The sequence below is a fragment of the Panthera uncia genome, chromosome B4 (genome assembly GCF_023721935.1).
Source record: "Panthera uncia isolate 11264 chromosome B4, Puncia_PCG_1.0, whole genome shotgun sequence".
Classification (NCBI taxonomy): domain Eukaryota; kingdom Metazoa; phylum Chordata; class Mammalia; order Carnivora; family Felidae; genus Panthera; species Panthera uncia.
In genome coordinates, this window is record NC_064809.1 from 74,326,220 (window position 1) to 74,467,386 (window position 141,167).

General features: G+C 46.9%; 5 protein-coding genes across 16 annotated transcripts in view; 3 read left to right on the top strand and 2 right to left on the bottom strand.

Annotated features, from left to right (window-relative positions):
- Positions 1-9,910: 9,910 nt before the first annotated feature.
- On the bottom strand, positions 9,911-28,671 carry FAM186B (family with sequence similarity 186 member B). Of its 4 annotated transcripts, none has more exons than XM_049625408.1 (8): positions 28,165-28,671; positions 24,927-25,152; positions 20,715-20,897; positions 16,385-18,059; positions 15,677-15,869; positions 13,851-14,029; positions 12,963-13,148; positions 9,911-10,248 (listed from the first exon to the last, which is right to left on the bottom strand). In XM_049625408.1, the coding sequence occupies exons 2-8, from the start codon at positions 25,042-25,044 to the stop codon at positions 10,080-10,082; spliced, it is 2,703 nt and encodes a 900-aa protein (XP_049481365.1). In that variant the 5' UTR covers positions 25,045-25,152; positions 28,165-28,671; the 3' UTR covers positions 9,911-10,079. The 4 variants fall into 4 exon arrangements, with proteins under 4 accessions (XP_049481365.1, XP_049481363.1, XP_049481366.1 ...); XM_049625406.1 differs by lacking the exon at positions 28,165-28,671 and adding an exon at positions 25,985-26,276; XM_049625409.1 differs by lacking the exon at positions 28,165-28,671 and adding an exon at positions 26,133-26,275.
- A 12,167-nt stretch (positions 28,672-40,838) lies between these two features.
- PRPF40B (pre-mRNA processing factor 40 homolog B) lies at positions 40,839-55,402 on the top strand. The gene is made up of 25 exons (XM_049625417.1): positions 40,839-41,068; positions 41,857-42,000; positions 42,312-42,377; positions 43,057-43,084; positions 43,313-43,331; positions 43,468-43,585; positions 43,873-43,993; positions 44,076-44,100; positions 44,321-44,503; positions 44,739-44,868; positions 44,951-45,015; positions 45,531-45,695; positions 45,797-45,905; positions 46,284-46,434; positions 47,070-47,203; positions 47,882-47,996; positions 48,145-48,236; positions 52,649-52,765; positions 52,994-53,131; positions 53,340-53,435; positions 53,691-53,777; positions 53,995-54,172; positions 54,435-54,496; positions 54,610-54,753; positions 54,854-55,402. The coding sequence occupies exons 1-25, from the start codon at positions 41,051-41,053 to the stop codon at positions 54,944-54,946; spliced, it is 2,598 nt and encodes an 865-aa protein (XP_049481374.1). The 5' UTR covers positions 40,839-41,050; the 3' UTR covers positions 54,947-55,402.
- Positions 55,403-55,492: 90 nt separating this feature from the next.
- Positions 55,493-109,289, bottom strand: FMNL3 (formin like 3). 6 transcript variants are annotated; one of them, XM_049625412.1, is made up of 27 exons: positions 108,860-109,289; positions 77,853-77,936; positions 75,779-75,859; positions 75,422-75,498; positions 72,164-72,247; positions 69,260-69,412; positions 67,933-68,041; positions 67,634-67,710; positions 67,189-67,282; positions 65,867-65,941; positions 65,051-65,161; positions 64,586-64,732; positions 64,082-64,183; positions 62,514-62,793; positions 61,973-62,041; positions 61,757-61,881; positions 61,355-61,557; positions 60,373-60,607; positions 60,134-60,202; positions 59,949-60,029; positions 59,730-59,859; positions 58,904-59,064; positions 58,451-58,552; positions 58,038-58,130; positions 57,628-57,751; positions 57,380-57,496; positions 56,592-56,674 (listed from the first exon to the last, which is right to left on the bottom strand). In XM_049625412.1, exons 1-26 carry the CDS (start codon positions 108,983-108,985, stop codon positions 57,405-57,407), a joined length of 3,084 nt encoding a protein of 1,027 aa, XP_049481369.1. In that variant the 5' UTR covers positions 108,986-109,289; the 3' UTR covers positions 56,592-56,674; positions 57,380-57,404. The 6 variants fall into 6 exon arrangements, with proteins under 6 accessions (XP_049481368.1, XP_049481372.1, XP_049481369.1 ...); XM_049625410.1 differs by having other exon boundaries at positions 64,586-64,735; XM_049625411.1 differs by lacking the exon at positions 57,380-57,496 and having other exon boundaries at positions 55,493-56,674; positions 64,586-64,735.
- Positions 109,290-111,578: 2,289 nt separating this feature from the next.
- LOC125920410 (methionyl-tRNA formyltransferase, mitochondrial-like) lies at positions 111,579-112,625 on the top strand. The gene has a single exon (XM_049627609.1). It carries the CDS (start codon positions 111,599-111,601, stop codon positions 112,514-112,516), a length of 918 nt encoding a protein of 305 aa, XP_049483566.1. The 5' UTR covers positions 111,579-111,598; the 3' UTR covers positions 112,517-112,625.
- A 13,480-nt stretch (positions 112,626-126,105) lies between these two features.
- Positions 126,106-141,167, top strand: part of TMBIM6 (transmembrane BAX inhibitor motif containing 6) — an 18,138-nt gene continuing 3,076 nt past the window's right edge. For 2 of the 4 annotated variants that reach the window (XM_049625427.1, XM_049625425.1), the window contains exons 1-5: positions 126,106-126,196; positions 135,533-135,620; positions 136,468-136,576; positions 139,535-139,655; positions 141,043-141,091. In XM_049625427.1, coding sequence (XP_049481384.1) covers positions 135,565-135,620; positions 136,468-136,576; positions 139,535-139,655; positions 141,043-141,091 — 335 coding nt within the window. In that variant the 5' untranslated portion in view covers positions 126,106-126,196; positions 135,533-135,564. Of the gene's footprint in view, positions 126,197-126,850; positions 126,950-135,532; positions 135,621-136,467; positions 136,577-139,534; positions 139,656-141,042; positions 141,092-141,167 lie in introns of those variants that run through there. The other 2 variants (XM_049625426.1, XM_049625428.1) reach the window with 2 other exon arrangements.

Consider the following 141,167-nt stretch of genomic DNA (forward strand, 5'->3'; position numbering starts at 1 on the left):
CTAGGTCCAGGCGCTCAATACTAAAATGCTATCAAATAACACAAAAGGAGGCTTGAAAAAATGAAAAGTCATATTCTATTTTTGGGTAGAAAGACTCACTATCATAAAGATGTCAGCTCTCCATAAATTAATCTATAAATTTCACACAACCTAATAAAAATACCAACAGACGACATAATCTGAATATAAAGTCCACATGGAAATTTCTGCATCAAGAATAGCCATGAACATTCTGAAAAAGAAGGTTAGTGAGAGAAATAGTTCTACCAGATATAAAACCATTAAATGCTACAATAATTAAAGTAATGAAACCCAGGGGACACTAGCACATACACGGGCAACTTGATCAAGAGAACCAAATAGCGAATCCAGAAATAGACTCCACATTTAAAATGTTAGTGTGCGATGAAGGTAGCATCATCTATCAGTAGAGAAAAATGGATTATACAATAAGTGGTATTAAGACAATTGTGTAACTGCCTGAAAAAAATAATATGGTATCTCTGGCTTGGTCTTTACCCTAAAATAAATCCATGTGAATCAATTGTGTTTAAATAAATGTAAAAGGATACAACCATAAATGTATAATGTCACAGTGGAGAAAGCATTTGTCAGAAGAGCACAAAATTTCCCAAAGCATAAAAAAAGGACAAGTTCAGTCAACAAGAAAATCTATAATTTCTGCAGAGCAAAAAAAACACCATGAACAAACACAAATGGTACACGGAGGGAAATATTTGCAACTCATCTCACAGACAAAGGGACTAATGTGCTTAATATATACAAAATCCCCTCAAATCAATATAAAAAAATACAAAAATCCAATAAGAAAATGGGACGAGCAACATAAAAGGAAAGATAAATGGCTCTTGGACATATGAAAAAATACTCAAGCTTACTCACAAGAAAGTTGAAACTACACTTAGATGTTATTTTTGGCAAACAATCCAAACATTTGACTGTATAACCTTGGCACGGTTATATGTTACTGGAGGAACTGTAAATTGTTGATATTTGTTGAAATTAAAAATGCATATGATTTCAGATCCAACATACTTGCACACATGCAAGATAAAGTATACGCAAAATTATTAACTATAGCATTGTTTATAGTAGCACAAATTTGCAAACAACTCAAACATCTGTCACTAGAAGACTAGTTAAAGAAGTTGTGGTCCATCCATACAATGGACTACCATACAGCTAGGCTGAAGAGCTGTCACAAAAATCTTTACAGGCCATGATTAAACCCATGAAGAGCCATTAAAGAGTTTTTATGCAGGGGGTATGGTATGAGATCTGGATTTGAGAAAGATCTCTCTGGCCTAGTATGGAACATAAATTGAAACAGTAAAACTACAGACAGGGAGGCCAGTCAGTGGCTAAATTAGGGTGGTCATCTTTTTTTTTTTTTTTTTTTTTTAATTTTTGAGACAGAGAGAGACAGAGCATGAACGGGGGAGGGGCAGAGAGAGAGGGAGACACAGAATCGGAAACAGGCTCCAGGCTCCGAGCCATCAGCCCAGAGCCCGACGCGGGGCTCGAACTCGCGGACCGCGAGATCGTGACCTGAGCTGAAGTCGGACGCTTAACCGACTGAGCCACCCAGGCGCCCCAAGGGTGGTCATCTAAGACACCCAAAATGTAGACTGGATATGGCTTGGGGATAAATTGGGTGTAGAGGTGCAAGAGATGAGGCATGGATCCCTGGTCTCCAGCTTTGGCAGTAGAAGGAGAATGATGATTATACTTTGAGACAGGGAGTGCAAGTGGAGAAGTTGGTTTGAGTGAGAAGGAAAGATGAGTTTTATTTGGATGAATTGAGCTAGAGGTGCCAGTGGGCAACCGGTTGACACATTCAGATGGGTGTCTGGATATACAGCTCTATGACTCAGGAGAGAAGGGGATTAGGGATAAATTTGGGAGTCATTATCATATAGCTGGTGTTCAAAGCCATAGGGGAGGATGAAGTCATTTGGGGACATCATACGGCACGAAGAGAGGAGAGAGTCCAGGCACTGGTGCAACCCACAGAATACACTGGCTGAAGATAATGAACTTCTTGAGGAGCCAAAAGAGTATCGGGAACATAGGAGGGAAACCAAATATCACATGACAGAAGTCAAGGAAAGAATGTGATAGCAATTTTTTTTTTAATTCCTGGGTTTTTTAAATTATTATTTTAAGAGAGTGTGTGTGCAAGTGGGGGAAGGGGGGAAGAGAGAGTGGGAGAGAGAAAATCCCAAGTAGGCTCTGTGCTATTAGTGCAGAGCCCAATATGGGGCTCAATCCCATGAACTGTGAGATGATGACCTGAGCCAAGATCAAGAGTTGGACACTTAACGGACGGAGCCACCCAGGTACCCCACTGCGGTAGACTTTTAGTGGTCTGTGTCTCTCACTTGATTATAATATCTTTGAGGAAATAAAACTGGGTTTTATTTTTCTTTCTTTCCTCCCTGTCTGCTCCATCCCTATCTTCAATCAATACAAGGTTTTGTACATAATTGTTTGTGAACAAACAAGGGCATGAATACATAAATTCAATCAAAGCTGGTTCCTTTTTTTTTTTTTAATGTTTATTTTGAGAGAGAGAGAGATCGAGCAAGGGAGAAGGGGCAGAGCAAGAGGGAGAGAGAGAATCCCAAGCAGGCTCTGTACCTGACAGGGCTTGAACTCACAACGGTGAGATCATGACCTGAGCCAAAATCAAGAGTGCCATGTTTAACTGACTGAGCCACCCAGGTGCCTCAATGCTGGTTCTTTATACTACTTTGGTTCAAGCCTTCATTATTGCTCCTCGAATTGATTTCATTCTCTAATGTCTCTGCATTGCCACAACTGCCTCTCTAAAGCAAGATCTAGAACTACCACTCCTTTTCTTGAAAATCATCAGCTTGGCCTTCAAGCCCATCCAAACCCAATTCCAGTCCAGCTCAGCTCCTACAACACCTGGCTCTACCCAATGAACCACAACCACAGGGACCACTTTCTGGCCCATAAACAGGGTCTAAGCTGTGTTCTAATAGTGTTCTATTCCTTTAGATTCCTCTGATTCCACTCCTTCCACCTGTGGTAGTTCTACCCATCCTTCAACATTCTATTGAAAACCCACTTAGCCCAGAAGGCCTTTCCAGACCCTCATTGCAAAGAACATCTCCTTCCCCTGTTCTCCATTTTACTTTGTACCTATACGACATCACTTACCCTGAACTGTGTTTGTTGCATATGCCAGCTCCCCACTATTTGCTGTCTCCACACCAGAGTGTGAGGAGGGATTGTGTCTCAATGCCATCATCACACATCCAGTGTAACGTACATTGCACTCAGTGCACTCAGTAAGTTAACTGCTAAGTGAGTGATAGACGGATGAGTGGATGGGGAGTCCTTGGTGCAGTACAAGGATGTAGTTGTATTTATTTTAGCACCGTGCTTTGCATATGGCCTTTACTCTGTGTTTGCAGTAAGATCCTTGGAAGCTTGTTTTATTCACTTTTATACCCTCACTGCCTAGTGCGGAACACAGCCCCACAGTAGGTGTTCAATAAATGTTTAAGGACTCAATAAGTACTCATTTAATTTGCTCTCAAAAGCCTCCAGAGAAGCCAATGGCTTTGGCAAACAATATTTCATATGTGCTTTCTGCCAGCTTTGAGAGCCTGCCTTTGCAGGGCAGTGACAAGGGTGGCGTGTAAACATGGCATGACTGAGGGACTGTGAAGGTGGCCGACAGACAGAATTAGGGCTGTTATAGTGGTAAAGTGTTTCATACAGAGAGATGTGGCTCTCCAGGCAGAAATACAGCCCAGAAGAAGCTTCTGAGGCAAGAGCAGGCAGCTCAACTAATGAGGGATGGGATAACTCATTCCTTAGGGAAAGTCTGACTTGGTTTCTGTGTGTACAGCACTCTGTGCCGGGAGAAGCTACAGCTGTCAAAGCAACTGGACATCTGCTCCTAAAGAGTCTGAGGTCTAGGGGGGCTGAGGACAGGCCCAGCACTAATCCTAGAACAAAGGCAAGGTTGGCCAAGGCTGGGCAATGCATGAACAGAGGGTGGAGAGAGGTCCCAAGAGAAGGGGGGGATCTTAGGGAAGATTGGGGGGGACTTCACTGGGGGAGGGCATTTGAGCTCCCTTACTAACCTTTCCTGAATGGGATGGAAATTGTTAATAGCTTCCAACTGGTCTCCCTGCCTCCCCCTCCCAGCCTTCAGTCTGTTCTCATCACTGCAGCCAGAGCGATGCTCTTTTCTTTTTTCCAGTTTTTTTTTAAAGTTTATTTATTTTTGAGAGAGACAGAGTGCAAACAGGGTGGGGCAGAGAAAGAGGGGAACAGGGGATCCCAAGCCGGCTCCATGCTGACAGCAAAAAGCCCAATGCAGGGCTCAAACTCACAAACCTCAAGATCATGACCTGAGCTGAAGTCAGACGCTTAACCAACAGAGCCACCCGAGTGCCCTTCCAGTTTGTTTTAATTGAGGTACAGTTGACACATAATATTACGTTAGTTTCAGGTGTCCCAGAGCAATGTTCTTGAGGTGTCGCTCAGATTATGTCCTTCATCTTGTCAAAATTCTGCAATGGTTTCCATTTTCATTCAAAGTAAACATGGCTCCTATTCAACTGGAGTAAAAGGGAAGTCCTTACTGTGGCCTGCAAGGCGCTGATCTGTCCCCCGGTCGCCTCTCCCTCATCATTCCTTCTCTTCTCCCACTCACTCACCTGGTGCCAGACACACTGGAGACTTGCTGCTTCTGGAGTTTGCCAGGCATGCTCCTACCTCAGCTGTTCCCTTGCCCGGTATGCTCTTACCCCATGGCTCACTTCTCACTTCCTCAAACGTCACCTCAGGGAGGCCTGATATGACATATTTTATTTTTTTAAGTTTATTTTTTGAGAGAGACAGAGATAGCATGAGTAGGGGAGGGGTAGAGAGAGAGAAGGAGAGAGAGATGGAGACAGAATCCCAAGCAAGCTCCGCACTGTCAGTGCGGAGCCCAACACAGGGCTCGAACTCACGAAACTCTGAGATCATGACCTGAGCCGAAATCAAGAGTTGGACACTCAACTGACTGAGCCACTCAGGCGCCCCGACGTGACCTATTTTAAATTGTAACCCCTGTATTCTGGTACCTTACCCTCTTCTGAAATTTGTGTCTCTCCATGGCATCTTTTACCATCTAACATTCGGTGTATTTTAGTTCTAATTTCTTATCTGGTTTCCTCCAAAAGAATGTAAGCTCCATGAAAGCACTTTAAAAAATCTATTTTCTTCAGTACTGTATCCCTAATGCCTAGAATCATGCCCAGTATTAGGTGCCCAATAGATATTTGTTGAATGGATGAATGAATGAATGAGAACATAAGGCATGTTTGAGGAAGTCTCAAGTAGGGCCTCCTGGCAGAGTTCCTAAAAACCAGTTGCCTGAAGAATCATTTGCAAAGACAGCACTCTGAACTGCAGAGCTGAGGCCCCTGCTGGGGTGGTCAAGGGAGGATGAAGTGGCCCTGACTGAGGGAGAGAGGACCCTGGCAACCAGGAATTGTCTGCAGGATCCAGATGTCCAAGGAGGAGTCAGGAATCTCTTGTCTCTTTCCCCTACCTTTGCCATACTTGCTTTCCACACTCAGCCGAGTACTGTCTCAGGGAAAGCCCACCAGTTTCAGCTGTGTCCATCTTTCAGCAGTGCCCAGATTTTAAATTCGACCCCTCTGATTCTCCAGGCCAGCTGAGGCCCTGAAACAAGCTCTTTGCTGCCTCCTTGTGGCTCCTGCAGCAAAGGAACTCTTCTGGAAAGTGAAGCCACACAGAAGCCAACACAGGGACTCTCTGAACATGGGTCGTGGGGGAGGAAACCTGAATCTTCTTGACCACATGGCAACTCTGAATTATGGCAACTGGCTGCCTCTCACAGACTTTGCCACCAATGGCAATGACCATCCACTCAGCAAAGTCCTGACAGGTGTCCCAACTGGACTCAGGCTTTGGTTGTTCCAGGCTGGTCACGCGTGGGGAAAGGCTTTGGAGCAACATTCGGATCCCAGGGCCTACCTCGATGGGCGTCGAGGCCAGTCTGCTAGTATGTCTAGCCTCTCCCTACTCTGCCTCCTTCCAACTCACAGCCAATAAATAGTATTTGAGGGGTGATATGGCCACAGCCAGTTCAGGGTGGGGTGTGTGTAGAGAAAGGGGCTGGGTGTGGCATGGGGTGGTGGTGGTGGGGCTGCAGGTGGTGAACTGGAGAGCCAGTGCCCTGCAGGCTGCTGCTTAGCTGAGCCACTGCTCGGCTGCACCCCATTGTTGTTTTTGCAGGTAACAGAAATCTGCCCAAGCTCATATCAGCCCCCCAGATGGGAGAATATTCTGGAATGTTACTGGGTTTATCTTGTGGACCTATATGGCAGGGATAGAGCTGGGCCTCAGGAACCATCTGGTTGAGTTTATTTTTTCTTTCTTTTCTTTGTTAATTAATTTATTTTGAGAGAGAAAGAGAGTGTGGGAGGGGCAGAGAGAAAGAGAGAGAATCCCAAGCAGGCTCCGCACTGTCAGTGCAAAGCCCAACTCGGGGCTTGAACCCATGAACTGCGAGACCATGACCTGAGCTAAAACCAAGAGTCAGACACCTGACTGAGCTACCCAGGCACCCTACTGAGTTTCTAGGAAGACTGCTTCTTGCTTCTTTATGTACTTTTTTCTTCTTTCTGGCTACTTTCAGGATGTTCTTTTATCTTTGGTTTCAACAGTTGGGACTATGATATGCTTAGGTGTGTTTTTCTTCCCGTTTATCTTGTTTGGGGTCCTCTGAGCTTCTTGGATCTGTGGTTTTTGTCTTTCGTGAATTTGGGAGATTCTGAGTGATTAGCTCTTCAAATATTTCTTCTGCCCCATTCTGTCTCCCCTCTTCTTCTGAGACTTCCATTACATACGTGTTAGATCATTTGTCATTGTGCCATATGTCTTGGTGCTTAGTTTTGGGTTTGCTTAATTGTCTGTTTGCTTTTACTTTTGTGATATAGTTTGGTTCATTTTTACTGAGCTAGCTCCAAGTTCACAGGGTTTTTTTTTTCTTTCCTCTGCTTTTGTCCAGTTTATTGATAAACCTGTTGAAGGAATTCCTCATCTCTGATATTAAGGTTTTCACTTCTAGCATTTCCATTTTTCCATTAATTTTTACAATTTCCTACTCTTTACTCAAATTCCCCAACTGTTACACATATTGTCCACCTTTTCCACTAGACTAGTTTCTTTATGGTAAATATAGCTATTTCAAAGTCCTCATTGATAGTTACATGTTAGCCATGCTCTACTGTATTTATTTTTAATTTTTTTTTTAAGATGACTCCTCCAATCATGGAGTCAGTCATGCTCATCCTTTTTCTGGCTTTCCAAGTTGGCCTCCCCTGTACATGGAAGACAAGACCCTGCATGGCTTTTCCCTCCCTAGCTCTTTGGCTGGGTTGTCTTCAAAAGGTTTTTGTCCTTTCCACTTTACCCACACCTCCTTGAAGGTCACACTTAGGGCTTAAAGTAAACCCTTTCCTCATGTTCCCTTCTCCACATTAGTGTTGGTTCATCATCTTTGAGGTCCCCAAGGCCATGGCCATGCAAGCAGAGCTATGGCCAACCCCTAAATCTGACTCGAAGAAATATGCCAAGAAGTATTCCTTCCCATGCCTTGGCTTCCTGGAGATTTTTTTGGGGTGGAGGCAATACCTTATTTGACTAAGTACATCAACTTTGCTCTGAAAAAAAAAATGAGACTCATGTAATATCAAAAACCTCATCTCTGGAAAGCCACCATATATAGTGCTTTAAATAATTTGAAAGGATTTATATAACTCTGCCTTGAAAATAACTGGCCATGAGTTTTTTTTAACGTGTCTTTGACTATGACTTCTCAACAATCATCATGCATAGGGCGTGCCTGGGTGGCTCAGTCAGTTAAGTGTCCAACTCTTGATTTCAGCTCAGGCCATGATTTCATGGTTTGTGATATCATATATCATAATAAAGAGACATAGATAGAAATATATCTCCTTGGTGTCCAAATCTCTTGGCTTCACTGATTGGGACAATCCAGGCCCTCTTTGTCCTCAAGGGGATGACACCATTGACAAAGCAGAAGAATCAGTCAGACACTTTGCTTTCTTGCCAGAGAGCTTGCTAGAGGATGTCCGGGAAGTCAAAGTCCTTCATCACTAGAGCAGGTATAGCCACTAGGCCCCTTAAGCACAATGCCAAGAGCCTATGAAAATGTACAAAACCTTTAAGATATCATTGCCATCAAAATACAAAAATGTAAAAAAATTAATATGTAGTTGTTTACAAAACATAACATTGTCAGTTTCATTACACTGTCAAATTTAATATTAAAATATTTTCATTACATTTACAAAATTTGTTAGATTTCATCTCTATGCATGATGATGTTTTATAAATGTTTATTTATTTACTTGGAGAGAAGAGAGAATCCCAAGCAGGCCCTGCTCTGTCAGCATTCAGCCCAACACAGGGCTCGATTTCACAAACCATGAGATCATGACCTGAGCTGAAATCAAGAGTCGGACACTTAACTGACTGAGCCACCCAGGCGCCTCATATGCACAATGATCGTTGAGAAGTCATAGTCAAAGACGTGTTTTAAAAAAAACTCAAAAGATTAAAAAAAAATTTAAGAAAAAGGGGCGCCTGGGTGGCTCAGTTGGTTAAGTGTCCAACTTCGGCTCAGGTCATGATCTCATGGTTCATGGGTTCATGGGTTCGAGCCCCTCATCAGGCTCTGTGCTGACAGCTTGGAGCCTGAAGCCTGCTTCGGATTCTGCGTCTCCCTCTGTCTCTGTTCCTCCCCTGCTCTCATTCTGTCTCTCTCTCTCTCAAAAATAATAAAATAAAAGATTAAATAAAACCTCATGGCCAGTTATTTCCAAGGAAGAGTTACATAAATCCTTTCAAATTATTTAAAGTGTTGTATTTAGTGTTAGGGCATTTTATTATGTAGGATACAACTTGGGTGAGGCCTCCAAAGAAAGAATAAGCTCGAGACCTGAAAGGCCAGGAGCGGCTCTTGGGTGTCACAGTTGTCCTGTGTTAAGACCTGCAGCAGGAATGCCTCTCCCCTTCCTCCCCAACCAGGCATCCTTGCCCTATGTTAAGCCATGGCTCAGCAGTCATTTCTACTCTCACATCATCTAAAGGCCAGCTTTTCACATCCCACATCTTCCTCTTCTTTTCCGAGTCTTCACCTTGGATGGAAGCACGCATGGGCACCAATCCTGATAAACAGAATCACTGGGTTGCGGGTTCTCTGAGGACAGGGTCACTTCCTAGACAATGTCCCCAGGCCAGGTGTGTCTGGGCCAGTGGAGGAAAGTGGGAGGCTGAAGGCCAAGTGGCAGATGAGGCAGATGGCTGTGTGCTAGAGGGGAGTAGGGTGGACAGCGGTGCTCATGAGCTGAATCAATTCACGAAAGCAGTGTTGTAACTGCTTGAATTGAAGAGTTGCCAGAGATGGCCTCCTTAGACCACACCATCTAGAGGTGGAACCTCTGTGTCTTCATTTCTTCTACCTTTGTCCTCACTCCTCAGAGACATATCTGCCTTTGCCTCCTACCCAGTGACACCTGGCTCTGACTGGTACTTGATACTTCCTTTTGGTCTTATCTTCTGAGCCTTCCTGCTAATCATCAGCACATCAGTTACTTATTTGTCCATGTCTCTGATGAATTGAAAAATGACTGGTGCCTACTGCGTGCCGGGCACTAATCATGGCCGCCCTGGCTTGCTGGCTCCCAAAGGGCAGAGGTGACACTTGGGGAATCCTCCCTGATTGGCGTCCAGGTCAGGGGCCAGATGGTCATAGATCCGGTTCCAAAACTGAGTTCAGTGTGGGTTTCAGCAACAACACAAAAAGTTTTAAAAAGAAACACACCTCTATTTTATTAAAAATGTACAGTTTGGGGACTGAAGGAGGGAAGTGGTGTTTCTCAAAGTTCTAGGACTACTTAGCAATGCCCAGGATGTTTGTTTAAAAACACCAGCTGGGAACCTGCATTTGAAACAAGTTCCCATATGATTTTCAGTCACCCTGAAGTTTGAGAATCACCGACTACTGGATGGAGTGGGGACTGAGACTGTCTTGATCCTTCTGGCTTTACGGTTCCAGGGAAAGACTCATTTGACTTTTTACAAACAAGCTCAGCTGACTCATCTGGGGCTTCCTGGGATTCGTTTCTTTTGGTCGCCAAGACACTGAAAGAGTTAATTCAATTATGGGTTGGAGAGCAGCTGAGACAAGGCCCCAGGATGTGTGTGCCCACCTGGCCCACCCAAGAGCTTCCCTAGTCAGCTCTGGGAGACAGTCCAGAGCTGCGTCCGGACTTGACCTGGATGCGGAACTGCTTAACATAACCTCCCTGCCACATCCCAGGGGCTCTGCTTCTCTTCTTGTGACCTGCCTCTTGTCTCATATCACAGAAAATTTCCTCTTCCCTCCCTTCATTCTTCCCTGCTCCTTCCTATCCATGTTCCTTCCTCTCCACTCCCGTCTAATCTCCTTCCCAGAAACCAAGTTTTAATAAGCCCTCTCCTCTGTCTGCAGCATGTTGGAGATCTGTGCGAGTCTGTGCTCACTGCATCTTGGCCATGCATGTGAACCACCGTGTATGTTAGCTGTGCAGGAATAGGCCGTGAGCAACAGAGGGCAGGGCAGTTAGAGTCAGGATTAAGATCCTTCTCCAACTGCAGACAGTGTTTGGTATATGCAGGCACACAGCTGTCTTACCTGTCAGACAGAGCCCAGAGGAGATGCTTGTAAGACAAAGCAGAGAAAGCTCTTGCAGAAGGGGGTCTGCTGGCTTTTGAGGGACATGGCCTTTCTAGTGTCCCAAACCATAGAGAGAAGATGAATAGCCCTTCCCCATATTCTGAGAGGCCACCCAGTGGCCTGTAGATGAGACAGGCTGTCCATTCCAGGCAGGCAGCATGTAGTTGGTCCTAGTTAGGAAACCAGATGGTGGTGTGACCTGGGCCAGGGGAGCTGGTGAGGCTGGCAGGATCACAAAGAAGTGAGTGACCTGAGACCACACAGCAGGTGGATGTGAGCATCTGTGATGAGGCAGGGGCAGGTGGTCAAAGAGAAGGTACACTCTGGGAATGGAAACAGAGTGTGTCTCCAGAGGCCACATGCACGAAGCACTCACAAAGAGAGCAGGATGGCCACCATCCCTGAGGCAGCAGGAGCCTGGACAGCGGCAGAGAACTTTCATCAGAGAGTGGCAGATTCCCATGTTATGATAACGGGGTCCCAAGACAACATGGCGAGCTCCCACACTGAACCATCCAGGACCAGCCTGACACGCAGGTAGGCAGTGCCAACCTGGGATGCGGATCAAGAAGACAGATGAAGCAGGGCTTTGTCTCTACACCTGATAGTATGATAAACTGAATGAACTTGTATGGAGTTAAAAAAAAAAAAGCGGGGGGCGGGGCGGGGGGGAAGAAAATTGTATTCACCTAAATTCCCCTAGAAAGGGGAAGCTGTCTTTGTTGGGAACAATATTTTGATAAGTGCTTAAGCCTGAAGCTGAGATCCCAGTGGAGGCCTGGGTGTGGGTGGAACAGCTCTGCATGAGACAGGAAGGAGTTTTTGAGTTTTGCATGTTACGCCAGAGAGAGGGGAAAGAAAGAGGCTGTTGTTTGGCGCTTTTCATTCTGAATCCCTTTCCCCAACATCCTCTTAAATTTTCAAAAAGATACTAATATCATGAAAGGCTTGGGGTTAAGTGGAATGCGTATTCTCGATATTTATGTACCCATATTATGTGTGGGGAAGAACAAAAGGGTTGGGGCCTCAGATTCAAACTGACGCCAAGCAAAGCCCAGGCACTAGCTGGGATGCAGAGAGAGGAGGAGCTCGGGGATGAGAGATCTACTATAGGGGACCTTGGGCAAGTTTAGCCAAATCTTAGTGGGGCGGGGCCCCAGTTGACCTCTGGTTACTGAGTTCTGTCACAGTGTTGTTTTGGTTGTTCTCAATCAATTTTGTTTGCTTTATCCAGCTCAACACCACACACATATACACACACAGATGCACACACACCTCTAAACAATTCTCCAGGAACTGAAAACCAGGTATCTATGTACCAGCTGGGACTCTCAGACCCACTTCAGAGCAGAAGCAGAGCCAAGGACCAGCCTTCTTTGATGCTACCATGCCACCCTGTCTCACCTAAGTCCCTGTCTGGAGGACGGGGCAGCACCAGCATCTTACAGCCTTAATTCTGGTTAGATCTAGACTGGCAGCCATCAGTACCCTCTCCCTGTCAGAGATCTTTAATTGGGGCAGGGCCAGGGCCATAAGAGGCAGCAGGGATTGCTGTAAAAATCTAAAAATGCTCCTTGAAAGAGCCTTAAGTCTTCAACAGAACCTTCCTAACTGGAATAGCCTCTTGTTGGCCTACTGAGTCCTGCCTCTTCCTCTCAGCTGCTGTTCCTGCGAACTATTCTCCAAGGCAGTAAAGAAATGAGAATGCCAAAGACAGGCCCAGGCCTGAGTCTCAGGTTCATCACGTGATTCTTGGTCTCCTTCATCTCTCCATTCCTCTACCTGGCTCTCCTTGAGAACAACCTTCAGGCCTAGGACAAGATTCACATCCTGAGCAACTCACATGCAGCTCAAAAAACAACAAACTCACATGCAGCTCAAAAAACTTGTGTAGCGATCTTCTGAGACACTACATAAAGTCCTCTGAGAAAACTAGAATGGTGGCATGGGGACCCAAGCTGATGGCCAATGAGGCAGGTAAGCATCTCTCTGTCTGATGTGGTACAATAAATGAGGTTGTTATGAATGTCTGGAAAGAGATCTCTTGGGTGTTTGGACAGAGTCAGTGTGTACTCTGGCCCCTGACCTTGGTGGGAAGGTTTCTCCAAATCCAGATTAACTATCCAACCTTGTACCTTACCGGGCCTTGAGGGACCTCAAGCTTTTGTGGTAGGAGGAATGCACATCCAAGGTCAATAGCCGGGGAATGTCTGGGCACCCCCCTAGCTGGTCCCAGGGCAGGCCGGGGGGAGTCTTCTTTTCTATTGGGTGACTGGAGGAGGCCACATCAGTCTTCCAGATGGCTTCTATCTGGTTATCCTGTTGTCTGGGGTGTGGAGGTTGAAAGTGTAGAAAGAGATAAAGGGTTAGACACACAGAGGGAGACTGAGAAACAACAAGCTGTCCAAAGCCATAAGGCCCAAAACGTCAGGACTTGTTTTCTTTCCCTCTCAAATAGTTGTTATCACCATCCTGTCACCTCTCTTCCCCTTAACTCTAAGCCTCACCTCCCTGGGGCTCCTTTGGCTGAGGAGCTGCTGAAGGGGTGCTGGGATAGCCTCTGTTCTTCTAGGCACATGCCTCGGGGCTGCTCTGCACTGGGCCATACTAGGTGAGGATGTGGGTCTTCTTGACTGCCCAGAGGCTCATGGTATCTCTTTCTGAGCCTGGGTGGTGGGGTCACACGGTGGGAAGGATCAGGCTTGTTTATATGGACAGGCTAATGGCAGGTGCTGGACCAACAATGTTCAGGGCAGAAATGGTTGTAGGCTCTCAGATGTGGGTCCTCAGAGTCTTTCAGTTGCAATGTGAAACCTATCTGGATAGGGCTGGCTCCTGAGCCCACCCATCTGGGCCAATGGCTAGAACTGAGCAAGGCAGCTGAGAAGGCAGGCATCGTACAACTCATGAGGTGAACTCTGCCTGCCTGTGCCTTCACCAAGCTCCCAGTCTCCCCAGTCTGGCCACCCCAGCTTGCTCCATCTCCCCACCCATCCAGCTGGCTGCCTACCCGCTTCCCTGCACCTACCGAGCCATGCACAGGGGCTCACATTCCCAGTGCTTGCATGGAAAGTGCCCAGGAGGCTGCCTGCAGGAGGGGCCACATGAGTGCGTGTGCCGGAGAGAGGATGTGGGTGGCTTGTTTTTCCTCGGCTTTGTGGAGGTGACCACAGGGATGTGCAGACGAACGTTCCACTCCAGCTGGAGCTAGAGACACCAGCAGAGAGGCATCAAGGAGACAGGAATTTATCCCCTCTCTAGAGCAGAAGGAGGCATAGCCTGACTCAGGGCTGAGAAGAGAAGGTAAGGCCCAGGGAATGCCTCCAATCAGAGAGCCCTAGAACCCCCAAGTATCAAATTCCCTAAAAATTCCTTGAATTATTATTTGCTAGGTTAGTTCCTGTTTTCTCCTTTGTTGTGGAGAATCTGGACAATGAGCAAAACAGCAAGAAAAAAACTAAAGGAAGCCAGAGCAGCTGGAACTCGAGAGAGCACTCAGGATTCACAACATGAGGCCAAGTTGTGCCTAGAATGCTCTGGGTATTTTTGTATCCAGCCTCTGCCCTGGCACTGGGTAAGGAGCTGGGGAAACCCTTCTAGCCACCCAAAGAATTGTCATATAGTCCGTTGTTAACAAGTCAAAACACCTACAACTTAACAAGTGAAGATACCTACAGGAGATGATTGGGACTAGTACAAAGTGATAGGAAACTGAGTTGGGAGATGGCCCCATGACCAAGGCTTCTCCAACTGCCTGACACAGGCACTTACACTAAGTCCCTCAGCACACGGCTTCCCCCAGACTTGGGGGGATTCCCCATGGGTTCTGAGCCAATGCTATGATTTTCTAATTCCCTGGGAGGTCAGCTAGTCCTCTGCGGACCATGTCAGCACTTGCTACTTCTCTGACCCTGCTAGCAGGGGAAACTGAATCTAGCCCTCAGAGAGTAAAAACAGTGCAGACCCACAGATCAGGCCTCAGAGTGACTTTGTACTGTCAACAGCAACACCAAAACCCAGAAGGCAATGAGAAGTGCTGTCAAAAATGAGAGGGAAAATGCATTCTAACCTAGACTTCCATATCCAGGCCAACTGTCAATTAAGAAGGTACTAGGGGCACCTAGGTGGCTCAGTTGGTTAAGCATCTGACTTCAGCTCAGGTCATGATCTCGTGGTTCATGGGTTCGAGCCTCTGTGCTGACAGCCCGGAGCCTGGAGCCTGCTTCAGATTCTGTGTCTCCCTTTCTCTCTGACCCCTCTCCCACTCATGTGCACGTGTTCTCTCTCCCTCTCTCTCTCTCAAAAATAAAAAAATAAACACAAAAGAAAAAAAGAGTGAAGGTACTACGTAAAGACATTTTCAGACAACCAGGGTTTCACTGATTTTACCTGGCAGGAACCTTGGTCAGGAAGTGATCAGAGGAGACCTGGCATCTAGAAACCAAAGGAACCATCCACAGAGAGAGGCAAAGTGAGATCCCAGCATGTGGGTAAAAAGGACAGCTGTGACTAAGTCAGTAGAGGAACCAGAACACACAGGAACAGGGCAGAAGGTCCCGTGGGGGAGGGAGAACTTGAGCATAAAGTTGGGACTACAGGATCCAGCTGCCTTCTCTCTCCAGAAGAGTCTTTCTTCTACAGTTCTGTTTGAGGGCCCCTCTCTCTCCCACTCTCCCCATATAAAAAAATCAGAAAGCTGCCCTTCCTTATGCTTGAGCCTCCAGCCTTTGCCTCTTCCTGGCTCAGAGTCTCTAACCTGCCCTCTTATTTCCTGTCTGCTACCCTGCCCCCAGTTACACCCCACCAGCTCACATCCCTTCCAGCTGTGCTGACCCCCCAATGAGGGAGGCCCACCTTGGGGAACATGGTCACCATGCTGCTCAGGCACTCTCGGCGCTTCTCCTCCAGGTCCTTCTGCTTGTCTGTCCAGGCCTGCAGCCAGAGGTTCTGCAGGCGGTCAATGTTTTCCAGGTAGGTGTAGAGGTTCTGGGTCTTGTAGGTAGTCTCAGTTTCTTGCATAACTTGTATGTGGTTGGTCACTTCTTGTCTGGGAAATGAGGTAAGGGAGTTAGTGGGTGAAAGGGCCTGCTCCCCAAGTCTCGTAACCAGCGTTGACTCTGCGTTTGTAATTCCTGACAGCAAGGAGGGAAACAGAGGTTGCTGAGAGTCAGGAAAGCAGGGAGCAGAGAGGTGGGAGGTGGTGGCAGGTGAGGAGCCTTGGGGCCAGGCTGGAAACAGAAAGAGAGAATAAGGCCAGCAGGGGAACATATCAGGTGCATTAGGGACAGTGCGATAGGAAGAGAGGAAGAAATAAGGAAGTGGCCTCAGAGGAAAAACCCACTAGGGAAAGAGCAATGTGTATGTGTAAATGCCCGACCTCCCACACCTCCAGGGTCACCCCAGGCCCAAGGTCAGACATCCTTTGCCAGCCCCCTCCCTCAGGGGACCTTGTCCAGGTCTGGGGTGACTCTCCATTCCCATTTGCTGCGTGCTCCTCCTCTCCCTTTGGGTTTTGTCTCTGCCCACACACTGCAGTTGGCGTGGGTGTCAGGGAGTACCTACCGGAGGCTCTGGAAGTGTCTGTAGCGGATGTACTTATGGCACAGACACTGCAGCCGAAGCACGTTCAGCTCCATGGTGGTGGTGGTGAGATCCAGCGCCTTGGTGCGTAGGTAGTGGGGCAGCCCCAGGTCAGCCTCCTCGCTCAGGAGCTGCAGATTCTTCCTCTGTGCCTCCACATCCATGTGGTATACTTTCCCCTTGAGAGTTACTGAGGAGATACGCAAAGGAGGCCGGGACACCTTTTGGATGGATGTCACCGTGACAGGAAAGGAGGCCGATTTCTTGGGCTTCGTGGGAACCTGGCAGGTCCACGGTTTCTGGGTAGACTTGGCTGAACTCGTGTTCCTCTGGTTTCTGGGGGCAGGCTGCTGGGTATTAGGGGACCTGGGAAAGTGCTTCCTGCCTTGGTGAGCAGACTGGGCCCGGCTTGAGGGAGGTGTCAGCGATGCCTTCTCCAAGTTCCTCCACTGCCTGGTGGTCATGAAGAGCACCCTGTCTGTGCCCTCCCCTGGAGGCTCTGGCTCCCTCCACGGGCCCCCTTGCTCCTTTTCTTGCTGGCCCGACCTCTGCCACTGCTCCCTCGCCGCCTCCTCCACCTTCCACTGTTGCAGCTTCTCCCGGTGTTCCTGCTCCAGCAGGGCCCACTTCTTCTGACGCTGCAGCCACATCTCCTCCTCCTCCAGCCACTGCTGCCTCTGCCTCTCCCAGCGGAGCTCTTCTTCCCAGTGCTCCGCCTTGCTCTCCAAGGCCACCTTCCTGGAGCTCTCTGGGGACAGCTGCATCCTCAAGTGGGGCTTAATTTGGAGTCCTTCCTTCTCCTGGGATGCTTCCTGGACATCCTTTTGGTCTTTCACTTGGTGAAAGAAGTGGCCTGGGCTTTCTGCCACCAGTCTTTCCCATATCTTAGGAGACCTGTGATCCACCGAGGACAGCATCATGGGCTGAAGATGTTCGGTGTCCTTGGTGCTGTACACGTCCGCAATCCTCGAATACATGGTCATGGTGGAAAGTGGCTGAGATGTTGAAGGCCTGGCACCACTGTCCCAGGCTGTGGCCATGGGACCTGGGGAGAGTAGTGAAAACCACTGCTCCTTCTTGGGTTCCTGCTGAGTTTCCTTCATGACTGTTTCTTTCTCTGGGAGGGTCTCTTTCTCAGGGGGTCCCAGGGAGTCAATCAAGATCTTGGTCGGTTCTTCTGCTTGATCTCTAGCAGACTGAGCCTTCTTTAGCTGGAACTCTAAGGCATGCTTTATCAGGAGAAGGTCATGGTATTTCCCCCCTAGAATTTCCACTTGCTTTAGCAGGGCATCCCTCTTGCTCTGGAGAACTTGGAGGGAATTCTGGAAGTGTAGCCTCTGGGTGCTAAGTTCTTTGGTCATCTCTATTTTCAGGTTCCTGTATTTGGTCTCCAGGCTTCTGTTCTCTTTGTGCTGGAGGGTCAAGGCCTTGTTGAGGTTCTCTACCATGGCAGACATGTACCTGATGGCTCTGACCTCCCCCTGGTTGAACATGGTGGAGTCCAGGAGCTCCTGCAGCATGGACTTCACCTCAGAGACCTTAGTGCAGGTAGCATGACTGTCCTGGAGCATCTGTTCTGGGCTCAGTGGCTGAGGGTAGGATGCAGATTTTGGGGGTCTCTGTTCCCACCAGCCCTGCCAGAAGGTGTGTTTGGATACTAGGAGAGACAGAACAAAGGCAACAAGCTCCCGTGAGCCCCAACAATTATACTGATTCTGCACACCCTGCCTGGCCAAATTCCCATCCAACTCTCTTACGCCTTTGGCAAGAATAAGGAGCTGAGGCAACAGGTGAGGCCAGGGGAGATGTTGTCAGGAGAGATCTCTGCCAGGCTCAGAGCTTGCTCAGAGCTTACCTGTCAGGGTGAGCCAGCTCCATAGCACCTGCAGGGCCCATGGGCCTGAAACTATTCAATTCAGTTCAGTTCAATTCAGTGTACCTCTTTTTTTTTAATATTAAAAAAAAATTATTGTTTATTTATTTTTGAGAGAGAGAGAGAGAAACAGAGTGCAAGCAAGGGAGGGACAGAGGGAGAGGGAGACACAGAATCTGAAGCAAACTCCAGGCTCCGAGCTGTCAGCACAGAGCCCGACATAGGGCTCGAACTCACGAACTGCGAGATCATGACCTGAGCCGAAGTCGGACACTTGACCGACTGAGCCACCCAGGTGCCCCTAATTCAGTGTACTTCTGATCTCATGTATTTCCCTGGAGTAAAGTCACTTTTCTAATCATGCTACTTCCCAGACTCAATATCCATGTTTGGCTATCTATTGCCAACTATCCAAACTCTGGAAACCTACCTGGCACTTAGACTCCAGGCCACCTGAGAAGTTTTGTTTCCCTTTCCTGTTACCATTAGACTGTGTAGAGAATTTATCACATGGTTCTGCAACTGTTCATATGTTGGGTTTTTAAATGACTAATGTCATTTCCCATTTTGGGGGTCATGAACTCCTTTGGTAGTTCGATGAAAGCAGGGGACCTTCTCCCCAGAAAAATGCACATAAACACAGACTGTGCACTATGTTCAAACCCGTTCATAGACCTCAGCTCCTCAGGGCTGGATCACGATTATAGTTGTATCCCCTTGATCTACCATATGTAGAGCTGCTGGAATGATTATCTTGGATCATCCATTCATTTGCCCATTCAGTGAACATCACTAACAGAAAAAACACTGGCTACCTTTGGGTGAGGAGCTAAAGGGATATGGAAATTAAACGGCATTGAAGTCAAACTAGCATTTAGCTAATATTGTCAGAGAGGTCATGTGGTTCAGAGCTTGAATTCTGGAATCAGATAACTTAGACTTGAACCCCATCCTTACCACTTGCTTTAGGCAAGTTTCCTAACTTCTTAGTGCCTCTGTTTCTAAAAAATGGGGATAACCAACCAAAGCATCTACTTGTAAGATTTCACTAGATTATGCATGTTTAGCGGCAAGCACAGTCCCAGGTATCTAGTAAGTGCTTAATAACTAATCCCTAAAAAGAAACTAATAAGACACAGTCTTTGCCATCCAGGAGTTTATAATCTAGCTATGAAATATATACAAATTACTATACTTCAAGATATAACATGGTAAGGATTGTAGGAGAGATTATCTCCTTATCCATCTTTCCCTGCTTCATCCCTCCACCAACTATCAATCTTGCTTGATTGATAAGGAGTCTGGCCATGAGAGTCAATGGTGAAACACATTGTTTCTTAAGCTCTGAGCATGTTTTAAGCATGGTGCCAGATGACTTACACCCAGTGGAACCCTGCAAGTGGGCGGGTGCTCCTCATTTTGTATATGAAGAAAGTGAGGTTCAGAAAGATCAAGTAACTTGTCCAAAGTTACACAGTCAGAAATTGGCACATGGGATTCAAACCTCAGGTCCATCTGACTGTGAAGCCCATATTCTTGAGTAAGATTAAAAAGCCAGAAAACCTGGGGCGCCTGGGTGGCTCAGTCGGTTGGGTGACCGACTTCGGCTCAGGTCATGATCTCACAGTCCGTGAGTTCGAGCCCCGCATCGGGCTCTGTGCTGACAGCTCAGAGCCTGAAGCCTGTTTCAGATTCTGTGTCTCCCTCTCTCTCTGACCCTCCCCCGTTCATGCTCTGTCTCTCTCTCAAAAATAAATAAACATAAAAAAAATTAAAAAAAATATTAAAAAAAAAAAAAAGCCAGAAAACCTAAGCGTGGGGTCTGGTTTTGCCACAGATTTTTGCTTTGTTTTGTTTTGTTTTGTTTTGTTTTGTTTTGTTTTGTAGTCCTTTCTCTTCTCTGAGATTTAATGTTCTCATCTACAAAGCATAGGAGTTAGATAATCTCAGGTTCCTTCTAGTGTTGACAGGAGTAAAATTTCAAGGTTGAACTATGTTGTTGACTGACCATTCCTGGAGCAGCCACAATTAAGAAGATCCTGGAAGGGCATCTGGCTGAGTCTCGCCAGACTTCTAGGCTCTACAGCTGGATTTGGAGTAAGGAAAAGATGTTCTTTGGGCTGTAGCTACAAATTCCAGCCTTTTTGGCCTACTAGCCTTGATTCTCGGGACCTGCATGAGGCTACAGCTCCAGAGAGTACCAACAGGGACCTGTCTCCCCATTACCCCTCCCTCTAGCCCCAAGGGATTGCTTAGAACTGCTCAGTGCTCAGCTTGGGTTAAACACCCCAACCCCTCGCTATTGCCTCTCCATCTCAGATAAGGCTTTTGTTATGGAGGAGAGTCAGAAAGACCCCACAGGTGCTGGCATGTGACCTCTTTTCCTGAGATGGCATCCACCCCATTCAACCCCCCTTCCCAGGTCTTCCTGGAACCTACTTTGTGTCCTTTGCTTTTGTCCTTCAATGAGAGTGGAACAAAGGGAAGTGAGAGATTCGATGCCTCCTTTGGTGGCAATGAGAGAGAGAGGTAATACCTTCTCCATCACCTCAATCCATTCATCCAGGGCTTCCTCTTCCTCCTTACACTTCCTGTTCCTGAGCTCATAGGTCAGACTGTCACCTAGAGAGGGAGTGGGAGATGCAGACTGAGTGCAATCTGTCCTCTAGGGAGCCCCAAGTAGTCCTATAGCACAGGGGTTCCAGCAGGAGGCTTTGAGGTTGGATTAGTTTCACCTCTTAATAACTGTGTGATGTTGGGTAAATCACTTACTTCTCTGAGCCTCAGCATCCATGCCTGTAAAAGGGTTGGGTGGGGATTAAATGAGATAATGCATGTGAAATGATTAACGTGAAGCCTGCTGTGTCGAAAACGTACAATAGACATTAAACAGTATTGTTGTTTAACTATAAGGCTAGGGATGTGTCTGCCTTGTTATTGCTCTATCCCCATTGCCTAGTTCAGTATCTGGACAATTAAATGAATTAACTGGAGTGAAAAGCCTACTTAGTTCTTGGGGGCAGCTGAAGGATCATAGAACTATGAGCTCCTTGGAGGCAGGGCAGGGTGAAGGGGGTAGGGCACATCCCTATACCATCTCACTCCAACACTGCAGCGTCCACCCAACCCCATAGCAGCCTAAGGTCTCACGATGGCGCAACAGTGATGCTAACAGGGGCAGCACCTGGTCCAGGACTGGGTATAGTTGGTCCACACTCAAATGGCTATACCAGTTGTTTACAGCTGGCATCAGGGCTGTTTGGCCCATGCAGTAAGGGTCATTAAGTACTATGAATATCACCCATGGATTCTTCTATAAAACACCCGGTGTGGTCCATCAAAAAACTGTTAGAGCTAATAAACAAATTCAGTAAAGTTGCAGGATACAAAATCAACATACAAAAATCAGTTGCATTTCTATAAACTAATGATAAACTATCTGAAAAAGAAAGAAAACAGTCCCATTTACAACAGCATCAAAAACAATAATATACTTAGCAATAAATTTAACCAGGGAAGGATCTCTACACTGGAAGCTATAAGACATTGATGGAAGAAACTGAAGACACATATAAATGGAAAGATATTCCACCTTCATGGATTGGAAGAATCAATATTGTTTAAAATGTCCATACTACCATTTAGAGCCATGTACAGATTCAATGAAATCTCTATCAAAATCCCAATGGCATTTTTCACAGGAAAAAAAAAAAAAAACAGAAAAAAAAAATCCTAAAATTCATATAGAACCACAAAAGGCCCCAAATAGCCAGAGCAATCTTGAGACAAAGAACAAAGCTAGAGGCATCATACTACCCAATTTCAAACTATATTACATAGCTATAATAATCAAAACAATATGATATCGGCATAAAAACAGATACGTAGATAAATGGAGCAGAATCGAGAACCCAGAAATAAACCTATGCATATATGGACAATTAGTATTTGACAAGGGAGCCAAGAATACACAGTGGGTAAAGGATGGCTCTTCACAGTGATGTTGGTCAACCTGGACATACACATGCAAAAGAATGAAATAGGACCCCTATCTCACACCACTCACAAAAATTAACTCAAAATGTATTAAAGACTTAAATGTAAGACCTGAAACCATAAAACTCCTAGAAGAAGACATAGGGAAAAAGCTTCTTGACATTGGCCTTGGCAATGATTTTTTGGGTATGACACTAAAAGCAAAGGTAACAGAAGCAAACATGAACCAGTGGGACTATATCAAACTAAATAGTTTCTGCACAGTAAAAGAAAGGATCAATAAAATGAAAAGGCAATCTACAGAATGGGAGAAAATATTTGCAAACTGTATACCTGATAAAGGGTTAATATCCAAAATAAGAAGTTCATACAACTCAATAGCAAATGAAACAAAACAAAACAAATAATCCAATTTAAAAAATGGGCAAAGGCCACACAAGATGTGATAAAGACAAAAGGAAGCTGGCCTGGTCTCAGAGATCTTTTCCTTCTTGATGCAAGTACACAGCTTCCAGAAAGTGGTCCCATGACAAGTGACAGCAATTTAACTGTCTAATTGTAGCTACTTTGTAGCTAGTTGTAACTGTGCAAGAGTCATATCCACATCCCTTTGATCAAATTTACTGTGCTAGCTATGACACATTTTGAACTGGTTTAAATGTACACGGCACAGAATCAGTTATCAGACAGCCTACTGACTTGGGGAGAAACCTATGTATAGGTGCAAATCTCAGCATCGCCCTGGAGTTTAGGAAAGCAGGCAAACGTGTGTCCCCCACTGTGCTGATAAATGTGTCCATGGTCGCTGCACTTTTCCAAACACCTGTCAGTGTGGGCCTGGCTGGGGCAGGACCAACTCCCCAGTGATGAGGAAAGGACAGCCCAGAAAAATTAAATGATTTGCCTGAGTTTACGCATCTACTAAATGGTAGAGACAGACACATCTCCTCCACAGCCAGTAATTTTAACCACAAGGGTGTGGTGTCTCCTGAAGTTGGAAAGGAAGTTCAGTCAATGTGACAACGGTCAGTGACACTGAAGAGAGTGAGAGCAGGAGGCAGGGGCCGACAGTACCAGACAAATACCAAAACAAATATCCTGAGATATTTTGAGGGCACACTAACATTAGAGATGATGAATTTAAAATGACACCAATTTGGAAGCACTTATTTTGTTATTTTTAATTTTCTCATTTGTAGTATTAAGGATGTTAAGCCAGATTATATTTACAATTCCTTTCAACACTGTGATTAAATACGTATGTGCAAAAAAAAAAAAAGACAAAGGATCTGTTTTTTAAAGAAGACATACAAATAGCCAACAGGTAATGGAGATCAACATCACTAATTGTCAGGGAAACACAAATTAAAACCACAATGAGATATTACCTTATTCCTGATAGGATGGCTATTATGAAAAAGACAAGAGATAAAAAGTGTTGATGAGAACACGGAGTAAAGGGGACCCCTGTGCACTTCTGGTGGGAATATAAATTGGTACAACCATTTTGGAAAACAGTATGAAGGTTCTTCTAAAAATTAAAAATACAATTGTGATAGGATACAGCAATCCCACTTCTGGGTATATATCCAAAGGGAATGGAATCACTGTCTCCAAGAGATATCTACATGGCCATGTTCATTGAAGCATCATTCACAAAAGCCAAGATGTGGAAACACGCTAAGTGTCAGTCAGTGGAGGAATGGTTAAAGAAAATGTGGTATATACAATGAAATATTAGTAAATCATAATAAAGAAGGAAATCCTGCCATTTGTGACCAAGGGGATATACCTTGAGGGTATTATGCCAAGTGGAATAAGTCAGATGCAGAAAAACAAACACTGTATGATCTCACTTATATGTGGAATCTAAAAAGCTGAACACACAGACACACACAGACACACAGACACACACACACACACACACACACACACAGTTGAATTCACAGAAACAGAGAGTACAGTGGTTGCCAAGGGCTGGGGGGGTGGGGGAAATGGGGAGCTATTGGCCAAAGGGTATAAAGTTTCAGTTATAAAATTAAAATGTTCTGGGGATCTAATACACAATGTGGTGTCTATACTAACAATACTGTATTGTATACTTGGAAGTTGCTAAGAGAGTAGATCTTAAATGTTTTCACCAGAAAAAAAAGAGGGGGGGTAACTTGTAAGGTGACAGATGTGTTAATTAACCTTATTGTGATAATCATTTCATAACATATACATGCATCAAATCATCACATTGTACACTCTAAAGTTACACAATGTTATTTGTCAATTACATCTCAATAAGTATGGAAAATTTAAAAATATAGCTAGCATGGATTTGAATTTAGTTTCAACCCTGCTGATAGATGAGATGTCAGAATGGACCTATGACAGGCTTCATCACACATGCAGCTAATGTCACAATCTACTAGGTTTTGGACTATTACATGTTTGCCCCTCTGGTGAGTGGAGATGATTGCCGTGACAGAAGCAAGGGAATATCTCACTGGAGTGTGTCTTTTGCTCCCTTGGCAACCCACCAACTGCCCTGCTTTTTCCTCCCAGTGAGAGTTGACCTGGGGTGGGGAAAGGAGGAGCCAAGAGCCAGTGTGGGACCAAGTCAGTGGGGAAGCGGCCCGCCCTCAGGCAGCCAGTCTACAAACTCACCCCAGTTACCCAGCCAGTGGAGAATTTCATACAAGTGCTTCTCTTTAGTATTAGCATCTTCAGAGAAGGAGGCAATTTTCTCCAGTAAGATGAATCTGTTCTTGCCCTTTTGCTCCATCTGGTCAGGTTTTGCCTTTTCTTTTAAATCATATCCTAATTCTTCCTGGAAGCTGTTGATGACACAGTTGACGTTGTCCAAGATGTCTGAGAGCTGGGAAGAAATATCCTATATGGGAGGCAGCAGATTGTAGTGTTTAGGGGTGTGAACTCTAAAGCCAGATACCAGGTTCTGGTAGTGTGATCTCAGACAAGTCAGTTCACCTATTGGGGCTCTAGTGTTCTTACTTCTAAAGTGGGGATCATTATATATCAATGTCACAGAGTTTCTTCTAAAGATTAAATGAACTAATATTTGTAAAGCACTTAAGACAGTGCCTGGCACATAAAATAAGTGTTAGCTCTTATTAATGTCACTTTGATGATTAAGACCAAGTCAGGAAGGGAAAGAATACTAAATATCCAGGGCAAACAATTCCTTCAGAATTTCAAAATTTTCTAGGGACTTCTGGACATCTCACAAGGATCCAGAGGCAACAGACTGGAAAAATGAGGCCCTAAGAAACCTTTAGGATCAGAGGTACTAGAGGCTCATGGGCAGGGTGATTTCAGCCTTTGGCTATTTCTCTTTAAGCTTCTAGGGCTTAGCTTGAAGGATTCTGACAGGTTGCCCGAACAGACCTCAATCAAGAACTCTGGGCCCTTCCTCTGGCCCTGCTAAGACCTACCACATAGTGGTAGGACCATCCTAGGGCTTCCTTATGGGCTGTTCCCTTCCTGTGCCCAGCCCTGCCTCAGAGGGCTGGTTCGATTCCAGCTGGCCCTGCAGAGGCCAAGTCAAAGAGTTGGAATTTTGAATTAATCTGTTTGCAAATCCAGCCTGTTGAAGATGCCAGGAACCCTGAGGGCCCAGAGCTGGAATCTTGTCCTAATCTAGGATCAGTTCTCAGTCTCCACATCAGATCCCAAAAGAAGGGTGACCCCCTTATCTCAGGTGTTACCTCCTGAGCCCGTGTTAGCTGGGCAGCCTCAATCCTTGAGATGATGGCTTTGACTGATGCAGGGGTCACCAACTGTAGGGGCCTGTTTTTCTCCATTTTGGATCACCCTGTCATTCGCAAAGATGTCCTGTGTCTCTGGTACACAGACCTGGACACGTGATACTGGCTGCTTTGGGGTTAAGGGCTCCAGGGCAGTTCCTGAGTATCCTGCCTAGCCACAGCTCCCTGTAACTGCCAGACATCAGGTTCCAACTGACCTTTTCTCCAGTGACATCATCAGTTAGATTAGAAGAATGGCTCCTTGTCATCTATCTGCTTGGCTATCTAGCTTTTTATCCATCACTAATATACATTAAGTTGACCTGTTGCTTTAAGTAATTAAATGTTCTTCTACCAAACTAAATATTAATGGCTAAAAATAAGAAAAAGCAATTAGAAAATGTTCTTTTCCCAAAGAGAAGTTTTTAAAAATTAAAGCCAGTCAATAACTAACGATAATATGTTTGCATTTGCACCAGGGGTCAAGGGTCAATCTGCACTTTTACTTACTGAAGGTGACCATTATTGCAAGATGGCTTTTAAAAACAAATGTTTAAAATGGACATTGCTATATGCCCAGAACCTAGAACCAAGCCTGGCACACAGTAGGCACTTAATAAACACTTGCTGAATGAACGCATATATAAGAATAGGTACGTATAATGCAAATTATTCTTCCATGCTATTTAAAAGTATTCCCATTTAGGGGCGCTTGGGTGGCTCAGCTGGTTGAGTGTCCGACTTTGGCTCAGGTCATGATCTCATGGTTCATGAGTTCAAGCCCTGTGTCGAACTCTCTGCTGACAGCTCAGAGCCTGGAGCCTGCTTCAGATTCTGTGTCTCCCTTTCTCTCTGTCCTTCCCTTGCTCACACTCTTTCTCTCTCTCTCTCTCTCAAAAAACAACCATTAAAAAAAAATTTTTTTTAATTATCCCCATTTAACAGATAAGGAATTAAATATTGTAAGTTCAGTTCTTAGCAGTGCCATGGCCACTTAATAACTTGTCACCTGACACCCATCTTTCATATACCATCTTTCATTCATATATTTAAAGTTAATTCTTTTATTGCCTCTTTCACTTAACAAACACTTATTGGTAACATTCTACATGCCAAGCCTGGTCCTAGATGCTAGAAATACATAAATGAATGAGATCTAGTTTTGTCTTTGAGGCACTCATACCCTGGTTTACGGATACCTTTCTATCTATACATCTTGAACTGGATAGCCCTTTAATCCCTTATGATTTCAGAGCATGTTGTAATTTACAAACAACTTATTCATGTATGAGCCAGCTAAGGTTCAGAGGACTTAAGAGATTTACCTAAAGTTACAGAGCTGAGAAGTACAGAGTCAGGACTTTACTCTGATTTCCTGATTCCCAATCTGAGGTCCTTTCTTTTTTTTCCCCTTTCTCTTTCTTTCTTTTAAACCCAATCATATTGATAATTAGATTACATATAAATGACCCAAACAAGCCAATTAAAAGATAGAGATTATAAGGTTCAATTAAGAAAACCCCAAGAATCAATTATGTGCTATCTAAAGGAAACACACTTTAGGGGCACTGGGGTGGCTCAGTTGGTTAGGTGTTGGACCCTTGATTTGGGCTCAGGTCATGATCTCACCACTCATGGGTTCAGCCCTGCATCCGGCTCCTTGCTGGCAGTGCGGAGCCTGCTTGGGATTCTCTTGCTCTCCCTCTCTCTCTGCCCCTCCCCTGCTCGTGCACACGTCCTCTCTCTCTCTCTCAAAATAAACTTAAAAAAAGAAAGGAAACTGGGGTGCCTGGGTGGCTCAGTAGGTTGAGTATTCGACTTCAGCTCAGGTCATGATCTCACAGTTGGTGAGTTTGAGCCCCATGTCGGGCTCTGAGCTGTCGGCTCAGAGCCTGAAGCCTGCTTTGGATTCTGTGTCTCCCTCTCTCTCTCTCTGCCCCCCCCCACCCACCGCTCACATTCTGTCTCTCTCTCAAAAATAAATAAATGTTTAAAAAAAACCATGCTTTAAATAAAAAAAACACACATAGGTTAAAAGTAAAAAGATGGAAAGAGGTAAACCATGCTAATACTAATCAAAAAGAAAGTTGGAGTGGCTATATTAATATCAGAGATTAGAATAAGAAATATTAGTGGGGCACCTGTGTGGCTCAGATGGTTAAGCATCCGACTTTGGCTCAGGTCATGATCTTGTGGTTCGTGAGTTCCAGCCCCACACTGGGCTCTCTGCTGTCAGCACAAAGCCTGCTTTAGATCCTCTGTCTCCCTCTCTCTCTACCTCTCCTTCACTCTGTTCGTTCTCCCTCAAAAACAAACATAAAAAAAAGAAATATTAGCAAAGATAAAAAGGGAGGGACATTCCATAATGATAAAGGTGACAATTAATAAAGGGGGATATAATCCTAGATGTACATGCATCTAATGACAGAGTTTCAAAATATATGAAGCAAAAAAATAGAAGTGAAAGGAGAAATGGACAAATCTACAATTATAGTTAGAGATTTCAACATTTCTCTTGTAGGAACTGGTAGAAGTAGAAAACAATAAATAAAGATAGAGAGGTTTTGAAAAATGCTATCAACCAACTTGACTAAATTGACATTTATAGAACACACCATCCAACAACAGCAGGACACATGTTATTTCCAAATGCATATGGAACAATAATCTGGGCCTTAAAACAAGTATCAATAAATTTATAAAAATTAGAATCATACAAAATATATTTTCTGACCACAATGGAATTAAACTATAAATCAGTAATTGAGAAAATTCCCAAATGTTTGTAAATTAAACAACATGAGTAAAAAAGAAATCACAAGGAAAATTATGAAATATTGTGAACTGAGTGAAAATGACATGACAAAATTTGGTAAATCAAAATCAAAATCAAAATTTGTGAGATGCTGCTAAAGCAGTGCTTAGAGGGAGAAACTAGAAAAGGAAGAAAAGAGAAACCCAAAATAAGTGGAAGGAAATAATAAGGATAAGAGTAGAAATCAACAAAATGGAAAACAAACAAACAAAAACGGAGAAAAATCAATGCAACCAAAACTTGGCTCTTTGAAATATTAATAAAACAGATAAAACGCTAACCAGATTGTACCAGGAAAAAGAAAAGGACACCAGTTACCAATAACAGGAATAAGAGAGGGGACATCACTACAGACTCTACGTGGAAATAATGAGTATTATGAAAGAACTTCATGGAAAGGAAGTTGGTAAGTTGAATGAAATGGACAAATCCTTGTAAGATGTAACCTATCAAAGTTCATAAAAGAATAAAAAACCTGAAAAACCCTATATCTACCAAAGAAATTGGATTTGTAATTAAAGACCTTTCCCTTGCAGAAAAATCCAGCCCCGGATGGCTTAATTTTTGCCAAGGGGAAAAAAAATACAATTTTATAAAACTGCTTCCAGAAAACTGAACAGTAGGGAACACTTCTCAAATCATTTTTTTTAGTTTATTTATTTATCAAGAGGGAGAGTGAGAGCATGCGCACTCATTGGGGAGGGGCAGAGAGAAAGGGAAAGAGAGAAAATCCCAAGCAGGCTCCTTGCTGTCAGTGCAGAGACCGAGGCAGGGCTCGAACCCACGAACCGACAGATCATGACCTGAGCTGAAATCTAGAGTTGAATATTTAACCCACTGAGCCACCCAGGAGCCCTTCAAATCATTTTTTGAGGTTAGCATTATATTGCTACCAAAACCAGACAAAAATGTTACAAGAAAAATATCCAATATACACCACACACATGGACATAAGAGAAAATAAAACGGAAGCCACTGACTAGAAAAAAAATTATTTGCAAAACATATATTTGACAAAAGACTTGTACCCAGGATATATAAAAAAATCACTACAACTCAATAATTACAAGAAGAAGAATACGCCAGTTTTTAAAACAGGTAGAAGATTTAAGTAGACATGTCACTAGCTAAGATGTACAATGGTGTTACAAATATGAGAAGATTCTCAATATCATCAGTTGTTAGGGAAATGCAAGTTAAAACCAGAACCAGATGTAAAATCTGAGAAGGATGAGCCAGATAATAAAAAGTATGACAATACCAGGTGTTGAGGAGGATGCTGAGAAAATGAAACCCTTGTATATTGCTGGTGAAAAATGAAAAATGGTACAGCCTCTTTGGAAAACAGTTTGGCAGTTATTTAAAAAGTTAAATACACATTACCATACAATCCACCAATCTCACTCCTAAGCATTTACCCAAGAGAAGTAAAAACATATGTCCACAAAGACCTATACACAAATATTCATAAGCAGCTCTATTTGTTAAAGCATAAACCTGCAAACAACCTAAATGGCTACCAACTTGTGAAAGGACAAATTGTAGTCTGCCTATGCAGTGAAATATACTAGTTCACATTGAAAAGGAATGAATTACTGATAGAGGCAGCCACATGGATGATCACAGAAGCACTGTATTAAGTGAAAAGAGGCAGACACAAACTACTACAAACTGTGATCGTATTTATACGAAATTCTAGAAAGACAAAACTATAGTGACAAATACCAGATCAGGAGAGGCCAGGAGCCAGACAAGGGGGAAGAGATTGACTGCAAAAGGGCACAAAGAAAGTTTCTGAGTGAAGGAAATGTTTTACGTTGGGATTATGGTGGTGGTTACATGACTGTGTACGTGTGTGAAAATTTACTGTATTGTACACTTCAAATTGGTGAGTTTTGTTATATGTAAATTATACCTCATAAAGCTGATTTTTTAAAAATGTCATGTTTTCTAATGCCCAAGACTGTGGAGGGACTGTAGGCAGACAGTAGTAAAAAGGGCTAGAAGTTAGTCAGGAGGGAACTGGAGGGTGTGAGGAAATAAATCTTCCTCTTCTCTCAGATGACGAGTCTTCCCTACTTTCATTCCCACTAGGATGCCCCCTCTTCCAAGTTCCTCTCCCGTGCAGCTCTGTGGCCAGCAGCAATACCTTCACCATAGTTTAAGAGCCACACTTAAGTGATCACTAGTCCAGGAAAGATGTTTGCAAACTTTTTTTTATTTTAAAAAGCAGCCAACTGGGGCACCTGGGTGGCTCAGTCTGTTAAGCATCTGACTCTTGATTTCAGCTCAGGTCATGATCTGGCAGCTCATGGGTTGGAGCCCTGCATCGGGCTCTGTGCTGACAGTGTGGAGCCTGCTTGAGATTCTCTCTCACCCCTCTCTCTTTGACCCTACCTCGCTTGCTCTCTCAAAATAAATAAACTTCAAAAAAAAAATTTTTTTTTAAATCAACCTCCTTTTCCAAGCAAAGCCTTTTGTAGAACCTCACTGTCTAAAACAGATAAAAGCAAATCTTACTAGAGTACATCTATAGATTCAATTTCATGATATCTCAGTGTTATAAAATCATTCAAGTTCAACAAGGCTGTTTTGATGAACTCCAAAATTTAATACGTAGGACATTTGAGTGTATATATTTTTAAACTGTTTTAAGAACAGATAAAATATATTTAAAGTTTAAAGACAAGGCCAAGAAGATGACAGAGGAGATGCCAGGTTGCCCACTGTGTAGCAAGGGTTGATGATAAACACTCAGATTGGAGTAGGTCAGAAGACTCTGCAGAGATATCTTCAAGAAGACGAAGCTGATAGAATTTCTGCTGTGTCTACATAGTCTGAGAAGAGATTTCGGCCAACTAGGTGAGGATTTGGGGGCAGAGTTTGTGATAAATACATAGAAAACATAAATAAATGAGTGGTGCCTGGGTGGCCCAGGCAGTTGAGCAACTGACTCTTGATTTCAGCTCAGGTCATGATCTCATAGTTGTGGGATCAAGCCCCACATTGGTCTCCACCCTGAGTGTGGAGTCTGCTGGGGATTCTTCTCTCTCTCTCTCTCTCTCTCTCTCTCTCTCTCTCTCTCTCTCCCCCTCTCCCTTGCTCACATGTTCTCTCTCTCTCTCTCTCAAAAAAAAAAAAAAAAAGAAAGAAAAGAAAACATAAACAAATGAAAAAAAACAAGATAATTATTAATCCCAGGAAAAATCAAAAGTTGTTCAAGAGAGGAAGAGTAATCAAAGTGTTTTACATGACTCAACTCAAAGTACCATATGAAGTCAGTATGGTGAAAACTGAAAACTGAACTAACAAAAATTATTGAATTAAATTTGACAGATGGGAGATGAGAATGAGGTATCAGTGGGCAGGGGAGGAGATCTGAAGGAAAAAAGTTAAATCCTCCAATCTGCCTCTATTATTTGCGGGAGCTGGAACAAGAGTACAAATGGGAAAATTACTCAAATATTTTAATGTTACATATTAAGCTAACAAACTGTTAAATAAAATACCTTCTAGGGGGCACCTGGGTGGCTCAGTCAGTTAAATGTTCAACTTCGGCTCAGGTCATGATCTCACGGTTTCTGGGTTCGAGCCCTGCATCAAGCTCTGTGCTGACAGCTCAGAGCCTAGAGCCTGCTTCAGATTCTGTGTCTCCCTCTCTCTGCACCGCCCCCCCGCCCCCAGCTCGTGCTCACGCTCTCTCTCTCCCAAAAAGTAAATAAACATTAAAACAATTTTTTTTTAATGCCTAACTTTACCAATGTACTTTCATAAGGACCTGGAAAGACATGTTCTAAATTAGAATTTTTGGAATTTTCAGAGTTCTAGTCTAAAAAACAGCAGCCCCCAGCCCCTAGCTCTTGCCTCACTCTTTTCCTCTGCCCTTGCCTCTGTCCTACATTGAGAGAGCCTCACACGGGATCCCGTGGAGACCTCAGCTTGTGCTCATGCCTCTCTTGCTTCTTGCTCAAGTAACTGACCCTTGGCTACCCTTCAGGACTAGGGATGCCTACATCATCAGCAAGGAAGTAAGCTGTGCAGGGAAATCCAGGGTTCCAGATATTCAGAATATGGCCTATAAGGGGGTAAGTGGGCTTTGGATAGGCATGTCCCCTTGGACTCCTCACCCTGGGAGGGATGCAGCTGAAGGAGGGCCAGGGTAATGAAGGTAATGACAAAAGAAACAGCTTAAAAGAGCTAAAAATGGCTGCCTCCGGGCAGAGAGAGACGATGGAGGCAGGGCTCTGCGGTTTTTATGAACAAATCTCATACAATTATTTGATCCTTTAAAATAGATGCCTACGTATTCTAAGAAATACCTAATTTTAAAAAAGAAAAAAAAATAAAATAAAACGTGATTGATAAGTTTATGGAAACTCTGACCACTTCTGCTATGCACAGAGGTCTTAGTAATAAAGTTTGAAAACCACAGGACTAGGCCCCCAATGAAGTTCCTCTCTACAATGCCCCCCCTCCCCCGCCATGAATCCTTCTTCCTTTCCTCCCTTTTGTCTCCTTTAATTTAGGAATTCTGCTTCCTGTTGGTAGTGTTTCTACCTCTCCCCGGTAGACTCTAAGCCCCTTGCAAGCAGGGACCCGGCTCAGAGCTTTGAATCACCAGCACCTAGCACAGTACCAAGTACAGAGCACAGGTTCAGCAAAGTGTTGACAAATAAAGGAAAATGGAAGCATCTCTATCGAGGCTTTGGAGAGAAGGTGCATCTCCCTTTCGGGCAGGAGCCCTGTCAGTTAGTAGCCCTGAGACCTTCAGCATATTCACTAAATAGCTTTGGGTTGTAATTCCCTTATGCGCGTGGGCAACACAGTATTTAGCTCACATCTTTAACGCCTATAGATGATTGCCCCCCCTCTCCTTTCATCGCTCGGTGGGAACCAAATCTTTAAAAGTTCAGGCTCACGTGAGAAGCACGTACGAGGGCAGGAATTTCAGCGGATCTGTTTGCTTTTTTTTTTTTAAACTGCCATTTGCCCAGTGTCCAGAACAATTCCTGGCACATATCAGATGCTCAACAAATACTTACCCAACGAATGAATTTAAAAGTGCTAAACACAAGTACTCAACGAATAAAAAAAACTTTTTTGTGAGGTGCAAAGATACCCCTACAGTCAGAATGAATACGTCGGTCCAGCCCCCCGGTCCTGGGAGCGAGCGCACGGGATCCAGCCGCTCCGAGCGCCCGTAAGGGACGGACGCGCCAGCCGAACGGCTAACGCCGGGAAGCGACGCGCCCAGGTCTGGAGGCGGCCGGGCGGGAAGGGCAAGAAGGCAGGAGAGTTGCCGGCGCGCGCGGAGCTGGCCCGGGACGCGCGCTCTGGCCTCCGGAGCAGCCGAACTTGGGCGGCTGGAGCCGCCAGTCACAGCCCGGAGCAGGCGCGCCCCGCGCCCCGCCCCTCGTGGGCGGCCCCGGACCTGGCGGCGCGGGGGCGGGGCCAGGCTCTCCGCGCCGGGGGCGGGGCCGGGCCAGGCGCTCCGGGCCGGTGCAGGGCCGGCTGGTCCGCGGGCGCGACCGGAGCCCCGGCCACCAAGGGGTGCGACCCCCCATTGGCCCCGCCTTCCCGGCTGCGGCCCGACCAATCAGAGCGGCTTTTACTGGCGGGTGGGCCGAGCCGGCCCAGCTGCTCGGAGGCCCTGGCATGGTAACGTCCCCGCGCGGGGGTGGAGGGGCCCGGGGCGGTCCCACAGCGCCCCCGGCGGCTCGGGCCAGGGCCGGGGGGGCGGGGAGGCCGCCGGGGGTACCCGGGACCCCGGGGGAGGGCGAGGGGCATGAGGGGTTAGGAAAGGGAGCCCGGGAGGGGGAGGGGAGTAGGGATTTGGGGGAGAAGGGGCGGGGAGGCCATGATGGAGGATGGCGGGGTGAGGGGAGAGGGGGGTTGAGTGAAACGTGAGTTGCGGTACTGGGTGAGGAGGGGGAAGGGAAGAAGTGAAGGGTGGGTTTCTGGAGAAAAGTCGGAGAGGGGGTGGGAATGTGGGAACCGAGGAATAAGGGGAAAGCTGGGGCCACACTTTCCCCTCCTGGGATATTTGGCGTGCAACACGCCCCTCCCCAGACCCAGTGCTTGTTTCCTCTGGAGGCCAGGATACCCCGTAAGACCACTTGGAGACCCCCCTCTCTTTCGTTTCCCCCTCATTGTCTCCTGAGGTGAGGAGGGGGCATTGTCTCCTGAGGAAAGAGAGGCTTCCGCCCCCATCCAGTGCTGGATAGTCCAAGAAACGAGAAAGCAGAGGACCCTTGGTCCCAACCCTGACTCTGCCATCAACAAACTGTGTAACAACTCTGTGTGACCTTGGGCAAGTCACTACCTTTCTTTGGGCCTCAGATTTCCCATCGGTTTTTAAAAAAGAAACAAGGAAAATGCATGAGAATGATACCCCAGATCTTTTCCAGCTTCAAAATGGGGTGGTTCTTGAGGAAAGAGTTCAGGAGAACGGGTTCTAGGATGTGGGGAAGCAAGGGAAAGAAGGCTGAAGATGGAGGCGAGGCCTTAAGCTGGGGCTGCAGAAAATCCCCTGGGATGTGGGGGGATGGTAGGCACAAAGCGTGCAGGGCTGGAGCAGGCTAGGCAGCGCCTCTGGAATCCTATTGGAGAGACGGAAGAACTCTGGAAGTCACTGAGGAGGTTGAGACCTAACCCAAGAAAATGAAGACCAGAATGAGGTCTTCATCCTGAGGGGATGGCAGATCAGAGAGAAGCAGTGGAAGGTGTTTTCTAGTGAGACAGCCAGTCTCTTTGGGGAGAAGGAATGCTAAGGCTGGTATAGAGGAGGGGGGACTAGGATGGTCTTGAAAACAGGGAGGGGCCCGTGCTGTTTGGGGCATCTGAGGCAGGTAGACTGCGGGGTAGTCAGCTGGTCTCAGCCTCCATGGCATTTTTCTTTTTGATGATAGCTACCCTTTCTGAGAGGTGTGCCTTCCAGCTTTCGTTTTCCAACACAAATCCCGTTAGGGAGTGAGACCAGGCCAACCTTCAGGATTGTGTGTGAACTGGGGTGAAAAGAAAACAGGAGAATCCGTTTGTAAGAAATAGCTGTGGCACCACCATCCTTGCTGGGAGGCAGCTCGGTGGAGTAGTTCAAAGTGCAGGCTTTGGGGTCAGACTGCTTGGATTCCAAACCTGCCTCTGCCACTTAATCTCTTAGAACCTCGGTCAAGTTACTTAATCTCTCTGAACCTCAGTTTCTTTATTTATAAAATGGGGATAATAATAACCTCTTAGATGGTTGCAAGGATTAAATGAGTATTTGGCATGGTATCTGGCTCGTAATAAGCACTCAATAAATATTAGTTGTTAGATGATATTAATCCCTCTTTCCATGCTCTTCCTTCTGTCTCTCCATTCTTGCTCTTTTCTCTTTTTATTCTTTCTTCTGAATCTTTAGTTCTGAGATGCCCCTTAGATGTGAAGTCTGAGAATTGATTGCACCTTGGAGGGGGGGGGTGATTCCACTGGCCCAGGTGAACATATGATGATCAGATGATCAATTGTCTCTTCATCATATCTCTCCAGCCCACAAATCTGTTTTTGTTCCAGGAAGACACAGGATCTTGATCTCTTTTAGCCCCATTTCCTATATCCCTCTCTCACACGAGTTACTTCAGAGTCTCACCCCAAAGTGTAATAAGACCCAAAGTTGTACAGGCACTGAGTGAGATAGGGGCAGGGGTGTTTCAGGAAGGGAAGTGTACACATTGCACAGGGGAAGCTGAAGAAAGGGAGGGCTTTGGAATTTCCATGGTAATTTATGTTCATTCCATTGCTCTGTCCTCTGCGGGAACTGTCCAAAACAGTCCAGTATCTGGATCCCGGCCAGGGGTCTCCATTCCAAGTTAAAGATGGTCAGTGCTCGCTTCGGCAGCACATATACCAAGTTAAAGATGGTCATATACAGTTCATTTTTCTATTATTTAGATTTTCCCATGCTAGTATTTTATTCCAGTTCCCTTTCCCCAGCCATATAGACAGCCTCTGCCAGCCTCTGTCCCTCTCATCACAGGCTGCCTTTACCCAGAGAATTTATACAAATGTACCTGAGCATATGCACACACATGCACACATTTGCCTGTTTAGGATATTCCAGTATGCAAAAATCTAATAAGGTGAAGGATGAGCCTGCATTTGATCACAGTACTTTGTATGCAGGGCCCTGACTAGACACTCAAGAGGAGGCTTAAAAGGAGAAAACATAATCCCTGAATATAGAGAAATCTCCTGAATAGGGAGATGGGCAGTCCCGTGGGAAACACCCAGCAAACGTCCACAGAGTAGCAGGTCATTGGTGCCAAGTAGTGCAGCATTTATCCTGAGGGGACGCAAGTAGGTAGGAGTGTGTATATGTGTGGAGGATAATCATAAAGGTAATCTGAAGGGGGTGAAGATTGGATCATCTTGAACAGAGACTGTGGAATAAGAGGAACACATGGCGTAACCTAACAATTGCTGTGCAGAGAGGAGGGCAGCCATGGAGTCAGGCTGAACCAAGAAGAGTGGAAGAGCGTTGTTGAAAGGCTTTGAATGTTAGGTAGGATTCTGTGGGGTGAGCAATAGGGAGTCATGACTAGTCCTCAAGGAAACGTTGGATCCTTGCTGATTTAACCACAGGGGGAGTGGGGAATATGCTAGAGTGAAAAAACCAGACCTGTTTCCTGTGGCAAGGGCTATGCCCGGAAGATAGGACTGGAGGGCAGGTTGGATCCAGTCCTGGCTCTGTCCCTGACAGGCGGGATATGGGACTGATAATTCCCCTTAGTTTTCTCATCTGAGAAAGGAGACTACCTTGGGTGGTTGCCAGAAGACCCTCCAGATCTGCCATTCTGTGTTCCTGAGTAACTACCATGCCTTACCAGTGGCTGTGTTTTGTGGGACCTGCCAAGACCATTCAGTCATTAAGTCAACAAACATAAACACCTACTGTGTGCCAGCCAGGGACAGTGAGGAAAATACAGTGGGGATAGGATATCAGAGTGAGCAAAAACAGGCAAAGTCCCTGCCCCTTAAAGTTTAAGGTCTAGTGGAGGCAGCAGATAATTTCATTGATTCTAAGACTCACATTTTAACATTTCTTGTCAAAATACATCTTTTTTATTAATTTTTTTTTTTTTTTGAGAGACTACATGTGTGCCTGTGTATGGGAGGGGCAAAGAGAAAGTGAGAGGGAGAGAGAGAGAGAGTCTTAACCTTAAGCGGGCTCCACACCCAGTGCCGAATCCAACATGGGGCTTGATCTCCTGCCATGAGATCATGACCTGAGCCAAAATCAAGAGTCGGACCCTTAACTGACTGAGGCACCCAGGCACCCCACAGATAACTTCTTAAAATCGATGAAGTATCATAATTTAAGTGTCAGCATTTGGATTTTATTAGTGCCACCTAAAATAATCCTACAATCAGCATTGTGCAAAAAACTGTAAAATTCCAGTGGGTAATTGCTAAAGGGGGAGGGTACATGGTACATGAACATGCAAAAGAGGGCTCTGACTAGCCTGGTCCACTGGGTTGGGAGGGAGCCTTTCCTGAGGAGGTGGTGATTGACAGATGTGAGACCTGTAGGCTAGGTGTATGGGGTTGGCAGGAAGTTGTGCCTGGCAAAGATGCATGCCTGACATGGGAGAACTGAGAGGAGGTGAGGGTGGCCAGATGGAGCACAAACCCAGGAGCTCAGCGTGGATGAGGCTGGCACAGCAAACCTCCCACAGCCTTCCAGGCCTTGGGTAGGGGTTTTGGTCTCCACCCTGAGAACAGTGAGAGCCGTCAAAGAATTTTAAGCAGGGAGTAGCATGGTCTGAGGTGCATTTTGATGAGCTTGTTATGGCTGCTGATTGGAGCGGATGTGAGGAGACTACTACAGGAGGTTGGATGAACAAAAGGGGTGGTAGGGTGGAGGAGGAAATGGAGAAAAGTGGATGGATTCAAGAAATGTGTATGAGGCACAATTAGCAGGACTCCATGACATAGTGACAAGGCAGAGGGAGGTGTGGAGAATGACTCACTGGTTTCTATCTTAGACAACTGTATGGTTGGTGGTGCCAATCTCAGATGGGCAACTCGAGCCTAAGAGGGCCCAAAGATGGTTATGCAGCGTCTGGGAGGTCAGACCTCCCAGGGCAAGTGTGGCACAGAGAAATGGATTTCCTCCCATATTGATTAGTTTCTGATTTTTCACGCTAAGGACAGTCGCGAGCAGGAGCAGGTCTGAATACAGGGCCAGAGTAGGTGAACACTGAAAGAGGTGATTCAAGTTGGAATAGTTTGGCTTATGCCCTTCTCTCCTTAGGACAAGATGAGTGGAAAAAGGAAGGACAGATATTGCTAGAGGTAGAGATTAAAAAGCATCTTTAAATGCTGAGCCTTCTTGGCATAGGGGTCATTGGGTAAGTAGGGAAATTGGGCAGCAGTGAGGTGTCTCCTCTTCAGCCAGCTACCACCTTTCCATAGAACTCCTTCCTCCTGACACCTTCTAACCTTCAAGCAAAAAGGAGGAAGGGCAGGGCTGTTGGCTGCATCTCCAAGCCTCAGTTCGCTTGGGGGGGAAAAAAAAAAATATATATATATATATATATATTTGAATAGGGGGTATAATTACATGGTTACAAAGGGTATACATACAGTGAGAAATTTCCCTTCCCACTTCTGTCCCCCTTCTACTGATTTCTTGTATGTCACCTTTTCTCTCCAGTTTTCATACAAATGATCCAACTTTGCTGTACTTTGCTTTTTTTTTTCCCACTTATTAACGTATTTAGAGATTGCTCCTATCAAGACAATGAGCATCTTCATTTTTTATGACTATATAGTATTCCATTGTATGTTTGCGTATAATTTCATAGTTACCTAGTGATGGATATTTGGGCTGATTCCAGTCTGTTTTTACGAATAATATGGAATGGAAACATACATACGTAATTTTGGCCACGTGGGGCTATATTTACAGAATGAATTTTTAGAATTAGGGGTGTTTGTTCCTTCATTTGTTCTTACATTCATTCAATATTTATTGAGTACCCATTATGTGCCAGACACTATCAGGTATGAGGAGTCCAGCTTTCAACAAGTCAGACATGATCCCTGTTCTCATGGAATGTTATTATACTTTAGTAAGGGGATAATAATAATAATTACAAAACTGTTATATGCACCAAGAAACTTAGAAGGGAATCAGAATAAATTGGAAGGGATCTGCTTTAAATAGTCAGGAAGTCTTTTTAGAGCAAGTGATATTTAAGCCAACCACTGAAGGATGGGATGTGGCAGCCGGTAGGTGTAGGACAGGGAGACCTAGGCTGTTCAGAGTATCAGCCACAGGGAGATGGGTTTGGGATCTATAGGGGAGGGGGAGTAGAGCTAAAGAGGAGGGGGTGATTGGGAGTGGGAGGTCTCAGAGTGAGTGAGTGACTAAGGATGAGGCCAGTTGTGGGAGGCTGGCAGTGAAGAGAGGAGGCTAGTGCTTTGAAGGCATAGTGACTGTTCACAGGGCTTTGGGTTTGAATCTAACGGTGAATTCAGGTAGGGGAATGGGAAAAGAGGTCACTTCCTCCCGGGATACTTTGGGAATGAGAGGCCTCTGCTGAAGGTTTGAGGGAGGCTCAGCCTTTGCCCACAGACGGGAGAATGGATGAAAAGCCTTGGGAAGAGCTAGTCTGTGCCTGCGGTACAGCTGCCTCCATCTTTTCTGTGGCTTTGGCAAAATAAAGATGACTTTTTTTAAAAGTTTTTTTTTAACGTTTATTTATTTTTGAGAGACAGAGCATGAGCAGGGGAGGGGCAGAGAGAGAGGGAGACACAGAACCTGAAGCAGGCTCCAGGCTCTGAGCTGTCAGCACAGAGTCTGATGCGGGGCTTGAACTCACGAGCTGTGAGATCATGACCTGAGCTGAAGTCCGATGCTTAACTGACTGAGCCACCCAGGTGCCCCTAAAGATGACTATTGAAGGGGCATGGCCTGCTGGCTCTTGGCTGGTGGAAGAGAGTAGACCTAGCCAGGGCTCAGAGCTGGGCATGGGCAGGAAACTGGGCCAGGAGACCCTTTCTCTGAACTTTGTGCTCCTTTTTCATCCTCACCGCTCTGCTTCCCTTCTGCAAAAGCCCATCTCTTTGCCCATCCTGGGTCCTATGACTTTTCTCTCCCTCAACAGTCGGTTCCCGATTCTGGTCCCCGGCCCCCAGCAGCGCCTGCCCCCTTCCCACCGGGGCCCCCCATGATGCCACCACCCTTCGTAAGTTTCATGTCTTTCCCTGGGCTTGGCTTTTCCAGCCTGCATCCCCCAGCTCCCCAGTCCCTAGCGCTGCTGCCTCGCCAGCACGGTTTTGTGTAATGTCCCCTCTGCTGCCCTTGGTAAAGGGGTGGTGTTGCTTGGGCATTGGGGTGGGATGAGCTGCTGTTAAGCATCCAGTCCATAAAGCTGACAGCTCCCCCTTTGTCTTTTTGTCCTTGGGATGCAGTGGGGCTGGGGTAGGAGAAGTGGAAGGGAAAAGACCCTGTTAGTGTGAGGGCGTGGCAGGGCTGCCTTTCTCTTTCACTACTCCTTATCTCTGTTCTTTCAATACGCCACAGAAGGCAGACTGAAATAGCGGCTGGTGGACACAGAGTTGGAGAAAAAGGGATGGGAGGCAGGGGACTGGGGGATTTGGATACCTGGAGTCCTGCCTTGTGGCCCTTACTCTGAGAGGCCTCTTTGGGGAGAATTGGCGAGGAGGTGGAGCCTTCCAGCCACGGTCTGGCGGCAGTTACACTTCCCTTTTCCCTCTCCCTTCCCTACCTCTGAAGAAGTTGTGTGCTTGCTTGTTAGACCCAGAAGACCCTCTCCCCCTCCCCCCCAGTTATCAGTCTTTCTCAGTGGTGAGGAGCAGGCAGTTTCATGCTTTGTGCTTCTCAAACTAAAGCCTTGAAATTGCCTCAGAGCTGGGGTGAAGGGTCAAGAAGGGTGGGAGACAAGTCGATATTCCCTGATAGGTCAATGCAGTGCCTTCTCTGCTCAGTATCCATTCCTTTCCTCATTTTCAGATGCCCCCTCCAGGAATCCCCCCACCCTTTCCTCCGATGGGACTACCTCCCATGAGTCAGAGACCACCAGCCATCCCCCCAATGCCACCTGGCATCATGCCCCCAATGCTTCCACCAATGGGGGCTCCACCACCACTCACACAGGTAATCAATCCTCTCTCCTCACCAGTGCCTCAGAAAACCTGTGAGCCTAGCTGGGGGTAGGGGTTAGAGTGGGCATCTGGACTTCAGAAAGTAAGGGGAAAAGAGAGGGAGCTTTGGCTAGGCCCATGAGGATTTGTCTGCTGAATGACTGGAGAACACTCCTCGGCTAGGCCGAGAGCCCAGAAGCCGGGGATTGTCTGAGGGAGTGCCCATGTGAAGGTCATGGCCCCAAATGGGATCTCTCAGGAGCCTGCCTAGCCTGTGCCTGCCCTCACCTTGGTAGCTAGTTTTTGTCTTCTTTGTATCCCTAGATACCAGGAATGGTACCTCCCATGATGCCAGGAATGCTGATGCCAGCGGTGCCTGTCACCGCAGCGGTAAGCACTGGGGACCAGCAGGAAGCAGGCTCTGCACTGCAGCCCTGTGGGTCTGATTTGAAGTACAGGGATATGGCCTCCATTCTTTCCCTCTTCTCATCGGATCCACCCTGGTCCTGGCAGCACTCCCCACACTCAAGTCCTCCTCTCCAGCCATGTACTCTGCTCTTCTAGTTTCTCGCTCATCCCCAGCGGCATGTACATTCTCTCTTGTTACTTCTCGCCGTGCCCAGCTTCCTTAAGGAACACATTCATGGCTGACACTACTGTCGCAGAGCTAGCACTGTGGACACTCGAATACAGTCCCCTCTTCACATCTTCTTTGTCTCTGAAGGAAGAAACGGCACCTGGGGATCTCACCGTACCTTCTTGTGCCATTGCTCAGTATAGTAGAGTCTGGGTAGGATGTGGCATTTGGCATCCACTATGGAAGAGGGGTCTCAGAGGTTGACTCAACAAAATACTGTCACCTGAGGAAGACAACAGAGCTGCTATGCAGTTCCCCTTAGGGTCCTAGAGCCACGGCCCCAGAGGGTGGGGGATGCCTATTAGGGAGCAGAGGTCCCTGGGAGCAGGACATATGGATCCTGGCCTGGCCTGCTTCTTCATCCCCCATGGCCTGGGTCCTGGGGGCCACTGGGCTTGGCCCCAACCCTTCCCCCTCCTCTTTCTTCGGCAGACGGCTCCGGGTGCGGACACAGCCAGCTGTGAGTCTTCTGGGGGTCTGCTCACCCCAGGCTCGGAGGTTGGGGGGTACAGGGGAGAGGGGAACATGGACTAGAGCCCACCCTGGATCATGCCTGTTGGGATGCCAGGGGGCCTGGGATGTTGATGGGACCAGGGGATATTTATTGGGGATGGAGTAAGGGAGGAATAGGTGGGATAAGATGGGGATTGGAGCAAGGACTTAATGTTTCCTTTGGCTTCTTTTCTAGCTGCTGTGGCTGGGACAGGCCCTCCGGTGAGTTCTTCCAGCTCAGGGGTCTCTGGGTTGAAAGGCTGAAAGTTGGGGGGCTGATGGTTAAATCTTTGGGGTGAGGAGGAGGAGCTTTGGGAAAGGAGCCTTGACCACCATTCTGTGCCCCCCCCCCCCCCCGAGGGCCCTGTGGAGTGAGCATGTGGCCCCTGATGGGCGCATCTACTACTACAATGCTGACGACAAGCAGTCCGTGTGGGAGAAGCCCAGCGTGCTCAAGTCCAAGGCAGAGGTCCTGAGCGGGGCTTTCTGGCCCTTCCTTTCAGCTTCCCTGACCCCTCCAAGTTCTTGGCTTCCCCTGAGTCTTTAACCATGCACATGGTTCCTCTGATCCCAAGATCCCTAACCACCCCCCAACCTCCCTAGGATCTCAGGAAATCTACCTTCCCCCATGTTGTGCCAGGCCAGGTGGTAACTAAAAACTCCTACGTTCTCTATTCACTGGATCCCCTTAGCTCCCCCAATTGTGGCTAGAGGGCATGCCCAGTCCACTGATGTCCTCTGCCCATCCTCTTGCAGTTGCTGCTGTCTCAGTGTCCCTGGAAAGAGTACAAGTCAGACACGGGCAAACCTTACTACTATAACAACCAGAGTAAGGAGTCTCGCTGGACCCGGCCCAAGGATCTGGATGACCTGGAGGGTGAGGAGGGGGTGGGCCTGGGCTGTGGTTCTGGGGGGTGGCACTTGCCACCCTGTGACCACGTTATCTTTTCCCATTGCAGCTCTAGTCAAACAAGAGGCTGCAGGGTGAGTGACTTGCCCACCTATCCATCCAAATTTGGGGGCCACCCGAGGGGTGGGAGTGAACCCTCTCTCCATGGTCCCTGCTCTGTGGAAGAGCCAGCTGTCAGTCTCCTTGTGGAGTGGTCTGCTCTGGCCCCAGTCCTTCGCAGGATAGAGACCAGCTGGTCCGACTCTCCCTGTCTCTGCTCTACTTGTGGACACTGCCCTTCTGGCTCATCTGTAGGAAGCAGCAGCCGCAGCCACCTCAGCCCCAGCCTGAGCCCCCACCTGTGCCGCCCGGCCCCACCCCTATGCCTCTGGGCCTTCTAGAGCCTGAGCCAGGTGGCAGTGAAGATTGCGATATGTCAGAGGCTGCCCAGCCTGTGGAGCAAGGGTTTCTGCAGCAGCCGGAGGAGGGCCCCAGCAGGTGAGGGCTGCCCCCTGAGACATTCCAGATACTGGCCTCGAGCTCCCAACCTAGTTCAACCCTTGAACTCTGCCAGGTCTCTTGGGAAGGGTGTGAAGATCTGGGCTTGGCCTCTGAAGGGCAGAAAAGGGCTGCTCTGGGGAGCCAGGAGAGGGTGGTATGCTGCTGATTGCATAGGGCACTGAAACTGTGGGGACTGGGAGATGGCTGTGGCTGAGTCCCCTTTGCCCCCCAGTGCTGCTGGACAGCATCAGCCACCGCAGCAGGAGGAAGAGGAATCAAAGCCAGAACCAGAGAGGTCTGGCCTCAGTTGGAGCAACCGGGAGAAAGCAAAGCAGGCCTTCAAGGAGCTGCTGAGGGACAAGGTGCGGGGGTGGGGCTCCCAGGGTAGGCCTGGAGGGGGCTGGAGGTGGGCAGGCCCCGTGACCCCTGCCTGCTCCATTCTAGGCTGTCCCCTCCAACGCCTCGTGGGAACAGGCCATGAAGATGGTGGTCACCGACCCCCGTTACAGGTAGGCCTGGGCAGAGGGAGCCAGGCCCTCCAGACCATGTTTGTGAGAGCAGCTGGGCTAGGGCCTCCCTGAGAAGCCCAGCTCAATACTCAGGCCCCAAGGGGGCCTGAGTCAGGAGAGCGATAGAAGGGCAAGGGTGTAGGGAAAAGAAGCTGGAGGGCCTCCTGGAGGAGGAGGGGAAAGGTATCTGATATGAGATATTCAATAAATGCTTGTTGAATTGAATTGATTGGAACTGAATTAATTGGGGTGAGGGGGCTGGAAAGGGTGGAGGCCTGACTGCACCTTGAGCAAAAGGGCCCAGTGTTAGTGGTGTCTTGGAGCCCAGTCTTCCCCTGACTGCCTCCCACCCCTCCCCTCATCCCAGAGACCCATTTTGCCTCCTTGCAGCCTGCTGTGCCCATGCATGGACCCCTCACTCAGATCTGTCTGCCATGACCCTGCTTGGTGGCTGTGCAGGGTGGTTCAGGCTGACTCCCCTATCCCCATCCCGCTCCCACCCTCTTCCACCCCAGTGCCTTGCCCAAACTGAGTGAGAAAAAGCAGGCATTCAATGCCTACAAGGCTCAGCGGGAGAAGGAGGAGAAGGAAGAGGCCCGGCTAAGGGCCAAGGAGGCCAAGCAGACCTTGCAGCATTTCCTGGAGCAGCACGAACGCATGACCTCTACCACCCGCTACCGGTCAGGGGGCCTGGCTGGGGTGGGGCCTGGGAACCCTGAGAACATGCGGGCCCAGGGTCTCTGTTCCCTGCTTACCTACCCATGGGCCATATACTCCACAGGCGGGCAGAACAGACCTTTGGGGAGCTGGAGGTATGGGCTGTGGTCCCTGAGAGGGATCGAAAAGAGGTTTATGATGATGTCCTCTTCTTCCTGGCCAAGAAGGAGAAGGTAACAGTCACTGGCTGGATCCATTAGCCTGTCTCACTTTAGATTGTTCATGTCTTTGCATCCTTATGGACCCTGGCCATTCATTTCTCCACTGTCCCAGGGTCCCAGCTCCTTACTCAGAAGCTGGTATGGCACTTGCACATCTCCCTGTTTCTGGTCTGGGCCTATAGCCTGGGTATGGGAGGGCAAGAAAGCATCTATGAGGGGTTGGTCTGTAACCTGTGCCCCTTCCCCTTTCTGGGAGCATGAAAAGTCTGGAGTCTGGCCCTCCTAGGTTCCCTAGCTACCTGCCTTCCCCGAATGCTCCTCTGTCCAGGCCCACTTGAGTAGCTCCGACCTATCCTACCTTACCCTGACCCTGACACTGTGGCTCCCCAGGAACAGGCCAAGCAGCTCCGGCGCCGCAACATCCAGGCCCTGAAGAGCATCCTGGATGGGATGAGTAGTGTCAACTTCCAAACCACATGGTCCCAGGCCCAGCAGTACCTCATGGATAACCCCAGCTTTGCTCAGGACCACCAGCTGCAGAGTAAGCCCGGGTCTCCGTTCCTGCCTGTCCCTTCCCCTTTCCTCACAGACCTGGGACCCCACTCTCCAGACTGGAGATGGAGAATGCTGGGTCACTCCCTCCTCCCCTCTGGTGTCCACTGTTGACCTAGACATTGTATGTCCTTGGAGGAAGAGCTCTAGGATAAGTGTCAGAAGACCAGGAGATGATGATTTTTATAACTCATGTGAATATGGTCTTAAATTGTCATGGCACTGTGGGTCTTAACTGGTCACGTGTGTTACAGTGAGCTGTTGTTGGCCTGTAATCACTGGTAATATCAGAAATTTATCTTCTGAACTTGCATCAGAGTCTGACTGATTCCCAGTTCTAGAAAACCTCAGATCCTGAGATTACTAGTTTCATATGATTACTTCCAGTAACTGAATTCACAAGAGCTGAATACATGCTACTTTTTTTCTTCTACATGAATGAACCCTCCCCCAGAACCACCATTCCAGCAGCTCTCCCACATAGCCCTCTGGCCCTCTTGCCCACCACCCTGGGTGACCCTGGCATCTACCAAGGCAGCATCCTTGAACCCTGGGGGTGCTGGGGTCTGTGAGGGTGTCCCACTAGTGCGGTACAGGCTGAGCCTCCCCCCGCCCTGCACTTAGACATGGACAAGGAAGATGCACTGATCTGCTTTGAGGAGCACATCCGAGCTTTGGAGAGGGAGGAGGAGGAAGAGCGGGAGCGGGCCCGCCTTCGGGAGCGGCGTCAGCAACGCAAGAACCGGGAGGCCTTCCAGGTATCTTTGTTGCCCACTAGATTGGAACTCTGCTCTGCCCTGGACCATAACCTCTTTGCCCATGCCCTGCCTCCTCTCAGCTAGGCCCACTGTTTCATCTGTGTCTCGTCCTGTCCCACCTCCACGAGGCCTCTCTGTGCCTGCAGTTCTGCTCCTGCTGTGTCCCCTCAACTCTGGGCCTTGCTCCTCTAGGGAGACTAGATGTATGCACCACCCAGAAACTGCCAGCAGAGAGCACCCTAAAGGCACAGCTTGGCAGCTCAGCCAAGTTCATTTCCTTTTGGTAGGGAGCCAGATAGGCATAGCTAGCTTGTCCCCCAGCTTGGAGGTGGCGGTGGTGGTGGCGGGTTACTGAGATGTATCACTTTGGGAAGCTGAAAGCAAAAACTATAGGAAGAACATTCTCCAGACAAGTTTCTATTTCTCTGCCTTCTAGCCCAGCTTCTGCTCAAGTTTTAGTTCATTCCTGTCTGTATTTACATTCTCTGCATTTGCATTGCTGTCTGCCTCTCCATCTGTATCTCCTCATCTCTGCCTCCTTTGCCTGCATTTCCTCAATCTGGATTGTTCCTACCTCTCCCTACCATCTCCTCTCTTCCTCGCGTCTTTGGCTCTGCCTCTCTCCCTGTCTCACTCTCCCTGTCTCACTCTCCCTGTAACTGGCCTCTCTCTGCTCAGACCTTCCTGGATGAGCTGCATGAGACAGGGCAGCTGCACTCCATGTCCACCTGGATGGAGCTGTACCCAGCGGTCAGCACTGATGTCCGCTTTGCCAACATGCTGGGCCAGCCGGGTAAGGCAGCCAGGCTCCCCCTTCTCTAGCCTGGCTTCCTGCCCTGCCAGCCTGTCTGCACCCCCACTCCCTCGTCCTGTCCTCGACCCCACCCCCAGGCCTTGGGAAGCTGCCGCCCGCCAGGCCCCCCTCCCTCCCTCCCCCGCAGGCTCCACCCCTCTGGACTTGTTCAAGTTCTATGTGGAGGAGTTGAAGGCACGATTCCATGATGAGAAGAAGATCATTAAGGACATTCTTAAGGTGAGGGAGGCCTGGGGTTGTGGGTGGATGCAAGCTGGGTGCAGGGCACACTCTCTGGACAGGACTTCCTGATAAGTCCTGTTTTGTAGGAGCATTGCAGCTCAGTTCAGCAGATATCTACTATGATCCCTTACTGTGCATTGAGGACACAGAAATAAGTAAGGTACAATTTCTATCTAGAAGGAGCTCATGGCCTTCCTATCTCATAGAAGATAGACATGACACCTATTACACAGAGGGGCAAGCACTATTACAGAGACAGGAACCCAAAGAATTGACATTTGAACTATACCTTTAAGAACAAGTAGGTGGAGAAGGATGGAGGTCCTGGGCATAGGATATTACAGGAGCAGAGGCAAGGGAGTGGAGAGGCCACGGCACGTTAGGCCATGGCATAGCTGATCATAAACTGGTAGCTCACAGATGTGTTCCTTCTGGCCTGTACAGTATTTTAGAAAACTTTCAAATTTGTTGCTAATATTTTAAAACTGGGAGGTTGCACATAAAAATCTGAGTCTTCAGTTCTTTTAAAAATATGGATTATTGGGGCACCTGGGGGTCTCAGTTAAGCATCCGACTCTTGATTTCGGCCGAGGTCACGATCCTAGGGTTGTGGGATTGAGCCCTGCATCGGCTGTGCACTGAGTGTGGAGCCTGCTTAAGATTCTCTCTCCCTCTGCCCCTCGGCCCCCAGCTCACGCGCTCTCTCTCAAAAAAACAAAATGTGGATTATCTGGCAGCACTGGCTGGTTTTGCAAGGCATTCAGTGGACCCAGGCTGGGACGCCATGCATGTCATCCTTATCGTCGTCACTCCCTATCACCTCCCTGGCGTGGCAGCGAGTTCAGCTGCCATTTACTGCTGTGCATGCACATTGCTTGTCTGACACTGGAGAGAGGGTTCTCAATGTCTGTGTCCATCAAAGGTAGAGAAGTGATAGAGACACTATAAGAGAGCCTTTTGTTTCAGAAGGAGAAAACCTAAGGAAAGCATATTTCTTTGTGGAAGTCAAGAACATGCAAATGCACTGGGGAGGCAGTATGCCCGGCAGTTAGGAGCAGCACCGTGGAGACAGACTACTTGGGGCACAAGTCTAGCTTAACCACTTGTTAGTTGTGTGACCTGCAGCAGGCGTTTAACCTTCCTTGGCCTCAGTTTCCTCATCTAAAAAATGGGGGAGTTTTCCACCAACATACACCTAATTACCAAGGGGAATAACTTGGTACCTGGGGTGAAAAGGGTCTGAGACCAAAGCTAGGAATGTCCCACTGCACACACATTTCTTTGAAATCCGGCGTTTTGCTTTACAGATTCAGGTGTTGCATCTTAATGCCACGTTATATCTCTCTTTAATATAAACTTAATGTTTTAAAGTTACTTACCATTAGGTAAGACATACCATATGGTCTCGTGGCTTCCTCTGTTTCTCTGGAACCACACACCCCAGTTTGGAAGTAGAGCCCTATGTATAAAATGCCTTGAATGCTAAAATAAGAAATTTGGATTTTTATCTTATAAGTTACAGGGAGCCAGGGTCAGATGATGTCCCGGAAGAGCCACTGGGTGAGTGTAGAGTAGTACCTCTCAGACTCAGTGCTTGTGTCCTTAGGGATTGATGGTGATGAGATAGTATTTGAAGCTTTGGGACACTGAAAGTCCTAGTGGCAAGTGGTTTAAACACATCTTGAGCTCGAGCCATCCTCTTCTGGCCCACCCCAGCCTTCTCTCCCCTGCTGTTGGAGCCCTTTGGTAGAAAGGTTAGAGCAGCATGGGACTCTGGAGGCGGGGTTAGAGGTGCAGGAGGTGGCAGGGAGACCAGTCCGGAGGTAATCTAGGTGGGAGACAAGCTAGAGCTCCACAGGGAAAACAGATGAGGGAGAGCTGTAGTGCTCCAGCTGTGTTTCTGAGACCCCCTGAGTTTCCTTGGGGGCACCTTGGGACAGGGAAGGGGAGCTGAGTGAGGGGAGGGACTTTATGCTCCTACTGTTTCTAAGTACAGCAGCTTCTCTTTTATATATTGGGGTTCTACGTAAGATTTTTGTTGAAAAAAATGTTTCTGCTGTTGAAAAAAAAGGAAGTTTAAAATCAGTAGGTTAAAGTCACTCAGAAGTAGGATGGACAGAGAGAGGCTGGAGAAAATAGAAATTCCATTTGGGGAATTAGTCTCAAAAGTAACCTGGGGCAGGGAGGAATAAAGCAAATACTGTATTTTAAATAGGATTATCATGTAAAGTATAAATATTTAATCTCAGGAGAGCTAAATTTTATTGGATGCTTACATTTTAGCCACGGAGTGGCTGGCCTTTGCTGACAGGCCTGTAGGAATCCAGTCCTCGCTGAGTCCTGTCTGGCCACATCTCCTGAGAAAGAAGCTGCTTTAGATAGTTCCTCTTTCTGTTGCCCCTTTTTGAGCTCCTGCCTATGGAAGGCTGAGGAGCCCAGGAGTCTCTATGGCCATCCACCAGCCCTGCAGACTGGGAGGGCACCTCTCACCCAATAGGATAATGCAAAGAGCCTTGGACTTGGAACAGCTGGAAGCCAGAAGATCTGGGCCTGGGACATCCATGGGAGTAGGGGTGGGGAGGGGGGGGTAGCTCACAGGAAATGAACCCTCTTGGGATCTGCTTAATTTGAAGTTTCTATAAAATATCCGGTCAGTTACAGGTCTGAAATCAGGAGGGAGGTAGGGGTTGAGATTGCTAGAGACGGTGTAGATTGAAAAGACTAAATGCTATTCTCAGGGGAACACCACATGCAAGAGAGGCACTAAAAGAGGTCAGAGACAGGAGGACAGTGTTGAAGTGAGCAGCAGAGGTGCAAGGACTGATCAGTCAAATGAGGACTGAGAAGGGGCCCTTGGAGTTGGCTATGAGGAGGACATGAGCACATTTAGGAAAGTAGTGTCTGTGAAGAGGGTAGAGTAGTAGGTACGGCACAGACCTTAGGGTCAGGTGACTCCTGCCTGTTTAGTGGTTGAGATCTCTGCAAGTTATAGAATGTCTGAGCCTCAGTTTCTTCATCGGCAAAATAGAGATAATTTCTGTGCACAGTTGTGAGAAGTGGTAGTATTTGTAAGTGTCTTGCTTATAGTAGGCCCAATAACTGTGTATTCGTTTCCTTTCGTGCTGCGTTTAAAGATTTTGAGTCAAAGAGAAAGAAGCAGAGGTTGTTAGCTTGAGGAAGGGGAGAGCAGGGTGGACAGGATGTTCCCGGTTAAGCGAGGTATGAGCTTGATGGAAGGAGCCAGTGGAGAGGTGAGATCGGAGCTTTCATTTCCCTGAGAGAGAGACTGGTGTGTTTAAGAAGGGCTGGAGCATGGGTTGAGGAAGTGCTCTCGGAATAAACAAGAGCATGCTCTCTATACTGTACACCTGAAAACGCATACAACACTGCATGTGAACTAACTGGAATTCAAATAAGAACTTAGAGAAAAGAAAAGCGTGCTGTGCATGGACACAAAAGCCAGAGCAAGTGAGTGCGGTGTGGAAGGAAGGGGAGGGAACTGGGCTGGTGCCCCAGCCGACTCCAACTCCAGTGGCTCCGCTTTTCATCAGGTTGACATGGGCCAAGTGAGATAACTTTCCTAAGCTTCTGCTTTATTAAGGTGTTGGGAGGCAGAGATGTGAAGCCCTGAGCCTGGCCCAGGGTGCTTCAAGAAGGGAAGGTATTTTTAGTAGTGTTCTGGAGACGCACACCCGATGGCCTCTCTTTCCCACATGGACTGAGGGGTCTGTGTGGGTGTGGTGCTTTAATCTGTGGGCTTTGGTGTCAGAAGGACTTGGGGTGGAGTTCTCTGTCAGCCACATACTAGCTGTGAGACCGTGGACAAGCGCTCTAGTTTCTCTAAACCTTGGTTTCTCCTTCCACATAAAATTAGGAGGCCAGGACCTATGCTTAAATTTCGATACTGAGGATTAAAAGCGATAACGTATGCGAAGTGAATGGTACCTGGCACATAGTAAGCACTCCAGAACTGAGCCAGAGGATGGGGCCAGCAGGTGTTGACTGAGAGTGCAAGGAAGTTACTGAGCGGCCGGAGGGCCCCCCCTGGGGCCTGGCCTTAGGCCCAAGGAACAAAGAATTAATTGTGAGAAACCCAGGCATCAGTCAGCAGACATGGCACACACACACCCTGTTCCCCCTCCCCATGTGACCCAACGCCCACCCCTCCCCCCGCCCCTGTCCAGCTCCCTGGGACATCCAAACCAAGGGTAGGCATGGGAGGCTTAATCATCAGATGGTGAGGACTTGGACAGCTTGGTTTCAGAAGTGCATCTGAGTCCTGCGGGTCTCTTCTGGAGGCTGGGGGACTTCTAGAGCATTCTGTAGTCTGACCCTCTGCCAGCCCTGGAGGCCAGCTTCAGGCTTCAGGCCCGTGCTGGCCCCTGCTTCATGTGCCACTGTGCCCACAGGACCGGGGCTTCTGCGTGGAGGTGAACACAGCCTTTGAGGACTTCGCCCACGTCATAAGCTTTGACAAGAGGGCTGCTGCGCTGGACGCAGGCAACATCAAGCTGACCTTCAATAGTGTGAGGGGCCGGGCAGGGCGGGGCTGTAGCCAGGGCTCCATTCTCAAACTCATCCCTTTGTCTCGTTCCATTCCTTCTCATTCACTGCCCCCGTGTGACCGTACCCCCTGTTCAGGGGATGGCAACAGGAGCTCAGACCCCAGCTTCCCTCGACCTATGGTGTGCTTGAGTGGGGCCTGGGCACCCACCCTCCTGGGTGACCCAGTTCTACGTCCTTTCTGCCCTCAGCTGCTGGAGAAAGCAGAGGCACGGGAGAGAGAGCGGGAGAAGGAGGAGGCGCGAAGGATGCGGCGCAGGGAAGCTGCCTTCCGAAGCATGCTGAGGCAGGCCGTGCCTGCTCTGGAGCTGGGCACTGCCTGGGAAGAGGTCAGGGCTGTAGCCTGGCACCAAACACCACCCCCTCAGTCCTGAGGGCAGCGGTGCTTCTCCACCACTGGGGGCCCACCCCAGTCATAGCACAGCTCGCGGCCAGCTTCGGCTCCCTTCCTTCCTCTGCCCCAGCCCTGCCCTGTGCTCATGGCGGTGTCCGTGCCGTGCCTGGGCTGGTCTGATCAGCAGTGCTCTCCTGTTCAAGGTCCGTGAGCGCTTTGTGTGCGACTCAGCCTTTGAGCAGATCACCCTGGAGTCGGAGCGGATCCGGCTCTTCCGGGAGTTCCTGCAGGTACTGGAGGTGAGGCAGAGCTTCTGGCCCCCTGCCCCTGTCCAAGGCTTATGAACACCCAGTCCAGCTCAACAGAGACTCCAGTGGCCTCCTCCTTCCCCTGGGGCTTTCCTTTCCCTGAACAACCAGGGGAGGTCTGACAGTGTCCTGGAGAAGCCTGAGGCCCTAGCCTGAGAGGAGGAGGCAAAATCAGATTTTAGGGTGCAGGGTCCTTCCTGGGGCTAACCCTGGTGCCGCCTTCACCGCTCCTTCTGCCTCTACCAGACTGAATGCCAGCACCTCCACACCAAAGGCCGAAAACATGGCAGAAAGGGCAAGAAGCACCATCGAAAGCGTTCCCATTCGCCATCAGTGAGTTGGTGGGCCGAAGGGATGTGGAGGGAGGCTGGACTGTCTTACGGAAATAGGAACCATGTTTCTTGTTTTTTCCCTACATCACCTCCCCCTCGAGTGAGATTTGAAAATTCCTTTGGCCCTGGATCCGCCTCTCTGTCCCCAGTTCCTAGACTTGAGGGCTTCTGGAGGCCAGAGAACCTGTGCCCTGACATGTATCTGCTGATCTGCCCAGGGTTCTGAGTCAGAAGAGGAGGAGTTGCCCCCGCCGTCTCTCCGACCCCCCAAACGGAGAAGGCGGAACCCCTCGGAGTCAGGCTCTGAGCCCTCTTCCTCACTTGATTCGGTTGAAAGTGGGGGTGCTGCCCTTGGAGGACGGGGTTCCCCATCTTCTCGCCTTCTCCTTGGATCAGGTAAGCAGTTGAGAGCTGGAGAGTTGACTCAGATGAGAGAAGGCCCCTGAGGAGCCCAGCCAGTGCCCTGAGGTTGGAGGTGGAGTGGACCGAGTAGGAAGAATGTCCCATCCCTGCCCAGGCAGGAACTGGGAGAAGGAAGGAAAACTGGACTGAGAGACTTCCTCAGATAGCTCCCTGTCTAAAGAATGAGGTCTATGGCAGAGAAATGGATGAGCCCTCCCTCCTCCTGTGAGACTTACTGGGCATTTTCTGTCTCCAGATCATGGCCTTCGGAAAGCCAAGAAACCAAAAAAGAAAACTAAGAAGAGAAGACACAAGTCGGTGCGTAGAGAAGGGACTTCAACCCAGGGCCCTGCCATGTTGAGAGAGCTCTTCAGCCGCCTCCCGGGCTGTCCTTCACAGGAACTGAGCAGGCGGACTCTGGGCTCTTACAGAACAGTCCTGAGAGCGAGACAGACCCTGAGGAGAAAGCTGGCAAGGAGAGTGATGAGAAAGAACCAGAACAGGACAAGGACAGGGAGCTCCGGCGGGCAGAACTCCCCAACCGCTCCCCAGGTTTTGGAATCAAGAAGGAGAAGGTGAGAGACAGGCACCTGACCCCAACCCAGTCAGCACTCTCTCCAGACCTCCGTGGCCCTCGGGGGAGGCTGTGGGTGAGCTGTGCCTTTGCTCCACTAGACGGGCTGGGACACGTCGGAAAGTGAGCTGAGCGAGGGTGAGCTGGAAAGACGGCGGCGGACACTCCTGCAGCAGCTGGATGACCACCAGTGACCCGACGAGCTGCTGTGCCTCGGGTCTGTGTGAGGCTGTGGATCCTAGGTCACCCTCACCATCTGCACTAGACTCCTTTCTTAGTCTGGTCTGTGTCCACTCTTCCTCAAGTAACCCCACCCCCAACACACCATTGTTGGCACCTCCCAAGGTTGCTTGTGGTGTTTAAGGGTCCTCCACTTCCCGGGCAACTAGTGCAGTCCTTGCCCTCAGCCCCAGACCAGAGATTGGTATGCCGTGTGGGGTGGGTGGTGCCAGTAGAGAAATGTGAGAAGGAGCCTCTAGGGAAGAATGACAGGTTGGTGACAGGTGGGGTCCTTACCCTCTAGCACCAGTACCTGCTTCTGCCTGCCCGGGCCCTCGTGCTCTACCACTCCTTCCTTCAGCCCCGGGACCCAGTGTATGTGTGTTTTGTTTTGTTTTGTTTTTGTTTTTTAAATAATATTTATAACATGGCCAGTGGCTCTTTTATCTTTTCCATATATTGCTGGGTAGGCTGGGTACTGGGCAGGTGCACGTGTGGCCAGCAGAGAGCACTAGTGTCCCATGACAGGCCAGCCTCCCTTTGTGTGGTTGGAGCCCACCCAGCCCGGTTCCCCTTCCCCAAGCTTTTGCCCTCACCTCCCCCAAGCAGGGGGCATCTCCATGCAGCCTCCTTTCTGTCTCCACGGTTCAGGTCAGGCCAAATGGCCACCCTAGTCCCCCACACTCAGAAAAAGGAGACAGAGTCAGGCCTGGTGCTTCAAGCCTTTGTTGAGAAAGAAGGTCTGGGATTTATGTACACGGGAGAAGGGAGGTGGTACATGTACAAAAAGAAGTGGCTCCCTGTATTCCCCTCCAGGGGCTGAGAAGAAACTGGCAGGAGACTGAGAAAATAGCTAAGACCACCATGTCCCCTGTCCCCTGCCAGAAAAACAAAAAACAAAAAAAACAAACCAAAAAACAAAAAAAAACCAAAACCCTTGCTGTGGAAAGGAAGTGAGGATGCTGATATCACACCCTTTCTCTAGCTATCCTGGGGTTGGGGCTGGGAAAACCTCTACCCTTCTGCCCACCTCGACAAGAACAGAGTCAGCCTAGAGTGGAAAGGGTCAAGGGCAGTAAGTGTGGCATGGCATCTCTCCTCTACCCTTATCACCGGGGCACAGCTGGGTGGGGCCCAGGCTTAGGTGGGCCTTGCTCCTGGTAAAATATGATCTGTGACTGGAAGGGTACCGGAGCTCCCTAAGTCTGGATACTTCCAGACCACAGCTGACCACAGAGCTGCAAAATGGAAGGGGAAAAACAGAAGGAATAGTCGCTTTCTCCTTTTGTCCCTCTGGCCTAGTGACAGAGGGCCTACGGGCCCCTGTATAGGCTAAGGCTGGAAATGATTTTTCCCAGCCCTGAGCTGACCATTGGTGACCTTTTAGGAAAAGAAGACCCTGGGGGCAAAGTGCAGTACTAGAGGCACCAGGGGAGTGTCAGGCCCAGTGCCCACACTGACATCAGGCACGCGCAGCTCTGAGCGCTGGGGTAATCGCTGGGTTGAAAGCAGCATAGCTCTCTGCTGCACCCTCAGCCAATTCCAGGGCTCCAGGTCCACGGGTTGGACTTGCAGGACTCTGGGAGTTGAAGTGCTTCTGCCACCAAGAGGGCCTTAGTGGGGGCCTGGAGCCCGAGGGGGGCCGTTGGGTGGTGCGGCATTCCTGGCTTGGTGGCGAACGACAATGGGCTGGCGGTGGAGGCCTGTGGGGAAAATGAAGGCCTGTGAACAGGCAGGGAGGCTGGGCCAGGCCCGCCGTCTGTAGGAACAGTCCCTTCAGGAGCAGCCCCACAGGCAGGGCCAAAGAAGAGCCAGCTATGAGGCCGATGAGGGAGAAGCTTAAAGGAGGGTAGAGAGGATAGTCAGAGACACTGCTGGGGCTCTGCATTTTCAGAGGACCAGGTGGGGGTGACTAGAGGCCACTAGGCAGTGGTAGAAACAAAGTAGACTCAACAATAGCCAGAAGCTGGGGAGAGACCCCAGGTAGACCAAATATCGGGGAACAGATCAAGGGACATCTGATACGCCCTGGGCAGAAGCTACTGCCAGAGCTTTTATGATGGGGATGGAGAGGCACAGGTCACAAAGGATACCAGGGCCCAGGAATGGAGCCTCAGCAATGAGAGGTGGTGGCCTGGTCCTGCCTGCTCTGGAAACTCCCTGCCCCTTGGGTCTTAGTAGAAGCCAGGACAGCATTAGTCGGGGAGAGAATACTTCCCTGAGGGCACATGCAAGGGATAAGCCATGGTTCTCAGAGCATGGGGCATGCAAGTAGAGAAGTATGTGCCCCCATCACCACGAGGCTGCCAGAGGATGGTTCCAAGTCATGCAGGGGAGGAGGTGCCTGTGGGCCCAGCAGGAGTCCTGGGAGGTGGGCATGCAGAGGGGACAGCTGCGGTGCCCAGTACCTGTCAAGGGCCCCAGCCTTGGGGGTTAACAGTTTGACTCATCATGGTGGGCTGCATCGCAGAAGAAGCGTGAGCCCCGCTTGGCAGTACGGGCCGTGAAAGGGACACTCTTCAGCACTGCGGCCCAGGAAAGAGACACAGTGGTCAGGCCTCATGGGGATGGGATGGGAGGAGGGCCCAAAAGGGTAGGGTTGGAGTTTGGGAGCTGGGCCTAGTGGCCAGACCCAAGGGAAGGACAAGGGCCCCACCTGTAATGATGTCTTCAATGGTACCGTCCTTCCCTTCGTAAACAGGCCGATGCTCTTTGGCCTGGCGCCTCCTCAACTCTGCAATTAGCTCCTGCTGTTGCCACTTGTTCCGCTGGGAGGGGGTCTAGGGCCAAGCATTTGAAGGGGAAGGGAGTCATCACCAACCTACCATGGGGCTGATTCTTGCCCCTAGATGCAGTCTGAAGATGCCCTTGATTTGGGTACAGCAGCCCCCTCCTCATCATTGCCTAGGAATCCCTCCCAGAGCCCCTCTCCCCATCCCTTCGGACTCCAGCCTCACACCCTCTGGGTGGTCTCTGGGCTCCAGTTTTCCACCTCTCAAACTCTCTCCCCACCCCCTCCTAATCCTTTGCTCTGCTCTCCAGGCCCCAGCTCTTGGTCCCACCCACCTTGGCATCCAGTTTCTTGGCTTCCTGAGCCAGCTGCTTCTCCCGCATTACCTCCTCCTGCTTCTTTCTAGCTTCGTTCTCTTGTTCTGCTTCCTAAGAACCATGGGGGGTTGGGGGGGTGGTGGTGAGGCTCACACAGGCTGTGAGGGGAGGGGCTGACACTGAGGGTGGAGAATGGGTGGCAGTGGGGCCAGCAACCCCAGGTGGCCACCCTCTGGAGGGGCACTTCCTGCCCTGAACAATGACAGGAAGGGCCTGGGCCCCCACCCTGCCCACCCGTTCACAGCTGAGAGGCCTGTGGCCAGCTTCCATCGCTCCCTCCCAGGACTCCGAGGACTTGGATCCCAGCCTTCCCTCCCCCTACCAGTTTTCTTGCAGCCAAACTCCTTTTTAAAAGCCTTTCTTCCGCTCACCTTGTAAGAACGAATGAATCGGACAAATACCGGGAAGAATACAGAAGGGGGTGTGGTCTTGGGACTCTCACCGAAGTAGCGCACAACTGCATTGTAGGCCTCCTGGGGAAGGGGTGGACAGAAGGGATCAGGCTGGCAGAGGAGAAGCCCGGCTCCCCGCTGGGGACAGGAGGCTCACAGAAAGCAGTGCTCAGGGCCAAAGGAGGAAAACCAGCATCCCCCAGCCCTGTGGGATGGAAGAGAACTCAGGGCTCCCAAAGCTCCTTAGAATATGTCCCCGGGGGCAGCTGTCTGCCCCCGCACCCCGGCCTCTGCCATGCCTCTTCTCCACCACATACAGACACCCAACTGTGTGGTAAAAGTTCTTTGGTTCGAGAACCAGAACAAAGTTCACCTGGAGGGACACAGTGCCTCCGCCCTGGCCGCTCCCACCCGCCTCCACCTTTTGCCCACCTCAGCCGTCTTGGCATCACGCTGGAGCTTGTCCAATTTGCCTTCGTTGGTGCTGAGGAAGTTCCGAAGGACACTGTTGTCATGTATGCTGCACTCCCGCCGAATCAGCTCCATGCCACGGCCCAGCTCCTTCACATCTAGCAGCACGTTCTCCAGGGACACTGTGGTCACCAGAGCCTGGGCTGAGGCCTACCCAGGGGCCAACATGCCCATCTCCCAGCCCAGGGCTACACAGAACTCTGTCCACGCAACCCCCCGACCCCCACCCTACACCCTGCAGCAAGCAGGTTCTCCTGCCTCTGCTTCCAGGTTAGAAGGGCACACCCAGCTACCAGGGCTCTCACAGGCAAGGAAAAGGAATGGGGGCTATGAGCTCATGACCCCAAAGAGCAAGGCAGCACAGGAAAGCAAGCCAGAGAGACTGCTGGTCTCCAAGATGGAGCTGCCTCAAGCCCACCTCAGTTTTCATGAGTGGGGCAGAAATGACAGCTGCCTTATGTCTGTGGGGCTTTATAGTTTTTCTATAAATGGAGAAAATGCAGTCTCCAGGGCCAGCACGAGGGAGCTGGGAATGAAGAGCCACCTCTGCCTTCCTCTGCCTACTCCCATGGCACCCAAATGGGAAGGGCTGGGCTAGGCGGGTGCCTGCAGAAAGGCTCCCTTGGGGGTGGCCCCTACCCATGGCCCCAGCGGAAAGCTTTGAAGTGGCCAGAAGGGAGATAACAAAGGCCAGAAACAAAGGACCCAAGCGTTCCCTCTCCTAAGCTTCCTGGGATTGTCCTGGCCTAGACACGAGAGCAGGCTCGCTGGGCCAAGCTCCCCTTACCTGCTGCAGCCTTCTCCACAAAGTGTAGCTCATGCCAGAAGTTGGCCAGGTCTGGGTACTTCTCCTTCACTGTCAATGCGATGAAATGCAGCAGTGTCATCTTCCTGTCAGTGGACTTGGTATCCAGCAGCTGAGAGAGGGGGGCAGAGGGTGGTGAGAGAGGGCTGAGCACCATGGCTCCTCAGGCTTCCTGGCCCTGGGTTGTCCCCACCATCTTACCAGATCCAGGCTCTGGAGCTTGAAGCCATACACAGCTCCTCGCTTGCTGCTGTTCATGTAGTTCCCTAGTGCAAGTATGATCTATCCAAAAGATGCATGAGAGGAGGTCAGGCCATGCCCCGCGGGCTCCTTCCTCCACCCAGGCCCCAGGCCCACCGGTGCCTGCATCCACAACATCTCCTCACCTCCAACATCTGCTTCAGCTTCTGTGAGGACTTGACAGAGGCAGAGGCTGCAATGATGGCATTGAGTTGCTGGAAGGAAGATGAAGAGCTGCGTGAGCCTAGGCCGGGGGGGGGGGGGGGGGGGGGGGGGGGGGGCAAAGTCTGAGAGGGGCTGGTGGGGACGGACTGACAGGGCAGGGGAGGGGACTGGCAGGTGGAGGGGTAGCCGCAGATGACCCCGACTGGGCCAGAGGATATACCGGTGTGAGCATCTGCAGGTTGTCTTGGAAGTTGCCCAGGAAGGCCATGCCAGCCATCCTCTGGGTTAGCCGCTCCACCTTGCTGAAGAGCAGCATGAAGCGGTCCTCGGCCGCCAGCTCCTCCAGGGGCTGCCGCTCCCGCTCGTATTGCCGCAGAAGCTTCACCTCAGCCTCTGTGGGCAGGAAGCGCATCAGGCACTCCACGAAGTCCACTGGTAGGGTCTGTAGGTCAAACCTGTGCAGGAGGAAGGAGTTTAGTTCAGGTCTTGCATTTGCCCATTACCCATCATCCCTTTTTTCTCCAGCTCCTAGAGGGACTGCCGGTGGGGTCGGTGAGCAGGATGCAGCCAGAGGCCTAGAGGGCCTATTGCCTCATCTATCAGTGCGTGAGTAACATCCTAGGTGAACAGTCCATGGCCTGGTTTAAAACCCCTCAGCGCCCTCCCTCTACCCTTAGGGAGAAATCTTAATACCTGAGTGTGGCTTATGAGGCTCAGCCTGCAAGACTTCTGCCCACCTGTCTCTACCCTGTCTCTTCAACTCCCTTCCTATGCTGAAGTCATGGTCAATTTTCAGTACCTAGGGCACCAAGCTTCTCCCTCCAGGCACTGAAATGGACTTCCTATACTTCCTCACCTCCTCTGGGAAGCCTTCCTGAATCACCAAGCTCAGCTACCTGGCCTGCCCTGTTCCCCCAAAGCTGCCTGTACCTCTGCCACCTAGGTGGTTATCACCCACGCTATTGAACTGTTCTGCCTAGACTGGCAGCAACTTGAGTGAAGGTTTGCGCTGAATGCCCAGCACCTCACACGGTGCCTGGCACACAGCACAAATATACTAAGTTCTGGCCAAGCCAGTGAATGACTGAAGGACGGGAGACACTTCTGTCGACGCCCTGGAATCCAGGGAAAGCCAGGATAGTAGGTGGAGAACTGGATTGCCAACTGGCTGGGGACCAGGGCGAGGTCAGTGGGAGCCTCACGTGTGGATGGCTCTGCAGATCTCCTCGGCCGAGCGGCCAGCCTTGCGTAGGGTGATGGCTAGGTTCTTGGCACGATTGGCTTCCAACAGGGTCACCTTGCTGGCGGCCTTTTGCGCTGTCTTGTTCTTAGAGCAGATGAGATCAAGGGCAGGGCCCTGGGCTTTCGTCTTGAACAGTTCTTCAAATTTGTCCAGGTCCAGATCCTGGCAGGAGTGGACAAGAAGGGACAATGTGGTCACCTCATTCTACTAAAGGGCCCCTGGCAGCACGCCCAGTGTCCATTCAGCTCTGGTTCACGGAGGCCTGATTCTAAGGGTGTTTCTAAGGCCAGGAGATCTGGCTAACAGCATGATCTAGTCCCCAGCCCTCAACCCCACCCCTGAGGGCTCCAGGCCCTGCTACCTCCAAGATCTTCTCATCATCAAGTTCACTGAAGACAGTGCCGCTGATCTGGTTGGGTTTCAGTGCTGTCCAGTTGAAGACAGGCAGCCGGAACTTGGTCTTGATAGGTTTCTTGATACGAATGGCTAATTTGGAAGGAGGTTCAGTGAGGCTGGGGCCAAGGACACTCTTGTCTCCCTCCCCACTAGCCCTGCCCAGAGTCCTGGGGACACTCACCTGACAGGCCTACTGTCAACACCACAGAGGGAGCAGCGCCAGGGAGAGGTGGGGCTGGGGGACACTTGTCTGGGGGAAAACAAATGCCACAGTGACCCACGGTCCAAAAGCCTCTTTAGAGACGCCCTCCCCAGTGCTGCCCAACCTGTCTTCAAAGCCTCTTGGGGAAAGAGGATGCGTGAACTCCCTGCCCCTCTGGCTCCCAGGGGTCCTAACTCTGGTAGGGCAGGTCTCACTAGCCTCTGGCTCCCTGTCTTCTGCTCTGGTCTAAGCCCTCTCTTTGGCTTTCCACAGAGGAATCAGGAGCAACACCTTCATAATCCTTAAAACAGACCCACGTCCACCCTTGGACACCCCCTGCCCAGTAACTTGAGCCTCCCTCAGATTCTTGCCCTCCCTCAACCCTCCCCCACCTGACTTCACGTCCTTCTACCCACATCCCCGGCTTCTCCCTAAGGGAGGCACTATGGGCCCAGGTTTTGGTCTGGCCCCAAGATGAGGCTGCCCTTCAGACCTTCAGGACTCCTAGGGTTCTCCTCACCTGGTAATGGGGGTGGTGGAGGGGGCAGGGGAGGAGCTGGTGGTGGAGGCAGAGGCAGGGACTCCTCAGGTGGTGGGGCTGGAGCCAGAAGGTCCAGGTCGGAGGGCAGCATGCCCTCACTCAGCTCTGCAGGGCCTACCCGGGCCAGGGCCTCACTGCCCACTGACTCCAGGCCCCGGGCCCCGGGCTCTAAGTGGCATCTGCGCTGGAAGGCCTCCTCCTTCTCTTTAATGAGCCGCCTCAGGGTGTGTACCTGGTGGCTCGTGTTCTCATAAGTCTCCTATCGGGAGACAGCACCATTAAGGAAAGCATAAGTGGAAGGCACAGGCAGCAGTCATTGCCCCTACCCAGGTCTCTCAGCTAGGGTCTCTGGGAGGGTGCCCAGAGGCAGAGAGCAGCGGAAACCCAGGTGGGGGCTGGGGAGGCTGTTCCACAGAACAAGAGATGAGCAGAAGAGCCGTTGGCCCAGGTGGCACCTTCCAGTGCGCTTCCTCCCGGACCCAGCCTTAGTCTTGCTGGTTCCTCAAGGCCTGGGTCAGAAGCTGCTCCTATGTAAACCTCCCGGGCCCACCTCTAGCCTCCTGCCACACTGCCCTCAGCACTCTGTTCCTCGATACTGCTCTCATTGTACTTGGCCTTGTAGAACCACTCTGGTGGCAGCCCCCTGTGGACAAGAGCCTGCCCTAGCCATCTCTGTATCCTCCGCATTCCCCAGGACAGCACTTTGGACTCTTAGCAGGGGCTTGGCAGATGTTGACCAAGCTCAGTAGAACCAATATAATCGTATCCCTCTGGAAGAAAAGGTAGGTTGGGGCATGACTCTGTAACAACAGGTGAGGTGAGGGGCAGAGAAGTGCTTAAATATGCTAAGCCTCTGGTCTCCTGACTTAGGATACCTGGTGGCTAGCACATGGGCTACTCGGCCCTCTCATCACACAGGGCCCCACCTGCTCCCACCCTCCTCTGTGTGTGTCTGGCCCACTTTGGATTCAGTTTCCCTCTCCAACTAAAAATTAGGGTGAAATCATCAGCCCACCCTCATGTGAATGCCTCAAGTGTGAATCAAGATCTGGATTTTCAAAGACACGAAAATCTCAAGAAAGAAACGCCAAATAAAAAAACCACAATTTTCAGGGGTGCCTGGGTGGCTCAGTCAGTTGAGCGTCCGACTTCGGCTCAGGTCATGATCTCACAGTTTGTGAGTTCGAGCCCCACATCAGGTTCTGTGCTGACAGCTCAGAGCCTGGAGCCTGCTTCACATTCTGTGTCTCCCTCTCTCTCTGCCCCACCCTGCTGGCACTCTGTGTCTTTCGATCTCAAAAATAAATAAACATCAAAAAAATAATTTAAAAAAATTACAATTGTCAGATGCACTTCATATAATAGGATGCAGCTAGCTATATGAAAGAGCAAAGAGATAAAAAATAAATTGATAGGAAAAATATCAAAAAGAAAGAAAAAAGAAAGGAAGGAAGGAAGGGAGAAGGAGAGAGAAAGAAAAGCCAGATCCCCCCAGGCCCTGGCACCCAGTACCCGTCAGAGACTGCCTTCTCCAGATTACTTGGTACCTTGATGCTCTCTAGTTCCTTTTCCCGCTGCAGCAGCTGCTTCTCTAGCTCTGCCACACGCATCATGTTCTCGTTCTCTAGGTCCAGAAGCTTCTCCGTGAGCTACAGGATGGGAAGGGTAGATTTGGCGCTGACCCTAAAGCCTGGGTACTTTTTTATCTCAGTCAGGACCTGAGCCCGACCCCTGTACCCCTCTACTCCTAAGGCAGCGTGGCCCAGTGGCTTCCCTACATCACTCCTATGGGCCCAGGGTCTGAGACCACCTGAAATAGACCACATCTGACTCTCTCAAGCCTGAGGCCACCCCACGCCCAGTCCTGGAGGTCCGTGTGTGTTCGAATCTGTGGATGATCCAGGGCCTGAGTCAGAGCATGCTGAGTTCCAAGGCTTCCCTGGGACTCAATCTGGAGGCAAGTGGGTCAGGTCAAGATTCCTGGAACTGAGATGTCCCCTTCCTCTCCCCTCCCTCAACAGTGGTCCTGGCAGCAAAAAAAGACTACTTACATGGGAAACATGTTCTTCCAGCTCCTCCACCTTCTCCAGGGCCACGTTCTTGGTCTCAGCATCCTCCAACAAACCTCCCACATCAAACACATTGTCCAGGTATGCCTGGATCTGCACCTGCAGCTTCTCACTCTCTGTGTGCCTTGACTTCTGGAAAAAACAGAGAGAGTAGTAGTTGGGGGAGCCTCCTGAGAGAGACTCAGTCCTTACCACCCTCTATGACCACTTTCTAGAGCATAAGACCCAAGGAGTTCCTCTGCACCCATGTCACATTCTCACCCAGTGGAGCTGCCTAATTGGAGAGCCCTGTGCAGGAGGGCCTGAGACCCAGGCCTCAGAAGACAGGCAGGGTTCCAGGAGCATCCGTGACTAGGCTCTTGTAAAAGAAAAAATCCTTTGTGATGTGACTAAGCTGGTCCTCTGACCCCCCAGCTCCTCACCTGTGAGGACTCTGGCCCAGCTCACCTGCAGGAACTCCTCCAGCCCCAGCTTGGTAAACTCATACTGCAGGTGGACCCGGAAGTTCATATCCTCTACTGAGTGCACCACGATGTTGATAAACTGCATGCATGCCACCTGGAGAAGCAGCCCAGAGGGTCAGAGGCAGGAAGGGAAAGGAGAGATGGAAGAGCCAGGGTGTTAGAATCAGTATCATCTGGTGGATAATCAAAAGGAGTGAATAGGGGCACCTGCGTGGCTCAGTCAGTTAAGCTCCCAACTCTTGGTTTTGGCTCAGGTCGAGATCTCACAGTTCGTGAGATTGAGCCCCATGTTGGGATTCTCTCTCTCCCTCTCTTTCTGCCCCTCCCCCACTCATGCACACTCTCTCTCTCATAAAATAAGTAAACGAACTTAAAAAAAAGGAGTGAATAAAAAAATTGAGTCTTTCTGGGAATAATGAGTATTTTAACTTAAAAATATCAAACTTAATATTCAGTTTATGAAGACAAGTAAATTACACGAGAAATAGATGGAAATGAAGATGCAACTTATTTCCTTTGTACATCAGCAGGTATTTCTTGAGACAACACTACTTAACTAAAGACCCCATGCAAGGTCACAAAAGGGGGCAAAGGAGGTAGACCCAAGACACAAAAATGACATTGCCCTGACGTTTCTAAAAGCTCTCTAGGGTAGGTGAGTGGACAAGGAGCATTTACTGAGTAGAGAGAATCCTTCTAGGTTCAACACAGAATATCAAGATATGCTGTTGGCCTGGCCTCGTTCTCCAGGAGCATGGGACCTGCTGGGCATGTGCCTGACCCAGGCTCGGTTCCTCACCATGAAGTCGATGTTGCTATCCTCATTCCGGAAATACTCCATCAGCTTCTCAAAGCGGTGCAGCTCCTTGCATACCTGAACAAAGAAATTTTCTCAGTGAAAAGATCTATCCCACGCAGAACTTAAGCCCTTGAGCCCTGGCTCCCAGGAACATCATGGCAGAGGGACTGACTGGTTAGTCAGTCAGACTAAGCTGAACTACAACTCTTTCTATGCAAGGGGCCATTGGGACACTTAGAAGAAAGCCCGTAAGTTTAACAAACTTGTCAGGCAGAAGAAAGCCCGGGACCTGGCATCTGCCCGGGGTCCCTGATCCCCACATCAACTTGCTGAGGGAACCCAGTAAAGCCTGTGCCATTAATCAGGACTTTAGGTGCCTCTGGGGTAGGCCAAGAAGAAACACTGTTGGTCAGTTATTGAAGGAAGGAGGGAGGCAGGAGGAAGGTTGGAGGCCATGGCTGAGGCAGGAGGCTGAAGTCCGAGTAGGGACACAGGAGACTGGCAGGGTGCAGGAAAGCCCTGTGCTAAGAGGGGTCCAGAGACTCCTCTGAGCCTCTGGCTTCTAGGAGGAAGAGCTATTTCCTGGCTTGAACAATGGATGCTAGGGAAAAGGTCCAGAGAGGAGGAAGGGGTGGGGCCAGCAGCTGCAACTGGATGTCGAGGAATCCTACGTTCAAGCAGATGAGAGTTTCACAGCCAGGGCCAGAGGCTGGGGAAATTCCAAGTAGGAGCTTCCTCTCCCCTCACCAATAACAGCCAATAACTCAGGAAGATCCTTGCTTGTCTTCTCCTCCCACCACAAACACATCTACCTTGGGTTCTACCGGTGGGTTCACCACCTCAAAGCCACCTGGGAAGCCTGTTAAAGCACAGGTACTCAGGCCTCCCAGGGGTCTGTAAGTTTAACAAGCTCTTCAGGTATCCTGATGCATGGCCAGGTTAGGGCTGCTGGACTACAGCCCTCAAATGAGGGCATCTTTAGCTGGCCATTCAGGAGCTGTCCTGCCATAAGATCTGCTAAGACTGAAGTTCTGTTTTTGGTAAAAAGAAAAGAAAAGAAAGAAAGACAAGGAAAAGAAAAGAAAAAAAAAAGAAAAGAAAAAAGAACAGGAAAAGAAAAGAGAAAAGGAAAGGAAAAGAAAAGAAAAGAAAGAAGCAGTGGGACTGGCTACTTAGCTAAGCACAAGATGTTAGAATCACTGGGATGTATGAGATCACAGGAAAGGGTGCTTACCTACCTGGCTCCCCACCTCCTCACCAAACACACACACACACACACACACACACACACACACACACACACAGAGATGCAGGAGACTGACCTCTTTGAAATTGTCAAAGGCAGCAAGAATGATTTCGTGACCTCCCCGCACCAAACACACGGCTGCCAAGAGCTCCAAGACAAGGGCTTTGGTCCTAAGGGATGAAGAAAAACAATGAACACCCTAGCTCCCCACCCTAGCCACCATACAGTTCACTTCTACAACTAGGTGAGTCCCTTCAGAGAGTGGAGACAGCCTCAGAAGTGAGGGGAGTGGGTTTTGGAAAGGAAGCAGAGGAAGGAAGTCTTGCCCCTCACTAAGCTGTGCAGACCAGAGGGAAGCCAGGGACACTCCTTCTCCTTAAGCTGAAGTGAGGGAGCCGAACCAAGGCACTGACCAGGGCCACAGGACTTGAAAGCCAGGCAGGACTTATAAGGGATAAGTGGAGCCCAAATCTCCAGAGCCCTGGGCACAGTGGGGAGGAAAGGGGAGTGAAGGAACTTACCTTGGATTCTTGTTGTTGAGACTGAGTGCAATCTCATTGACAGCATGGGGGTGGGACATGACCAGGTTGAATCCATACTATAACAAGGGGAAAGGACAGAGGAAGGAAAACCTTGATGCTGAGGAAGGTATATCCCGGCTGGATCTCCCGGACTATAGGCCTGCCAGCAAATGTGTCTTTTTTTTTTTCCTTTCTTTTTTTCAAAATCATCTTTTACAAGCTGGTGCCCTCCTAGCTCTTCTAGTTTGGCAGATGAGGCAGAACAGGCGGGGCATCCAAGGCTAGTGCTGCCCCTTTACCTGATAGTTCATGATGGCTCTGAGACAGAGGATACAGACGTGGACGTCATCCTTCTGGCTCACCAGGCGGGAGTTCTTCAGGGCCCTGCGCCCAGGGAGAGTGCTATACCTGGGGAAGAGGGGGCTGCTGGTGAAGGGTCTAGGAGCGCTCACCATCACCCCGACAACAGCAGCACAAAAGGGGGACAGGAGACCTTGACCCAACAGCCTAGAGAGTGGGGGACGGAGGAAGGGGACAGGGTGTTCAGCTGTTTTCATCTCTCTGCAATAGGCCTTTGTGAGTAAATATCCAGGATCCCAACTTTATAATCAGTGCCCAAACCATCCTGAGCCCAGGGGCCCTCCAAAGTACAACAGTAGATGTGCAGGCTTTTCTAGTCCTCCAGATGGATCCAGGGAGACATTTATCCCTGCCTTCCCTCCTCCTCCTTCCAGTCGCTGCATCTTCCACAAATTCCCTGGGGCAGGAGCATCTTGGCTCCCATCCCACTTCTACGTCCCGGAAAGGGCAGAGCAGACCCCAAAGGCAATAGGAGGGCTGGGGGCTACATCTGGCTTTGCCCCAATGATGTTTCATGAAAGAAAGAGGAAGCACAAATGGTGGCTGCTCACGCAGGACTAGAATGATGAGCAGAGTCAGAAGGACAAAACCCAAAGGAGACCAGGAGAAAAGCATGGCCACAAGAGGGACAGAGACCACAGAAAGGGCCACAGGGCCCAAAGGAAAGCCTCCCTGTGTAGGAGGGGCTCTGAAAAGTCATCCGGTCTGTCCACCTGCCTCTGGGCAGGAAGTCTGTTAAAATACTGCAAAAAAAATGAACACAAGGCAGCCTTGGAGAGAAAAGTCCTAAAGGAAGAAGTGAAGGGAAGGTGAGCAGCAGGTAGGTTGGCTGGGAGCTGGTCTCGGAGCAGCTGATGGGGCAGAAAGCAGAGCCAGAGGGAAACAGACATGAGGGCAGGAACTGATCACCCAGTGAAGACCAGGGAGCTGGATGAGGGACAGTCTTGCCCAAGAGGCTGGGAGGAAGGGCAGAGTGAAAAAGAGGAATGGAGGGGGCCCCTAGGAGGGGAGTGCGGAGAGGGGAGAGCTGGAACCCCAGATGGGGTGGGCACAGCCGAGGGTGATGTACTTACCCAGGACAGATTGCTGGGCAGAATCAAGGAGACAGAGAGGACAGACCAGAGACAGACTGGCAGGCAGAGGGCAAGAGAGCTGAGCCTGGAAGCAAGAGTGGAGGGAGGAGCAATGAGCACTCACCGCTGTCACCCACGACCTGGACTGGGGGCTAGGATGGGAGGCAGGCGGGCAGAGCGAGAGCACACATACCGGAGCACAGACTGGCGCGCAGAGCGAGCGAGGCTGTTGGTGAAGGGGGCTGACAGGGCGCTGGGTGGCTGCAGGTCCTCGATTGACCTGCTCCAGGACCGGAGCTTGTCAAATGCACCATCGTCACCACTCTCCAGACCCTCAAAGTCAAACCTGGAGCAGGAAAGGACACACAAGCGCACGTACAGGAGAAATTCAGTGCTAAGCCCCCTGGCAAGCCCACCTCCCCCTACTTAGACCTTTAGGGCAATGAAAAGCAAAGAGGGCAAGAAGAGCAAGCAGAGTTGGGCAGCAGAGACCCAACTCTGGTCAGGAGAGCCACCAACACAGGACAAGGGCAGTACAGGCACAGGCAGCAACCAGGAGGAGGGCCGGAGGACATGGGAAGGCTGATGCAGGTGAGCTGCTGCTCCCCACTGGCCGGGCAACTCCAGGAGTGACCTCTTCCTGGGCCCAAAGGGACCCAGGGAGCTGGCAGTCTTTCTGCACTCCTGGCCTTAGGACATCCCAGAGAAGCTGTGGCTCCCCATGGAGAAGCTGCCCTGTGGAACGGTGGTGGGGAACAGGTCAACTGCAGGTCTTGCTGGCTGGCAAGCGGCAGCGGCCAAAGGGGTGCCCTGTAGTGGCCCAGTTGGTTCTGAATTGGGTTCACGAGGGCAGGTCTGAATGGAAGGGAATGGGGGTCCCAGCCAACCTAGAGTGGGACAGTCCTCTATGTTCAAGAGTACCATGGTCCCATCCCAGCACTGGTTTTTAGTGACTGGGTTTTCTGTGGTTCTACTTGAGACTTCTAGATTTTCTGGTATAGAGGCTCCTTGGGCTTCAGCTTCCCTGGGGGAAGAAATCACAGGTCGAGGGTGTGGACTGGGGTCCTTAGTGCCTACAGGAGTTGGGACAGTTTCTCTGTCACTTTCTACTTCTGTGATCACCATCAGCAGTTTGGGAGTGTGACCAGGGCAAGGAGGGCAGCTTAAGGTCACAAACCCATGGGGCACTGTCTTTTACAAATCCCCACATCTGAGAAACAAGCCCCACTCTTCTTTCCTGTCCTCCTCCCCCAAGTAGGTCATTAAGGACTGAACAAGCATCTCCTACAGGCTCTTCCCCCAAGGAACCTTCTGCTCAGACATGTGTAGCCCCAGGGTCAAAGGCACAGAGGCCAAGGCTTTCTGAAATGAGAAATGATATCTGCAGATATCTGAATATTCCAAAGGGGCCAGAGCAGGCTGCAGAGTCTTGACGATCAGATGTTCGATGGGCTCTCAAGTAAACATCAGAGGAGTCTCCCTGACAGGGAAATTTGCCAGTGGCTTGGCAGTGGCTTCCCTCAATCAATAATAGTATTCCCTAGCACTGGTACATGCAGTTTACAAATAAATGCCTTCACCCAAACTCTATCCGGCTTCACCCTTTTCCTTTCAACCCTTCTCAAAACACACTTTCTTTCCCCTCTACCCCCTTCCCTCTGCCCTGAATCTTTCTTTCAAAAACAGAGTCAAAGGCACTGCTGTGGACACTACTATACTGAGGATCCAGTGTATTTTGGTTTTGAGCAGCTGGGATTTGATTGCTTTTCAAATGAGATAGGCTTATTTGGAAAAATGATCTACATCTTTTTACTATAAAAGCTCTGAATTTAAAAAAAAAATCACTTCAGCAAATGTTTTTCATTTCTTTCTATAAAAAGAGTGGTTTTTAAAGGGATAGGAGGATCATGAGGCATGAGTTCTGCAGGAATGGGAATGAGGACAAGGCCACTCTTGATTTTAACAGGGGGTGACCTGGAAAAAGTGACAGGCCAAACCTAGGAGAGGCATTAGTTCAAACCCCTAAAGAGAGAAGACTGAAGATCTGCTAGACAAAGGAGAATGGCCATGGGCAAGGACAGTAACAACAAAAGTGAAAGTCTAGGCTAGGACCAAGTCTCAGAACTGAGGAGTTTCCCAGGACTCGGGACTTTTGGTGCTAACACTGGGAAAAACCCTGGGCAAACTGGGATGATTAGTCAGCCAAGGCCTGACTTAAGTCTTGGGTAGAAGTCTGAAGTATTTATTGGTCATCACATGAATGATCACTGTAATCCCACTGTAATTCCATATATTCAGGTAATTATGGTAGGTTACACCGCCTTGAATAATCATAATTAACACTAAAGTGGCCAGGGCAATATGGACTTACTACATTCCAAACACCACTAACTGCTTTACACACATTATCGTCTAAACCTTACAACAACCCTGGAACATGGATCTCCTTTTATAGAAGAGGACGTAAATATGCTTGAGGTCACATGGATAGTAAAGGACATAACCGAGACCCACAACCAGCTTTGTGGTTGTCATACTTTGAAAGCCCTCGTTTTTTTCACCACCTCATGCTGCCTTCTCATCTGTACCAATTCGCTTAGGGCTACCTCCAACCCCCAACCTGCTTGAAAAAGCCTCCTGAATACTTCATTTTTAGTTTGGGTCAAAGGTCATGTCCACTGCTCCTAGGGCCCTTAAGCAATGACCTGGAGTAACCCTCTCGCATCTCACATTTGGAGACCCAAAGGAGAATCTTAAAGACAGTTTTCCAAAGGAATGAATCCCACCAGGCATCTCTCCCAGAATCCAGGACGTTTCCTTTGACTGCTCTCAGCCTGGAGTCTGGATCCTTTGAGTTCTGATCCCGAGTGCCCTTTCCATATCGTTCTCCTTCTGTTCCCCACCTGGCATTCTTTGCAGATCCCAGACATCCCCTTGGCTGCCTGTCCATTCCCACACCATTGCCTGGGCTCTTCATCTTGGCCTGGGATCTCCATTCCCATCTTCACTACGGCAACCTCACCCCTCCTAAGCAAATCAGAATGGGACTGTGTCCTCCCTTGTTGGTCCTGAGCCCTGGCCCCAGGGTGGTACTCACATGACAGAACATTGGGCAAAGGACAGGTAATCCACCAGCACATCCAGGCCTTTGTTCTCATCATTCAGAAACTCTCGCACCCACCTGCAGATAAAGGAAACATAGTGGAGGGGTCTGCTAAAGTGAGTCGAGGGTGAGGAGGGGCCTCTGACCCAACACCCACTCCTGAATCCTCTGGAACTTAGCACCAGGCTGGGAAAATGCTGAAGTTCAAAACCCATGGCAGACTCATCTACGGTCACATCACTGGCCTAGACCTCTGCTAGGTTGGGGAGCCAGGAATGGGGAAAGGTACAAGGCCTTCCAATACCATGTCAGCCAAACAAGCTTTCAGGAATCCTCTCCTAAATGGCAGGGACCTGACTCAATCATTTTCTGTGTCCTTGAGGTCTAGCACAACACTGGGTGCACTGTCCCTGCTTGATGTTTATTGGCAGAATTATGGGGAGGTGGGGAGGTTTATCAAGAGCATTTACCACAGGCCGCTGTGCAGAGCTATGCCTAATAACATCTCACAGGTCCCCAGTGAGTCTCAGTCAAAAGACAGGCGGGAGGGATCAAAGAGAAATCTGGAACAGAGACATGGTGGGCCAAAGGGGCCGTCCACCAAGTTCAAGGAAAGATATTTGGGACCATAGTGAGCAAAGAGAGATATGTGGGGATTCTGTGTTTAGTTAGGGTGAGTTTGGCAGAATAGGAAAAGGATGGGGGAATAGTCAGGGACTCAAGTAATTCTAGAATGGCTATGACCACTCAGAGCCAGACTGAGGACTCAGGCCCCTTCAGCCAGAGAGGCAGGAACGAGGACAACAAAGATCCTAAAGACAATGGACCAGGTATTTCCATCCTTCTGCCTTCAGGCCTCTTGGCCTAAGATATCCCTGGAAGGAAATTTAAGAGCCGATCCCAGGAACACTGTTACAGGACAGGTTCATTCCACAGCACAGAGAGATATAAAACTCTCAGGACAAAACCCTGACTCTCCTGAGCGTTCTGTTCCCTTGGATGTCTGGGGCTCTTTACAGGCCAGCTGTACCCCACAGCCCTGCAAAGCCGCGTCTCCCCCACGGCTGGAACACCAGCGCCATGTTTGCTGGCCACACCCTGGGTTACAGTGAGAGGCTGGGCCAGAGCACCAGGCTCAGCTGAGGCTGACTGACACCGGAGCTGCCTGAAGTTAGCTTCCTCTCTGGGGGCCGACAGGCCTCCCGTTTCCTGTCTGTCTGCTCTCCAGCTCCCCACCCCCTTCTCATTTCCTGTCTGAGTCTACACTGCTATTTTCGGGATCTTGACACTTTGAGGAGAGGTTAAAGGGCACTTCGGCAAGGGAGAGAAACCAATACAAACCAGAGAGAGGAGGAGCTGGTGAGGCTCTGGAATCCCACTTCCCAGCCTGCCCCGCTCCAGGGCCTGAGTTCCCATTGGGCTGCCCCTGCACACCCAGCTTCGGCAGGCCCTCGGGCTGATCAGGCTATGACAGAAGCAGGATCCTCCTCTCCCCACCTTGCCCTGGGCTCCTACTGCCCTGGAGCACTCACACCCCAGCCTGACAAACTCTTCCTGCCCAGAAATCCAGGAAGGAGCCTGGCCCTCCCCACATGATTACCACAGCCTGGCCCGTCCCCACAGACAACAGGAGCTCCTAAAATGCCAGACACTATGCTCTTCCCTGGGAACGAAGGGCCAGGTCCAGACCTCTGACTTGTGTGCCAACTGCCAAGAGGCCCCAGGCCTGGGAACCGTGCTGCTCTGGCCCCAGCCCCTGGCCAGTGGCCAGAGAGGCAGGCACCAGGTAGAAGGGGTGAGCAGAAGGGAGTGTCTCACACTGCTCTGCGGCCCTCTCCGGAGAAGAACGGGCCCCCATCCTCATGCAGCTAGACTTACTATGAAAGAAAGGAGGGCCTGAGAGGGAGGGGAGGGGAGGGGAGAGGAGGAGAAGGCCCTGTGGTAGGGTGCCGGGTGGTAGGTGGGATTGGGAGCTGCCATCTGTTTCACTCTTGCCCTCACACACAGGGTAGCTGACGAGGCCCTGTCACTCCCTGTGCGAGGATTTACCAAATAAAGCCGGAGGTTTAGTTTCCTAGCATGTCAGCTTTCATTCCGGTTCGCGGATGAGGTGTAGGAGCCAATTCTGGCCACCAGGCACAGCTCCGAGGCCAGGAACTATCCCTTTCCTGTTCTCTCCTGTGCCATTTCCCCTGTGATGGCTGCAGCAGCTGGCTACAAACAGGTAGCCTCTATAAGAGCCCCAGGCAGACTCAGCCTGGGGTGAACAAGTGGGCGGCTGTTGCGGACAGAGGGGGAAATGCAGATGATGTCATCTGGCTCATTCTACCTCTGCTCTCAGGAAGCCCAGGACCCTGGAGATGGCACCTGCCCAGCCACTCCACCCCCACCCCAGGCTCAACTTCTCACTCATGCAAGCTCTCAACATTTGTGCCAGGCCCTTCAATCAGGATTGTAGCCCTGCCTGCAGTCCAACATCAGGTATCCCTCACTATCCTTTGTGTACACACACACATACACACACACACACACACACACACCTCTCTCTCTCTCTCTCTCTCTCTCTCTCTCTCTCTCTCTCTCTCACTTTCACTACATATACTCTGATTGGTTATGATTTTATAAAACTGAGACCACTGCCACCTTTCATTGTCCCTCAGGCATTAGCCTTCTGCCTGTTTAGCAAGTTCTGGTTTCCCACTCAGAAACTAGAAAACAAGACTCATGAAGTTCCCAGGGGCCCCATCAATAGGTTGGCAGTACCAGGGTCTGTAGATACAGAAGACATTCAACTCCTCGCCCCACTGCCTTAGATCTTCTTCCTTGGTGCACTAGGAAGCTTCTTCTGCTTATGAACTAAGATTGTCTTGTAATCAAGAAAATAATCTTCTGGGCACCAAACAGTCCAGGAACGAGGTCTCAGCTACCCGATGTAATATGCTCCCCCATTCCTAGCATTCTCTGGGCCTCCCTTGGCCCAGCCCCAGGCCACAGGCAGACTCTAGTCTCAGCTGCTATGGGAATGTCTTCTACTCAAAGCCACAGGCTGAAGACCCCAGGAGAGGCCCCAAGCTTGCCAGCAGCATCAGTCAGCAGCTGGCAGAGCTGAAAAGGAGAAAAGCCAGAAAAAGAACAGTCTGAAGCTCTGAGGAACCAAAGCCATTCAAGGGGCAACTGTGCCTGATGGCAGGGAAGTAAACAGGCAAACCATCCTCAGAAGACACCAGATCCTGATGGCCGATTCGGACTCACCCAATGTGGTTGGTACGAAGTGAGATCTCCAGCTCCCTCAGTACTTTGGTTGACTCCTGAACTCTCCTCCTGAACTTCTGTAAACATGGAATTTCCTGTCACTATTGGAGGCCCCCAATCCAACTTTGCAGTACAAACAAAAGGGGTAGAAAAGGAAAAGGAAGGGATACAAGAGAGCGGTTATAAGCCTTCCCTCTGTTATTAGCCAGCCACTCCGGACCCATGGCCTCCAAACCCAGCAACCAAAGTCCCATTGCTCAGAAGCAAATGTCCCACCCTGAGTCAAAATGTTTGCGCCCCAAACCCCATAGGACTGTAAGGGACAGCAAGGGGGGGCCTCCCTGCCTCACACTTCACCTTCCGAGTTACGCTGGGGTCCAAGAAGCTCTGGAGTTTCTGGATGTAAGTGTGGGGAGGATTCTTCACCTGGAACCGTTCCTGTGAGGGAAACACACGTGTGCACACAGACACCCAGAGTTCTGAGGAGAGTGCTGAGGAAGTCAAACACTCATGGTGTCCAGTGTGAGGGGACCAGCCTCCTAAAGTCGTCACCTGGCCCTTAATATCACCTAAACCATAGGTTCTCTTCCTTATTTTCAGGTGCTTCCCATCTATTGCCATCTTCCCCTTCTCCAATTAGTGATCTCTGAGCCTAAAATATTTTTCTATGCTGAAAATTATTTTAAGAGCCTGCTGCTTGATAAGATGTGGGGATTACAGAGCTGAGAATAGCACCCAAAATAAAGATACAATTGAGAAATGGTGCCCACTGCCTAGCTAACTGATGGGCTGGGATTAGGAAGGCCACGGAGAGAGGAGCTAGGCCTTGCAGAATGCAGCTTCCTCAGCCCTGAAACCCAGACTTGGGACCAGACTGGCGTCACAGTACTAACACATTCAGGGCTGCAAACACACTTTCTGTTCCTTGCCCAGGCCCCGGGCCCTGACAATTCAGGCAACCTCAAACGCTGAAGCCTGCTTTTGGTGAGGTCATCCCCCGATCCCCTTCCACACAGGGCACAGGACCATACCCTCCCCATTTTGGCCCAACCCCCGCATCTGACCCAAGAGAAAACTCAGGGAAAACTCTTAAGCATTCTGGTCCTGTTAGGGCCTTCACAACTGAGATATCTGAAGAGTTGGTGGGGGGCGGGAGGGGGGAGGGGCTGCAGAGGGTCCAGGAGAACAACATAATGTTAGGAAATAGAAACTAAACACAAAATGAAAGAAAAAAGAAAGGTTTGAGAAATGCTGAAATTATGTGACCTAAAAAAGACTGGAGACATTATCAATTAAAGAAACTCAGTACCAACCGGCTACTGTTCTGCAACCCCCAAGCTGACCATGCTCACCAGCTCCGCTTAATGCAGAACACATGGAAATGGGCCTTCCCTGGAGAGGAGGGGACTTGGGCTAGGCTCTCTGAAGCATAATTCGATCAGAGGTCAATGATTTGGGAGACAGTGGAGCATAATAATAGCACAGATGGAGTTGGCTCCAAGTGACAGGCAAGGTACTGAGCCTTGGGGTTCTTCATCCGTAAAACATAACAGTGCCTTCCTTGAGGGTTTTTGTGAGGACTAAACGAGATACTTCAGTATATGTAAAGTCCTCGGTCCACAAGAAGTACTTAATAAATGTTAGCTATTATGACTCTGCTCAGTGCTTGAAAAGAAACAATAAATTTGTTTGTGACAAAGCTGAAGACAAAGTGCTGGGTAAGCTCGTGGCCTACATCCTGCACCAGGTGCTTTCATACCCCAGGAGGTAAGGAAGTAAAAGTGGACTCTCCTGACTGTGCAGACAGGCCCATCTGAGTTCAGAACCTCATGGCCTGTGGTCTCCAAATGTGAGCAAGGGAAAGAACCAGGCCATGGGTATTGGTTCTTGGTTCTGATAATCTCTATGTTCTCTTCCAGCTTGAAACACCATTCATGTTGGGGAGCTTTCCATCCTCACGTTCTGAGATTTGGGAACAGAAGACTAGGGGGCTGAGTCTTCTCATTCCTAGAGGCCTGTAAATAATGAGAAAAGGCAGGTCTAGGGCAGAGTGAGAAAGAAACGGTCCTTCAGTCTACCCTGCCAGGCAGAGCCCTCATCCTGAGGAAAGGCAGAAACAGGGTCTGTGGGGAAAACTACTCCACTCCTCTGTAGACAGACAGACAGCTAGACTTACACAAACTTCCTCAGGCTCTTGCCCATCAGGAAGAAATCAAGACAGCTCTTTGTAGGAGTTAGAGAGGAACTTGGCCTACCAGCCCGGTCTCTGTTGGGAGCATCCTCTTGGAACAGAAAGCGAGCATGAACCGAGGTGAAGCCCAGGCCAGAGTTTCTCGAGGGACCCCAGGGCTATGGTCAGTGCCTTTGGCCCTGCTGCCTTGTCCAGCCCAAGACACAACCCCTGCTTCTGGACCTGCCCCAAACCTCGTACCTGGTCACAGATCAGATCCCACTTCTTCTCATTGTCATACTGCCGCAGGAGCCGGGCCTTGTCAGGAGGCAGGTTCATGGAGCTCTGAGGAGAGAACCTGAGTCAATGGGCTGAAAGCTCCCTGCACCCAGAGAAGAGAAAGGCTGGAGCATGCATACCTTTTCCCTCCTGGACCCCCCAGCTTCACCCTGACACTCTGTGGTTGATAAGGAAGGCTCAGAGAGGCAGGGCAGTCCATCTGCCTCCCCTTCATATTTAATTCAGTTTGGTTGAGCAATGTTTTCCAATTTAGTGAGCCGAGATTAACTTTATTTTAAAATGAAAACAGATTAAAATAGAATAGGCTAGAAGATACCAGAATTAACTGCAATGTTTCATGAAACTTTTGTTTCTTTTATGTCTTAAGTAATTTCATATACATATGCACACACAGAAGTCAGGCCATAACATGTGTTTCTTAACATGGGACAAGGCAAAAAAGTTTGAAAGCCACCTGTCTAAAGCAACACATTTCTTTTTTTTTTTTTTTTTAATGTTTATGTATTTATTTTGAGAGAGAGAACACAAGTGGTGGAAGCACAGAAAGAGAGGGAGAGAGAGAATCCCAAGTAGGCTCCACACTGTCAGCACAGAGCACAGCATGGGGCTCAAACTCACGAACTGTGAAATCATGACCAGAACCGAAATCAAGAGCCAGATGCTCAACTGACTGAGCCACTCAGGCGCCCCTAAGGCAGCAACTTTCAATCTGCTTTTCCCCCTCAGCCTGAGGGATGGGTGGCCTTCCTGCATGGTGCACAACCGAGGGTGAATCCTGAACCAGCCACAGCCCATGCAGATGGGCTTACGAGTCTACCCCTTTTCCCCATACTGGGATACAAATGCATGAGAAGGACCTTAGCATGAAGATAACTGCTCATTTTTCTAAGGAAATAATTTACAAAATTTCAGTACTTTAATCATTAATAGCAAATTACTTGTGACATACCTTCCAATTAATTAAGACACAATAAAATGTCCCACCCCCTTACTGAAAGACACTCTAACCTAGACTATGGAAGGGACCCGGAGTCATTTTCTTTTGCTCACTACTGTTTGCTAAATGAATAAAGAAAGAATAAAGAGTGAGGGAAGCCCAAGGCACCCATGGTCTATCCCCACACAGGCTAACAGTCCTACCTTCCCCTCCTTTACCCCCATCCAGTCAAGCTTCTCTTTTAACCAGCGTGGCTGCCTTTGTTGGAGGTCATAGCCCTTGCCTCTAAAGGCAGATCATTGCACCTGCCCCCCACCCCATATTCCTGAATCAAATATGAAGTACCACGGCTGTTTGATAACCCACAGGACTTCCCACAAATCTGACTTCTTCCCCCAGCACGCTGCAGGCCACCTGAAAGGCCTTCCTCTCATCTTTCTCTCCCTTACTTACTGCTCCAAGTTCAGCTCTAACTCCCTGGTCACCCAAGCGTGACCACTGGGTTACATCTGCCCACTCCTTGACATCCTCATCCCCGGGGACACAAAATGTGTGCACCCACGATCCTCGGGAGTCACACAGGCCCTGCATTATTCCAGAAGAGTGGGAGTATCCTGGGAGTCGGCCCTCCATATTCTAAGAAACTGAAAGAAAAACCTTAAATATCATTTATTTCTGTTAGATTTATCTATTATGTATTTATCTACACACATACTATTAAACTAGTTATACACTCTCTTAACCCCTAAAGGACTGTGTCTATTCATATGGTCTCCAACCCCTGATAATGTCTAATACCATGATAGGCACCTAGTGGAGAGTAAGTAGATGGTAAACCTAAGGTTAAGACATCCTGGTTCTGAGTAGTGGACCCAGCTCCACTACACTTCAAAAAAGGAGTACGGTTGGGATTTTTGCTCAGTGTTTAGGAATATCAAAATGCGGCAGGGGAGAGAAGAAAGAAGGGGAAGAGGATCACCCATCATACCCCTCCTCATGGTTTCTGCTGCCCTGCTAGTCTGCCTGAACTCCTGCAGGAAAGAGGGGCTAATCAAATCCCCCTACTGCTGATGCAGTAGGGATGGCTGGCTGGGCAAATACAATCCCGAATGTTCTCTCTGCAACTCCTAGGCTAAGGGCCAATATCAGCATGTCTGTGTGGAGAAGAGGACAGGGGCAAGAGGCCACAACAGAACAGAGACCCAAAGGTTGAAGGTGAGCTCAGACCAATGTCTCCCTCTTAACCACAGCCAGGCTGCTGCTAGCTAAGCCTAGGTGAGACCGGAGCAGAAACAGACCTCAGGCCTAGTTCTGGTTCTGTGTACATCTTGAGCACTTCATTGTCTTCTGCCTGTTTCTCCTAAGTCTATGCCATGGAAATAGAAAATAGTTGTCTCCCCTGGAAGAAAGTGACTGGCGGAGAAGGCGGTGCGGGGTGGGGTTGCTGCTACTGTAGCAGACATCACATCCTGTCTACACCAACTTCCTCAGCCACCCACTATCAGCTGCTGTGGCCTCGCGCATTCCCACCTCCCCAGGTGAACTGGGGAGGAAATGTCTGGTGCCCCCAGGGCTTCGGAGGCAGAACAAAGTCACCCCCTTTGGGAACCCTAGCCTAAGAGCCTGGAGGAGGCACCTCAGGGACCTGGTAAAACTTTAGATGCCCAAGAGAGATAGATGGCCTTCCGGAGTACGGACACTGGTGGCAAAAGCATGAATCAGCTGTGACCACAGGCCCACAGCCTCCAGTCTAGAGCTTTGTGTGGCACTTTCTAGACAGTGATGCTGTCTCTGCTTCTCTGCTTCTGTGGGGCCCAAGTGTGATGGGGAAGGAAGTGGGTGGGGGAATTCCCTCAGCCTCCAGCACTCCCACAAGAAATCAGTCCCCGGCTGCGGGGTGGGAGCCACCCACCATGGGTTTCTCTCCTTGCCAGACAAAGGCATTAGGGCTTCTGACTCTAATCGATAACGTGTGTGAGTCCAGCAGGCTTCTGACGTCTTGAGGAAGGACAACTTCCTGAGTTCCGGGGACAGCCAGGGAACAAACCTGACATGTTCCGGTCTCAAAGGTGTGTTTCCTTGACATTTTTGTTCAGTGGTTCCACAGAGACTGTGGGCTCTCTTAAGGCAGCAGCTAGGCTAAATTCTTGCTAACTCTTCACTGAAACCCTTGCTGAACAGAAAGGGGGTGCAGCTGTCTTGGAACAGAGGCACCAATTGTGGAGTCAGAGAGCCCAAGATCAACTTTGGGCTCTTCAAAGCTCATCCATAAAACAGAGCTAATCTCACTACTTCACAGGATTTTCTGAGGATTAAATGATAAATATTTTATGTCCATATGTGTCTGGAACACTGTGGGTGTTCAACAGTTTCGTTCCCCTTCCTCTTGAGAACCCGGTGTAATGTTCTAACATCCCAAGGACCCCTCTTGGCTTCTCGGTCGTCTCTATCTCTGCCTCTGTCCCTCCTTCAGCACTGCTTCTCAATGCTTGGGACAGAGTAATCCTTTATACCTACCCCCACCCTCTCAGCCCTCCCATCCCTAAGACTAGGAGACAATTATATACCAACATCCTTGAGGAGGGAGGGGGAGACCCCAGAGAGATGTAAGGAGAAGGGGAAGATGAACTCACACCGAAAGCAACTCTGAGACTAGTTCCTAAATCAGAGCAACCAGCCAGAAATCTAATAATAAAAACCTATAACGGGAAGCAGCAGAAAGGGGTGGGTCTGATGCTTCTCCGGCAGGGCTGGTCTGGTTGACTGCCAGTTTGAGGTCAGGCACAGAGCCCTGATCAGTGCCTAACCCTCTCCTGGGTTCTGTGAGAGCAAGGGCTCAGTCCCTCCAGCAAGGCTTCCTGACTCCCCACCCACCCCCTGTCAGCCCCAGTGAAGCCAAGGAGGAATGAGGGGGCTCTGGTCACAGAGGTTCCCTTCCCTTTCCTGCTCTGTACCCCTAGCCAGTTAGCCCCTCCTCATTTCCTTCCCATAGCAGGGGAAGGGAAATGCCGGTGGGGTTGGAGTTTCCTTTGAAGGTGTGGGTCTTGCTCTGGGACTCACCCCTGACTCTGTCAGTCTCCTTGGGCCAGGTCTGGGGAAAACCCAACAAACAGAAATAGGAAGGACCAAAAACTCCTGTTTCTGTTGGTCCCAGTCAATCATGATAAATCTTAGGAACAGAGACGAACGCTGGCCCAGCTCCTCTGAGAGGCATGAAGAGGGATGTCTGAAATTTTCCTGCGAAGGGGATTCTGGAGTCTTTAGGGAAGGCAGGTAGGGACTGTTTATTCTGAGCAAATATAGAATGTGGGCTGGTTTTCTCAGTGTTTTCCCTCTCAGAACCACCTCCCACCAAGTGCCTTATGGCTGACACTTCTCCCAAGTATGGTAGCCCCAGTCCCTGTGCTCAGTCCATGGAGGGTGGGGAGTCTGAGAAGCTGAATCTAGAACTTCCCCAGAGATTAAGTGAAGCACTATCCTGGGCACCACATGCTGCCGAGCCCCTGGCCACAGCTGCCAACAAGTCCTCTTAGGCACCCACAGATCAGCCCATTACACAGATGGGCAGAGATAGAATATGGTGAGGAGGCACAAGGTTTGGGAGCCCAGGAGACTGCTGTAGGAGGAGCTGGAGCACTGCGTTCCCGCCCTGTGTTCCCGCCCTGCGTTCTCTCACAAACCAACAACTCTGCCCAAGCCAACAGCAAAGCAAGCAACACCAGGCACAAAGGCCCAACCCCAGCTGCCAAAAGGACAGAACACTAGGAGTGGCCCAGCCTGCCCTCCACGTATCTCTACTGGTGGGCAGCAGCCACAGCTGTGGCCAGCTGGGCATCACTCCCAAAGGGCAAGAGCCCAAGGAGGTGGGAGGTACCAGCTCTGCCGCCTCAGCCCCTTTGGCGGCCACAGCCAGCCCTGCCGCAGTAGCAGCTCCCAGACAATGAGAGTTATTTTCAGCCAGCGCTTTAACACAAGCCAGCTGGCCAGTGTGCAGGGCGGGAGCCCTCCACCCAGCCCGCCCAGACGGCAGGCAGGCAGGCCGGTGGCCCAGCCCACTGCCTACGCTGCTGCTGCCGCCTCTGCGTCACTGTTTATCTTCTTTCAGGACAGCTCCTCCTAAACTCCCCACCCCCAAACTACAATCCTGTCAAAAAGAAATAAAAAGTCAAACTAAAAATCAGAGTTTGATCAAAGATCCAAGAGCTAAAGGGAAGAAGGTCCGGAGCAGCCCCTCTACAGCCCCCCACTTTTCCCCAGTCCCGTAACTGGTGGGAGTAGTGCAGGGGAGGAAACAAACGGATAGGAGGCCAGGTCTCACTGCAGCCCTTACGGACCAAACCAACTTGAGCCTGGTTTTGCTGTCAAGTGGGAGACTGCTCTCCTTGCCTCCCTCCCATCCTCTTTCCAGAACTCAGGTATGGAGATAACACTTGAGACAGCCTGGAATGAAATGGAGTCAACTATAAAAGGTTCTGGGAGAAGAACCGTGTCCTGTGGCAGGAAAGCAATCACAAGATGGATTCAGGACACTTGGCTGCAGGGAGAGGTGGGGGTGAATGCTTCACTCAGCCCCCTGCACATGGGAGAATTTGAGGATAAGAAGAGGTGCATTCTAGGCCTCCAGCCCTGGTGCTGCCTCAGGAGTGCAGTTCGCCTCTGTTCCTCATCGTCCTCGGGCTGCAAGCTCTCGCAGGGAGCTCAGGCTGCAGACATGCAACACATCTCTAGCCACACACAGCTTCCTCTAGGCCCGAGCTGCCCTATCACACTTAGGGGAAATTTGCTGGGGCACCTCACGACAGAGGACATCAGAAAAGTAGGTGCTCCTCGACTAAATGTTTGTACTGGGTAGGTGTAGCTTTCTGGTTTTGTTTCCTTGGAGCTATCGCTCTGGGGATGAGCTGCCAGGGGAAGGCCAGCTTTCACAGGCTTGGAGCCCTGACCGGAGAACGTGCTTCTGTGGTCACTGATGACTCTATAACCAGAAATGACTTGCTGAGCAGTTATGGGCCAAGTCCCTGGGCAGCCTGGAGGAAAAAGAGATGGGTTCACCAGATGTCTCAGGCTGAGCTCTGCAACTCACACCAGGGAAGTCAGAGGAAGGAGAGGCCCTAAAAGGCCAGCATCAATCAAAGAGGTAGCTTTTTCCAAATATAACCGTACCCCCAAGGCCCCTTCCTAACCCTGGTGGACCTTTAGATTCGACCCTGGAAGGCAAAGGAAGTTGGCCACATCCCGAAAGCCAGCAAATCCCCAATTCCACCTCTGCCACACTGTTGGCCTCACACCTGATGTCACGTAACCTGGCATCCAGACGCCAGCTGAGGACATCCCTTATGGCCTATTCGGTCAAGGAGCACACAAGCTCAGATAGGGGAACTCATGTTAGCTCTTCCCAACAGAGCCCCCAGGCCCTAGCTAAAAAGCTACTGCCACAGCAACTTGATCTGTCTGCTGGCTCCTCAGCCCCTCCTCGCGGTTAGCCAGACCCACACACTCCCCAGTTACGCAGAATGGAAACTATTCTGCTGGGGGCAGCTAGATTTCCAAAGCTAAGGAGGTTTGAGACAGAGAGCCTCACATTCTCCCTGTGGACAGCCAAGGTGCCCCCTTCTCCTCATGATATTCTGCCCTCCTGCCTGGGGAGCCCTGATAGGCAGCGCTACCTCTCAGAGGACACAATACTTACATCCCACGAAGGGCATTTTCCTCTCTCTCCCCAGACCACAGCCTGTTACTTACCAAGACTCAACGCACATCCCTCCCAGGGCCTCTCATCCATACCTTCCCTTCCATTCCCACTATCACCATCAGATAGGCCCTTATTGTTTACTCCTGACCCTCTGGGATAACCTTCCAGCTAGCATCCCTACTTTCAACCCTCCTTCTCCTCCAACCTGCACATGGATGAAATTTCTCAACTTCTCAGCAACATAAGATAAACCATGTCTCTTCTCAAACAAGATATCTTCTCTCACTTCTTATCATTCACAGAAGAAAACCTGAACTTTGGCATGCTGCTCTTAACATCTTAAACTAAGAAAGAGATTCAGAGGTGGGATTCTGCCTGGGTTGGCTCTGGCATCTCTGACCAGCCTTGTCCTCTCCTGGAACAGCCACTCTTGCTTGTAGTTGGAGTTGCTTGTAACTGATGTTTCCCCAATCTCCTGAATCCCTACCTCTTACTGACTCAAAATCCATCAGCTCCGTGACCACCCAGCCTAAAATAATCAGCCCCTCTTCCGAGCTCCAAAGCATAATCATATGTGAAAAATGATATGGCAGAGACCTGCTTGCTATGCCCCAACTTCTTCTCCTCATGTTCCTTAGTAATGAATCTCCAAATTTCAGGTGAGCAGTTGGCAGCCCAGCATTGATATATTTCTCATCTTCCTTTGCATTTAGGTAAAGCTATGTGACCTGTGGGACATAAACAGAAGTAGTGTGTATGATTTCTGAGAGCTGTCATTAAAAGGAGGGAGCATACTCTTCTTTTCTCCTTTCTGCTTCCAGCTGGTTGAAATGCAGAGGTAATGGTTAGAACTTCAACAACTACTCTGGACCATGACGTGACCTTGGAAATGAAGTCCAGATGGGTGAAGCAACAAGAAAGAAAATACCTGGTCACTGATATCATGGATCTCAGCACAAATTAAATGTGTTCCATATAGTGTCTTTCATGTGTGTGTTTCCTCTACTCACAACTAGAACATGAATTTCTTGAGGGTAGGCATTATGCCTTTTCCTTTTTTGTTTTTTTTTTTAAATCTTTATTTATTTATTTTGAGAGAGAGAGAGTGAGCAAGGGAGAGCCAGAGAGAGAATTCCAAGCAGGTTCCACACTCAGTGCAAAGCCCAGTGCAGGGCCCCATGCCACGACCATGAGATCACGACCTGAGCCGACACCAAGAGTCCGACGCTTAACCAACTGAGCCACCCAGGCACCCTGCCTTTTCCTTTTTTGAATCATGTGCAGGTGCTTAATAAGTAACTGATCCTGCTACTACCTCTCTACCACCAACTTCTTTTTTGGCCCTTGGTAATTTTTGGAGGGGATTATCCAACTTCTCACTACTGCCCTTTCTACTTCCGGGTTCTCTCTCCTATAATCTGCCTTCTACTGTAACACAAATCACTTTCTTTATATGCTGCAGCTCTCTCAGCAAGCTCCCACTCCTCATGCTGAGTTTAAACTCTGTCCTTCAGTTCATGTCATAAATCTGAGTCATTTCCCTGCCTTTCTCTATAATTAGACTCATCTTCTTACAGCCTGCTAGACCATAGGCTCCTGAGCACAGGGATCACCACCAGAGGGATCACTACCAGGTTGTTTACCACTGTAGTAGGTGCTCTATAAAGACTGGGCAACTTCAATTTCCCCATACATATACTCCTCTTCTTCCTAGATTTAAGTGTTCTGCTCCATGACACCCTAGAGAGATCATTCCAAACTGTCAGCCAAGCCTCTTCTTCTATTAAGAACAGGTGAAATCCCACCTTTTCTAGCAAATCTTTCATAAGTGAAAGTGGGAAGGTTACCCACCACCACCCCAACAGTGTCTCCACACATTTACTAATGCCTTTAAACATGTATTCATAGAGCTGTGATTTATGGCTAATGTCTCCTCACCCTTTCTTGGACATCCAATAAATATCCTATCACAACCTCAGAGCGTGGTTAAAGCGGCGAATGATGAGCCACACTGTCCTGGCATGAATCCTGGTTCTACCACTTACCAGTTATGTGGCCTTGAGAGAATTATTTAATCTCTATGAGATGCAGATTCCTCATCTATAAAATGGAGGTAAAAATAGTATCTACTTCATAGGGTTGCTATGATGATTAAATAAGTTAACATATGTAAAGCATTTAAACCAGAAGCTAGATAGTAAATGTTACATATAATGCTAGTTACGTTTTTTGTTTGTTGGTTGGTTTGTTTGTTTGGGTTTTTTATTCAACGTTTAGCTGGAAAACAACTATATGCCAAGCACTAAGCTAGGAGCTGGGAATATAAAAATAAATAGGGCAGGATCCCTATATTCAGGAAGTTTACATCCCAAAGGGCAAGGTAGATAAGCAAACGAGGGTGAGTGTAGGCAGCACTACTGTGAAAAGCTGCACATGGGCTGTAGGAGCCCAGGGAGGCAACATCTAACTGGAGAGAGTGACCAAGGAAGGTTTTCTGGAAGAGATCCTATAGGATTTAGTCTTAAACATCAAGCAGGAAGGACTCAGGAAAAGGCAATGAAAGAGGGGAAGATGGTGATATTCTAGGCAAGGAAACAGCATCTCCATGACCTGGAAGCACAAAACATCATAAAAAGTCCAGAAGTCCCTAAGTGATTTGCCATAATGAAATGATGGTGTATAGGAGGAAATTACAGTAGGCAGGGAACAGCCAGAACATAAAGGGTCTTAGGAGCTAAGGTAAGTAGGTGGCTATGAATAGGATAATAATGATACTACTATTAAAATGAAAACAGTAATAATGACAAAAGCTAACATTTATTCACAGAACTGTGGTAAGAACTATATATGAATTATCTCACTTAAGTCTCACAACAACTCTATGAAGTTGGGACTAGCATTTTTCCCATTAAAAAAAAATATTTTGAGAGGAGAGCGAGCAGGGGAGGGGCAGAGAGCAAGTGAGAGAGAGAGAGAGAGAGAGAGAGAGAGAGAGAGGGGGGGGGAATCCCAAGCAGGCTCCACACTGTCAGCACGGAGCCCGATGCAGACTCACGAAACATGAAATCATGACCTGAGCCAAAACCAAGAGTCAACCCTCAACCAAATGAGCCACCCAGGCACCCTGCATTATTCCCATTTTATAGGCGAGTTAGCAAAGGCTTGGAAGGGCTGTGGAACTTGCCCCAGTTCACAGAGCAAGTATGTGGTGGGGCTGGGATCTGGACCCAGGTCTGACTCCAAAGCCTGAGTTTGTAACCTCACACAATGAGACAATGAATTACATTAGCCCTTCTCTGTCCCTTTTCAAATTGTATGCATCCTTCAGGATCAATACAATCAACCTTCCTCATGGAACCTCCCCCAAACCACCCAGATTTCACACTCCTTCATCTGAACTTCCTTGAGGTTTTTTGCCCTTCACTTCCTATTGACAATCATATTCAGTTACACCTTCAACAACTCTAGTGTCCTCGATGTTATCACACACTGTGCCAACTGGAAGACATGTGTTCCTTTGTGATAACTCCTACATATTTACAAAGAAAGGGGAAATTGCAATTGATAAACATCTACCCTAGGCCAGGTACTGTACTAGATCCTTCAACTACAAGATATCATGGAAAAATAACTTCTCTCTCATATTGTTATTCACCTTTCACATTCTGTGTTATTTCCCAAACTACATTGTAAGCTCCATGAGGGCATGGACTTTGCTTTGAACACGCTTTTCCTAAACAAAAATGTCTGACACCCAGAACAAGTTTAATAGGTACGGTGGGCCACCCATGTGGACAGCGGAGGCCAGCTGGGGGCAGCATTCCATCTCACCCAGTACACTGGCGACGGACCCGGCTCCGGCTTTCCAGGAGTCTCATTTTAAATCCAGGAGCTTATTACCAAACCATAAAACTTAATGAATCCCTTCCTACTTAAATAATAACTTAAATAATCCCTATGTGGGAGGGGCATGACTCCTGCTTTACGGAAGGATAAACTGAGGCCCAACAAGGGCACACATCTGTCACAAGTCCTATGAGCTGGGGAGAGGCACTACAAGTCTTCTGTCTCTCCTTGCTTTCTCAATTGCTCTCAAATGGGGGTCTGTCCTCAGTGCTTCGGGGGGGAGGAACAATAACGACTCCGGTATGCTCTTGATCGAAGCTGTCTTCCCAACATTGTCCCCCTAATGCCTTTAAGGCCAGAGCTTGACAGAGGTGCCGTAGGTGCCCACACCCCAATTGCACCTTTGAGTGCCCCAGATTTTTTACATCTCATTTGACTGTCCAGCTAGGAAAAAAACACACACACACACAAAAACAAAACACAACATCTCTCAGAAGCCTTCTGACAGTTCCCACCCCATGACCCAAAGAGATCCTGAATCTTCTCTGCTTCTTGCGATGTCTGGCATCCTAACTGCCATATTCACTCAGGGCCACAGATGGGGAGGAGAATGTTACTGAGCACCTCTTGCATGCCAGGCACTTTTCTCACATAATCTCCCTTACCGCCTTCAATAACCACTGGAGGTAAATGTTATGCCTGTTTAATTGGTGAGAGAATTAAGAAGCTGAAACCAACTGGCTGAAGATCACACACAACATGGCAAAACTCAGATTCCAATCCAGATATGTGGCCTCCAACATAACTTTTGCCAGGATGGCTTTTTCTACCATGTCTTGCCATCTCTTTACCAAAAAAATGAAATATAAATCTCCATTCTAACTTGGGAAGGTCCACCTGGATTTGTCTGACTGGCTTTGGTTGATTATTAAACACTGCTTCCCTGGCCAGCATGACTGGGGTAAAACCAGCTAAACAAGGTACGTGTGCCAGACACCTAAAGTTCAAGACTTCTGTCTCAGAGTAAGAAGGAGACCACACAGCGCAAAGAGACAAGGGAACTGCCTTCTTGGATACCACGTGGTGACAGTTCCCTCATATATGAATGGCATTTAAAACATTCAGAGTGCTATTGGAGCACCTGGGTGGCTCGGTTTCAGCTCAGGTCACGACCTCACGGTTCGTGGGATCAAGCTCCGCATCGGGCTCTATCTACCCTGGCAGCACAGAGCCTGCTTGGGATCTCTCTCCCTCTCTCTCTCTGCTCCTTTCCCCCTCTCTAAATATATACATGAACATTTAAAAAATAAATAAATACTCAGAGTGCTACAGATAACAGCGTGGGCTTTGAAATCGGGGATGACCTAGATGGAATCCTGGTACTTTTTATGAGACAGTGGAAAAGTTATTAAATTTCTTTGAACCTAAGTTTCTTCACCTATAAAATGTAGATTATAGTATCTACTTCTTATAAGAATTAAATGAAGGGATGAATGAATAAATGAAAAGGATTTTGCATGGTGCCTGGCACGGGAGAAGAGCTCTGTAAACAGTAACTGGGATGAGCAGCTCCAGGAGTTAACTTCTAAGCACCCATTCAAAATACAATTTCATAGCTTTATAATACATAAAAGTGGGGGGCACCGGGGTGCTCAGTCAGTTGAGTATCCAATTTCGGCTCAGGTCATGATCTCATGGCTTGTGGGTTCGAGACCCGCATCGGGCTCTGTGCTGACAGCTTGGAGCCTGGAGCCTGCTTCAGATTCTGTGTCTCCCTCTCTCTCTCTGCCCCTCCCCTGCTTGTGTTCTGTCCATCTCTCTATCTCTCAAAAATTAATAAACATTAAAAAATAAATTTAAAACAATTTTTTTTAAATACATAAAAGTGAGACTATATAGAGTGGAACAGTATAGGTTAATATATCTATTTATACGTTTCTTAATTCTCTAGGTTAAAGCAGTTGCACACACTCCCCTTTGAAAGATAAGACCGAGACACCATCGGTCACTCAGGGGATTCACAGGAAAGCTGGGACCAGAATTCAGGGAGACACAAATGCGTCACTGACTAAGGCACCCTGCTGAGTGATCTGGAACAAGTCCTCTAACTTTCTGGAGATTTTGCTAAGCTGACTTTAGTGTTCCACCTTATCTCAAATCACTTCCCCATTGTCTCCTGACTTCCTCAGGTTAAACCTGTAGTGTGCAAACCTGAGGTCTGATTTCTACCACAAATCTCTATTTTTGGCCCCTTCAACTAACCACTCTTCCTAGCGAGTCTGTCCTCTCCTTGTGATAGTGAATACGTCCTAGTTGTTGTCCCTCCCAGTCACTTAAAGGGCTGTGCTGTCTGTGGGGATACAGAGAAAGGCATGAAAATGTTTCAGGCCCAATTTTACTTGACCAGTAGACACAGATGACTGTCAAATACTTATTTCCATCCTAGACTTCTCCTTTGAGTTTCAGCTTAAAATATCCAACAGTCCATTAGACATTCTACCTGGACTTCCACAGGCTCTTCAACTTCATGTGTCTCACACTGGCCTTATCACTTTTCCTTCTATGTTATTTTCTCTCCTATGTTCTTAACCAGTGGAACCTCCATCTAGCTAACCTAGCAAGCTAGGTGTCCTGGATGACCTGGTGTCATCCTGAATTCCTCCCTTGCCCCTCATCTCCATCTTCCCAATGTCAAATCTAATCAATTGTCAAGTCCCCTCAATTTGTGGGGGGGTGGGTAGGGAGAGAGGGAGGGAGAGAATCTCAAGCAGGCACCATGCCCAGCACAGAGCCTGACCTGGGGCTTGATCCCACAACCCTAAGTTCATGACCTGGGCCAAAATCAAGAGTCAGACACTCAACCAACTGAGCCACCCAGGCACCCCAAGTCCCCCAAATTTAATTTTGGTAACTATCTATCGAGTCTGTCCCACGGTCTCCATCACACATACCAGCCCTGGTTCAGAATCCCACTGCCATCACTCCACTACCAAGGCCTCCACTCGGTGGCCCACCTCCAATTCTGATTCCCACCCATGGCTGCCAGACTGACCTACCCACAACTCAAAATCTGACCATGCCACTCTGTACAAAAAGTAGGAAGTATAGTCCCTTCCGCACGGCATTCAAAACCTCCTTACGACTCTTGTCTTCTTTCCCACCACTCTGCCTGACACCTTACAATTCAATGACTTCAAGTGGCTGCATGAGGATTCTCAACCTATCTGCTCTGCCTCACTCTGTTGCCTCTGTTCATGCTGTCTCCTCTACCTAGAATGCTTTCTCTCCTACACTTCTCTCCAACTTCTAATTATCCCTTTAGCCAGCATAGATTTCCTCCCACAGGCAGCACTCCCTGAGCCCCACCTCTCCTCTGTGCTCCCCAGATGCTCCTGCATTATCTATACCATTGCACTTCCCAAGCCGTATACTGCAATTATATGTTTAGTGTGTTTGTCTCCCCCTCTAGACTGAACTCCTGGGGGCAGACATGGTCTTAGTCATCTTTACTTTTCTTAACACTTAACATAATTTTAAGTGCTCAATAAATGCTTACTGAGTGAATGAAGGCTAGGCTGCACTCAGCAAATCTCTGAGGGCTAGCATTGTGTCCTTCTCCCCTCTCCAGGCAGGGAAGATGACACCTTAACCATTCTCAGTTCACAGCCTCAGAGGCCCTCCAGAGCACTGACGGGAATCTTTGCCTGCCTTGCCACAGAATAAGGATGGACTAAGCTGCCTGCCCTCTTGCTTCTAAGACAATCGGAAGCAGCTGGTAGTATTTTTATAATGTTATGACACCATCTTGATATTTCCCCGGGCATCTGCAGCAACAGGTCCTAGATGATTTCTTTACAATTCTTGGAAAGAATCAATGGAGAAGCCAAATGCCACTAGACACTGTCTAGCTGGCTACCCCTCACACCTCCTGAGCTTATGCTCAAAACTTTTAACAAGAATATTCTGGGGAAATGACAAGTAAATGCCTTGGGAGCTCACCAGGACCAGTTGTGCCATAAAAGCACAGATTCTTACTTCCTTAGTCACCCATGATGCCAGCAGTAATTAGCCAACCCAAAGGGAGCGAGTAATAGCTGCTATTGGACCATCATTCTGGAACTCATGCCAGATGCATTGGAAAATAATCTGCAGACGTGAGCACTTTACAAGGGATTCACCAAGTGCCCTGACTGCCAGGGCCTGAGGATAATGAGTGCTTGTGTGATGCTGATTCCGCTGAGCAGTGAGTAAAAACAAAATAACCACAACCACAAACGAGAAGCCTGTCCAAAGTAAGGGGCTCAAGCATATTCTGGACACAGAAGGTTTAAACAAAGACACTCTTCCCCAGTTAGCTCTCATCCATCCATTCTAGAACATTGTATGGGCCTCACTCTAAGGCTGCCACTGAGGGGAGGGGAGTATGTGATCTCCAATCTACAAATGAACCCACATAAGAGTGGCCCCTACCACCCCAGGGTTCAGTACTGTCCCAGGAGCACATGTCTGGACCTGGGGAGGCTTATGCTAACTGTTCTGGCCTTGCTAAATGCCCCAGTCCAGAAGGTTCTTAAAGTCTGATCCTTCCATGGCTGTATAAGAAATGAAATGTGCTAAAGGGCAGGTCAAGGGCTATGCCAGTTCCTAGAGATCCTAAGGCCTTTGGATAGGTCATGACAAGGCCAACGTCATCAAGTGGTAAAGCAAGGTGGCTACCGTGTGGTGGGCAGTTCAGTGATTTTACCCCTTGAGGTACATAAAACCAATCCCTACCCATCAACAATAATTCATACTTCTTGAATATTCTTATTGGGCTCCTTAATACTAAATCCCTTACTTTATGAGGTTAGTGGTCTTAGAATATTTCTACTTAAAATTTATTAAGCACCCAGTATCCCAGACACTGCCCTGGATCCTTTACATATGTTATTTAATCCTCACAAAATCCCTAGAAGTTAAGTATTATTATCCTGATTATATAAAGAAACTAAGGCTCAAGGAAGCTAAGGCCCTGGCCCAAGGTCACAGAGATAATAACTGGCAGAACCAGGGTTCAAATCTAGATTCATTGAGCCCAAAAGCTCTTGCAAAAGGCCTGGCTGAGCAGGCAAAAGGAATCCCTGAACTCCCTGCAGTTTCCTAGGTCAGATTTCTTATTCTTCCGTTGGCTAAGAACACACAGAATGACTTGAGGAAATCTTGAGAATCAGGCCTGAGGAGCCCTTGAAAGACAAGTAACTATTTACAATCAGTGAAGACCCTGCCCAGCCCTGCGAACCGCTCTGACAAGTGGATTGGGGAAAGAGACAACCACAGGCTCTGACAGGGACCCACCTGGGGCTAGGAACCAGCTGTGCCTCCAGATGAATGCTAATCTGACCCTTGTCCAGACTCGCTGTGCTGCCAGAGGGAGCCCCCTTCTTGAGACACTCTCCCTCAGGAGCTGGGATCCAGAGTCTACAGAAAGTAGTCCTTCACTTTCTCTTATACCTCATCCCCCAAAAGTGTCTTGCCATCTTATCTAAAATATTGCCCCTATAACTCTTCTTACCTTCTTTTTCTCCATGGCACTTACTGCTACCTAACATTACACTGCATACCTATACATTTGTTTATTGTTCACCCCAACAGCATGAACTCTGCCAGGCAAGTTTGTCTCTTTCATTTACTATGGTATCCCTAGTGTCTAAGATACAGAGCACTCAATAAACTTTGTTGAATGACTGACTGACTGAATGAATGAATGAATAAACAAATAAATCATTTAAAAACTCTACTTCTATCCCAGTGGGCTACATAAGAAGACTGAATAATACTGACTTTGCAGGAAGCCCCATCAAACCTGTTGTTGGACCCTTACATCCCTTCCAAATATCCCCTAAAGTTTTGCACAGCTCACCCCCCAGACCCCCAAACCCCAACCCTCCCCAGAGCAGGTACTAAAGGGAGAAAATGGAGCAGCTCCTAGGGAGGAGACACATTTCTCCTCCACTTAAATACAGCCCAGGACCTCTGCAAATTAAAAGCTCCCTCTTTACTGAATCCACTCAGCTTTAGTTATAGGTCGCACTTTTTATTTTTGTAACCAGCCAACCCGCCAAATTATAGGCTCAGGCCACTGGCAGGCACGCCAAACACTGAGGCCAGCTTAGCACAGGCACTGCCCTTTCTGGCCTGAGGGCGGGTATAGGAGTGAGGACTGGGCACCAGTCAAACCTGAAAGGACAGAGGGCATGATCACTCTGCTGGGCAAAGTCGAGTGAGGAGCCTGGTATCACTCAGGCCACCACGCTGCCCAGAGGGGAGCCAGATTCCGGGACTCTCCACACAACAGCCATAGTGAACTCTTAACATTATAAAGCAGATCAGGTCACTCCCTCTACAATTGATATGCAAACTCTTTACCAAGTCTGACAAGGTCCCCCGTGACCTAGGCCCTGCTCACCTCTCTCCAGCATTCTTGTAAACCAATCTGATGTTCCTGCAGGTCCTCAGCTGTGCAGAACTGTTTCCCACTCTCTGGTTTTGCACAGATTGTTCTCTCTTCCTAGAAAACCCTTCCCCGAGGTCTTTACATATGGCTATGTGAGGGGTCAGGACAGGTAGGTCTGCAAGACTGGGGTTGAGAGACCACTAAGGAATCTGTTACAACAGACCAGGTAACTGATGAGGACCAACTATGGCCTGGCAGTACATATGGAGAGAAGGTGAGAGGAACAGTAGCCTAGAGTGACTCCCAGGCATCTGGCCTGGATGACTAGATGGAAGAGGGTATGGTACCATCCTTCTACCTTGCACCCCAATAGTGTGCAAGAAAACACTAGGAGGTAGAAAGCGGCTCACAAACACTAGATACTGTTACTATACAATGAGCTACATTTATTGAGCACTTACTGTGAACAAGACATTGTTAATAATACAAATTATTTAGTGCAAGATAAGATTTCATACCTTCATAAAAGAAGGTAAGAGAGATTTGGCAAAGGAAAGAATGCCCAAAACCTGGTGACTAGAAATGGAATCTTCTAAATTTTTGGACTTCTGCAGTTCAGGGATAACATATGGATCATCCTCTATCCAGTGATACTTACATGAAATTATTCTGATTTTGTAACCTATAAGGACTGAGTCACCATTCATTTCTCCTATATTTCAATCGTTCAGTTTAAAGAGCAAACCCATGAATGGCTATGAACCACTTACCAACTAATCTCTATTCCCCACTGAAAGCCTAGGCAAGAAGGCCTCCACAGCCTTTTCCACCAATCAGGGACTCTTCCGACAAAACTCTGTGAACTGCCCATCATCCATCCTGATCCAAGCTCAGCCTCTGTCTGTAACTAGGCTCCTCTGTCCCAGCAGCAGAGCTCCTGGCTGCCCCTCACATGGGTAGCTCGTTCTTCCTCTTTAATCTCTTTAATCTCCTCCCATCTGCTCTGGCCTAGAACAGCCTCCTAACTCCTGATCCACACCTGTCACCTTTTGACCTGACTGGAAGTCCCTGTCCTTCTTAAAGTACTGCCTGTTTAGCAATCCTCTGCCACACCGATCCTTCCCTAACTCTCCAATCCTTCTGTACTTGTAACTGTGTGACCCCATCACCTCACGATCTCATTTGGCCTTCACAAGTGCATGTGACCAGATGCACATGTTATGGATAAGACTGAGGTACACAAAGAATCTTGTAGACAATCTGATGACACACACTTATTCAAAGTACAGTTCTAAGTATATATTTTGTCTCTCCAACTTGGATAGTGATCACTGTCTTCTATTTCTTTGGAATTCTCTGAAGTACTCAGGAAAGTGCTATGTTTATAGCAGGCACCTAAGACACATTTTCTTATTTAGGGGGAGTCTTTGTTACGCACTCTCCTAACGACTTGTTCTTTGCCTCTAAGCACATTATCATAATTTGCAATTAAATATTTATTTGCTTAATATCTGTCTTTCCCTCTAAATTCCACGAAGGCAGAGGTGATACTTGTTTTTTCACCACCAGCGTATACCCAATGATATCGCTGGCACATAGTGAGTAAAAAACAAAGCAAAAATCCCCCCAAAAACGAAAACCAAAACCAAACACTTGAATAGCCCATGTCCTGGTGGGATAAGTCTAACTGATTCCCAAGTCCAAATCTTCCCACCACACCTCTTAGCAGAGGAAAACTTGTTCTGGAATTTCCCTTATATTCTGCCTTAATCTACACAATCCCCTCCAAAGCAGCACTGAGGACGAGGGGCTGACTCTGGAAAGAGAAGGAAACCATAGTTTAGAACATGGGCTTGGAGTCAGACTGCTTGGATTCAAATCCTGACTTTATCACTTACTAACTGTGTGATCCTAAGTGAGCCTCCCTGGTCCTCAGCTTCCTCATCTATAAAATGGAGATAATAATAACTATTTCATACAATTGTGATGACTAAATGAGATGATGTGTGGAGAGCTTTGCACCGTGCCTGGCACCCCATCAGCACTCAGGAAATGTTAGCTATGAAAATGATTAGCTATCTGTATTCCTGGGAGACAAGAATCTAGAGAATGTGGCTTCCCTGGGGGTCAGGGCTGCTAAACTGACTTGACTTTGAGAAACTTAGCTGCAGTGAAGTCCAGGGCTCACATTTATTCTCTTTGCTGATTTCACCTGCTACAGCTCTGCTAAGGCTGGAGCTGCAGCTTTCACTGCCCTAGACATAAAAGAGGCTAAAAATACACAAGCTGGCTACATCTAGGGACCAAGATCATGATGGCATTAAAGAATTTAAAATACAGCCTCAGGGCAGAAGAGCATCTCCTGGATTCTTTCTACTCTAAAAACTAGTGCCAGCTCAGCACAGGGCAGGGAATGGGGTGCGGCCAGTTGCTGACCCCACTGGTGTCCTTTCTCTTACACTCTTCTTTTGCCTTTGTGCAGAGAATAAGAAGGAGGAGCTTTCTACTTTGCAATAAAAGTTGAGTACTCCTCCCCTATTTTTCCCCCTTTTGCCTCAGAGGAGGAATAAATGCACAAGTACATATTATAAAAAAATTTTTTTTTCAATCAAATCAAAAGCTTACAGAATAAAAAATAAGTCACTGTTCAGCCTCCAACTCTATCCATTCCCCTCCAAGGGTCACCACAATTGACAGTTTGGTGTTGACTCTTCCAGGCCTTTTTTCTATATGTTTACATATAAACATATGTGACTTATAAAGCATTATACACAGTCTTCTTTTAATTACTCTTTTAGATGATTATATTTACACACAAACACACACAGCTTGGAGATTCCCATCAGCCACAGCCATTTACTGAGTGCCTACCCAGGGCCAGTTATTTGGCTGTACAGTGATAAGCATACATAAAGTCTCCACCCTGATGGAGTCAACAGGCTCAGGAGACAGATAATAAAAAGTAATCAACAAATAATTTAAAAATAAAAAAACAATACAAAAAATTAGTAAGATGCTAAGTTAGAGAATAATAAGTGAAGGAAGCCTCTCTGAGAGGTGGCTTTTTTTTTTTTAATAGGTGGTATTTTTGTTTTTTAACTGAGACCTGAAGTATACACTGGATCAAGTCATTTGGAGATCCATAGGCATTCCAGAAGAGGAAACAGCTTGTGCAAAGGCCCTGAGACAGAAAGGAGCTTGTACTGAAATGAAAGAAGGCTAACATGGAGCTTGGTAAACAGGAGGGTGAGTGAGGTCAAAGAGGTCAGCAGGACCAAACAATGTACAAATCTTAAGGGCCAATGCCAGAAGTTTGGTTTTTTTCTATTGTACAAAAGGAAGCCATTAAAGGTTTTAGGCAGGGGACAGATGCTATGTGATTTAGACTTTAAATTTGGCTGCTTTATGAAGAATGAATAGGGGGATGGAGAAAGGGGCAATAGGGGAAGTTGGGAGGCCAGTTGGTTGGATATGATACAAGTAAGAGCTGATATTGCTTGGACTGAGGCAGTGGCAGTAGAGATAGAGAGAATGGGTAGATCTGAGCCATATTTTTAGAAATGGAATCAGCAGGGCTTGCTGATAGGGTATGGGAAAGGGAGAAGGAAAAAATTAAGGATGACTCCCAGCATTTGCCTTAAGTAACTAGGTGAATGGAAGAGAAACAGATTTGACCACAAAATAGACCATTGGGTTGTCCCCAGTTTTTTACTGTTAAAACAATGCAGCCCTGAGGATTCTTTACATGTACCTTCATGTACATGTGTAAACAGTTCTGTAGGATGGTTTCCTAGAAGATGGCCTGGTTAAAGGGTATGCACATTTGAAACTGATACACACTATAAAATGCCCTCTAAAATGCCTCTACTAAGTTACCCTACCATTAATAGTGTATTATTGTACTATCAAAGACAACCACAGACATTATCAATCTCTAAAATTTCACTAGATGATTAGTATAAAAAGTGTATATTTTAAATGTTCATTTTCTTGACTTCTAGTGAGATTAAGAATTTTTTTTTCCTTTCCTTGAACTTTTAATTACATAAGTAACACATAAGTACATTCTCCTTGTAAAAAATGTAAACACTGTAGATAAAGGTAAATTAAATTCCCTTTGACTTTCCTGTTCCTTCCAATATGGTTCCCTCCTTCCATCCCAGTGATAACCACTCTTCTTAACTCTATTTGATCCTTCCAGACATGTTTCTATGCATTAAACAAATCTATGTATACAATCAAAGATTAAGCATTTTCTAAAAGTTGTATTTCTAGCAGTCCTTTCAACATGAACAACAACAACAAAAAAAAACTAACTAAAAATTTTTTGCTGAAGGCCTAAGTAAATGACATTTAAGTAGAGACCTTCTCCAGGTTAGTTAACCGCTCTGAGCCTTGGTTTCATCACCTGTAAATAGAAGTGAAATAAATGCCCCACAGAGTTGTTGACAAGTTAACTGACATAACACATGTAAAACATGTGGCATATACCCAACAAATGTTAATTCTCTTTCCTTAACCTATGCAAGTTAAATTGAGGCATTTGGTGGAAACCAGAAACTGATCTATTCCTATAAGGATGAGATGGGAGACTCTACCCAGAAGAAAATGTTTTTAATGTTGTCTTAAAAAAAAAACCCACTTTTTTTCATAATAAGGCCCCTAAAAGATCTGAATTTTTCTTCAAAGATTTTACTATGAAATATTCCAAGCAGCCAAAAAACATACAGGTCATTTAAAAGTCTTTTAGTAGTAGCAGTAACAATAGCTGTTGTAAGGTAGAAAGCAAGAGGATTTAACTGCTAGAGAGTGGTTGTTCACAGTTCCCTCTCAGGCACACCCTGGGAAGCCGACTGCCTGGATATTCCCAGAGAATTTAGGCCTACATGGCACTACCTCCAAACACAGGATATGAGCTAACCTTTGGGTCTCCCTGCAAGGATGCCACTGGTTCCCCTGGTTTATCAAAGTACATCCTGTCATCCCTACCTAGATGTTCCTGGAGGTTGAGGGTGTAGCTCAAAAGGGCAGACCCCACCACACAGTGTCCTTAATCAAAATTAAGTCAAAATGTCCAGGGGCCAGAATATCTCCCTCTGAATGGGAGTCAGCCAAGTTTGATCAAGCTCTCTTGTTTGGAACCACCACCAAGAGACATCATTTCATCTGACCTGATAACCAGGGCTGCTCCTTACAAAACATCAAGAGTACTTGTATCTTGTACTCACTCAACTCTACCTTCCCATTACTCTAGGCTCAAAGCCAGAGATTCCTAAGCAGATCCAAGAATAAGCTTTAACCCCCCAAAATATTGTGTGTGCACATATGCATTAGGGCAGGGAGAACCAGGGGTCACACGTCTAATCAGATTCGAAACAGGGCCTGTTACCCAAAAGATTCAGAAGCATTGCTGAAAGATCTCTCATACATATTCCCAACCCAAAAGAATTTTTACCCTGGCTTAAGGAGCTATCTGGGGTGGGTAAAGGTCAGCAGTGGAGTATGCATACCCCACACTGCTCCTTGGTAAGTTTTAGGGTAGGGCCCAAAGCACAGAGGGCATCAGGGAATCAGGCCTTAAACCTAAAGACAGAAGTCACAAAAGAAGTCCACTTCTTGCCTGAGGGCAAAGCAGGGAAAATCAAGAAAGTACCAAAAACTATGGTTGTGCCTTCACTTTCGCTGCACCTGAAGCTTCATCCCCAACTGAGACACAAGGTAATGGAGGTACAGATTGGTAGATGAGGATTCTCAGTGGGGGTGCTATCAGCATGTGGACAGGATCATTCTTTACTGTGCTTGGCTGACCCAAACACTGTAGGATAGTTACCATCCCTGGCCCTCAGGCACTAAGTGCCAATAGCACCACCCAGTTAGTGTGATAACCAAAATATCCCCACTTGTTTCCAAAAACTCCCTTCTGGGATCACACCTCCCACACTTGACAACCACTTTTATTTATTGGGAACAGAAGTCGGTGTAGTGGGCAATGTATATGACACAAACATTTCCTGGTAGAACCGTTATAGGTTACAAAGTATTTTTACTATGTTTTCTACTGTAAATATCCATCAAACCCTGTAAGATAGGTATTATCATTACCCATTTCATAAAGAATGAAATTTGCTCAGAAATGTTATAGGCTTTCAGCTTCAGGTCATTCAGCTGAGGGAAAAAAGCTATAAAGTAGGATCAGAGGAGTGCCTGGGTGACTCAGTTGGTTAAGCATCCAACTCTTGATCTTGGCTCAGGTCATGATCTCACAGTTCATGGGATCGAGCCCAGAGTCAGGCTCTGTGCTGACAGTGCTGACTGCTTGGGATTCTCTCTGTCTCTCTCTCTCTGCTCTCCCCCACTCTGCATGCATGCAAGTGCACTCCCTCTCTCTCAAAATAAATATTTAAAAAATAAATAAAGTGGGATCAGAACCTATGTCTTCTGACTCCACACCGTATGTTAAGTGACTGGAATTTAAATAAAAACTTGAAAAACAAAAAGTTTTCTGATTCCAAAACTGATGCTCTTCCTTTCCAATAATCAGCAAGAGCCAGCAAAAGTCTCAAACCGGCTCCTTCCACCCAGAATAGATGTTTTTTAAAAAGTTTCATGAGAAACACTTGGGTAGATCTAGGGATTGGTTTCCCAGCTCCCAGCTAGGAAGCCTGTAAAAACTGAGCAGAAACTAACTCTACTCTGAGCCTCAGGTAAGCAGTTCTTAAAACAAGATAACCATCTCCTGAAGTACCAAACACAAGGCTCATCCCTAGCTCCTACTTCAAGAAGCACTGGGCGACTGGAGGAGGGTATGGCATTCTCTAGTCTAGACTTGGGTCGATGAGCAAGTAGGGAAAAAAGAGTATACCAGCTCTGTTAATGCTTCTAGGGAACCAGAGGCAAGGCTACCAGCCCAAGTCTGGATGGGGGTGGGAAGGTGGTAAGAGATGAGGAGGGGATAGGAGGAAGAGATAAGGACAAGAACTGAGCCATCACATTGTGAACAGCCTAAACCCTTCCTCTACTGGCAAAATTCATCATGTAAATAATTCTGCCAGCCCTTTGTGGTGCTGAACATTATTTGCAACACATTAAGGATCTCAGAGTACTTCATAAACTGAGAGAAATATGCAAATTAGTAAATCTGGGGGTGAGGGGAAAGGTACTTCCAAAAACCCCTATCCGGTTCCTCTCCTACCCCACACAGAAACTCCCAACCCACAACTTTGTTGCTAGGGGATGAAAGACAGAAAAGGTGAGAGAATCTGGAAAGAGGAGGATTCTGAAAGATATAAAGAGTAGAGAGCAGGGTGGGAGGGAAAGAAAACCAGAGTATCTCAAGGACAGAGAGGCAGCTTGACAGCTCCACATCTTTCTTGGGTGATTCATTCTCCCTTGTGGAAGGAAAACAACATACAAAGATGTGGCTTTGCTGAGGGAGGCAAAAGAGAGACTGGAACTGGGAACCCAGGAATTCTAGCTGTTCATCTCATCTCTATTCTGCAACACACTTCTTCATGGATGACAAAAACCCCTTAAATTCCCAACTGGTGCTATCCAAAGGGGGAGCCCTAAAGTACCCAGCAAAGAGCTGGGGGTGGGAGGGCTGTGTGGAGACAGCACCCTCTCTTATCTTCAAAGGAAAAGGTCCTTCCTCTTCTCTGAAGTGCATTTCCGAACTGGAATGAACCCCCGGCCTTTCCCTGGCACTGCTTCAGCTCAGCTCAGACTTGGGAAAAATGCTTCCCCAGAAAGGAGGTGACCAGCCTGGGTGACCAGTTAACACACCGACTTCAGGCAGCCAGTGCTGCTGTCCCCGGGACCCGCCGCAGTCAGTTCTGGGGCGGAACTCTGGTCTTGACCACAGAACCAGGGCCCTGGCTCCAACCAGCCTTCCCAGGCGACCTCAGGGGCAGGGGAGGATCTGTGGTCTCATTTCCTTTCCACCTTGGCTCCTTTTTTCACTTCACTGAAGATTAGCTATTTCCACCATGACCAGTTCCTGTTCTCACCAGCTGTAGCGGCTGTTTCCCCACAGACAGAGCTCTGAAACACTGGTGTGCCTGCCACCTGGACCGTCCCAGCTGCAGACTTGTACCAGACCCAACAAGTCCCGAGCTAAGGGTTTCTTCGTCCCAGATAAAATAGCAGGGAGAAGAAATTAAGGGACAGGAAGCAATTCCAAGAACTCCACAGTAGATACACCAGTGTCTGTTTTTTTTATTATTTTAATCTTACATAATATGCTCTTTCATATGTGAAAAAGTTATATAATGAAAATGTGGAAATGTATACATTTATTACATAGAAATATGTATATGTAATAAATCCCCAACAGAGAGCAAAGGTCACAAAAAGATGGCCAAAACACTTATGACGAAATGTTGAAAGAAAAATGCAAAGTAAAACAAGACAGCATTTCTCATGAATGAAATTGGCAAAGTTTTAAAAATATTAAACATCCAGTAATGTTTAGCTTACAAAGAAAGGGAGAGATGCACGCTATCAGTGAAAAGCTAACCAGTACAACTTTTTTAGAAGCATATTTCTCAAAGGACCTTAAAAAGCATATTCCCTTTGACCCAATAATTACACTTCTAGCAATTTATCCTAAATAATCAGAGATGCACACAAATATTTATGCACAGGATAGTCTTCACAGTGTTATTTATAGTGGCAAAAAAGCGAAATATAAGATAAAGCAGTAAGAAAGTACTGTACTATGGAACACTATCCAGCCATGAAATTATTAATACTAAAGAATGTTTAAACAAAGGAGAAAATGCCTAAGATAGTAAAATAAAAATCAATTTACAAAACAATTTTCATAGTATAATCCCAATTGTTAAAATATATATAAGTACATCACAATGTTAATAGTAGACGGTGAGATTACAGGTGATTTTAATTTTTTTTATTAAAAAAAATTTTTTTTAACATTTATTCATTTTTGAGAGACAGAGACAAAGTGTGAGTGGGGGAGGGGCAGACAGAGAGGGAGACACAGAATCTGAAGCAGGCTCCAGGCTCTGAGCTGTCAGCACAGAGCCCGTCGCAGGGCACGAACTCACAGACTGTGAGATCATGACCTGAGCCGAAGTTGGACGCTTAACCGACTGAGCCACTCAGGTGCCCCTTAATTCTTTTCTTTATTCTTTTCTACACAGTTTATACTTGTTATGTTTTTAACTTCTAAATTTGCTTAACAAACATGTATTATTGTCATAATCAGGAGAAAAGAAGCTTTTCTCAATCTTCCTCCCTCCCTTTGAGGATACTCACATGCATTACTCCCTTTCTAAAAAACATTTGGCAATGTGTATTTAGGACCTGAAAAATTTTATATCCTACCACCTAGCGAGTTCAGTTTTGGACTTCTATCCTAAGGAAAACTCTAAATATTGAAAAGGTTTTGTACACCAAGATGTTCATCACAGCATTGTTTATGATGGCAAACAGAAGCAAACAACTTAAATGTCCAACAATAGAACAGTTAAGTACACAATGGTACATTCACTTGAGGCACCACTGTACAAGCATTTAAAAATGTTTACAATGACTAGCTTGGGAAAACTAGTGAAATAACAAAGCCAACCCCCCCCCCAAAACAAACAAACAAAACAACACCCCAGACTGGATTAAAAATATATACGTAGCAAAATATATACATAGCAATATTACAACACTGTACAAAACCTTATGCAGAGAAAAATATGAAAAGTTTTAAAACGCATTGGCTCCATTTGGTAAAGGAACTAGAGAAAATGTGGATGTTTTTCTTCAATATAAATCTCTAATCTTTTCTCCTTTCTAACTCACCCATACTTTTCTCAGGGAATGAGTACTACTTTAAGAGAAAAAAGAAAAAAAGCTGAAACTCCCTCTGAGCAAAGAAAACATTCCCAAACGACAAGAAGTCCACTCTGTCAGTCCTATGCCCCCACCCCACACACTTCTCCCAGTCTAAGGCAGGGTCATATGGGAAGGTCAAGGGAATGAGGCTCCTAAGGTCTTCTCAGTGGGGTCTCTGAGCAAGGGGTTCCTCTGACCAGCTGCTGTCAAGGGTCCTTTCCCTCCCCCATGTCCTATTCCAGCCCGAACTAATTCACCACAATCCCCAGGGCTGGGAAAAAAATTTCCACCATGGCCATTTGGAACTTGATATTTAGTCCAAGTTTTTCCCAGCCCCTTTCTGTGTCAAAGGAGGCCCTCAAAGCCTCTTAGACAACTAGCACCCAGCTTAGCTTAGCTCCCACATCAATGCTACACTTACAGCAAAACCCCAAGCCATCAGTCATCACCAGGGAAATGTGAGAGGAGGACCCATGGTAGGGACAGGCTCTGTCATACAACCCCACCCTTAGGCCCTGAGAGCCTCCTCCTAAGGGATATCCAGGGTTTTTTCTGGCGTCAGAACCTTTGGACTCTGTTTCAAGTTTGTAATAAGTCAGCAAAGAGAAAAATGAGGGTACAAACACAAGGGCAGACGGCTATCCTTCCAAAGCTCTTAAAGCCCTCTGCCTCCCGTCTCTATCTAAGCAAAGGCCAGTACTGGCCAGAATACTAATTTGTGCGAAACTGAGCTTGGGTAGTAATCTAGTTGGGACCAAAACACAGACTATGGCTTTATCAGACCAGAGATAGGTTCTCATTCTGGTATTAATAGAGAAGCTCCAATAGCTGCAGCATCCCTAAACTTGTCAGTACTCAATAGGAGCTGCTGCTCAGACAGGGTGGGTAAGGAAGGAACCCAAAGAAACAGCATAACACAGACTCACAACCATTTTTCATATTAGGGCACACCTAGAAAATAATACTATTTGTACAGCACATGGGATAAATGGTAGAACTAATCCCAATCAGAGGTGACCAATCAGGGACCTCAGCTGCCCCCAGGGATAAGGGAATTAGTATCCCAGCACAGCAGTAGGGAAGCCTTGCATTAGGGCGCTGGGCTGGGTTAGGACTCTTGCCATCAATGTCCTGAACAAATCACCTCATGGCCTCAGACCTTGAGCTCTCCAACCTCGGCTGACAGGCTGTGGGTCAGATCATGTGTCTACACCAGAAAGCTGGGAGCCTGTGGTCTTGACTCACAATGATACAACTTTCCCAGCCAGTGTTCTTTTCAGGGGGGAGTTTCCACAGATACAATGGAATTGGGGGAAGCCCTCCATCTGACAGCAGAAGGCATATCCTGAGTCTAGCTACACAGAACAGGGTAATTGGTTTCATCAGATTTCTAAACTTAAAATCCTTTTTGGGAATACCAGTGATCTCAGATCTGAGTCACTGCTGGGAGCTACAAATTTAAAAGCTACCACTTACTGAGCATATAGTAGATGCCAGACTCTGCTATCTAAGTACTTGACTTCCCGTTTCATTATATGCACAAAGCAACTTCATGTGGCAATTACTCTTATTATCTCCATTTATAAGAAACTGGGACTCAAAGATATTAAGCAACTTGCTTAAGTCCAAACACTTTTCTAACTAGAGACTGTGGAGAGGCCAGTATTTCAGCCTACTTTGATTTGAAAATCCATCCATACACTTAACCAAGACACTGCAACAAACTCCCAAATAGCTTTTTCATAAACCAAATCAATCATAGTGATGCTAACAATCTGGGGAAGAAAAAAGTAAGAAAGCAGCAACTTGTCTGACTCACAATCAAGAAAAAAAAGCTAATCTATATTGAGTACCTACTGGGTACCAAGGGCCTTATATACATGGTTCATCTAATTCTCATAAACCTACCAGGACAGAGATTATTACCCCATTTTCTAGATAAGGAAATCTATAAAATTTACAAATGAGGCTCAGAGAGGTTAAGACAGTTACTAAGACAGCCCTTGCTTTTTCTACTACAATATGCTTCTCCTGACTATTCAAGAAATACACCTGAGCTTGCTCTAGGTTCAAGTATCCAACAGCCAGTACTGTTCCCAAACAGTAGGATAGTAGAAAGAAGGATAGTAAAAAAGGGCATGTTTCAGAAGCAGAGGAAAGAGAGTTCTCTAAGTGCCCCCAGAGAAGAACTCAAATTCCCAAGAAAGCATGATTTTCCTGTGTTGGAAAAGTGAGGTAAAATCCCCTCCTCCCATAAGACAGCTAACTAGCCCTGGCCTGCCCTGTCCCAACCCCCCAACAGCAGCAGCTCAGGCACACAGAAACAAGACCAAAACAAAAGCCAAGACGAAACAAATCAAAACTTTATACAGATAGTATAACTTGCAAGTGGGTGGTCCTGTCTCTGGCTTGACCTGTGCTCTTTGGGTGCTCTGGTTAGTAATCAAGACACCACGTGCATTTTGTAGATATTAAGCCATCAATTTGCCAACTAACTAAACAAACTTGTCAACCAAGCTCCAGTGAGGACATGACTGACTCTGGTTCTGAGCTCTTACAACCTGGCAGGTAGCCTGGCAGCCCCTATCTAAGGCAGCTCCCCACCCAGTCCACCTCAAACCATCCCTTTCTCTCCAATTTCTGTAACTACCTCCTGTCAGCTCACTGGGGGGGGGGGGGGGTTCACACCCCCACTGGAGTACAGATTCCCTCCCACTCGTTCTCCCAACAGTTGAGCTCTTGTTCTCAAGGGCACCAAATCTCAATCTCTCTTCCTCAGCCTCTGAGTTGGCCACAGCATATTAGTAATCACTGACTCACCCAACCCCTTGAGGAGGCTGGGGGAAATGCAGAGGGCCACAGGATGTGTGGCCCAGATCCCTCTGGCCCTCTGCAGACCTGATGGGCCGAGAGGTGCCAGTAACACCACTTCCCCTTGGAATGCCTCTAAGCTGGCTGTGGTGCCAGTGGGCTAATGTCAGGCTCTCCACCATCGGAGAGGCCAGGATCTCTAGACAGTCCCACTGATGCCAACAGATCTAATCTCCCTATTCCAAGGCAGATGTAATCCAATCAGGCTGCTAAATCCACAACTATTCCTTCCGCATGGGCAAAGGCAAAGTCGGCCCTTCAGGCCATACCAACAATAACAGCAGCATTAACCCCTTTAGAGAGTTCTTTGAGGAACTGGGAACTATTTCCTCAAGTTTCTCAAAGGTTTACCTCTCCTAGCAAATGTTCTGTCACCTAGTTCACTTTCTTTCTCCAAAACTTCATTTTTACCTCCAACATATTTTCTGGCTCCATCTCAGTGATACCAGCTCAGATCCTCTCTATCCACAGGGCCATTGACATCAATGTCCAATTCCCACACCAAAGGAGATTCCCAAAGTCAGCTTAAAATTCATCTACACAGGTCTTTGGGGAACCTACATAAAGCCTAAAAAGAAGCACAGGCAAAGAACACAAACCAGCCACCAGGGCTTAACATAAAAAGAAGGAGAAAAAAAGGGAGGCGGGATAGTTTGTGTATTGTTTCAATTGGAAAAATACACTGGTGAAATGGCTTATCCACATGTTCAGCCTTTTAGGCAAATCCACTATAACTCTGCAGGATGCCTGCAGGCCATTCTGAAAATAAGTAGAATGGCATCACTCTTTATTCCACCCCCTTCAAGAGCTCCCAGCCCCCTCTCCGTTCCCCCCACCGCTCTCCCCAAACATCTGGTCTAGGCTAGAAGTGGGACCCACTCCCTGGGAAGCCTGCATGTTAACGAGAGGCAGTCTCCCCAGTCCGAGAACCCTGACTTAAGCTGAGGAAGGGGCCGGCCCCAAGTTTCTGAATTCCCCCGCACCAGCCAGAGACTTAGAAGTGAGAATTCCAGGGACCCGGGAAGGCTGTCGGGGAAGTGAGGAGAAGTGAGAGGGTTGCAGAGAAGGGGACTGGGAGGAGGGAGAAGCGCGGATCCTGGGGAGGTCCCAGGCTGAGGACCCCTCCTCCGAAGTGTCCAGCGGTTGAGGCCGCGGTCGAGAGGTCCCCGACGGGGCTGTCGGGCGGCCAGCGGCTGCTCAGAGGTTGCCAAGAAGGCACTGAGTCTGTCGGAAGCGCCCCCCTTAAGGGGTGGGCCGGATGGGGGAACCCGGGCAAAGTCCTACCCTGGGCGCTGGGACCTCGGAGACGGTAAGAGGGGGAAGGGACTGGGCTCAGCTCTCACCAGCACCAGGGCGAACCTCTCTTCCAGTTCACAGGGCTCAGGCATCGGCATCTTGCCGGGCGGCGGCAGCAGCGAGACTGAAGGCGGCTCGCCCGGGCCCCCCTCGGCGCTCTCCAGGTTGCCCATCGCGGCGGGGCCCCCTCGGGGGCCTCAGCCCCCCACCTCCACGCCCGGGGGCCTTGGGCTCGGCAGCTCCGACCCGGCTCCTCCCTCTGCGCCGGCTCCCCTAGTCTCGACTCCTCTGCCCCGTGAGGGGCGCTGGGAGCTCCACAGGGTCCCGCAGGCGGTGGCGCGCGGCGAGGGCGGAGGCAGCGCAGCGGACAGCGGCACCGAAGCGACCCGTACGGCGGCCACCGCTCACGCTCACACCCGCCGCCTCGCCGCTCTCGGCGCGCCGCTCCTGCCGCTGCCCCTCCCCGCCCCCTCGCGCTCTTTCCCTTCCCTGCACCCCCCCTCGCTTCCTCCCACCCACTCCCGGCTGAGACTCCGGCTTCCCCCCCGTGCGCCGACTGCAGCCCGCGCGCCGCGCGCCCCATTCATGCAGGGCCCGCCTCCCGCCCACAGGCCTCCCGGGCGTCCCGCCCCGCCCTCCCCCGCGCCTGATTGACGGCCGTACCTGCCAATCGCAGCGCCTCCCGCCCCCCGGCGGCCTCGCGCCTGGCGCCTAGCGCGCCCTGGCGGCCCCGGTACGAATCGAATCACCGGGGGTGCTGAAGGTGTGAGGCGCCTGCTTGGACATCCGGGAAATGCACCCGGCCCTTTCCCGCAAGGAGCTCGTAAAGTATACAAATAAGTAAAATACAGGGCATAGTGTGTAAAACTAACTACAAGAGAAGTAGGATGCTAAAACAATTAGAATGCTCAGGACACGGAGAGACCACATCTGTTAAGAGTTATCTCCAGGGACTCTTATTTGAACTGGGCACTGAGGGATGAGGAAGACCTTAACTGACAGAGACAGGTGAAAAGGCATTTAGGAGGAGAGAGTCTTACAAAAGTTCAGAGGTTGATCTGACTGGACATGAAAAGGGAGGTGCAGAAGAATGCTATTCTGGGCCAGGTCTGCTGATCGGTCATCGCTGATGATGTGATGGACATTTGTTGTTTCTGCTAGCCTAGCTTCCATCCCTCCTCTTCAAGTAATAAGCACCCCCTTTATTCTTAGGTAACCCCCAGTCCCCTGTTCTCAGTCCAAATAGAGCTGAACTTCACCCCCTTTCCAAGGGGCCCTATGACCCAGGCCTTACCACAGTATTTTCTTGCCCCATCGTCAGAGACTGTTTTAGACTTGACCCAAACCCAGAATATAAGGCTCATTTCCAAGGCTTTCACTGGAACAGTCAGGAAAAAGATACTCTCCATTAGGGCTACTGGATTGTTAGAATGTAAATCTGGAGCTGCTGGTGGCCATCATGCCATCACCCATCACACCTCACGCCTGCTGGGGAAAGCAAAGCTAAGAGACAGAGACATAGTTCTAGTAACATGCTGAAAACCTGAATCCAACCATGCCTGAAGTTATCACCTTGACTTTTCATTTATTTATTCAACAAATTTTGATTGAAAGCCTTATTATATATTAGATACTGTTTTATACATTGAAGATATATCTGTGAACAAAAAGAACATATATCTGGCCCTTTTGAAATTTACAACTGAAGAAGTAAAATGTACAGATGTTAGGGATCAGTGTTAATAAAAATAAAACTAAAAAGGGATAGAGGTGGAAGAAAGGTTAAAATTTTAAATAGGATGGTCAGAGAAGGCCTCATTAATAAGATGACATTTGGATTTGGAGAAATATCTGAAGAAAGTAAGGGAGTAAGCCATGTAGATATCTGGGAGAAGAATGATCCAGACAGAGAGGATGGTAAATGCCTACTATGCCTCATGTGTTAGAAGAACAGCAAGGAGTCCAGTGTGGCTGGAGTGCAATGAGCAGGAGAAAGAGGAGTAAAAGATGAGGTCAGAAAGTAACCAGAAATCATACTGTGCAGGCCATTGTAGGCTACCATAATGACTTTGGTTTTTCTCAAAGTAGGATAGATAGCTATTGGAGGACTTTGAGCAAAGGAATAATATTATCTAACTTATGTGGGTTTTTTAAATACTTATTTATTTTGAAAGAGAGAGAGTGTGTGTGTGCATTAGCAGGGGAGGGGCAGAGAGAGAGGGAGAGAGAGAATCCCAAGCAGGATCCACACTTGTCAGCTCAGAGACTCACACAGGGCTGGATCTCATAAACGGTGAGATCATGACCTTAGCCAAGATCAAGAGTTGGACACTTAACTGACTGAGCCACCCAGGCACCCCCTAGCTTATGTTTTAACAGGATTATAATAGCTGTTGCATTGAAAAAAAACCGAATGGGGTGCCTGGGTGGCTCAGTCAGTTGAGTGTCTGACTTCGGCTCAGGTCACGATCTCATGATTTGTGGGTTCAAGCCCCACATCAGGCTCACTGTTGTCAACATAGAGCCTGCTTCAGGTCCTCTGTCCTCCCTCTCTCTGCCCCTCTCCTGTTCACTCTCTCTCTCTCAAAAATAAGTAAACATTAAAAAAAAAAAGAAAACAAACTGAATAGAGGCATGGACAGGGAGACCAGTTAAGAGGCTAATACAATAGTACAGGTGAGAGATGTTAGTGGTTTGAACCAGGGTAGCTGTGCAGATGGAGAGGAATGATCAGATTCTTTTTTTAAAAAAAACTTTTTTGGCAGGGTAGGCTTCCTTCAGAGGCTATGAGGGTGCTGATGCGGCGTTGCTGGGGTTCTCGGCCGGCTGGTGGTGGTCCGGACGCAAGGCCGACCCCCCAGTGGCGAGCGCTGGCCGGGCTTGGTGCGTCCCCTGGCAGGGAAGACGGCCGGGGCGTCCGAGTCCGCGAGAAGCCGCCCTGGCGGGTGCTCTTCTTCGGTACGGACCAGTTTGCCCGAGAGGCGTTGCGGGCGCTGCACGCCGCCAGGGAAAACAAAGAGGAAGAGTTAATTGAAAAATTGGAGGTGGTCACAGTGCCCTCCCCATCACCAAAAGGACTGCCAGTGAAGCAATATGCTGTCCAATCTCAGCTTCCCGTGTATGAGTGGCCAGATGTGGGATCTGGAGAATATGACGTTGGAGTGGTAGCTTCATTTGGCCGACTTTTGAGTGAGGCTCTTATTCTTAAATTTCCCTATGGCATATTGAATGTCCATCCCAGTTGCCTCCCGAGGTGGCGTGGTCCAGCGCCTATAATCCATACCGTGCTTCATGGAGACACAGTTACTGGAGTGACAATTATGCAAATTAGACCTAAAAGGTTTGACGTAGGCCCAATTCTCAAACAGGAAACGGTTCCTGTGCCACCTAAGAGCACCGCAAAGGAACTGGAGGCAGTGCTGTCAAGACTGGGTGCCAACATGCTTATTTCAGTTTTGAAAAATTTGCCTGAGAGTTTGAGCAATGGAAGGCAGCAGCCAACTGAGGGAGTGACACATGCCCCTAAGATTTCTGCTGGTACCAGCTGTATAAAATGGGAGGAGCAAACTTCAGAGCAAATATTCAGACTTTATCGTGCCATTGGAAATATAATTCCGTTGCAGACACTCTGGATGGATAATGCCATTAAACTTCTGGAACTGGTAGAAGTTAATAGTTCAATCCTCACTGGTACTAACTTTTGAATAGCTGATGTGGAAAATGTTTTCACTATAGTCCATTTGAAAATGTGTCTTTTTTACCACAGGTTACAGTTACTGAAAATAAGAGTTCTTTTAGTTTGTGTCAGTTCAATAATTATATTTTATATTCATTTATTGTCTTGCTCTTAAAAAAAAAAAAAAACACTTTTTTTTCTTGCCACATTTTGTCTATAGATACAAGCATAGTTATCTCTAACTTTATTTATTTATTTATTTATTTATTTATTTATGTATTTATTTATGTATTTATGTATTTATTTATTTATTACATTAAGCTCCGTGCCCAACATGAGACTTGAACTCACAACCCTGAAATCAAGAGTCGCATGCCCTACTGACTGAGCCAGCCAGGTGCCCCAGAAATAGTCAGATTCTTGATGGATTTGAAAGCAGAGCCAATAGAATTGTTTGGCAGTTTGTGGAGAGTGAATAAAAGAATTCACCCAAATTCACCAAAAATTCCAAAGTATTTGACCTGAGCAACTGGGATGGTGGAGTCTTCATTAACTGAAATGGAGAAAGGAGTAAGTTTGTTGCGGGGGAGCTGGAAAGGGAAGGTTAGGAACAAGGCATTGGCCATGATGAGTTTGATTTGCTGACTGGACATCCAAGTAGAGGTAGCCACTTGGCAATTGGATATAAATGAGTCTGGAGATCCAGGTTGGCAGCATCATTTTGGAAGTCATCAGCATATAGATGCTATTTAAAGATGGTAAATTATCTTTTGCAAATTAGTCTGCATTGTTTATTTTTTTTTAAGATTTTATTTTTAAGTAATTCCTACACTCAACTTGGGGCTTGAATTCGCAACCCTGAGATCAAGTGTTTCATGTTCTACCAACTGAGCCAGCCAGGTGCCCCTACATTAAGTTTCTGTCAGTAACAACCAAAAAGTGGAGGAATCCCTGTCTTTTCAGACCACTGAAACTCTCCTGTGAAGCCCAACCTCTTCCAAACGGTTGGACAAATCAATCAGCTCATATCTCATCCTCTCTTTTCCTCCCCTTCCACCCCAAACACATAATTTCCCAACTGCTGTAGCAGACTCTTCTAGAACAGAAGAGTAATAATATGACTGAAGACTTTTAGTAGATAAAAAACTAAGAATTCAAAAGGGGAAATAATTCATCAATCATTTTTAACAGTGATCCAAGCAATATCCAGCAGAAAGAAGAGACTTGATAAGATGGTAAACAGCAGTGTATTTACCCTGGTGTGGTCTTTTGGTCCCCAGTCTTGTAGTTTTAGTTTTGCTTGACCACCAGATTTACATACTCTAGGGACTACTGGAGTCTGCTATATTACTGCTTTCATTGTTAACTCTCTGCTCACCCCCTTCAAAGCTTTCTAACTTTATGTAAGATGAAGCCAAAACTTAATCTGGTATTCAGATCTATAGGTCTATATCATCTCTAAAACCCAATGTCCCTTCAATCTACTTTTCCTATCTTACCTGGCTCTAATATTTTATGAACGCTTTGTTTCAGCCGGAAAGGTCCATCTCTAGACATTAGTTATACATTTGTATATCTTCAGCTTTGCTCTTTGTGCTAAGCATAATAATGGCTCCCCCACATGCCCATGTCCTGATCTCTAGAACATGGGAATATGTTATTTTACACGGCAAAAGGGACTTTGCAGATGTGATCAAGTTACAGGTCTTGGGAAAATTATTGTGGGTTATCAGAGTAGCTCAATGCAATCACAAGGGTTCTTCTAAGAGGGAGGCAGAAGGGTCAGAATAACAGGAGGAGACATGACAACAGAAGCAGAAGTCGGAGTGATGCAGGGCCACAAGCCAAGGAGTGCAGCAGCCTTTAGAAACTGGAAAGGGCAAGGAAATAGATTTCTCCCTAAAGCCTCTGGAAGGAACACAGCCCTATTAACACTTTGATTTTAGCCCTATAAAACCTGTTTTCAGACTTCTAACCTCTAGAACTATAAGATGATAAATCTGTGTTGTTTCAAGCCACTAAATTTGCAGTAAATTGTTACAGTAGTAACAGAGAATTAACACACTCCTGCTGTGTCCCTGATTTAGATTTCTGCTTTCTTCTATGCAGCCTATTCAAATCCCACCCAGAGTCAGCACAATCTTTTGTTTTTAACCAAATGCAACAAATACCTATTGGATGCCTATCATGTGCAAAGCATCTGGCTAGATACCAGTACATAGAGAAAGAATGCAAGACACAAAGATGAGTAAAAGCTCACAGGCAGGAGAGGCAAGGTAGAGAGAAGGAATATGGACTGAGTTTGAAGGCATCAGATGGAGTCGTTGGTGTTACATTGGTGAATACCAGGTTTTAAGTCCCATCCTGGAGTTCTCCCAGATTTAAATGATCATAACTCTTATTATCTCTACTTTTCACTTAGAACTTAATTCAACAACATTTACCGAGAGTCTGCTACATGCAAGACACTGTGCTAGGGGCCATGCAAGATACTCGGATTCATAACTCGTGGTTCCTCTACTGCTTTCTATTGTTTAATTTGTGTCTGTGTCTTGTCTGGACCGTGGGATTTTTTGTTTACTTAAAACATATGTATCCAGTACCTCCTTTGTTTCATAAGCGTGAAGGAAGATTCAATGATGACTAGGTCTCTTTCTTTCAGGTGCTCACAATCTAGTAGGAAAGAGTCTCAAAATATTTACAAAACAGTGTGATCCATGTTGAAACAGATGGGTGTACAAAATGTTCCCAAGAGAACTGAGGATGGAGCTGTAAAGGGGGGGCTTCAGGGAGAAGGTGACCCTTGAGCCAGGGCTGAAAGATGAATAGATGTGCCAGATGGAAAGGTAAGACAGTGGGATGAAAAGGTGATCAGGAGGGAAAGAGGCGGTTCAGGAAGGAGGAAAAGTACAGGCCAAAAGGGGCACGGATGTCTAAGCAATGATAAGAATTTCAGTGAGGCTGAAGCATAGGATGTGTGTGTAGCAGGAGGACAGGAGACAACACTAGACATGCACGTGACATCAAGTTCAAGAGGAGCCTTGTGCTCAGCTCAGAAGTTTGTCCTATGCTGTAGATGGTTCTGTATCCTAGACAGTTTTTAAGTATGATCTTTGAAAAGATTCCTTTATCAGTATTTGAGAATATAGAAAGGTCTGCAGAGCTGATGTGGAAAACAGAAGGGCCTGGACCAAATCAGGGCAGGGGAAATGAAGAGAAATAAAGTTGCAGGGAAAGATTACGTTAGCCTGCTTGTGTTACCATAACGAAATACTACAGATTGGGTGCCATAAACAACAGAAATTTATTTTCTCACAGTCTTGAAAGCTAGAAGTCCAAGATCAAAGTACCATCAGGGTTGGTTTCTGGTGAGACTTCCCTTCCTGACTTGCCGATGGCCACCTTCTCACTATGTGCTCATATGGTCTCCCCTCTCTTCACACACGGAGAAAGAGGGTTGTAGTTTTTCTTCCTTTTCTTAGTAGGACACCAGTCCTATTGGATTAGGCCCCACCCTAATGACCTCCTTTAACCTTGACTGCCTCCTTAAAGGCCCTATCACCAAATACAGTCACCAGTCACGTTGGGGGTTAGGCTTCAACATATGAATTTGGAGAGGACAAAATTCATTCTATAACAGAGATATACTTGAGACAGAATCAAGAAGACTTAGTTATACCTATTAGATAATAGTGTCTAATATTTTTACAGTGCTTTGTAATTTACAATACTTTTTTTCACATCCATTATCTGATTTTATCTTTACAACACTGTAGGAGGGGGATATTATCATTATCCTCATTACATAGATGAATAAACAGACTAAATGAAGTTAAATAATATGTTCAAAGCTATGTGCTAGTAAGTGGTGACCCTGGCACTGAACCTGGCCTTGGCTTTGAAATCCCATGCCATTCTGATTCTCTTATGAGAGGTAAGGGAGTAAAGAAGATTGGAAAGTTGAGGCCAGCTTGAGGATGCCTTATCCTTAATCTCTAGGGAAGCCCAGAATCTCTTTTAGGTCAACCGCTTCTACCTCCTTAGTCAAAATGTTTTCAAACTCATGCCTCCACCTGTGCCCTTTCCACTGAAGAAGTTCCCACATTACCCCTAGCCTCCTCCTCTAAAGTCTTGAGAAATACACATTTCCTTTCTTCCCTTTCCTGGGAAGGGGTGGGGTGTGAACACAGATATTTAAAAGTATTTCTTAATAATTTACCCTTTTACAGACAGAATGCTCTTTCCCTCCCTCTTTGCTTGCTAATTCCTACTCATCCATTAAAACAAAGCTTACAGGTCACCTCTTTTATGACTTCCACGTTTAATTGAGAACATGTCTGTGAGCACATAGTGTCTCAACATATCTCCATCATCATATCATGAAATCATCAAATTGTGTAAGCTCCTTCCGGGCAGGTAGATATTCCTAGTACCTAGCAATACCACCCACTTCATGTCTGTTACATGCTCACTGAACAAATGAATGGCTTCATATATTGTCACAATCTTCCCACACAATGGCAGTCCCTTTATTCTTTATCACTCCTCCCAGATACAATCTGTCTGCTTGTGTCACTCAGGGTTCAACGAAGAGAACAAAAATCCCTCCAAGTATTGTAAGGATACTAGGAGATAGATGCTTACAAAATCAACTGGAAAGTCTAGAGGAGCCCAGTCTTGGAGGCTGAAACTCTGCCAAGAAAGCTGCTATCTCTGCCCCAGTCGGGAGAGTGGTGTATCTGGAGGTCTCCACTGATGACTAGGTTTAAGAACACCTACAAGTGTGATCCAGGGATCTGGAAGCTATGATCGGGACATTGCTGCTGCTACACTCTGATGCAACCACCTCTCAATATTTACAAAGCTAGAGACGTCACTGAATCACTGCTATACAAATATATCACATCTCCATGACCAGGAGAAATAGTCAAAGCAGCAGTACAATGGCCTTTGTCTCACTTCTGCCTTCTAAACCTCATCCAAATACATCTGACTGGCTGGGAGGCATTCTGACAAACATAATCCTTAGCTTTTCAGCTTCTGCATATCAGAAGGAGATAGGAATATATGCTGAATGCTAACTAATCATACCCACCACTCTGCTAGCCTGAAATCCACCCAAAGTCTTATCATCTGCAACTGGGCCTTTTCCTCCTTCCCCACCCACTGTTCCCAATGCCTGCCCCAGTGGCTGGTTTAGTCTTTGGTCTTGGTGCTGTTAGTAAGCTCCTTCAGGCTATTGTTTGCCCTTTTCTGTGACCTGGGTGAGGCAAAATTTATTAGCTATGATTCCAAAAACACGATCTGTAAAAGAATGAATTGACATATTTGGCTTCATCAAAGTTAAGAACTAATGCTCTTTGAAAGGCATTGTTTGTTTATTTGTTTGCTTGTTTTTAAGATTTTGTTATTTTTAAGTAATCTCTGCACCCAACATGAGGCTCAAACTCACAACCCCAAGACCAAGAGCTGCATACTCCACTGACTGAGCCAGACAGGTGCCCCAAAAGGCATTGTTAGGAGAAGTAAAAACAAGCCACAAACCAGGAGAAAATACTGCAAGTCACATATCTGACAAAGGACTTGTATCCAGAAAATATAAATAACTCTAAAAAATCAATAATTAGAAAACAAACAGCCCATTTTTTAAAAAAATGGGCAAAAAATTTAAACAGATCACTAAACTAAACATATGGATGATAGGGGTGCCTGGGTGGCTCAGTCAGTTAAGCGTCCGACTTCGGCTGAGGTCATGATCTCACAGTCCATGAGTTCAAGCCCTGTATCAGGCTCTGTGCTGACAGCTGGGAGCCTGAAGCCTGCTTCAGATTCTGTGTCTCCCCCTCTCTCTGTCCCTCCCCTGCTCACGCTCTGTCTCTCTCTATCTCAAAAATAAATAAAAACATTTTTAAAAATTTTTAAAAATATATGGATGATAAATAAACACCATGAAAAGATATTCAGTATCATTAGTATCATTAATTTGCATTAATTAATTAATCATTAATTCAGTATCATTAATTTGCATTAATGAATGCAAATTAAGACCACAATGAGATACCACTACACACCTAAAATTAAAAACTCTGATCTGAGCGTTGGTGATGATGTATAGAAACTGGACCTCTCAGGGGCACCTGGGTGGCTCAGTTCATTGAGCGTCCGACTTTAGCTCAGGTCATGATCTCACGGTTTGTGAGTTCGAGCCCCTTGTCGGGCTCTGTGCTGACAGCTCAGAGCCTGGAGCCTGCTTCGGATTCTGTGCCTCCCCCTCTCTCTGCCCCTCCCCTGCTCATGCTCTGTCTCTCTCTCTCTGTCAAAAATAAACATTAACAAAAAAAGAAAGAAAGAAAGAAATTGGACCTCTCATATATTGCTGTTGGGAGTGTAAAATGGCACGACCACTTTGGAAAACAGTTTAGCAGTTTCTTAAAAAGTTAAACATACACCTACCATGTGATGCAGTCATTCTAATTCTAGATCTTTACTCCAAAGGAAACACATGAGCACACAAAGACTGTCACACAAATGTTCTTAGCACTTTGGAATAGCAAAAGACTGGAAGAGATCTCAATGCCCATCACCAGGTAAGTGGATAAATAAATTATGGTAATCCATACAATGGGATAAAAAAAGAACAGAAAGAACTATGATACTATAATGATGGGTAAATCTCAAATAATTATGCTGATTAAAAGAGACCAAACAATATGGCCATACGGTATGAATACACTTATATAAAAGTCTAGAAATTTCAAACTAATTACAATGATAGAAAGCAGATCAGTGGTTGCCTAGGGATAAGGGAGGGTAAAGGCAGGAAAGATTATGAAGGAGCATGAAGAAGTTTAGGGGGAGGATAACAGATAGGTCCATTATCCTGATTATGATGATGATTTCATGTCCAAACTCATGAAATTGTAAACTTTAAATATATGTAGTTTATTATACGTCAGTTATACCTAAATAAAGTTATTAAAAAATTAAAGTAGAGACAGTTGGACTGGAAAGAAACCCCTATACTCCCTGTGTATATTCACTTATGTGATTGATTGTTTGATGTCTGTCTTTCCCACTCGAGTGACAACTCCATAGAGACTGGGGCGATACCGATTTGCACAAGCACATCTCTAATGTTTAACATAGAATCTGGTGCCTACTAAGGACTTGACACATAGTTGTTGAAGAAAGAAGAGAGAGAGAAGGGTTGAGAATAACTCCAAGTTTTAACCTGAGTAAAAGAGAGGATGCGTTACTGCTGATAGCTATGGAGGAATCAAGAAGAAAGGCGGAAATGGAACAGTGAAGGAAAAGGTGAAGGAGAGCCAAGTAGTGCTGGAGCGTGGCCAAAGTAAGTAGTAGTTTCAAGGAGAAAGATTAGAAGAAGGCCATTTTTTAGATTGAGCAGTTATAAGGCATTGGTGCCCTGAAGAAAGTGATTTCAGACAGAAGCCAGATTGTTTTCCCCGCCCCAGTCCTCTACGTACACAAAACGCAAACTTCTTCATTCGGTGAAAGTATCCATGTGCTTCACTCCATCTTCACAAGTTGCCACTCCCATCCAAGCCCTTTGTTCTGTTCTGATAGCCTGACTCCCTTCTTGGACGTCATTCTTGTTCCCTTCCAATCCATTTGCCACTAATCAGCTAGAATGAGTGTTTTAAAACACTAATAGTGTCATGTGCCTAGTCCTTCCATGGGATCTCCTCACCATTTAGCTCCCTCTTTACACTAAGGGATAATGCCCTCATGTGCCCAAGCTGTGAAACCCTCAAATTTTGTCACATTGTCAGCTGCAATCAGGACAGGATTGAGTAAGAGTATTAGTTATATATTTCTGCCTAACAAATTACCCAAAACTCTGAGGCTTGAAACAAACAAAAACTTTATTATCTTACAGTTTCTAAGAGTCAGGAATCTGGGACAGGCTTAGCTGGGTTCTTCTGGCTTAGGGTCTCTCAAGAGGTTGCAGTAAATCTACTGCCTGGGGCTCCAGTCACCAGAAATCTTGACTGCTTTTAAGAAGCCTCACTTAGATGGCTATTGGCAGGATGCCTCAATTCCTTGCTAGTTGTTGGCAAAAGGCCTTAGTTCCTCACCACCTGGGCCTTTCCACAGAGCTGTTTGAGTGTCCTCCTGACATGACAGCTGGTCGTGAGTGATCTGAGAGAGAGCAGAGAGGATGCCACAGTGCTTTTTATGATAAAGTCTCCCTGGTCTTCATCATTTCCGCTTTACTGTATTTATTAGGAGCAAGTCATTAAGTCCAGCCCACACTGAAGGGGAGGAGAATTAGACTCCACCTCTTGAAGGGAGAAGTCTCAAAGAATGTGTTGACTTATTTGAAAACCATCACCATAAGGCAAGGAAAAAAGGTATATCAATGCCTTAAGGATGAAGAAAAGATTTGGATCATCAGTTGTGAACAGCCATACAGGAGTCAATGTAGTAAATAAGCAACTGTTATACAAGTGTGATACCTTTTCTACCTATGCTACAGGACAGAAGCAGGACCAGGGAAAGTAGATGAAGAGGCTGGCCAAGTGTTTGGGACTTGGAAATGGTAAGAGAATAGAAGAATGTGGACATTAGAATGCTGGGAAATACTGAAGTAATTGATCTGAAACTCAGACTGAAGGTCCACAGTGATATGGAAAGAGCTAATTACTTCCAAGAATGAAGCATCTATGATAGTTCTTTGAGGAAACTAAGTTAGTCTGGGTTTCAGTTTTCTTATCTGTAAAATGAGACTGATAAGGTCTGCATTACCATCTTACTGAGTTATTATGCAAAGTGAAATTTAATTTGAAAAGAATAAAGGTTCTAATACTCTTGTTATTGTTATCAATGCTTTCCAAAGTTAGAAGGGGCTGGACTGATATTAAAGAATACTGCAAGCTGTATTTTTTAGTTTTTTTTCTTGCCAGTTGACGGTAATAATAACCCATAATACTGAGATTGGAAAAAGAAAACTCAATTTTCTTTATTCCTGTCCTTCAGGTGTCAATGGATATGCAAATGAGATCTGGGAAGTGAAAAGGCTCCTCTTGAATCTTAAATGGGGTATTAAATACACACACTTCTAAGTGATGGTATGGATTTTAATGTGTTTCATTCCTGTGACCTGTATGTTCTCATAACCACTGGGCCGGACAAGGTCAGTGCATTTGAGATCAGAATGAGGTATTGAGGTTGTAAAAGTAGACAAGGAAAGGTGTGAGATACAGAAAAAATGACTTCAGGAAAGCCATGTTTATCTCTGTTTGTTGGGAAAACAGTGACTCTCCTAAGGTTGAATTTAGACCAAGGGCCCCAGGTCATTCCCAGCTTGCTCTCTCCTTTGTTCTCTTCTCCCTTGCCCTCGGCTGAGGAATTCAGGCTGCTTTCTATCTCCTCTTTAACTCTGCCACATCCTACTTCCCAATTTCTGGAATGCATAATCTATTGCTATCTACTCACCTTCTTCCCCACCATTTTACACGTCCCTAGCGCTTAAAGTCAGGTACAACTGCCCTTTTCTTTCAAAGATTTGATTAAATTAACACACACACACACACACACACACACACACACACACACACTTTTACAAAATTACATTAACAATATATGTCAATTTTACAATGAGAGGCAATACAGCTTACTGAATAGGATTATGGGCTTGTACCTCTTAATCCCTTTCACCTATTTCCTACTTCCCCCTCCATGTTTTCTTCATGTTCTTTATTGTCAAGTATGCTTTCCTGGCTAATTTCATATCTCCTACCAGGAGAAAACATAGTAACACTATTAACACAATACCATGGCTCCTTGGAAACTTTTTATATTGAAACAATAAAGATGTAGTTCTTCTATACTATTTATTTTACTCCTGGTTATATCATTACTCATGACACCTTATCATTCATCATGTTGCCCATGACTCTCAAAAATTATTACTGTACTCTCTTGATAATGACCAGAAATGGAAGTCTTACCCACAGTATGCAGTAAATTTTGAACAATAGTTTTTTGTATGGTCATGTTAAATTTTCATCCAGAATTTTATACCATAAACATGGAACAATACCTCTTCCAACCATGTCTTCTCTTGTATTCTGTAAACTATAATCACAGCATTCCCAGACTGTGATCTCTTTCAATGTTGACCTCATTGCTGTCTTCCACATACCACCACCAACAGGGAATATATGTTAGGGATCCATGGGTGCAGCAAGAGGAATGATGCCATTTGTGCATACTTCATATGGGATGACTTAAGACTGACACGGGGAGGGCATTTTATCACAACATCATTCAGAAGCAAAAGAAGACATCAGTTGGGAAGGGCCTGTTGGTACTTTGAAGTGATAGTCTCAAAAGCACCTCGAAATGATATTGGAGGAGAAGGGTGGGGCTACTTTCAGATGACTGCCTGATTTATGTCCTAGGGTCCTTGGAGGGAATGGAGTTCCTTCCCTGGGTGCCAGTGTTGGGGGGGTAGGCAGTGGGACTGGTGGTATATGGTGATGTACAGGAGAAAAGTAGCCTGCTGCCACTCTACCATCCTCTGGTGGGCCATAGGTAGTTCCACAGTGAGACACTGAGAGGTGAGGATCAACACAGGGACCCACACACATGACTCAAGTCCAAGAGCTGGTGAAGTTCTGTTTGTAGTCCAGAGGCCTGAACTTATCTTCTATGCGACCACAAATAGGCTTGTCAGTGCCAACCTGGAGACTCAATCTCACTTGATTCCCCAAAAGGAATACTGTCCTGGCCAGTAAGAGTAGTTGGCTCATGAAGATGCTCTCTTAAAATTGAGACTTGGTCTCAGAGCCTTGGGATAACCCTATAGACATGAGTTCCAGAGTTCCTCAGGCAACCTGGGATTGGGGAATTCCATGAAGGAGAGAAACTGGGACAAGAGTTCATTCAGGGCCTGGTTTGGGCTCAGCTTTTTTTTTTTTTTTTTAATTTTTTTTTTCAACGTTTATTTATTTTTGGGACAGAGAGAGACAGAGCATGAACGGGGGAGGGACAGAGAGAGAGGGAGACACAGAATCGGAAACAGGCTCCAGGCTCTGAGCCATCAGCCCAGAGCCTGACGCGGGGCTCGAACTCATGGACCGTGAGATCGTGACCTGGCTGAAGTCGGACGCTCAACCGACTGCGCCACCCAGGCGCCCCTGGGCTCAGCTTTGATAGCAATGCTGGCCCTCACTGGTTCCAGGCACATAAGGGATACCTAGAAAATTTTCAGGAAGGCCCTACAAAGTATGAGGCCCTCTGAGGCACACAACCCAAAGCAGGAGCCTTGGAATAGGCTGTCATTAAAGGAAGTGATTGCTATGTGACTTATGGGGATAAGTTGTAAAGAGAGTTTCCATCTAGCTCTCCTTGTCACTGTGATTTCTCACTCTGAAAGAGAAAAAGAAGAAAAGAAGCCAGCTCTCATACTGTGAGGACATTCAAGCAGCCTTAAGGAGGACCCCACATGCAGAGGAACTCAGGCCTCCAAGCTAACAGCTAGCACCTAATTGTCAGCTTTATGAGTGAGCCACCTTGGAATTCCTCCAGCACCAGTCAAGTCTTTGGATGACTGCAACTCCTGCTGACATTTCACTGCAACCTTATGAGAGACTCTGAGCCAGAAAGGGAATGAATAACCTATGTTCGTCAATACCATGCAGACCAAATCCTTAGCAACTTATTCTTCTAGGCAGAGAGTTCAGCATTAGCCTGACAAAAGTTTTCTTGTGCCTTAACTATGGCATGAAATATAGAGCTGCTGCACTAGTACAAAGGTAAAAACCTCTGCAGCAACCTGTGTGGGTTGATGACCAGGAACCAGATAGGCCCTGTTCCCAAGCACTTTACCCAAGAAATGCAGCAGAAATTGGGGTGGGGTAGGGAGAGAAACCCCAAGGAAGTCTAATAGTACATTTTCACCCACTCTGATGGAATGAGGTTCAGGATAAATATTGGGTTGTACTATAGAAAGTAAAATTATATTTATTGCATACCTGAGTTGGGTACTGAGAATCATACCCTGCACATTTGTATTCTTTACAAAAAAGATAACTGTTTTATCCTTCTAGAAAGTTATTTCCTAAATCCTGAATTCTGATCTCATCTCTACTGATCCAATGCTTAATCTAAATTTCTTGCCTTATTTTGCCAGAACCTTTTCTGTCCAGTGACCTGTTTCCTCATCTACAAAATGAGAGGCAGGGGGTGCTTAGGTGGCTCAGTTGGTTAAGTATCATTGACTCTTGATTTTGATGCAGGTCATGACCTCAGGGTTGGTGAGTTTGTGCCCCAAAGAGGGAGGGTGCTCTGCACTGACAGCAAGGAACCTGCTTGGGATTCTCTCTCCCTCTCTCTCTGCTCCTCCACAGGCATGCTCCCCCAACCTCCTCAAAATAAATAAATAAATAAATAAATAAATAAGCAAGCCTTAAAAAATACACTAAAAAAAATAAAATGAGAGGCAGGGGTGAATCTATATTCTGTGCAGCCTAAAACATATGCAATTCTGGGGCTGCATTTAAGAAACAGAATACAAAATTATATAATAAGTCAATATTTATTTAGAATAAGAAAAAAATCATTGCCTATTTTAAAATGCTGACAAAACAACATCACACAATCCAGGAAAAAACCAAAAAGAACATTTTAAACTACCTGGCAACCACTATCAGCTCTCTTTTTCTACATTTTTGGCTGCATACTTTTGCCTCTTCATATGTCAATTTTGTACTATTTTTATAGAGATATTAGATAAACTAGTAAAAAACGAGTTTAAACAGTTGATAGTGTTGAAACTTTTTTTTTTTTTCTAACCAGCTTCACAACCCTTTACTATAAGTTCTTGCACAAGTGGTGCTTCTGGCCTGGGACACGCCCTTGGGGAGCTCCAGCCCTTTGATCTCTCTTGGTTTAGCTTCTCCCAGTTGCCTGGGCAGCTTTGCCAGATCGCCGCCCTAGTTCCCTCTCCCATCCAGGCCGAAGTGATTGTGAAGTTGTCGCCCACTTCCCCCAAGCAGGCAAGGTGATCCTGGAAGCCCTTCAGCCCCGCCCGCGGCCCCAGGACCACCACCTGGGCTAGAGGGTGTCGGTGCTTCCGATGCAGGACGGGGGCTGCTATATTTTCCTCGCATTCCTGGACAATTCGCTGAGCCTACAAGAGTGCTCTAAAGCCTAAGCTCGGCAAGGTTAAAGGTAGACTGGCTCCTGTGAGACCGCTTTTTTACGTGTTATCTGAATTTTTTTCCCGTTTTAACATTCCATGAGAAGCTTAAAACCAGAATCCCGGGACTTTGCCGCGCTATACCATCTAGCGTTGTGGGGGCTCCGTGACTAGTCAGGTACCTTGGGTGCGGCCTGTACCTCTTCACTTCCTCCACTAGGGGCGGCTTTAGACCGCGGTCTTTCCCAACTATGGGGAAGAGGCGGAGACCTTTTCCTACGACATCGGTTGGCGGCCAGAGTCTTGATTGACAAGGGCACTAGCGAATGGCTCTGAAGTTAGCAGCCGTTGTTTACGCACGTACAGCCAATGGGAAGGTAGAGGTGCGGCCAGCGGCCAATGAGGACTGGCTTTAAGCGGAATGCAGGGGCGGAGCTTCCTTCGACTGGCAAACGCTGAGTGAAGAGTCTGGAGCGGACCCTGGGAGTGTCAGAAGCACATCCGGTGTTAGAAGAGCTGTGTGGGCTTGTTAAGAGGCCGGTAAGAACAAACGTCTAAAACTGGGACTGCGCAAGCCGGGAGTGAGAAATGGAAAGGGGATTAGCAGTTATCGACTGAGCAAGAGTGGGAATAGTCTCGGTTTTCGGACAGACTGCACCTTTGGGGAATGGGGCCCTGCTCCGCGACGGAACTCTGGAAAGCTGGGCGGGGAGGGGAGAAGATCGGGAACTAGTACTGCGCATGCGCAACCGTACCGGAGCGGGGGAGGGGCGGGGGCGAGTCCGGCAGGTTTTGGGGGCCCTCGAGGCTCCGGTTCTGCCCGGGAGTGCTAGCGAAGGGTTCTTGTTAGTCCCTTTTCTTTCCTTCCTCCCTCCCACTCTGCGGTTTTTCTCTTTTTTCCCCCCGCCAAGAGTAGGCGCAGGGGCCCTTTTGGCCCAGCCTCCACTACTTGAATTCAGGTCACGTCCCCCGCCCCTTTCTTGCGAGGCTAATGAAAGCGAAACTTCATGGGTTTGTGGTCACCCTTGCTCCACCCGACTGATCGCTGCTCTGCTGCTGGCCCTCTGGCCGACCCCCCTCTGGGTGAGCGGCGAAGGCCAGGACTCGAGGAAGGGCCTGGTCAGGCAGGCTGCCCTGTCACGCCAGTCAGGTGATGTCACACTCCTCTGTGACACGCGAGTCTCCTTAGTTACTTGGAAGCCGAAGGCAGAGGCAGGAGGTGGGAAGACCCTTCCTGGCTTTCCAGCCCCACAGAACAGCCCCATTCTGGTCTGATTGATTACCTTTGGACAGGTGAGGTGGCCTTGGCTTTGCTTGGTCCTGAGCCTTGTGAGCGTCTTTCTCAAAGTCCGGTTCAGGAAAGGCGTCGTTGGGCGGTTGTTCTTTTTCTTAGACCTGTTTGCTGGATCTGTGGTGTGGTAGTAAGTAGGCTTTGGTAATTTTGTATATTTAAGTGTGAAATTGTTACCTAGTGCCAGCCAGAAATGCATTGCCTACCCCATCCGCCTTTCTTTGACCAAACAATAACAAAAACCGCTCTGAACTTGACTGTTTTAGCAGTAGTTAACTTGTGAATGTGTAACCCTGTGGAAGAGCTGACTGTGCCTGAAACAAAGATTTTAAGGTTAAAAGTTAATTGCGAATAGGCTTTTCTAGTTATTTATTGATACTCAGTTTTAGTTTATCTTTGGGGTAAGAATTCAGTTGAAGGAAGATTATTCAAGTTGCATAACTAAATTCTTATGGTTTCTACAAATACACCTATTTCTGTAATTATTAGGTTTACTCTCTTTGGCAGTTTATCTTTGTCTAATGTTTTTTTTGTTCTGACTTCAAAAATATGCTGGTGCTTAGATTCTCTGCCATTTTCCTCCCGGTAGAGACAGAATGGTTGAATCCTTGAGAAACACCCTGTAATTTGAATTCCGTTTCCTTCTTCCATTATTTAACTGTGGAAACATGGCTTAGTGAACCCCCTTTCTTCCTGTCTCTCCCTTCCCTGCTATTGATGTGACTGAAGTCTTACTGTCCTAAGAATAGGAAAGGTAAAATTAATCCAAGTATTTAGTCAGCATTTCTGGTTTTTTCCCCCTCGTTATGCATATAGTTCATGTTTATTGCAAAGTGCTGAAAAATCCAGAAGAGTGTGACAGGAATCAGCGTGTGTTAATATTTTTAAGATTTCTCTTTGCCAATGGCTGGAACTGCCTTAACGAAAACTTGCTTTTCTGCTGTAGATAGAGTGTAATAGTAGAGAGAGCACCAGACATTAGAGGTCAGAAGGCCCCTAATCTGGTTTGGGTTCTATTACTTAACTTTGCGGTGTTGGTCAATACTAATGTCCATTTGTCCCTTTTGTACTTTACAATGATTTCACACAGATTTTCTTTTCTTCTTTTTTTTTTTGGCAGTATAGTTGACACAGCGTTACACCACTTTTCGGGTGTACGGCATAGTGATTCAACAAGTCTATACGTAATGCTGTGCTCCTTATGCTGTGCTCCCTGCAAGTGTAGCTACCATCTCACCATACAAACACTATTACAGTCTCACCGACTTTGTTCCCCTGTCCTGTACTTTTTATTTACGTCACACGGATTTTCTTACCAGCATTCAGTAAGCTTGGTAGAGCAGGGATCATCATCCTTATCTTACAGATAAGGAAGCCTAGATGATCTTAGGTAAAATGATTTCCCCAAAATTATGAGGTAGAAAATGTCAGGATTTCTGACTCCAGAGCCAGTGCTCGTGTCATTATTATGCTGCCTTTTTGAACCTTCTTTTTAAAGGGAGACTAATCATTTTTGGTGTGAACATCAAAGGAGATAACGTATATAAAAGCACTTTAAAAGTTGTGACATTTTATATAATAAATATGGTTAGTGATATTATAAAAGATACGACTACTGGCCTGAAGTTTCACTTTATTTCATAAACTACCCGTGGGTATTAGTCTCCTCTGGGAAAATACTGAATATTCTCTTGATGTTCTATCTGCTATGTTTTCCTTTGCTATTTTGACTTGGCCATAGAATCTGTTAGAAGTGTCTTCCACTTCACCCTGTTTTGTTCCCCCAGAGGTGTTTTTTTTTTTTTTTTTTTTTTTTTTTTTGGGAGTTTTATTTTTTTTTTTTAAAACATTTTTTTTGATGTTTATTTACTTTTGAGAGAGAGAGAGAGACCAAGTGTAAGCCGGGGAGGGGCAGAGAGAGAGGGAGACACAGATTCCAAAGCAGGCTCCAGGCTCCGAGCTGTCAGCAGATTCCGACATGGGGCTCGAACACACGAGTTGTGAGATCATGACCTGAGCTGAAGTTGGAAGCTTAACCGACTGAGCCGCACAGGCGCTCCAGTTCCCCGCCCCCCAAGTTTCTAACCAAATTTCACGGAGTAGCTTTTTTAACAAACCCGTTTTTGTTTTCCGAAGACTGTAGACATTGGCTTTTAGGGCCATCGCGTTACCCCTCATGGTAGGTTCCCTTTTGAGCCAGTTGGGGAATGTGAATTTGTGGCTACAGCACTCTTGATTAGATAATGGGGTCTACATTTGTTCTGGGGACTCCTGGTTGTGCTTAATCACACAAGCTTTGTTAGAATCAGATGCAAGAGAGCTGAATTAGATGCAAGCTCTGGTCTCAGGGTGCTTACAGCCAAATATGTGAGAGAGGTTCCGGCACAATTAACTAGAGTCCAAAACACTTAAAAAGAGCTTCAAGGATACGAATTGAATGGGTGTGCTGTTTTTCCTAATCTATGCCTGCTCTCATTTGGGCTAAATGTGTTGTTATTGGAGGCTTATTTACTGGTTTACGCTGGGAGATGACGTCGTATTTAGGACATTGGTGCCTCCTTATGATTCAGTCTGTCAGACGTGGTTATGGAGAAAGGGATTCAGTAATGTCAAAGTTCGATGCAAAAAATAATTTATTGAAGGCAGGAGGCATTCCATGTCTAGTTAACTGGCTTGGTTCTGAGGCAGCACCCTAGTGAGACAGGATTCAGTTTTAGCTAGCTAATCTAGCTAGTCAGGAATCTTGGTCCAAGTTAAGGGAAGGTCTGGGACATCTAGGGTTCAAATCTAGGACCATCGTGTCGAAACAGTTCTTCGGATTTCCTGAAACCAAACAGACCTACCTCTTAGGGATGCCAAGGAAAGCATCAAGATAATGACCATTTACTTCATCAAGTTCTCAGCCACTTCGGATTATCACTTAGTGGTTATTAGGCTGTCTCAAAACACCTTGTGGCCCTGTGGGGCAGGAGGTACCGTGTAAATACGCCTGAGGAGAGGCATGCCATTTAAACAAAAGTAATGTTATCCAATAATAAAATTTATCAAATTCCTTTAAATTCCAGTTTATAATTTTCTTAGATTTCTCCCCATCTTCCCCATTTAATTTTACTCTTTTGAGTAAAATCATTAAGTCTTCAGGATATAGTTAGCTGTGAGTTAATGGTTGAATAATATTTTTAAAAGGCATGTGTAAATTAGATTTTCAATTAATGTTTTCTTTTATTTATTTATTATTTTTTTAAATTTACATCCAAGTTAGTTAGCATATAGTGCAATAATTATTTCAGGAGTAGAATCAAGTGATTCATCCCTACTTATAACACCCAGTGCTCATCCCAACAGCTGTCTTCCTTAATGCCCTTTGCCCATTTAGCCCATTCCCCCATACACACAATCCCTCCATCTACCCTCAGATTGTTCTCTATATTTTTAAAGAGTTTCTCGTGTTTTGCCCCCCTACAGTTAATGTTTTCTAAAACTAGGGGAAATTAATGCACTGAGGACATGAGAGTAATGAGTATTTACACTAATAGAACAATGGTTAACTTATGGAGCCAGTCTTATTCATGAAGCACTATTCTAAGCACTTTATTTGTATTATCTCATATAATCCTCAACCCTATGAAGTGGAGAATATTATATATTACTGTATACAAATTAGGAAACTAAAGCACAGTGAGGTTCAAGTGCCAGAAACTTGCCTCATGTCACACAGCTAAGGAAATATCAACTACGGTTCAAATGCATATAGCCATGCTCTTAACCACTATTCTAGGTACATAGTTATGCAGAGACTGAAAGCTATTCAATAGGAAGAACTACTGAAAAAAAGGCAATTCTGCCCCCTCCCTGCCCTGCCTTTTTTTAAATTATTATTATTTAAAAAAATTTTTTTTAGTGTTTATTTTTGAGAGAGAGAGAGAGTGTGAACAGGGGAGGGGCAGAGAGAGAGAGGGAGACAGAATCTGAAGCAGGCTCCAGGCCCTGAGCTGTCAGCACAGAGCCAATGCAGGGCTCAAACTCATAGACTTCTCAAGATTATGACCTGAGCCCAAGTTGGATGCTTAACCCACTGAGCCACCCAGGCCCTGCCCCCCCTACCTTTTTAATCAAATGGGATTTTTCTTCTCTCTTAAGTATCAGTTGGTCCCTTCTAGATGTGTAGGAAGAGGACTCAAAATGGTGGAATTACAACAGAAATGAAGAACCATACAATTCACAAACTAAATGGTTTTTTAAATGTTTATTTTTGAGAGAGAGAGAGCACAAGCAGGGAGGGGCAGAGAGAAAGACACACAGAATATGAGGCAGGCTCTAGGCTCTGAGCTGTCAGCTCAGATCCCAATGTGGGGCTGGAACTCAGAAACCATTAGATCATGGCCTGAGTCGAAGTCAGAAGCTCAGCAGACTGAGCCATCTAGGCGCTCCACAAACTAATTTTTTTTTTTTTTTAATGTTTTATTTTTGAGACAATGTGAGAGACAGAGTGCAAGCAGTGGAGGGGCAGACGGAGGGAGACAGAATCTGAAGCAGGCTCCAGGCTCTGAGCTGTCAGCCCAGAGCCCAATTCAGGGCTCGAGCTCACAAACCGTGAGATCATGACCTGAGCTGAAGTCTGACGCTTAACCGACTGAGCCACTCAGGTGCCCCTCCACAAACTAAATTTTTAATTAAATGTATGAACAATGTTTCTGTGACTTGCTGGTTTAATGTTGTTAAATTGTATACATCAAGACAGCCTTCTGCCCAGCAGTCAGCAGGCTCTTCTCTTTAAAAGGCAAGGATTTTTTTTTTTTTTTTTAATTCATGATTGTTCCTGTTTGCATAGCTTTTGGCCAGTTGGCCATGTTTCATGTGGTCTGTACTTAATAGATATTGAAATAAGATTGTAGAGAATTTTGTTTTGTTTTGTTTTTAAGGCTTGGCCCTTGATGATAATTTTTCATTTTAGGACAAGGGTAAGGAAGATACCTAGAACAAAACAAGAGATTTAGTGGGACATAATACATGGATGTTAGTTGATGAGAGTGTCTGTCTTCTGCCTGCCCCTCCCTCCCTCCAGACCTCAGGAATACTAACTCAAAACAATGTATTAATTTTTTATTTCTTGCTAAAGCTGTGCAGTAAGTTTTGTTGTTTTTGGGTGCCTCTGGCAGAGGAGGCTGGCCAGAGGAACCACAGAATGGTGACGCTTCTAACAAAGCTTTAGCAGTATATGCATGACAATATGCACGACAGATGTTGGCAAATTCGGAGAAATTAGATATTCCTGCTCTCCTAAGGTTGACAGAATTAAATGAAGCTCTGAACCAAGTTAAAGGTGTTTGATTATAATTAAGATCTGAACATTTACTTCTCAAATGCAATACAGACAAATTTCTCATGAGTCTATGAGGCACTGTATACATTATATTCTAAATAAATAATCCCACCTCTTTGTTTAAATTTGAGTGTAGAACTGGGGAACGGGAGAGCGCATACAATTTTTAAATTTTTGTATGAGTTGGCATCCAGAGTAAGAGGGCTGGTATGGGTTTTGTAATGGGCTGATATGTATTAGGGGAATTATTGTATTGAATAATTTTTGAGCAACTTGTAATACACTTTTTTCCTTTATTGTAAAATATACATGCAAAGCGTATGATACATTTTAACATCCTTTTTTTAAAAACAAAGATTTTCATTTAATTGTGGGGCCCCTTTGAAATGTTAGCTGAGTTACTTGGTTAATGGTTTTGAATACCTGAAGCCCTGTTAGGTGCTGACTGTTTCCTGGGACTGAAAATACTTTTGGTATGGGAGCTGCTATTTTTGAGTTATGAGTGCAGTTGAATCTTGTTCAGCTGAGTTTGCATATTGACCATTGCAATGTAGATATGCTTTCTCTGCAACTTTTGAGCACAGTAGTTGAGGCTAAGATAGAGACTTGGTTAGTGTAATCCATCTTGCAAAACTTCTAAGAACCATTTTTAACTTGTTACTTATCTGTACATTAGTTCTTGTCTATTTGAAACAGACCTAGAGCAAACTGTCATATTTCCTTGATTCTAAGACCTAACTTCCCCCCTCATGTTTTAACAGTTCTGAAATAAATTATGTCATATATACATCATGTCATTTATTAAATGTATACCTTACTGTGTTTTTCCCTGTAACCCTATTATTACAATTGCTATGTGCCTTTGCATCTAGAAAAGTTGGTAATTACATATTTCACTTAATTTTAGAATCAGTGGTGATGCTGGGAAACTGGTTTTGTTTAATTGATTTTTTAATGATTTTAAACCACGAGGCACTACTAAATCATGGAGAAATTCCTATTTGATACTCCCTGTCCTCATAACCTTTTGATAGTTTGGTTTTTCCATCAGCAGTTGTAAGAGGCAGTCAGTACCCTCTGGGAAATATCAAAGAGCAAACTGGGAAAGAGGAGTTTCTGTCATTATCCCCTCCCACTGTTTCCACTCAGTGGGGTCTGATTACAGGGTGTTGCCCCTTTCTAACAGTCCTCTGAGTTTTTGAGGATTTACACTGCAGGACCCATTCACCACCTTTTTTTAACTCTTGAAATTGGAAGCAAGAGGTACTTGAGTGTTGTTGTGAATACTGAAAAACTTGGCTCTGAAGGTTGCTTCAGAACTGTTGCAAGTTCTGTCTAGGGATGTCATTAGGGATGTTAATGGAAGCCTTAAACAAAGACACTTTCCAGGTGCTGGATTCTGCCAGCCTGTAAGTATGCTCTCTGGAGGATGTGTTCATCATGATTCTGGAAGGCTGTGGTTGGCCGTGCAACAGCCTGCAATAGTTGCACCATCTAGATCAAGAGGGCCCAGAGCCCTGTGACTTCGATTTGCGAGCAGCAGCTTTAGTGGGCTCTGCAACTTCTTACTGTATCCATCCTTAAGAACAGAACTAACAAATTGAGGTGAGTAGGCATGTTGGTGAGAAAGGAAAGAGCAAATCGAGAGAAAGCCAGCTAGCCATTGTAATTGTTTCATGTGTGCGAGAGCGAGCCTCAGTAAACAAATGGTAGTGATCCGTGAGAACTAGAAGAATGGAATCTTTCCACTGGCGCAGGATTTCTCAAAAGTCAGTTTGGGATTGTAACTTTTCTTGCTCAGATTAATTTTGCTGAGTATTGGGCTAGGTGCTGATTAGAATATGTGGGAGTAGTTGGCCTATCTTGCCTATCTTTCAAATTACTTACCTTTTGTATTTTAGTACCCCCCCCCCACACACACACCCCGTTTTTGGTCGATTTGAAATGAATAGACATTATGGGTCTATTAAGAATCTGGATGATTGTGGATGATGGATATTTAGGGAAGATGAAAATTCTTGATTAGATTTTTAGCTCTGTAGATTGAATGTATTTATTTAGAATTGCATGTGAGATAGAGGAGGGAGCAAAATTTAAGAGCCTAACTTTATGGTGTTGATGGAATGTAACCTGGGTATAGTTCAATTAAAGATGTCCTTTCTGTGACATATTGGGACAATTGACAAAATCTGATTAAGGTCTCTAGATCAGATAGTAGAATTGTGTCAGTGTTAATTTCCTGGTTTTGGTCAGTTTTCAGGATGTACATGCTGAAGTGTTTAGGGGTAAATGGACATTGTGTTATATATAGAGGGCAGGGCATACGGCAAATATGGTGAAATATTAACATTTAGGAAATTTGGGTGTAGGGTATATAGGAATTCTTTGTACTATTCTAACTCTTCTATAGGAAACATTCTGAAATTGTGTTTTAAAAAATCCTTTCTGCACTTTTCTCTTTAAAATTGTAAATCCCATGGGGTGCCTGGGTGGCTCAGTTGGTTAAGCGGCCAACTTCGGCTCAGGTCATGATCTCGCGGTCCGTGAGTTCGAGCCCTGCGTCGGGCTCTGTGCTGACAGCTCAGAGCCTGGAGCCTGTTTCAGATTCTGTGTCTCTCTCTCTCTGACTCTCCCCTGTTCATGCTCTGTCTCTCCCTGTCTCAAAAATAAATAAAACGTTAAAAAAAATTAAAAAAATAAAATTGTAAATCCCTTTCAGTTCAGTTCTAACATGCACTAGATGGAAAGTTTCTACATGTATATATTTAAAGTTCAAGACTTATTGCCTGGCCTAGCTCCCTTCCTCCCTCCCTCCCTCCCTCCCTTACTCCCTTCATCTTTGAGGTTCTGTGCACCTTTGCTGAGAGAATTCTCTAGCATCTTGAAACAGTGACATAAGATTGCTTTATGTTCCAGTGACTGGGTCCCTTTAACTAGATTGCTACTGGTAATTTCTCAAAGAAAGAAACTATTAAAGGGGCAAGTTACCTTCTGTAAGAATAGAAAGCAAATGCTAGTAACAAAATAGTTTGGGGAGGAGATGGCTTTATTTCCTCTGTCCCCTTTAAAATGGTTGAGTATGATTGCAAACGTATGGTGGAAGCAAATACATAAAAATGAAAATGGCTGTGTTAAGACAGTGGGGTTTTAGATACTTTCATTTTCCGAAACTTGTACTATTTTTCCATGAGAAAGTTGTTTATGTTACTTTGTACATCTTATATCTTTAAAATAACCTTTCTTCTTATCCTTGATTCTACAGAGTGGAGGCTGTGTCCCACAGACTCTGGCATCATGAACATATTTGATCGGAAGATCAACTTTGATGCGCTCTTAAAATTTTCCCACATGTAAGTGTTTTGATCTTGACTGTAGTTTATTATTGCATTTCCTTTCATATCTTGTTTCTTTTCCTACTTTATTAACTTTTGTATGTATAAACTAACATATTAGCTTTGCTAGAATCCAGACACTCTGATAAAAGCACCCCAATTCTTTTTTTTGTTTCCACAAATAAAGTTTTTTTTAATTTTTTTTTATTGATTTTTTTAATATATGAAATTTATTGTCAAATTAATTTCCATACAACACCCAGTGCTCATCCCAAAAGATGCCCTCTTCAGTGCCCATCACCTACCCATCCCCCATCAACCCTCAGTTTGTTCTCAGTTTTTAAGAGTGTCTTATGCTTTGGCTCTCTCTCCCACTCTAATCTCTTTTTTTTCTCTTCCCCTCCCCCATGGGTTTCTGTTAAGTTTCTCAGGATCCGCATAAGAGTGAAAACATATGGTATCTGTCTTTCTCTGTATGGCTTGTTTCACTTAGCATAACACTCTCCAGTTCCATCCACGTTGCTACAAAGGGCCATATTTCATTCTTTCTCATTGCCACGTAGTACTCCATTATGTATATAAACCACAATTTCTTTATCCATTCATCAGTAAAAGCACCCCAATTCTAAGGGCTGTTGTGTGGTCATTGAAAAACCATTTAGTTATTCTAGTTTGGATACTGATTGTTCATAATTTGGGGCCTTTGGCTCCTCCCCAGCATTTAAATTCTCAGTTAACCTATTTTCAAATCATTCTTTCTTTATTATAACTTATACATATGCCCTGGGAAGAAGAGAGAGAAATGATTATCAGCTTAGAAATGAGATTGGTCCTAGAATGATGGCTGTTTAACATTCTTTCCTAGAACCCCCTCGACACAGCAGCACCTGAAGAAGGTCTATGCCAGTTTTGCCCTCTGTATGTTTGTGGCGGCTGCGGGGGCCTATGTCCATGTGGTCACTCATTTCCTTCAGGTAAGAGCAGTGTCTCTCCCAGTTGTTGTGGCACAAATTGCATTAGGTTGAAACCAGCTCAGCAGGATGGTGCAAGCCTGTATCCCTCCTTAATCCTTTTCTGTAGTTTGTTATCTGAATCAGCCAGAGCTAGGTGGTAAATAAGGACATGCAGAGCCATTTAAATTTTTCTGGCAGCCGTGCCCTCTCTAGAAACTGAAAACAGGATGTCATAACCTGGACACTGAATGATGGGCAGCTGACGTGTAAGACCCTGACACTATAAGTAGTGACAGGACGTGACTGCTGGGGTTTGCATGGTAGCCTTTTTATCTTTTCCTTCGTTCTTCCTCTTTTTTGCCTGTAATTGGAGTTCTTAGATGCAACACACTGATTGAATGGTTATCAGGAGAGGCAGGGTTGAGACCTTCGAGGATTTGACCTATTTTATTCTCTGATGCTCTTCTGTCTGCATGGTTGAGTAAAAACCTTCAACAACTCACTTTCCTGTGTTGAAAGAGACCTGGGGTTTGGCCAGTTGGAATAAAAGGGACAGTTGAGGAATAACCAAAAAGTTTGAAGTTCTCACTAACCAAGACTTGTCCTTTCCAAGTGTCCTTTTTAGTGTAAGTACAGGGGGTGTGTCTGTGTTGGCATTTGCCACTACTGAGAACTGTCCCTATGCTCAGGCATCTCCTGGCAGAGGTTGTGTGAAAAATTACTCTAGATACTCAAAGGATAAGACTTTGGTCCCTGGAGTTTAGACTAAAACATACTCCACCTTCTAGGCAAGAGTGGCCATTTTGGCTTCTGGTTGTGTGTTGGGTTTTTTGGTTTGTTTTTTTAAGTAATGTAGTAAAATGCAGTTATCCTCATTATTCATGTATTCTGTATTTATGAATTTACCTACTTACTAAAATGTGTTTGTAAGCCTAAAATCAGTACTCACAGTGCTTTTACAGACATTTGCAGTCATTAAGCAGAACCGCAAAAAATTTGAGTTGCGCATCTCACGTGTTCCAGCTGAGGTTGAATGAGGCAACACACTGCCCTGTTTCAAACTCTTGTACTATAAACAAGGATCCTTTTTTATTGGTCTGTGTAGTGCCACGTTTTTTGCATTTTTGTAATTTTGATGGTGATGTCAGTGTTTAAAGTGGACCCCAAGCATGGTGCTAGAGTGCTGTCTAGTGTTCCTAAGTGCAAAAGATGTTCCCAACTGCAAAAAAAAGTTCACTAAGACTGTGATGTGTCTTATGGAGAAAATATGTGTGTTAAATAAGCTTGTTCAGGCACGAGTTGTAGTGCTGTTGGCCATGAATTCAAGGTTAATGAATCAACAGTATATATCAAATAAAGTGTCCTTAAACATAAACACACGTAAAACATGTATTGTTCAGTTGAAGAAAACATAACCAGAGGTACGTGAGAATCTACCCCTTTATTTTCCTCAGGAGCATTCGTTCAGTATTCATTAATTCATTGTTCACAGTAACTTTATAGAGCATAACTATAAGAAAAATGAGGATCAGCTATACCTTTAAAGGAAGAAAGGAACTTTAGTCTGCACATACCTCCTTAATTATTTTTCTCTTTTTCTAGTGCCTGGCTTTTCCCACTTGGATTTTTTAAAGAATTTTTTATCTTCTTACAAAATTAAGGCATGTTCATTGTAGAGAATTTGGAAAATAGACTAGTGATGAAAAAGAAATAAAAACTCCTTAATCCTATCACCCAGAAATAACTGTTGACATTTTAGTTCTTAACCTCGGTCTCACTCCATTCAGACTGCTCTAACAGAATACCATAGACTGAGTAGCTTAAACAGCAAACATTTTTCACAGTTTGGGAGGCTGGAAGTCCAAGATTATGGCACCAGCAGATATGTTATGTGGTGAGGACCTGCTTCCTGTGTAAATAACCGTCTTCTTGCTGTGTCTCCACACAGCGGAAGAGGCAAGGAGCTCTCTGGGATCTCTGCCTTATCTCTGGGATAAGGGCACTAATGAAGTCTCCACCCTCATGACCTAATCACCTTCCAAAGACCCCCATCTCTCAAAATACCAGCACATTGGGGGTTAAAAGTTAAACATGAATTTTGGGGAGACATAAAAATCCAGTTTGTAGCACCCTCTCAGTCTTTTTTCTCTGTATAGGTATATATGTTTGTGTGTATGTGTTTTAAAGTTTATTCATATTGAGAGAGAGAAAGAGAAAGAACAAGCTGGGGAGGAGCAGAGAGAGGGAGAGACAGAGAATCCAAAGTGGGCTCTGTGCTGAGAGCAGACAGTTTCATATGGGGCTTGAACTCAGGAACTGAGAGATCATGACATGAGCCAAAGTCAGATGCTTAACCAACTGAGCCACCCAGGCACCCCTGTGTGTGTGTGTGTGTTGTTGTTGTTGTTGTTGTTGTTGTTGTTTTAATTTTTTAATGTTTATTTCTGAGACAGAGAGACAGAGTATGAGCGGGGGAGGGGTAGGGAGAGAGGGAGACACAGACTCAGAAGCAGGCTCTGAAGCTGACAGCACAGAGCCTGATGTGGGGCTCGAACCCACAAGCTGTGAGATCATGACCTGAACTGAAGTCAGATGCTCAACTGACTGAGCCACCCAGGTGCCCCTGTGTGTGTGTTTTAAAGTGATCAAAAAGAGGTCATTTCTACTTGTCCTACAGATTTGAATGTGCTTCAAGCACTTGTCACACGATCTTTTTCTTGGGCAAGAATCACAGTTTGCCTTGGGTAGTTGTGGCTGATACACTACCCAGGTCAGAAGAGCCTCTAACACCCACCATAACCCACCTAATCCTGTCTTGTAAGGCTTCTGGTTTCTCCTTACCCCTCTCTGCCTTTTCCACTTCCTCCAGGTTAGAAGCCAGTATTAGGAAGTTCAGATGAATATTTGATCCCAATAAGGTCTCCTCCAGAATACATTTGATATTTTCAAGTACTTAATTATTGACTCTGGATCTGACAGGCTGGCCTACTCTCTGCCTTGGGCTCTCTGGGGTTGATGATTTGGCTGATGGCAACACCTCATAGCCGTGAAACTGAGCAAAAAAGACTGGGACTTCTTGCTGGATTTGCTTTCCTTACAGGTATGGTAAGGACTGGGCTAATTTGGGGTGGGAGTGGGTACTGTATCTAGTATCTCTTTAGACTAAGGCCCAAGATTTGTGTGTATTCTCGTTGACCTCAACTGGCACTCTGTACTACTCAGTCTTGTATTTGAGTGTATTTTGTCTTGTATTGCTTTCTTAATTCATAGAGGTACATCTTGCTTTCCCATCCAGAGGATAAGCTCTTTGTGACTACTGACTGTGACTTACACACACTTTTGTATCCCAAAATAAGCATTTATGTGTGTGAATGAATGAGATTCAAGAGCTTAGGTAGCATAACTAAGCCTGACAGTGGACTCAACACTGGCAACTCGTCCCTCCTGTGACCATCAATTCTGAACTTTGCTGACAGTTAATTAAAGCCGTACATTGAGAGCCATCCTACAGAGCACATTGCTAATTCTCAAGACAACAGTTAAAAGCACAGCTCTTCTGCAATTATTATTAAAGGAAACAGGACTCAAGCTACATAGTAAAAATATTTGCGAAGCAGCATTTGACTCAGTTACAACTCATTTTGAGCGTGTCTGTATAGTGTTGAAGTAGAAGGGAAGGGATTTAGAGATTAGGAGGATTTTTTTAAATAGGGAAAGCTAGTTTGTGAAGGCATTAAGGGGTGGAATTATCAGAAGGAAAGAGAGTAGCAAGAGTAGAGGAAACGTTGGGGCTGGAACACGTTGCCACTGTACCCTCCTCTTGGCCAGTGTCCACCCGCAGAACCGGTCTGGCCTTTTCTATAAAAGGAGTCGGCCCTGAAAGACTACAGGTTGCTGGCCACAAGGCACTGGTTTGCTCTTGATCCTTCTCTTCTGATTCCTGATCTGGCCTACATTCTAGTCTCACATCACTCCTCTTCAGAGTATTGCAGGCTTACAGTTTAACTCAAAAAAAAAAAAAAAAATTAACTTATTTTTTGTTTAATGTTTATTCATTTATTTTGAGAGAGGGAGGGGGACTGAGAATCAGCCCAGAGCCTGATGGGGGCTCGAACCCACAAACTGTGAGATCATGACTTGAGCCGAAATCAAGAGTCAGTTGCTCAGCTGACTCAGCCACCCAGGTGCCCCTAGCTCAAAAATGTTTGATATGCCTGCTTCATTTTTCCTAATCCGTATTCATCCTGGGTCATCCAAGATTTTCAGCTAAGAGGACAGTTTTGTAGCTGTGTCTATAAACAACTCAGTCAAGTATATGTTCTCTGGAAAACAAGGAAGATGGAGAAGAGAGAGATTTAATTACTTTAGTACACATGTTTGTTTTTTAAGAGCAGGGCATGTCTGCACTTTTGATGGTCAACTTTTGTACAAGGGTCCTCTTCAGGAGTTGATGTTAATACTGTGTTCTGGGGCTTTTTGTTTTCTAGGAGTTGGCCTGGGCCCTGCTCTGGAGTTGTGCATTGCCATCAATCCCAGGTAACTATTTTAGTAGCATCTTATGTCTGTTTATCATTGCAGATATGCCTTCTAAATAGGTTTGCAGACCTGTAGT

Bases quoted from the DNA above. Each gene is read 5' to 3' on its own strand.
- FAM186B (XM_049625406.1), bottom strand. From the start codon at position 26,080: ATGGAGAAAAACAGGCCCCTACAGTTGGTGACCCCTGCATCAGTCAAA. The intron at 14,030-15,676 runs GTGGGCCTCCCT...TGGTGTCTCTAG, and splicing joins TGGTGACCATGTTCCCCAAG to CTCCAGCTGGAGTGGAACGT. The intron at 10,249-12,962 runs GTAAGGTACAAG...TAACTCTTTCAG, and splicing joins TTGAGGTCCCTCAAGGCCCG to TGTCTTGGCGACCAAAAGAA.
- PRPF40B (XM_049625417.1), top strand. The intron at 45,696-45,796 runs GTCAGGGGGCCT...TATACTCCACAG, and splicing joins ACCTCTACCACCCGCTACCG to GCGGGCAGAACAGACCTTTG. The intron at 52,766-52,993 runs GTGAGGGGCCGG...TTCTGCCCTCAG, and splicing joins TCAAGCTGACCTTCAATAGT to CTGCTGGAGAAAGCAGAGGC.
- FMNL3 (XM_049625410.1), bottom strand. From the start codon at position 108,985: ATGGGCAACCTGGAGAGCGCCGAGGGGGGCCCGGGCGAGCCGCCTTCA. The intron at 69,413-72,163 runs GTGAGTACCACC...TTCCTGCTCCAG, and splicing joins TTTGCCCAATGTTCTGTCAT to GTTTGACTTTGAGGGTCTGG. The intron at 62,042-62,513 runs GTGAGGAGAACC...GTTTTCCCCCAG, and splicing joins TCCACCACCCCCATTACCAG to ACAAGTGTCCCCCAGCCCCA.
- LOC125920410 (XM_049627609.1), top strand. From the start codon at position 111,599: ATGAGGGTGCTGATGCGGCGTTGCTGGGGTTCTCGGCCGGCTGGTGGT.